Below are 102,353 nucleotides of genomic sequence, written 5' to 3'. Positions count from 1 at the left end.
GACTAGGAAAATCAAATTAACAATAACAGTCTGGAGGATGAACTCTTGGAATATGTACAAGTTAGTTTTCTATTTCAGTATGTTGGGGAACCAACCAGGGAGACAAAAAATCTAGAAATATTTGAACAATAGAATGAATGAAAAGCTGAATATTTTTTAAAGGTGTTGGAGAAGTTAATGGGGCTAAGATAAATTCCCAGGATCTGATGACCTACAATCCAAAGTTTTGGAAGAGAAGGCTTTAGAAATGGTCTGTGTACTGATTGTCACCTTCCCAAATTTTATACATTCTCGAATGGTTCCCACAGATTGGATGAGAGCAAATATAGCCCATTATTTATGAAAGGTAGCTGATGTTAGGAAGGAAGCATCTTAAGGAACTAGAAAAAGGGAACTTGGAAAATAGCAGGACTGGGCAGACTCAACATTGATATGTCATAGCTGCCAGAATAGACAAGGTGGAATCAGTGGATATGGTGTGGTTGTATTTTAAGAAAGCCTTCTGTCAGATGCCACATAAGAGAAAATTAAGTAAAATTAAAGCACATGGGACTGGGAGGGAGATGATGAGGTTTAATCATCAAAATAGAGAGCAGGGAAAAATGGGTCTTTTGGGCTGGGAGAGCAAATGAAGGTGACATGGGGATCAGGGCTGGAACCCAAGCTGTTCACAATCTGATGCTTTCTTTCCTTTGACCTGACTAGGTAACTAACAGTCTCCCGAGTGCCCTTTATCATTTCAATATTTTTTTTGTTTTATTCGTTACTTGCCTCAGTTTTTCTTCTGTGGATTGGGTTGTTGCTTATCATTCTTCTTTGCTGTTTCACAGTCTGAGGTATCCTTCGTCTGGGAGCCTAATGCTAATTGTCTCACACTCTGTTACAGCTTGTCTTTTACTTCATTGAAAGGGCCCCTTGGATGTATCAACCCTTTTTGTTTTCTCTCACTCACTCTTTCTTTAATTCAGAATTCTGCCCCAAGTATATTTGTTTTGAGTCCCTACTTTGTTAGCATGTTCCTAGTAGATTTAATGTATTTGTTCCCATTATCTCTTTGTTTCAAACATAACACTGCAGTCTTAATTAGTGCCCTGAGCTTCACAATCTGCAAGTTTTGTACATCAGTCTTCTTCAGAACGTTTTTTGTGGTTAGCCTCGTTTTTTGATTAAACTGTCTTAATACTGAGTTAATATTTGAAATTGCTTTAATGATCTTTAAAAACACTCTCCTTTACAGTTACAAAACATTTCATATTCTGATTCACAACATTTCAGTATTTGCTTAATCTACCTTTTACAGAAGATTAATTCCTAGAGTGGTAGGTTTGTCATATGAGGAGAGATTAAGAAGATGCTAGAGTTCAGAAAAATGTCAGGTGATTTCATGGAAATATACAAAAATATTAAGGGGTTTGGCAATGTAGGGTTGATGTTTCCGCTGACTAGGCCATCTTGAACCAAGGTTCATGGCCTGAAAATAAGGGCAGACATAAGAAATTTCCTCACCCAGAGATGTGATTCTTTGGAATTCTGTACCCAAGAGCAGCAAAGAGCCATAGTCTTTGAATGTATTCATGATAGAGAGAGGAAATTTGAGTATTAAAGGGAATCAAGGGATGAGGTTATGCAGTACAAGGAAGTACTATTGAAGTAAAAGATCGGCATGATCTCGAATAGTAGAGCAAGTGCGGGGGGCTGATTGGCTGACTTTTATTAATGTTACAAGATTGGCAAATACTGCAGGCAGTTTACACTCAACAAAAGTTCACATCACAGTTGTAAGTTATCTTTTGGGTGTTAGTTAAAGAATAAATACAACATAGAACGCTACAGCACAGTACAGGCCCTTCGGCCCACAATGTTGTGCTGACATTTTATTCTTCTCTAAGATCTATCTAACCCTTCCCTCCCACGTAGCCACATGGCCTGAAGTGGATGAAAGGGCAGGAGCAGGCCAATCGGCCCTTTTGAGCAGTTCCACCTTGACCTTTGGTCTTGACCTCACCTTCCTGTTCTCTCTCTCCATTTTTCTTAACTCCCTCACAGTTCAAAGATCTATCAACGTCAACTATGTGTACGTTCAATGACTGCCACCTCAGCTGTCTTGGGTAGAGAATTCCAAAGAGTCACAACCCTCAAAGAAATTCCTCCTCATCTTCACTTAAATGGGCAAACTTTATTCTCAAACTCTAACCCCCTAATGTTTGATTCTTCAACTCAGGGAAATGTCCTCTCAGTGTCCACCCTGTCAATTCCCCTCACAATCCTGCGTACTTCAATGGGATCACCTCTCATTCCTCTGAACTCCAATGTGTCCAACTTGATCAACCTTTCTACATGCATCAATCCCTTTTTCCCGGAATTAACACAGTGAACCTTCTCTCTGTACAGTCTCCAATGCAAGCACATGCTTCCTTAAATATGGAGACCAAAACTGTACATAGCATTACAGATGTGGTCTTACCAATTACCTGTAAAGTTGCATCAAGCATCCCTACTTCTATACTCCATTCCTCCTGCAGTAAATGCCAGCATTATTTTAGCCCTAACTACTTGCTGTACTTGCATGCTAACCTTTTGTGTTTCATGGACTAGTATTCCCCTTTATCCATTTGGACTGCCAGTGGCCCTGGTGGATCCAAAACTGTGCGCCTAATGAAGTTTTGAATTTTTACGTAATAGCATTGTTTGTACCTACTCCCATCACTTTGCTTATACTCAGTCTGCTTAACTGGCCATAAAAGACATAAGAGACTGCCAATGCTGGAATCTGGAGCAAAAAAACAAACTGCTGGAGGAACTCAGCAGTTCAGGTAGGAATTGCAGAGGTTTCAGGTCAAGACCTGCATCAGGACTGAGTGTAGAGGGAAGATGGCCAGTATAAAAAGGTGAGGGCAAGGCTGGTAGGTAAAAGGTGGAAGCAAGTGAGATGGAGCTGGGAGGGGAGGGCGAGTTCAGAGACAGGCTGGTGGGCGATAGGTGGAAACAAATAAGGGGAAAAAAAATTTAGGAAGATGGAGCTGGGTGGGGGTGGGGGATATAGAGACAGGCTGGAAGGCAAATCCAGGCAACAAAAGGTGTCCTTGAAGTCATGCCCACATCTCACGGATCAATTAAATTTCTCTTAGCATGCTCTTCTACATTTCTCATTGAGCCAGATAATCTGACATCATAATTACTTTCGCAAAATATAATTGCAAACTGCCACATTGGGATATGGGCTCTTATTCTTTAAAACACCAATAAAGTAATAGAAGCATAACCTTCCTGTATTCAGATTATTTGTAAGGAAAGATAAAATATGAAAATAAAACACCTGATAGAAGGCCATTCATCTGATTGAAACTCTGCCAGCTTAATTGTCATCTGCATACTGCAACTGGACATCTTTTAGTTTTATGTATCCTTGGACCTGGAGTGTAGCCGTGGTAGATTGAACAGCCACCCATTAGTTCTGAATATTAATTTGATTCTCGTGGGAAGTTTGCTGGAGGCGAGATGCAACTTTGCAAGATTGAGAAAAAAGGTTGAGGCAATGATACAGCCTTGTTTGATATTAGTCCTCACTGAAAATGGTTCTGCATTGTTTAATACTGTGACTCATTTACATGCTGGTGTGGAGCAAGCAGAAGATGAGGAAGAATTTATTGTGAGCACCCAAATTTGACCAGAGTATTCTACAGACCCTCTGGATTGATGAGTTAAAAGTTTTAGCGAGGTTGAAAAAGGCCATGTATAAGTGGCTGGTGCGGCTTCCTGCAATTTTTTGGAGTTGCCTTTGGGTTCCCTGTGCCTCTGGACGTATGATTTGGGGAGCAGTTCTTCAATCTCTGGGAGGCCTTTCTGCAGTCAGACTTCTCCTTTCTTGAAGCTGGTCACAGTTACAGCATTGGAGGTCCCCTGAAATATCCTCCTTTCTAGCTGTGGCTGTTGAAGCTGTGGGTTTGTTAATGAAGCTTGTTAACGCAATTTTAGGATTTCAGTCGGGAGCCAACTGCTCCCAAGTCTATTATTCACGAGTTGGGATACTGCTTTATCAGGCAGGAGAGGTGCCAAAGCTGGCCCAAATTAGCTGCTGTGGGATGGAGTCAAAGGCACGAATGTCAAGGACAGATTCATGGTTGAAAGACATCTTCAAAGCATTCCTTCCAGCAGAAATTGACTGCCTCTTTCGACAAACTTGGCTAATTATGTCAAGGAGGATATTTCAAGAGTGATGAATTACCAAAACTTGTTGTACAATTTGATGATGTCAGTACAGATATTCCATCATTAATCCTCCTGTGATTTTAAGGGTTTGTTTCTTTTATGCTTTTAAAACAAATGAAACTTACTCAAAGTTAGGATTGGTTCCTTGTGATGCAAGGACTTTAACCTTTATAAAGAAGAAATGTAATAGACAATAAAGCAACTCTGTTGTATTGAGACACATTAACTCTATGTTGACCATTATAGTAGCTTTGGGAAAAGTGGTAGTCTAGTTGTAGTCTCAAAAAAAAATAAATCTTACTTTTTAGTGAAATAAAATTCTGAAGTTTACCAGAATGTATAGTGTCAATTCAAGATTCTCTCGTGGAGCATATTGTAGGCCAATCCCTTGATATTCATCACCAATTGGTACCTTCAATATATCTCTAATTCCTTTAAAGCTTTCATGATAAATGTCCAGATTTTGCCAAAATAATAACTGCAGCTCTCAGCATCACCATTGTATTAGGCAAAAGTAAAAGCAACTTCTGATTTTCACAGATATGCACATAACACAGACCAGGAAGTATCAGTAATCCCTTGCGCCTTGCAAGGCTACAGTATGGAATCAGCACAATTCTCCAGTTAAAGATGGAAAAGATCTGTTGGGAGTAACTCAGATTTTTTATGGCTCTGTATGGTGTAATTCCTGCTGAACAAGTTGTACTGGAAAAGTAATTCTACAAATGTGGATGCTTAAATTCCTCAAAAGAAAATTAACATTGCAAAGTTTTAAAGAAATAACATTAAACACTATTTAGATTGAGTTTTGCTCTGATATTTTCCATCTAATCCTGTGTACATCTTAAACTTTACTTTGCCTTTAAATCATTGCACAGGAGGTGGTTTATTTTGTTTTAACTTTCTACATTTGCATCAATGAGGACACCACCTGAGGGCACTAAAGTCAAAACTGCTGTCAAGGGACTGGAGACTTGCTCGGACAGATTTGCAGAGTCTGTGGGCAGTTATGTGTGAGTTGAATGCCAGAAGCTGTTCCTTTGCTCAATTCAAAATCTAGTATAGTGTTTCTTTTTAAAGCATTGACAGGTTCCCAGTGTATGACCAATATACTCAAATCCATCTGGGAAATCTGGATACACAAAACATTTCAAACCTATCTTTTGGAGGTCCCTAGCAATACATTGAGTGAAATCCCATTTGGAATATTGGCTAGAGATTTTCTAGGTTGTTGTTAAGTAAAACTATAATCAAGTTAAAAATCACACATAACTCTGTTTTCAGATCTGTTGTCTCAGAATTCAATATCTTTGGTTTCAGTCCTGTGTCAAGACCTCTCCATGCTCATCCTGTCCACTTGTCTCAACCAGTGTTTCTATGACATGATTCCCACTAAATTAATGATCACATAATATACCATCCTGAATCTTCTTAATGTGAACAGCATAAATGCTTCATTCACATCTGTTATCACTGGACTGGAGGGCTTGAGTTACAAGGAGAGATTGGACAGGCTGGGCCTCCTTTCCCTGGAGCAAAGGAGGCAGAGGAGTGACATTATAGGAGGTTTATAAAATTATGATAGTTGGTCTTCCCCCCCCCCCCCCCAAGTATAAGGGAATCTAGAACTAGAAGGCACAGGTTTAAGGTGAGGGGCAAGGTTTAAAGGGGATACGAGGGAGGAGGGTTTAAAGAGGATATGAGGAGCAAGTTTCACAGAGGGTGGTGGGTACATTGGAACAAGCTGCCAGAGGAGATGGTAAGGCCATTTTACAATGTTTAAAAAAGGCATTTGGATGGGTATATGGATAGGAAAGGTTGAGAGGGATATGGACCAAACTCCAGCAAATGGAATAGTGTAGATTGGCATCTTGGTCAGTGTGGACAGGTTGGGCCAAAAGGTCTGTTTCCATGCTGTACGAATCACTTCCTCAAAAACCCTTGAAGCTTCTAAAGCTGCTACTCCACCCGAATCATTAAAACAAAATAAACCCAAGCGCAATTCAGACTGAGTTTGCAGATAATAACGTTAGGCTGAGTGCCTGGGGAAAGAGGTAATCGATCATTTTCAGAATTTAGCCTATACTTACTCACTTCACCGAGCTCAATTTATTAAAAAAATTTACACTTCTGTAACATTTTAAGAAGCCCTCAACTATCAAATGAATTGGATAGCTTAAGGGCAATATTTAAGTGCTTTTACTACCTTGAAAGAAAATATGCCAGCTAATTCGTGTACATCAATTTCCACAAAACAACACATGGAAAAATCAGTTAATTTGTTTCTTTTATAATGTTGATTATGCCATTCTTTGAAGACATAACTGGGATCTTTTACACAGACCTTGGTTTGTTTCATACAAAAATCAGTACCTATGATGAGTGAAAATTCTTCCTTTACAAGTGCCAGCCTTGATTATGAATTTGTTTTTTTTTGTAGGATTTGACCTTGAGGCACAAAGCGGCACTTTCACTATGCCAAGCAACAACAAAATACATATAGTGCAGATAGATAACTGGTTTATTGCAGGAATGGTATTATAAAATGAATTTAGAAAGTGCCCTTTTTGGCACAATTGAATGTGATCCCCGATTTAAAGATACCTGCTGAATTCCTAGTAAATTCTGTCTACACTAAAGCACTGCAGAAAAACTAAAGACTGATTTGTCTTAATGCAACTCTGCAGCAATTGTATATTGTAAAACAGCCAGACTGGTTGCATCATGGGTTTTTTGAATGGCATTTGACAAAAGTATATTGCTTCAAACTTGCATTTTAAAAATTGTTAATTCTCTGAATCACATGGAGCATTTCATTATTACTAACACAAGTGTTATTCGTACTTATTTGTAAATCAGCCATGACTGAATGGCGGAGCAGACTCTGGGCCGAATGGCCTGATTCTGCTCCTAGGTCTTATGATCTTATGACAGATGCATCTGTCCATGATAGCATTGGTAGAAAAGACCACCACAGATTTCCTTTCAGAGACAAAATCCCATCTTGACACCAAAGACACCCTCTGTTGTGTGGTAGTAGAATAGGATAGACGCAACACAGATCTGGCAGCTCAAAACTAGGTATGCATTATGCAGAAGTGTTTCCACAATCTGTAACCTCATGGCCTGGCACATCCTTTATCTTTACTATAAAGCCAGTGGCTGAACCTAGTTCAGTGAGGAATACAAATGGGCTTGTAAAGTCACTTTAAAAACACCTGAACTTTAAAGAAAACCCTCTTCCAACTTAGAGTTCATCTTAAATGGCAATAAGTCTAATGCATCGAGTTGTAAATTAATATTCATTTATAATCAATAATTTCAGTTCAACTCTAAATGAAAACCAGATTTTATATTCAGAGTCAGAAAGTGTATTAAAGATTAAAATTTTACACATTGCAGAATATTTAAAGATCACAGCACCACTGTTTTAACATTGTCTAAGTTAATTTTTTTCTTCCCCACTTTCTTATTCAAAAGTTGCCTGAAGGGAGTTTGGGAAATAATGGACTTCACATTACTAAATCTGCAAAACTAAAATAATGTAGTTTTTAAAAACTACTTTCATAAATATTCTAGGCAAAATGTTTTCTGGTATGATGACCCCAATTCACACATTTGTAAGACTAAATTTATTAAAAAGTTCTTAATGGATTTTTTGATAAATTATGGAAATGTTCAAGAACTTCATTTTGCAGACATCAGATGTTAAGCCTTTTTATACAGGTGATTTGATCACTTAAATGTTTTGCTCAACAACCAAGGTTAGGAGGACCTTGGTTCCAGGATGGTGGTGATGTAAATGGACCAGTTTCCCATAAAACTAAACAAGAACTTTCTTGGAGATGAGGTACACACAGCAGAAAGATAGAGAAAGGTATTGGAGCAATGGTGCATCTTTGATGATGCCATTCTGCACTGAAATTGGATCCATTATTGAGCCTGTGGATAAAACACAACTTGCATGCCATCATAAAGAAAATATGAGACAAATTTCTGCAGCAACCACATTTGTTCAACTCATTCGCTGGATTGGCCTTATACTTAATATTCACACAATAAAAGTCCATTATAGGAAAGATGTGAAGGTATTCTGCCTTTTCATTGTGTAGGCAGAAGGGATTAGTTTAGTTAGGCATTTAATTACTAGCTTAATTAGTTCAGCACAACATCGTGAGCTGAAGGACCTGTTCCTGTGCTGTACTGTATTATGTATTAGAAAAGATTTTATAAGAATGGTTCCTAGGATGAGGAACTTCAGTTTTAAGAATGGATTATTTTCTTTAAAGAGGCTTATGGGAGATTTGAAAGAAGCGTACAAAATGAAGGGTCTGGACAGGGTGTACGGTCGGAGGTTTTCCCTTTGATAGAGGGTTGAGGACTAGACATGGGTATAAATGCCCTGCAGTTGTGCTGGAGACAGGTTCCATTGTGGCCTTCAAGAGAGAAGTGCATAAATAAAAGGTGAAGGAAAATATGAAAGCTACAGGGAAGGGTCTGGGCGATAGAGCATCAGTGTAAACACAATGGGCTGAATGGTCTTTTCTAGTCTTATAATCTTACAGAATCATAGGAATAGTTAACTCAGTGTTTACATTCATTTCTTACGCCATTTGAGATACTCTATCACCTTGTAACTATTGGAACATACGCTACCAAACATTACCAGTGCTATTCTGAGCATGATCCAGAGGAACAGTGGACCTCAAGATTGAATTTCTCAATAGTTATTGAGAGGTACAGCACAGAAAGAAGGCCCTTCAGCCCACTGAGTCCATACTGACCATTAACCATCTATTTACATAAATCTTGTATTAATCCCATTTTTTTAATTCTCATCAACTCCCCCCTGCCCCCCAGATTCTACCATTTGCCTACACACTAGAAGCAAATTACAGTGGCTAAATAATCTACCAACCCACACAAATCAGAGAGAACCTGTAAACTCCACCCAGACAGCACCCAAGGTCAGAATTCAATGGGTTTTCCTCCTTGCCTTACAGGGAGATTTGTTCCATTGTATTGTTTTGAACAACTGAAGCTTCTAAAATGGGAGGAAGAATTTGGGAGCCAGAGTCGTTTGAGAAAAACTAGCCCAGTTATTTTCAACTCTGACAAAACTGTCAAATAAAAAGTACAAAAGTGCTTCCTTATTTCTTCCCTGATCCATAGAGATGTGTGTGCCAAGACAGTAACAGATTAAAAGATTGGTGGACCTGGTCATCTTATTCCAATGGATCTACAGTGGGAAGATCAGAAAATTGAAGTAAATGATTAACCAAGTGAGCAATTAGGTAGAATCATTCCCCCAAGTAAAAATGGGGGCATTCCATTTTAAGTAGGAGAATAGTTTCCCTATTAAACTACAATGGGAAATTAGTCGAGTTCTTTGATTATTGATCAAGGAAATAATAACTTGAGAAAAGGTTCCCACCCCAGACATTCTCTTCTCTCCAAAACCCCACCCCCCTCCCCCCACCAATCAGGCAGAAAATACAAAAGCCTGTGGCACCAGGCTCAAGGACAGCTTCTGTCCCACTGTTAAGATTATTGAACTACTGAATGAAAACATGGACTCTTGACCTCACAATCTAGCTCATCGTGGCCTTGCACCTTATTGTCTGCCTGTACTTTCTCTGTAAGTGTAACACTATGTACTGTTTTCTGTTATTGCTTTTCCCTTGTACGACCTTTACGTACTGACGCGATGAAATGATCTGTATGGATGGCATACAAAGTTTTTTCTACTGTACCTTTGTACATGTGACAATAGTAAACCAATTTACCAAGTTACGGCCTAGTCAATTCCTTTGGATAGTTATTGAGAGGTTATGCAATTACTTGATTTTAAGGTTACAAAAATGTTTACTACACTTTAATTTCAGTTTGAACTATACTTACCTTTGAACATGACATACTTTATCCCATTGAGTTTCCAACATCATAATAAAAGACCAACTACTTCCACCTCTGCACTATATTACCTACCTCTGCTCATCTGCTGCTGAAGCCTTAATCGTCGTCGTCGTGGCTATCCCGAGGTCGAGGATGATGGTCTTCGTTCCATTGATCTATTTATGGGCTCTCAAGTGGCTTATCTTGTCCAATCTTGGCTCTGAAAGTTCTTCCGCATTCAGGACAGGTAGTTCCAGATGGCAGATTGGGCTTTGGTTGTTGCTGCCTCTTTCCATTTTCTTCTCTTTTCCTCTAATTATGCACATCTGTTGTCTTCGAAAGTTGCTGTTCCTTCTTGGATGATGGTTTGCCAGAGTTTCCTGTCCTTGGCATTGGGAAACCAATTGTTGATGTCGATGTTACATTTCTTCATGTTGGCTTTTAAGACATCTTTGAATCTCTTCTGCAGTCTGCCTCTTTTACGTTTGCCTCCTTTAAGCTGGGAGTAGAAGATTTGTTTCGGCAGATGTTCGTCTTTCATCCGAACAACATGACTGCTCCATCTTAGTTGGTTCTTGATAACGTAGTGTTACGAACCAGCAGCAAAAGAAACACACTGAGTCATGATTCAGTGTTTAAAAACTACTTTATTAATAGCTACTTATGATAATAAGAAAAAACAAAAACATCAGAATGTTAGAAGTAAAAATGTTAAACCTTAAACATTAACCCCAAAACTAAACTGGTAGTGTGTGTGTGGCAAGTTCCCAAACTCCAAGTCCAGGAACAGTTCTTAAAGTTCCAGTCAGCAAGCCATAAGGTGAAACATGAGCAAAGGCTTCTTCGACAACTACCGTTGTCTGAAGATAAGACGTAGATGTAGAGAACATAGAGTAATTACGAAATCCAAATGTTCCACGATGGAACCCAAACAACACCTCAGTGTTTACTTGGTAGTGACTTCCTCACCCCGCAAAGCATCCGAATCGTGGCCGTCCACACAAATACCCGTTTCCTTCTACAGGTCAACAACAAAGTGAACTCCACTGCGTTGTTCCAAAGTATCTGCCACCCCGAAAAGCATCCGAGATGTGGCCATCCACACAAACACCTGTTTCCCTCCACAGGTTAACGACAAAGTGGACTCCACTGGATTACTCCAAAATCCATACGTGGATTGTAGTGACAGACACAGATATCATTTTTCATCCATTGATAGAGACTAGCAAGCTGGTCTCTCTCAATCTCTTCCTCTCTCTCTCTCTCCTCTGACTGACTCCAACTGACTTCTTCAACAATGTCCTTTATCTTCTGTTGACGTAAGCACGCCACACACACACACTATGCTCTATCTTAAAGGGACATTCACCAATAGTAACCTAGCCTACTGTTACGGACTTCGATGTTTGTTGTTTTTGTTTCATTTAGCACACTGACATTGGTTCTTCTATCTTCCCAGCTGATATTCAAGATATTTTGAAGACAGCGTTGATGTAACTTTTCAAGTGCCTTCAGATGTCGTATGTTGTCCAAGTTTCTGATACATATAGGAGCATTGGGATCACCACTGCTTTGTACACTAACATTTTAGTGTCTGTTTGGATGTCACGATCATGAAAGACTCGTTTGGAGACGTCCAAAAACTGTTCCAGCGCATTTAAGACAATGTTGGATCCCATCGTTAAGGTAGACAATGGAGGAGAGGTGACTTCCAAGATATGGAAAGTGGTCCACGTTTTCCAGGGTTGTTTTGCCAAGCTGAATTGATGGTTCTATCCGATCTGTCTCAGTTGGTGATGGTTGGTAGATGATCTGAGTCTTCCTGGAATTGATGGCAAGTCCAAGTTTCGTGTACGCATGGTTCAAGGCAGTCAGAATCTGTTGAAGGTGGTTTTCTGAGAGCTGCAACACAGTTGTCATCTGCATATTGGAATTCGATGAGGGAACTCGTGGATGTCTTGTATTTGGACTTGAGACAGGCAAGATTGAAAAGTCTGCCATCTGTTCTGTAGACAAATTCGATTCCTGGGGGTAGATAGTCCTTGATGTGGATGATTGTCGCAATGAAGATGGTGAACAAAGTTGGGGCAATCATGCATCCCTGTTTTACTCCTGATTTGACTTGAAAAGGCTCACAGTTACTGTTGCTGACCACGACTGTGGCAAGCATGCCATCATGGAGGAGTCTCAGGATTCGAATGTACTTTTCAGGGCATCCATAGGTGGATAGGACATCCCATAGGAGTTCCCTTGATACTGAGTCAAAGGCTTTGGTGAGGTCAATGAATGCCATGTACAAAGGTTGAAGTTGTTCACGACATTTTTCTTGCAGTTGTCGCATTGTGAAGATCATGTCGATTGTTCCACATGGTCTAAAACCAGCTTGTATCTCCAGGAGGGTCTTCTCAGCTAAAGGCTTGAGCAGGTTGTTCATGATGCAGGTGAGGATCTTTCCTGCTGTTGCTAACAGGGAAATTCCACGATAGTTTCCACATTCGGATCGATCACCTTTCCTTTTGTGGATGGTAATGATTGCTGAGTCTCTGAAGTCTGCTGGTACATCTTCATTTATCCAGATCTTGATGAGAGGTTGATGCAGTTGGTAATGAAGCAGGTTACCTCCAATTTTGTAGACCTCGGCTGGTATTCGATCGGGTCCAGCGGCCTTGTTGTTTTTCAAAGTTTTGATGGTTTCCTTGACTTCAAGTGTTGGTATTTTACTTTGGGAGTCATCAATGGGCTGTTTTGGAATGTTGTTAATCATATTCCTGTCAAATGAGATGTTTTGATTTAGAAGATCTTCAAAGTGCTCCCTCCATCTAGAATTGACGTCAGCATTGCTCTCCAGGATGGTTGAACCATCTTTATTTTTGAGAGGGTCTTGACTGTAAGTGGATGGGCCAAAAATAGCTTTGGTTGCATTAAAAAAAAGCCTCGAGCCCTAATCCATTGTATCCATTGAGATTTTTTTCATTTAAAAAAAATCAAAGGATTTCATTTTGTCAATGGGGAAGTTTTGGACATTTACCAAATTTATCAAACAATCTTACCTCTCAAAGAACTTTCCTCCTAGGGTACAAAAATTTGGCCATTTAACCTGATAATTGACCAATAATGCTGTTCTCTTATTTAGGAACAGCAAAGACAATGTTCAAATAACCAGCAACAACAGTGTGGCAAGTCACTAGGAGTAACGTACAATCCCTCTTTCAGTGCAGAACATAAGCTTTGCAACTTAGAACTTGGGTTAGAAGAAATTTCTCAGGTTTACATTTAGTATCAAAATATTACTACTATAACAGTAAACTTCTGCAGTTTGTTTTCTTCTTTGGGTAGCTGACATTCTTTTTGAAATTCTCATAGGAGGAAGTTTTTTTTAAAAAAATAATTGATATAAAGAAATGTCATAGACACATGATGTGTCAGTTAACTCTTACGGTCAATGATGTGCTTTGAAACTGTCAGTTGTGGAGTAATTTACACACAAGCTCCCACAAGCAACAATCTTCTTGGTGATGATTTAAGGAGAAATGTTGGCCAGGACAAAGAGAAATTCTTCAGAATAATCCTATGGATTTTTTTGTTCACACGAGAGTGGACAGAAACTGGGATTAATCGTCACACCTAAAAATGCACTCCTGATACTGCAGCACTCCCCTAGTATAGGGCTGGAATATCTGCCTAGGTTTGTCTTCAAACTCCTGGAGTTGGAATTAACCTCAAAAGTTCCAACTGGTGATAATATGGATCTAAATGAATACTTTACTTCTGACTTAAGTGATATTAAAATTTATATTAACGGAGGGAAAAGATTACCAGACCCGCCCTTCTTTAAAAGCAAATAAGTCACTAAGATCTGATAAAATCTATACCAGGTTCTTAAAATCCAAGTGAAGAATTAGCAGCATCTCACTTATTTTTTCCAATCATCTTTGGCTTCAGCTACGAAATTAGGAATCTAACATGGCAGTACTGTTTAAAAATGGGTGAAAGGGCAAATCAAATTACTGCAGACCATGTCAGTGATGGGCTGAGAGACAGTGCAAGATAGTTTGAGAAGATAGTTATTCAAGAACAATCAGCATGGCTGGGGAAAGGAAGGTTAACTCTTAGTATCTCAAAATAATTTAATCAACAAGGGTAGCACATTTGATTGTAAATTACTATATAAAAAAAACCCAGAGTCCATGTCCTACATGAAAAATTAAAGTAAAATCCACAAGATCCAAGGAAAAGTGGCAGGTAGAATTCAGTTGATGGTGACAGAAAGCAGAGCACAATGGTTGACAGTTTAGACTGGAAAGGTCCAGTGATCAGTGGTAGAGTTCTTCAACTTCATCATGACCTGTACATGTAACAAGTTTGCATATACTATTAGAGTCACTGTGGAAGAAAGTTGTAGGCAGCAGTAAGTCATCAGGTGGGAAAAAGGCAGAAAATGGAATTCAAACTAGAGAAATGCAAGATAATGCATTTGGAGATAGCAATCAAGGAATAAATTGTAGGATCCTAATAACAGTAATGGAATCATGGAGCACAAGAATCACCAAAGGTAGTAGGATAGGCAGTTAAGGCAGCATACCAGGAACTTGTCTTTATTAGGCAAGGAATAGAATTTAAAAGCAGGGAGGTATTGCTGCAACTATGAAACACTAGTTAGGACACAGAGTACAATATAGCATTTTTGTCACTGCACTAAGGACATGGTAACAAAGTTGCAGAGATTTGAGGATGTCATTGGTTGGAAAATTATGGTTAAAAAAGACTTGAGGATATTTTCTCTTGTTTATGGAGGCTGGAAGTCTTCAAAACGATTGCAATTAAGAGGCTTAGATGGGTGATCATTAAGAGCCCATTTTCCTTGGGTAAGAAGTCAAAACTGGAGGATATTGATTCATGGTAATTGGTGGAAGGATAAAAGAGACGGAACTAAAGTTTTCACCTAAAGTAGTAGGAAACTGGAATACATACCTGAAAGGGTGATGGAGACAACAAAAACATTAAAAATGATCTGGACAAGCATCTGATGTACCATGACCTATTGGTTTAAAGAACAAGAGCTGGGATGTAGAAATAGTCCATGCAACTCATATGGCCCAGCGTAGACCAAACGGAATTTACAACACTAAGACAATGATTTTAGCAAAAAGATTGTACTGACATAAAAACAAAATGCTAACAAACTCCTGTCAATTTTGATGGAAGGTGATCAACCTGAAAATGTTAATTTTGTCACTGTTCCACAGATGCTGCCTGACCCGAGTATTTACAGCATTTTTTGTTTTTATTTCAAATTTCTTGCATTTACAACTATTTGTGTTTAGATTGTGCCGTCACACCAAGGCTATCAGTACACTTGAACACAAACTTAGTACAGACTTGAAAGATGTGATAATTTGGCATGACACTGGGATTTTCAGAAAGATTTTAAATTGGAAGAAAATCAGTGTTGGCTGCATTCTAGCTTATTTAATGGTTATAATGCACTTTCGGATGTTCTTGAAAGGGCAGGGAAGAGGTTATACAAATGCAAGTCTTCTGTCATTACCAGCTCCAACCTAAAATCAGAGGGCATAGGTTTAGGTCATGGGAGAAGATGTTTAAGAGGGAAAGTGAGAAAGAACTTTTTCCACCCAGAGCTTGGTTGGAATCAGGCAGTGTGTTCTCACACCATAGGTATCTAGACAAGCACTTGAATTGTCAAAGTATAGAAGGCTGCAGAGCAAGTGTTGATAAATGGGATTAGTTTAAATGGATAGTTGATGGTCAGCATGGATGTGGTATACTGAAAGGGCCTGTTTTCATGCCATATGAGTAAAATGTAGTTCTCATAGCCTCAGTTGACATTTCTATCTGCCACACCATTCTCCCCCCCCCCCCCCTTAAGTGACCATTTGCTACCACATTAGACTGTTTTGTGCTTGAAAACTGCTCAAGGATACACAAATCCATTTCACAAGGGCTCTTCCAATGAGCACAGCTTATGGACTCTTACATCCAATCAGACCTCAGGTCATCGGAACGGTGCTTAAGAGTAATCCACCAGTAAATTAAAGTTAGAATAAATGACTGTTTAGTAATTTCATCTTATTCTTCTGCAACATGAACTGTAAAATGAATTATGTAGGTTTAATACCAGGGTTGTATACACCAACTAAAGGCTCAATGAAAAAAAACTAGTCAACAGATTTGAGGATGAATAATAATGATTGTAACAATTAATAAATAGGTACAATATTGGATAGCATTTAGATTACACAAAAGCAGCACTGACAAATCGATTTCTTTTGTTTTAATTGAGAAAACATTACATTTTCAACAATTTCTAAGGAAATAGGACCCTAAAGATGAAAATAACCAAGGAATGAATAATGTTTCACCAGAAATTCATTGGATATAGCAACACCCATTATATACACATTTGTTTCTGACATCAGTGCCACAATATAAAAAAAACAAGTACAGACCATGTTGCAGTGTACTTAAATCATTTGCGAATCTATTAACAAGGCACAATAAAGCAGTTTGACACAATTTACAGTATTATACAGTTTGGCTAAGGCTGCTCGTGAATCAGGTCAGTAGTCAAATTCTCACTTCTAAAACAAGGTCTGAAATGCTCAATGTATAGAAGTGTACAAATTATACAATGAGAACTACCATATATAACAAATGAGAAATCATATGGCCTCTTCATTAAAAAAGCTTTTGAAATACGAAATGTTGTGATGAGAGGAATTTATGCAATGCATGAACTGAAATGGATTAAGAATCAAGAAGGTAAAAGATCCACTGCAATTTCTACAAGTAGATAATTTTAAGGGGTTGGGTCAGCGAAGTGGGAATGGTGTTCCATTTCTAAAGAAGAAATGTTCTTAGTTCTTTGCTTTGCACGTGTACTTGAAGCTTAAACTCATTGTTCATTTGTACAGATTACAAAGAAGCAAACTGCCAATTCTTCATTTACCTCCAGGTATCATGACATTTGGCACAGCTGAATAAATATAGGTGATGATTTCCCTTCTAATACATTTTCTCCAGTCACTTATTAGACACAAGCACCCTATAACCAAAAAAAAAATTGAATGCTCTTTTGTATTTTAATATACAGTCAACATACTAAATCCAGTCATTGCACTAATCAAATTCCACTTATAAAACTAGCCACATTTAACCACCAGGTTCAACAGGTTGATTAAATGGATACATAGTTTTTTAAATTAAAGCATTTTTGATTTTAGCACCCCTTTGTATTTATTAAGGTCAAACTATAAATGTGCATTAAATTCAACCAAAAATATGGAAGATATTGAGACTAAAAAATTATTCAATTTATGCAGGTACAAGAAAGCTGCTTTGGGCACATGTAAATGTTTCCTGTAAAGTTGAATAAAAACATTAAATAGCATTTTGAAAACAATAAATACACCTTCGTTGGTAAAAACTGTAAAAGTGAGCTTAAGGCAATGAATAGAAAGACAAACTTTTCAAAATCAAAAAAAACTCAAAAGAGTTTCACTTAGCACTTCTGGTCACTTTCTAGTTTCACAAAAATATTCATGCATACTGGGAAATAATATCATAGTAGAAACCAAGCAGGAATCCAAAATCACTAACCTTGGCAGCTTCAATCAAATCTGCTAAAAATCAGAATCTGAGTAATGGATTTGTAGTCTTCCACAACAAAAATATATGCAGGAAAAATGAATAATCAACAGTTTAGATGGTACATTTAAGGTTAGTGCAAAAATGCTGAAACTGAGAAATTGTTAAATGAATCACAACAAATTACTCCATTTAAATGTTTGAGAATTCAAAGAAATCTCAGCTTTAAGAACAAAGGTCCTTAATGCTTCCTGGAAGTGGATTATAAAGAAATAAATAGATAGACAATAAAGACCTGGAAAGTTACTCTCTCAACTAGAATTTAAAAAAACTATACTCTAGTCAAAACAAATTACAGATTCATTATAAGGCAAAAGTCCATTCAATAGCATATTTTGATAAGATTTTGCAACCACTGTACAAAATGTGGTTTATGGTATTGAGAGGTTGTCTATTTGACTTGTACACAAGATATTATGCCTCATTAGATAAACAAAGAAAACTAACAGCTTCAGTATCTTTGAGGGCATCTGTAGAAAATTAGTTCCAACTAATTCCTATATTAAATTGAGAATACATAAATGCAAACTACAACTTATTCTTTATTATTTGGCAGAAGCATTTCAAGACTGGGATGGCACTGGCAAGCTCCAAAGGTCATTCAGGACTCCAATTTAAATGCTATTGCCTTGCAGTTGCAACATAACAAAATCATTGAATAACAAAACCATTTCTTTGGCATAAAGCAATTTGATTCACTGAGCTATCACTGTGTTCTTTGGACTTGGGACAGAATGAAACAAAATACATTTCTAATTCATCCAGAATTAAAATGTTTAAGGAATAAATACCATAATCCACAACAAAATACCAGTGGCTCTGCTGCAGAATTATCTGTGGATTGATTGCTAGTTATACCAAAAGTACATTGATGTTCTCACTATAAAACAAGAACACTCCATTTCCATTAATCATGTTTTGCATCTATGAAAAGGTTTGTAATAATTTGTCATTAGTAATGCTGTCAATGAAAAAATACACCTTTTCCATTTCAGGTATTTGGTATCAACACGATATATTTCTAGTAAAAGAACTGTAGATGCTGGAAACAAAAACAAAAAACTCAGTAGGTCAGGTAGTACTTGTGTGGGGGGGGTCGAGAGAAAATAAAACAAAATATTTCAGCTTGATCATTTTATTAGTTTTGAAAAAAGTTAACCCTGTTTCTCTGACTATATTAGCTTAAACAAGATTTATAACAACAAATCCCAAACCTAATCATTCAGAGTTCATACATCAACTCTGCCTAGTAGTGTTCACTAGATTGTGCTGCACCCCACCCCAACACCCACTTATGTAGTCAGGGGTGCAGCAGGTCAACTCCTCACCAGCTGGTAGTTAAACTGGTATTAGCTATCTCAACAGCAACTGGTAATAAAAGATGCTTCAGTAGGACCTTCTAATGCTAAAATCACACCACTATCCACAAGTCCTGGAGCAAAGTCTTTGTTCTTGTCAGATTCTAGGTGTGTTAGACGTTTTAGAAACCTAATATACAGCTGAACATCTGTATTGTTGTTATACATTTGTAGTCCACTGCTGATATTAGTAAATTATGATGTGTCATTTTCTAAACTGAGACCATGGTGACAAAGGGGGTACATATTTTTCTTTCAAAAAACAAAAAAAACACATACAGGATGAAGTTTTCAGGCCTCAGTAGCTACAAGAAGCTCAAATTGCACTTGAGACACCCTATACATCTCTAGATATACAGGTTTGTGTCCAAATTAATTTCACTGACTGGTAATTTCAACTATAATTTGAATAGCCAGTAAATGTTCTTGATTTTCTCATAGCAAAATGCAAGTGTTTGTATGGTACACATTTATTGAAAAATTGCAAATCTTTCCCCTTTTCCAGTTCTTAGCATTCACATTCTTAAATGGGGGGGGGGGGGGGGAGGGAAGAGAAAATATTCTATACACACATACATTCTTCTGAGAAATGTTCAGTAACAAATCAGAAGAAATAACCTGAAAAAGGGTAATTCTAAGAGATGGGTTTAAACTGTTTGGGGGGGGGGGGGGGGGGGGAAGAAGTTGTCAAACACAGAGCATGAGCGCTCTAGAATGGAGAGATGTCTTTTCTCTCCATGCAAGTTTGCTACACAGCACCAGTAATTTAGAAAGTGTCTTTACATGTTGGCAAAACTTAGCATTGGTACTTTGGAATAGTTTTATGCCAAATGTCCTACAATAATAACAAATGCCCACCAGCAAACTTTAGGCCAAAATTACTGAACCAATGGTTTGGTTTATTTAGGACGTTCTCCTAACGGCATGGCCTTTTTGTTAAAGACCAACAGCAGCTTCAAACTTCTGCCAAATGAGACAAGAAAATCCGAGCATAGAACAGAATGCCACTCAAACTCATGAAATTCACAGCTGTGTAACAAAAAATTAAATTAAACTTTTGCAAACTTATTTTCGTAAAGTCACTGGTCAAAGAAAATCAAAATGTTGTGTAAAATATTCCACCCTATAACAAACCAAGTTCTTCCTCATCATCTGGCAAGTTCTCCATTGACCCAAAACTCATCGAGAGATTTGTAGAAACTGGAATGCGGGGCTTTATAGACTGCCTACGCAACGTGCCAAATGGAAAAGTTGAAGACAGACGGCTGCTCTGTTGAAATGATGCAAAGATGTCAGTGCTTGGGGAGCATGGATGCTTCCTAAGCATCCTCTCAGATACTTTTGTCTGTAAGTTTTTTATTTCATCCACAATTTCACAGGCTTTGTTCAGAGCAATTGCTGAACCACCTCCCAGTATCTGAACCTCTGGAATCCAGCGCAAGTATCGCTGGCCCCAGAGTTTTAAAGCTGGACCATTATGTAGAGGAAGCAGCAGTCCATGATGATCTACTGGTTTACTGCACCAATTTTCATAGAATAGTCTGTAGTCAGCTGAAGGGTCCTCAGCTGTGAATGTCCACTTGCTTATCTTTTTGCCTAAAAAAGTCTTTATCAAGTTATCAGTCTCTTCCCTCAAAAATCCTTTCTTGGGTGAAGGTCTAGACTGATAGGATGGGCTTGATGGCAGGGACATCTGGCGCTGTGGCTGAGGAAAACAAAAACAGCAATAATATTAGGATTATTTATCTGTAGATCAAGCAGACTGGTAAGCATAACTGGTTTTCTCCAAGATGGTGGTATTTGACTAAGCTTTTAAAATCTTGGTAGTGGATGGTAACAATACCAAATAGCAAGACCCACATGCACGAATAAAGTAGTTGACCAAGAAGCAGAAAATAACAGCACGCCAGATATTTTGAATTGCTTGGCTTATAAAAGTGTAGCACAAAATAATTGACATTGGTGAGCCATTCTATAACAGAAGAGGTGTTTGCAATTCTATTCAAGCAAAACAGCCAGTGAATCAGCACAGCATGCACACAGGCAAGTTTCAAGGGGGTAATTTTCACTTTCAGATAGATGTGGTAAATTACAATATCAACATGAATTTTCTTTAAATCCTGAGTGAAGCAAACAATTCTGATCAATCCTCTCCCAATTAAGCAGCTTGGAAAGTTGCTAAGAGTAACAACTAAGTTACTTGAATTAAAGACAAAATTGAAGATACACTGCATGGCAAAATTGTGGACAATGTGAAAGATCAAAATAATGTTTTCCTTCTCTGCCTTCAAGAGTACAACATTATTCTGGGACCTGGTTTCATGGATAATAGGAGGCTTCTGATGCCCTAACAAAATGTGGCTGTTCTTTTTATGAGAGCCTAAACTAGAACATTGATAAGCAATTTACCTGGGGAGGAGAGGGGAGGAGAAAAGCAGTCAAGATTGATTCTCCTCATCACTCCGACCATGGTCAGCTTATCAGTACAGATCACAGGTCAACTTAGAAGATTTCAGTCCATTTGGCCAAGTTCCACATTTACTTATGAGCTGCACAGCAAGGGGAGGATCCAAGGATAGATTTTAATATGAAGCTGCAAAATCTTTTCTCTAAACACTTCTCATCATTGATTGACCTTGTACAAAGGCAATATCACTGATATTTCTAAAAAGGAGCACGGAATACAAAACCAAAGAATACAATAAATTCAGACATGGAAGTGATTATTCTACAGTTACAAGTACTCTGGACTATTTTCAGCATCCCACTGCGGAAAAGTGATAGAAACTGGAGATATTAAACAATAATATCCTGTTTTCATCCTGATGTAAGGCTTGAAATATTGAAGACTCTCCTCCCCCACCCCCCCCCCCCACAGGAAAAAGCCCAGAATAAACTTTCTAAACTTGAAAATTCCAAAACGCAAATAAAAGTTCTCTAATAGAAGATCTATGACAGAGGGATCACATGGAGCTTTGTAATGCAAACATTATGGGAAGAGTTTAGATGGCTTCATACAGTCTAATTGATCTACAGTTTACCCATCCACTGATCCACTGTCAATATTACTATTTTAAATATGACTATTGATCTGAATGACTTCTTGGAATTTAGGCACATGTAACCGAAATGAGAGTTTACCCCACATGCACCCTCCCAATTAAGTTAGTAGATGGTTCTAATCAAAAACTGAAGACCTTAAAATACCTCTGGTATATCCAGAAATTTTTCATGGACAATCTCCAAGTACTTCTGTGCAGAATCCTTTGATGATATGAATAAAGCAATTTACTCAAAAGATGACAAATGTAACTTATGTAAGAAAATGCCACTACCCTCATGGTTAATCTATACCCAGCCATAACTGGCACATTATTGTATGGGAAAGGTCATTATTGAAATACCTGCTTCCCAAAATACATGAAGATACTTTATGCTGGCTATTTATAGTAAATATGGTTTCAACAATATACAACCACTATCCACATCACTCAACTCTCACTAATTCAGCTGATGGGGCTTTAAGAACACTTCTCCAATATCTGGCTTTTGTTCGCACCAAGTAGTTTCTCCAGGCAATATTCCAGTTGCAGCTTAGTTGGAGGAACAACCGTATTGGGAATCAAAATGCCAATAAAAATTCACAGGCTGTCATTTCAAACAAAAAAACCTTGCATCTTTTTACAAGTAGAACGTGCAAATGCTTTTTGTTTCAAAAGCCTGAACTAATGCTGCTTTGACTCAAGAACTTGCATGGGTGAGTGACAAATAAATACTTGCTAAACCCTTATTTCATTGAAAAAATAAACAAGAGCTCAGTAACCCAAAGTACTGTTTTCCTTCTAGAGATGTTACCTGACCCAAACATTAAAAAGAGAATGCTGCTATTTTATTTTGTTTTAAGTGGTGGTGGGGGGGGGGGGGGGAAGAAACTAGGAAATACACACCAGTAAGCCCAACATTAGTAGTATTGAAAGTGCTAGAATCTATTATGAAAGATGTAACAACAGAGCACTTGGAAAACATTAATAGAATTGGACAAAATCAGCATGGGTTTAATGAGAGGGAAGTCATGAGTTAACAAATCTGTTGTGGTATTTAGAGGATGTAACTAGTTGAATAGATAAGGGAGATGTGGTGTGTTTGGACATTTGGAAGGAGTTTGACAAGGTCACATAGGAGGAGGTTAGTATGCAAAATTAAAGCACCTGGAATTGAGGGCAAAATACTGACGTGGATTGAGAATTGGTTGATTGATAGGAAACAGCAGGAATAAACAGGCCATTTTCTGGGTAGCAGGAATCAGTGCTGGGCTCCAGCTATTCACACAATACATTAATTGAATGAAGGAACTAAATGTATAGCTGATACAAAGCTGGGGTGAGAAAGGGGATGTGTGGAACAAACTGAGGAGGATGCAAAGAGGTGATATAGGTAGTTGGCAAACACAACTTAAGACTGAAAATTCTAAGGTTGTCCACGTTGGTTCTAAAAATTGTAGTCACCATCATACCCCAGTCCTTCATGAAAAATCTGTTGCTAATAACATGAGGCCATCAAGTCAGAAGCAATGATTTCACGTGACATTTACAGCAGGAGTAATGCAGAAAACATTAGAAGGTGATTAAAAGTGTTGAAACATGTTGAATGTGGTATAACTGAGTTTTTAAAGAAATGCCAAGACTGAAAACACTCCAGCCCCAAACATCTAATGTATGACTCTTATCATGTCAGAATAAGATCTGAAAATTCCATGTTTTCAAAATAACAAATTATACACATACTTAGCAGGTGGTACAATGGCACAGCTAGTTGAGCTGCTCCCTCACAGCATCAGGGACCAAGGTTCAATCTTGACCTCTGTCTGTATGGAGTTTGCACATTCTCCCTATGACTGAGAGTTTCCTCCAGGCACTCCAGTTCCCTCCCATATCCTAAAGATGTGCATGTTGATAGGTTACTTGGCCACTGTAAATTGCCCCTAGTGTGCAAGTGAATGGTAGAATCTAGGAGGAGTTGATAGGAAAATGAGGATGAGTGTAAATGAATGGTTGTTGGTTTGCATGTGGGCCGAAAGGCCCATTTCTGTGCTCTATAACCCCAAACAAAATTTAAAGCAATTACCTTAATGCGTTGAGTTCTTCTAACATTTCCAGGTTTTGGCTTTCCAACGTAAAGTGGATTATAAAAGAGTGCTTGAACAGAATTCTCAAATTGAACAGACCATTCCCACACAGTGGGAAGTTTCAAAGATCTACCAAGCATACCCCGATCTTCACCAAGCTGCAAAACAAATAAATGTTATTTTGCCAAACAAATTACAAGACAACATGCTATTTGGTTAAGGCCTACACAAGACAATATTCATTATTGCTCTGAAGCTAAGATTGAAGTAAAAAAGACAAGATTGTAATTGAAAGATATTTTTGGTATAAATGTATATTCAGTCTAACTCCATATAACAAAATCAAGTTAAAATATTACATTTTTAATTTCATTCTTCAAAAATTTTCACCAAGTTGAGAACTGTAATGACATAGCTGGATGGCGCCATGATAGTCTGGTTCCAGCTGCCAGAAAATTTATCAGCAAGTAAAGACTTGTCTTCTCACCCTGCATCATTACTCTGACATTCACCCAAGGACCTTTCCTTGATCAACACACGTGGCCCCTCAGCAGCATTACATTGCAAGTTATGAAGTCACAGCAAGTATCAGAGACACCACAAATCATCAGATAGTGATCAGGTAGCTAAAGCAAATCAATTGCAAATGATCAAAAATAAATTGTACCAATTGGGGACACCTACCATTTGGGTATTATCCTTTTGGTATGGTGAATTGAACAGGAAGGTGCTAAAGATGGGGATATACATACTGTCTGACAGTATAGTCAGGTAGGTCTCTGTAAATTCAAAGGCTGGTGGGTATTGCTGAAGCAATTGCCATATACATTCCAAGAAGAGAAGAAATACTGGTTCCTTCAAGAAAGAAAATTGCAGATATTAATTTTGAATCAAAAATTTTACATGATAAAATGATGCACAGATGTAAGCTGTTTGTAATTACAAATAGAATAGGTAACAAAACCAAAAGCCTGTCCCATAGTAATTTGATCTACAGCAATCAAGCTATTAGAATAAATTTTGCAACCATAGTTCTAATTATACATTAAATCATAAAATATCCCATTTTGAACCAACTGAAAGGAAAGCATTTTTTCCTTTGAGGATTTTAAATGAAATTTAGAGGTTACACAGTGCTAAATTCCTCTGTGGGCTCACTCAGAATCTCTGAAACCTCTTTAGCCCTACAATCCTCCGATCTCTAGCCTGCCAATTCCAGCATTTGTGCATTCCTGATTGGGCCATCATCAAATTCCTTGGTTAGACTCATTGCCGAGCTTAGACAAGGTCCTGCAAGAGGAAAAGGTGGAGCATAGGTAGTATCTACTCTGGGTATTGGCAGACTGAGCTGGCATGCAATTGCTGTCATTTTCAGGACGATGCAAAGCATATCTTAATACTGTATTGGATCTGGGCAGAGATGCAAACCCAATCTGGTGTCCACCAGTTGCAGTGGCAATATAATTATACCAACTGGGTGTTGTTCTGAGTCAATAGCCAAGAGTGGACAGTGAATCAAACCAAGACTTCTCTGCATTTCTTTTTCCATCTGGGGCTCCTGCTGTGCAGCAGATCCAATAACAGCAGAGGTCAAACCCAAGCACCAGCAATACCACAATGCTCCCCACTCCCATGTCTAATGCCAAATGTGGCCACTGGGACAGCCGCAGGGGAAGAGGTTATTTCCCAAGACCCAGAGGATTAGGGGAGATTTTGCAAATCACTACATTTTCAAAACCAAAAAGAGTTTACAAACATTATTAGGTCTATTGACCCTATATTTCTTGCACACAAAAGCCATCATCGTGGGAAAATATACAGGTACAAGCTACACTGAAATATTATGTACACTTGTCATAGACATGCTCCTCCTTATATTTTGTTGGTACAATGATGGCTCAACTAGCACTGGAATGGTTTTAATCAACTTTGCCTTCAAGCCTATTGTACACTTGTCATAGACATGCTCCTCCTTATATTTTGTTGGTACAATGATGGCTCAACTAGCACTGGAATGGTTTTAATCAACTTTGCCTTCAAGCCTATTGTACACTTGTCATAGACATGCTCCTCCTTATATTTTGTTGGTACAATGATGGCTCAACTAGCACTGGAATGGTTTTAATCAACTTTGCCTTCAAGCCTATTGTACACTTGTCATAGACATGCTCCTCCTTATATTTTGTTGGTACAATGATGGCTCAACTAGCACTGGAATGGTTTTAATCAACTTTGCCTTCAAGCCTATTGTACACTTGTCATAGACATGCTCCTCCTTATATTTTGTTGGTACAATGATGGCTCAACTAGCACTGGAATGGTTTTAATCAACTTTGCCTTCAAGCCTATTGTACACTTGTCATAGACATGCTCCTCCTTATATTTTGTTGGTACAATGATGGCTCAACTAGCACTGGAATGGTTTTAATCAACTTTGCCTTCAAGCCTATTGTACACTTGTCATAGACATGCTCCTCCTTATATTTTGTTGGTACAATGATGGCTCAACTAGCACTGGAATGGTTTTAATCAACTTTGCCTTCAAGCCTATTGTACACTTGTCATAGACATGCTCCTCCTTATATTTTGTTGGTACAATGATGGCTCAACTAGCACTGGAATGGTTTTAATCAACTTTGCCTTCAAGCCTATTGTACACTTGTCATAGACATGCTCCTCCTTATATTTTGTTGGTACAATGATGGCTCAACTAGCACTGGAATGGTTTTAATCAACTTTGCCTTCAAGCCTATTGTACACTTGTCATAGACATGCTCCTCCTTATATTTTGTTGGTACAATGATGGCTCAACTAGCACTGGAATGGTTTTAATCAACTTTGCCTTCAAGCCTATTGTACACTTGTCATAGACATGCTCCTCCTTATATTTTGTTGGTACAATGATGGCTCAACTAGCACTGGAATGGTTTTAATCAACTTTGCCTTCAAGCCTATTGTACACTTGTCATAGACATGCTCCTCCTTATATTTTGTTGGTACAATGATGGCTCAACTAGCACTGGAATGGTTTTAATCAACTTTGCCTTCAAGCCTATTGTACACTTGTCATAGACATGCTCCTCCTTATATTTTGTTGGTACAATGATGGCTCAACTAGCACTGGAATGGTTTTAATCAACTTTGCCTTCAAGCCTATTGTACACTTGTCATAGACATGCTCCTCCTTATATTTTGTTGGTACAATGATGGCTCAACTAGCACTGGAATGGTTTTAATCAACTTTGCCTTCAAGCCTATTGTACACTTGTCATAGACATGCTCCTCCTTATATTTTGTTGGTACAATGATGGCTCAACTAGCACTGGAATGGTTTTAATCAACTTTGCCTTCAAGCCTATTGTACACTTGTCATAGACATGCTCCTCCTTATATTTTGTTGGTACAATGATGGCTCAACTAGCACTGGAATGGTTTTAATCAACTTTGCCTTCAAGCCTATTGTATGCCACTTTCCCTCCCAGTCTGCTTCCTTCACTTACTCGTGAATGGACTGTCCACTTTGTTTACTGCAACTGTCAAAGTTCCCTTGATTTGATCCACCCCATCATACAGGCTAGATTCTAGTAATGGATACACACGACATTCCAAAGCTGCTTCTATTATACTCATGTTCAGCCAAGAATTGAACTTCCTGAAATAAAAAGATTGCTGGAAATACTCAATACATCAGGCAGCACCAGAAGAGAGAAACGGAGTTAATGTTTCAAGTCAATGACCTTTTGTGAGAACGGTCATCTTATTCTTCTCCAGAAATAAAAAGTCAAGGCATTGAAGAATGGAAGAGATAAAACACACAATGACAAGGGTGGAAGTAAAGTTGATTAAATCATTTCTAGTTCAGTATGGAGAGCAGGAAACACAACTGGAGACAGCCATCAGCACAGTCATTCGATGAAAGGTCTTTAGTTTGAAACAGCAACTTCATTTCTCTCTGCACAGATGCTGCTTGACCTGAGTATTTCCAACATTTTGTCTTCATTTCAGATTTCCAGCTGCTGCAGGTTCTTGGCAACTATTCCTTTCTTGGCCATTTGCAATGATGATTTTTGTTTGCTTAAAATATATTTCCCAAACTTTATCCAGTACAAACAAAAGGCCAGCCACCCAAAATGTCAACTCTATTTTTCACTCCATGGTTACCGCTCAATTTGTTGAGTATTTCCAACATTTTGTCATTAGGGTTGCAAGCTAAGTTTTCTACATCCTTAGGATTTCAAGCTAAGTAGTTATTAATTCAAAATCCCAGTGCTGAGCAATTTGTCCTGTTTATTGCTTCCTTGGCTGAAGATGTTTTGAATTCCTTACATAGTTGGCCAAATGCCTCCTTTTCATTAAACCTTGCACCCAAAATCAAGGCAATGATAGCAGATCAGTTCATTCCACAATACTGAATTTCAGAGTAGTGAAATTCAGACCTTAAGATCAGTTCTCATTTAGCTATTACCTTAAAATTATGCAGAATACCTGTGGTAACATTGATCATTTCACCCTCTCCCGAACCTGATTTCAGCTTGGTCTATGTAAAACTAGACAATCCTGCGACACAATTTTATGAGCAGAGATGGATTTCAGCCTTTCATCCACAGCTTGCCCAATAATTGCAGAAATGTAATGAATGCTATTTACATAATGTACAAATTATGAAACCACTTCACATTCCAGCATTTGACATAACTATTTGAATTTAATTTAGCAGTGGAGGGCCACTACCACAATGTTTCACCCTTACCTCTTTATCATTGCTTCGTAGATGATTACATCGGTCCAGAAAGCAATGGCAACCCATCAACCACTCCTTCTGAATTAAACTCTGGAAGCCAGTTATGGTCCTAAAATGTGGATCTATAATCACCTGGACCAGACTAGCTATTACACAGCACAGATCAGAGCAATTTTCTTCTGTATATTGGAAACAAAATAGGAAGACGCTTAAAATGGGTTTCCTAGTTAGGAAAATCAAATCAAAAATTGAAACAGTTGATATTAAATAAATGAATCAACAGAAATGATTCATTTCACCTTCTACTTATGTTTTTTTTAATCTTGAAAAATGTTGTTAAATTTTGCAAGAAATCAATATTGTACAGAGAAAATTCAAATTCTTTCTTACCCACAAGCACCACAGATGTATTTTTATGCTCCAGGCATTCAACAATATCCAAGGCCTTCTTCAGACATTGCCTGCAAAAGATAGAGTCTACATCTCAAACTGGAACAGACTGGGGACGTTAAACAAAAAGTTAAAGCAATGTGTTGAAAGATACAATTACACGGCCACATTTCGAAGAAAATCTGTTTCTATCCCGGATACAATGACTGAAAGATTGCACTCGTCTGTAGTAATCAGACTAACGTCCTGTTTTGGTTTAGGATTTCACTCTTCACCAGCTTTGTGCATTGAGAGATTAAATGATAGGAAATTCAATTTCATGTCACAGCTTTTCATTATTCAACATATTAAGTACACATCATTGAAAGCCCAAGTACACAGAATGTGTATTATATACCCAATATTTCAAATTACCCAAATGATTCCAGAACTGCATCACTGACATGAATGTTCTACAATTTCTTTTAGAAGGAAGCAATAAATAATTCATAATTATTAAAACTTAAATTAGGTGCAAGTTCTTTTCTTTAAAAGATATTAATGGACCTAGTATAAGGTATTTAGGTTGCAAGTGAGGACTTCATATGTGAGGTATTGCATTTTGGGAGATTAAACCAGGGTAGGACTTGTACAATGAATGGTAGGGCCCAGGCGAATGTCATGAATCAGAGGGACCAAGGAGTGCAAGTGCATAGTTTGCTGAAAGCAGCGTCCCAGGTAGATAGGGTGGTGAAGAAGGCATCTAGCATGCCTTCATAGATCAGAGCATTGAATATAGGAGTTGGGAAGTTATGTTGCAGTTATACAAAACGGTGAGGCTACACTTGGAGTACTGTGTACAGTTTTGGTCATCCCGTTATAGGAAAGATGTCATTAAACTAGAAAGAGTGCAGAAAAGATTTACCAGGATGTTGCCCGGACTTGAGGGCCTGAGTTACAAGGAGAGGTTACATAGACTAGGACTTTATTCCCTGGAACGTAGGAAATTGAGGGGTGACCTGATAGAGGTACAGGAAGTTCCCGGATTACAAACAAGTTCCGTTTTTGAGTCTGTTTGTAAGGTGAATTTGTATGCAAGTCGGAACGGTTACATACAGTTCATATCTAGCATCAATTAGTCCTAAATCACTACAAGCTTCAGTTATTTATTGCTATATATTAAGATCCAAATGGAATTTTGATTCCAGTTTCATTATAATTCCACACATAATGTGAAGCAATCTAAAATACAGCATAACTTGTTATCGCCAGGACATGTGAAGACTGTCATCAGTCTTATGTGCATTTGGTGTCATTCTTTACAGTACAGTACTGTGGAGGTACAGTTACCACAGAGTGAATTTTGTGTATTTTCCAACTGACGGACAAAATTGACTTAAGGACATCTGTAGAAACAGACCTCGGTCATTACCCGGGGACAACTTGTCGGGGAGAGCGCGTGCTGGATAGATAGATAGGAAAGGGAGAGAGAGAGAGAGATGGAGATTTTTTTTATATAGACACACACACACACGAGGGGGAGGAGGGGGGAGAGGGGGGGGGAGGGGGGAGAGAGATATGGTGGGTGGGGGCAGTGGGAGAGGAGGCTGGTCACCATTCATGGCAACCCTCATCATTCGGAACTCCAAACATCCCTGCCCCAAAATAGCAGTACAGACTGTAACACATGAAATCCACGATCCAGCTGTTCACCACCTCCATCACCTGGAAAAAGTCAACACTGACAGGCAAACCGTTCTGTGCCCAATTCCATGCCTTCTTCCCGCCACTCGCAAGTACGGGCATTCGTAACATGGGGACTTTCTGTATACAAGATCATGAGGGCACAGACAGGGAGAAAGCAGTCTATTTCTCCCCCTCCCCCCCCCCCCCCCAAGGAGGGAGTGCTAACAACAAAAAGGGCATTAGGTTTAAGATCAGAGGTGAGAGATTTAAAAGGGACATCAGGGGTAGCTTCTTCACGCAAAGGGCGGCACTTAGTTGGAATGAGCTGCCAGTTAATAGTGGTTGAGGCAGGCACATTAGCAATGTTTAAAAGCCATCTAGATAAGTACAGGGATAGCAGGGGTTGAGGAGACCATGGGCCAAACACAGGCAGATGGGACGAGCTCTCTGGGTGACACAGTTGGCATGGACAAGTTAGCCTGAAGGGCCCATTTCCATGCTGCAAGAATCTATGACCTGCTTGCTGGAGATTTTTTAAATCATGCATTTCAGTATGTTCACCCAAGAAACAAACACCCAAATCATGATTTAGTCATTCAGAAAAGATCCACAAACCTGATAACTTCCAACCAATTTGCATTCTCTATCATAGACAGCCACTTAATGTCAGATTCCCAGAAATCAGCAGCATTATCTGGACAAGAATAATAATGATTAAAACATAGCTGAATTATATATAGATCCAAATATAATCAGATTGGCCAAAAATTGGCTTCAATAATTTTGTACATCTTCTAAAGGAGCTGAAGATAAAAGATGTACATATAGTTTGATTTTTGTTTAAATAGAAGAAAACTGCTTATACGATACCACTAAGCATCTATTATTTATGGCTTGGGCCTACTTAAATACAAAACATACTTCAACTAGATTTATTTTCTTTAAAAACATACAAAATCTTTTGATAAGAAACCACTTCTACACTTTGGAGCGAAGGGGATTTCTTGATATCAGGCTGAATATATTTAGTTTCCAGAATGATTCAAACAAGCCCCAAGAACTAATGATATCCTGTAGAATTAGACCAGACAGTATAAACAATCAAATACTAATTTTCATTAAAGGAACAATTAGCATACCCTGAATTAAAATATTCAAACCTTTATACCAGTGAATTGATCCCTTATTTAAAAATCATGAAGAAATGTAGAATGAAATCTTAATCACGAGTCTACAATGCTCAGAAATGAAATCATGAGGAAATTAAAGAAACTTAAGTGTTTTCAAACACAGAATATAAAGGAAATCTATAATGAGCTGAATGCATCTAAACCCATTTATATATTGTTTCTATTTAATATAGAAAATTACCCATCAGAAACAGCTGTTTAAATCTGCTGTAAGAAGCCTGTATTTCCTGCAGAGTTGGGAGAGTGGTTGAAAGGACCTCCGTCCTGACCGTGTGATTCAAGGGATGGGTTTCTCCAAGAACATGAAACAACCTGCAAATCCGCAAAAGGAACATTACAATTGTTAGTTAAAAAAAAGGACATTCTAAATCATAGACAATTCTTCCCAATTGTGTAGACACCTCTCGTTTCATAGTGTTTCCAGCTTCTTTTTTAAAAAAAAGGGCAAAGAGTTATTCTGGGGCATGCTCTATTGGTTAATTTTAAAACTATTATAGGTGGTTTTCCTTTAGTCAAACAAAGGAAGTGGGAAATTTGAAGTTTCTTGGTTCCAAATCAAACAAAAAGCTGACCTTCTCAATCTGGAAGCTAGTACTTAATATTGATAGAGAAACAAAGGACTGAAGATATTGGAATCTAGATGAAAAACACCGATGTTGGAAGAACTTGGCACGCCAGGCAGCATCAGTGGCGAAAAGCTGGCAGTCAATGTTTCGGGTCAGGACCCTTCCTCAGGATCACCATTGATCACCAGTATGAGTAAGCAAAACAACAGAATAATTTCCTCAGAGGCAAGAAAGAATAGTGGTGGCGATGGTGAGGAGGAAGTTAGGGTTTTAAGGATTTTGGGTGCTGAGCACAAACAGTGGCTCCACCCATATTAGCCAAGACAACTGTCGGACTGGGCCTGCACCAGGAGGCAAGTGAAACAAGTGTGCAACCAATGTGACTTCAACCTCACTAACGCTTCTGATGTAGGCATGTCTGTCAATAATCTCATTGGTAGGAGTGGTTGTTGGATTAGCCCAGTGAGGTTTCAAATCTTTTCTCAATGATGGCACCATCTTAACCAAAAGAAAAGTACTGCCAGACCCAGAGAGTCAGACCAAGAACAGATTTAACAGCCTTGGAAGTTTGGAGTCCATTTATTCAATATTTTCACACGATATAGATCCCCTTGTAATAACCTTTCAACTTAGAGGAATGGAGTTGACGACATAATATTGCTCTGTTTCTACTGAGAAATTTTAGTCCAGTTTTTAAAAAAATTTTTTTTCCTTAGCTTAGTTTAGTTTGATATACTGTTTATAAATTCTCTTATTGTTGTTTTAGGGATTTTTTTTCTTCTGTAATAAATCTTTCTTTCTTTTATATTATATTCATTCACTAAGATATTGTTGGATCTACAGATTTTTTTTTAATATATACTTTGTTTTTTTATGATTATCCATGCCATGATTGTTCTCCCGATCTCTTTGTATTACATGTACAAACATTGACGTTATATATTAATCTGTATTAATTTGAAAACTAAAAGATTGAAAAAGAAAGATTTAACAGCCTTGACATTGACAGACAACATGAACCTATCAGCAAAGTCCATCTTGATCATAATCTGTAACCTCAGCCCAATAAATCCCTTAGTAGTTATCACATAAAATACAGATATGAATAGAAAGTACGTCAGGAGCATACCACTGAGGAACTAATTAAAGAAACAGTATAGGACTAACTGAATGCCAAGTCATAATAGCTTGTTGCTTTTGTTATCCTATTGTAGATGTTATAACTCTGTTCAACATTTAACCATACTTGGTACATTTAACCAAATAAATGGGAGCAAGAGGCTCCAAAGACTCTATTCTCAACTACAATGGGGCACAGCATGTGACAGTAACAGACAAGGCCTCATGATAAAAGGACCAAGTGAACAACCCATTTTCACTTCCTCTTAAGATCCCCACCATCACAAATGCCTTTAACTATCCAAATTATTTTACTCCACGTGACCCAACTAAGCACTACACAAAGTAAATCGGCCTGGAAGATTTACATACCAAAACTTAACTATAACACTATTCAAATCTTCTCTCACGGGAGCCCATGCTAGTTTTACAACAAAACCCCTCTACTTCAGTACTGCAATCTCCCAAGTTTTTAAACTTATTAATATCCTCTACTGTCACCAATGACTTCATGCAAGCCACATTAACACAACCAGATTAAAGGACAGAAGCATGATGAAATAAAGAGTGGGTTACCTAACAAATCCTTTGGACATGTACAAAACATAAGTCAGAAACAAGACAAATGTTCACTTCTAAGCTGGTTAGATATTGCTGTATCACTTAAAAATCATTATCCAGGACATGGCACTGATGAATTGTCATCAACCTGAAATGTCAACTTCTTTTGCCTCAGATGAAGTTAACCTGTTGTTTAGTTCAAGACAGATCAATTATTTGATTAGCCTTAGATATTGGATTCAACATCCACCCCTTACCCAATTCTCCCTATAATACACGAATTGCATTACAGCATAAGTAGAGGCTGGGGAATTCAAAGCAGCAAGGTCATGGGGAGAATAGCACCTGCAAGATGAACTCCATTTCACAGACCATGTTGTCTTAATTATCTATCACTAGGTAAAACTAGAATTCCCAACAAAGTCAAACAAAAATCAGCTCAAGGCCAATAGTACCTCAGACTCAAAGTAACCAAGAATCTGCAAGTAACAAGACTTTGTAAGAATTGCTGACTTTCCAAGAACTGATGTTTTGAGGGGGAAAAAGAAAGTTTAGAATTTTGAATTTTATTTTACATGTAATCAGAAAACTAGATACAAAAAAATTGTCTGGTAACAAATGGCCTTATTAAAAGTTAACAAACTAGTGAGTTGCAAGGTCATACTACAAGACCTTTGCTCTGACAGATTAGCAAAACTCATTCTAGTGTCAATGCAACATTGACAAAACATGTTATTGTATATAACAAGCCCCAAATTGTTTGGGTTATCTGTACTTAGTTTATTTTGTTCAGACCTATTTTGCAAGAAAGTCATGAAAATCATCTGCAAACCATGACAGACGTATAAGAGATTCTGCAGATGCTGGAATCTGGAGCAATGCACACATAACGCTGGAGGAACTCAGCAGGTCAGGCAGCATCTATGGAGGGAAATAAACAGTCGACATGTCAGGTCAAGACCCTTCATCAGGGCTGGAAAGGAAGAGGGCAGAAGCCAGAATAAAAAAGGTAGGGGGAGGAGGAACACAAGCTGGCTGGTGATAGGCAATTCCAGGTGAAGGGAAAAGTAGGTGGGTGGAGGGGTATGAAAGGGAGTGATGCAAGAAGCTGAGAGGTGCCTCTTCCACCTATCACCTCTCAGCTTCTTGCATCACTCCCTTTCATCCCCCCCTCCTACCTACCTTCCCCCCCCCCCCCCCCCCCCAACCTGCCAGCTTGTGATCCTCTCCCCTCCCCTGACCTTTTCATTCTGACTTCTGCCCTCTTCCTTTCTGGTCCTGATGAAGGGTCTCAACCGAAGACATCCCTCCACAGATGCTGCCTGACCAGAGTTCCTCCATCATATAGTGTGTTGCAAGCCATAACAATTTACATTGCCCGAAATAGGAATAAAAGTGTGTTACGGACTCAGTGAAAGTCCCTTTAAGATAGAGAGTGTGTGTGTATGTGTGTGTGGGGCGTGCTTACGTCAATAGAAGATAAAGGACGTAATGACGTTGTTGAAGAAGTCAGAAGAAGGAGGAGAGAGAGAGAGAGAGAAGGGAGAGAGACACCAGCCTGCTTGTTTTCTCTATCGATGGATGAGAAACAATAACTGTGTTTGCCATAGAAATCCATGTATGGAACTTGGAAGTAATCCGGTGGAGTTCACTTTGTTGCTGACCTGCAGAAGGAAACAGGTATTTGTGTGTGGACGACCACGATTCGGATGCTTTTCGGGGTGAGGAAGTCACTACCGAGTAAACGCTGAAGTGTCGTTTGGGGTTCCATCGTGGAACATTTGGATTTCGTATTTACTCTCTCTATGTTTCTCTACGTCTACATCTTATCTTCAGACAACAGTGATTGTTGAAGAAGCCCTTGCTCATGTTTCACCTTATGGCTTGCGGAACTGAACTTTAAGAACCATTCCGGAACTGGGAGTTTTGGACTTTGCCACACACACACACACACACACACACACACACACACGAAGAGTTTAGTTTTGGGGTTAATGTTCAAGGTTTAACATTTTTGAATTCTAACATACTAACATTTTTGCTTTTATTTTACGTATTATCATAAGTAGTGATTAATAAAATAGTTTTTAACACTGAATCATGCTCAGTGTGTTTCTTTTGTTGCTGGTTCGTGACAAGTGAAAAATTTCAAACTGCAAAAGACACCCATTCCAATATGAAACTCAGCTCTATGGATATTTTTTTTTGAACAAGACATTAAGAAAGCTGACTACCAACCTGTCAATCCAACCTTTGTCCATTTGTGAAGTACCATCATCAGTTTCAGGAAGAGCTGCCATCTTCAGCAATGTACAACCACTGGAGTGAGACCAGCACCAAAGCTGCAGAGATATGCAAGAAATATTTTTAAAAATACATCTTATTTTAATATTGTTGCAAGACAAAATAAAACTGCTCCACTTTCACACCTACAGAACAGTCGAGCACAAGTCTTAAATTTTAGGATTAAGTCTGCATATCTGCGGAAATGAAGTCCATGCCACCTCATAGATAAGAATAAGACACCGAGCTAAAGATAATCAGTTGGGTAGTCACTGGCCAGGTGCAAGAATAGATTTCAAAGGAGAAAATTTCTGGTGTGTAGTATTTTTTGGTTGAAGGTACAATGTAGTGAAGAGGGAAGAACCTGGACATTTTGGATTGGAAAGAACTACAAGCAGAAAATTAGAGAAATAAAAGGTGTAGAACACAGAACAGCATAGGATCAGGCCCTTCATCCCACCATGTCTGCACCAAATATGAAGCCAATCTTTCAAAATGCCACCTGCTTTGCAGATGGTCTGCAATCCTTTTATCCCCTGCTCGTTCATGTGTGTCTGTCTAAATGCCTCTGAAATGTTGCAATTGCATCTGCTTCCACCACTTCCCCAGCAGCACATTGCAGGCACCTACCATTGTGTAAATAAAAACTTGCCTCATCTCTGTGGAGTATTCTCTCAAAGAGGAAACTGAAGTTGATCTATGACCCAATCTAATGCAACTTTGCCCCATCTCTCTCACTACTTTATAGTTTTAAAAGAAAATATCTATTCTCATATTTAAAATAACCACTTTGGCCAACTGCCGTTTGTAGATCAGTGCTCCAAACCTCTACCACTGTGTGTAGTAATGTTTCCCAACTTTGTCAAAAATCTCTAGCTCTAATTAAACTCTAGTTCTAATTTCGAAGAAACTGGTGGTCACAGCAAGACTGAACAATTTGTTTCCTTGAAAATAGTGTTTACAAACTGTGTACCACTGTTTGGCAATTCATTGACATTTCTTTTTAAAAATGGGCCAAATATTGTGGATTTCTCCAGAAGTTCTATGCACAAATTGCATGGTTCTAAAAGTAGGGTAGCAAGAAGATTGTTGTGTAAGTAACAAAGAATCAAACCACAACGTTTATGGCAGTTTAAACTGAATCCTCAGAATCTCAGAAATACTGGCTCACCAGACAGATTACAGCCCAAAGGATTTGGGTGTTTGAAATGCTATGGATATTTTATTCAATTAGGTATAATTATATACTCCATTTTTATACACTGTTTGAAACTACAGTCCTGGTCCAGTGCCAGAAGTATAACTGAGGAAGCAAATGTCTGATTTACAAGCCCTTCTGAATTAGAAGATTTAGGTGATTCCATAAGAAGTTGCAAAGTACATGGTAATTACCCAAAGGATCCAACTGGTTCACATTTTACTATATTAGCAACAGCTACAGAATGAGATAAGAAAACAGCCTATTAAATATCTGTACAACATTTATGGGTTGTCAAAAATAGGCCATTACTTATCGTGAGATAGAACTTGTACGTCTTTGAAATGTGGGAGGAAACTGGAGCACCTGGAGGAAACCCACGCAGCCACAGGGAGAATGTACAAACTCCTTAGACAGCAGTGGGAATTGAACCCAGGTTGCTGGCACTGTAAAGTGTTACGTTCACCGCTACACTACTGTGCCTCCCCACAATATTAGAGTGCCTGCTCTACTCTGTCACTACCTGTGACATCGCTACTCTGGGAAAAATATTTTGCTTGTTGACTTTATCTATGCCTCTCAATTTTATAAATTTCCAATCAGGGCTCCCCCAGTCTCCGACGGTCCAGAGAAAACAATCCATGTTTGTCCAACCCCTCTCGATTATGAATACCCTCTAATTCAGGCAGCATCCCAGTAAACCTCTTCTGAACCCTCTATAAAGCTGTCATATTCTTCTTGTAATGGAGCAACCAGAACTGTAAACAATACTCCCAGTGCACCCTAACGAAAAGTTTTATACAATTGCAACAAGACTTCCCGACTCTTATACTCTATGCCCCTGGCAATGAAGGCAAGCATGCCGTACACCTTCTTTACCACTGTGCATCTATTCAGGGAAGTATGGATTTGGACCCAAAGTTTAAAATCTATATATTTTTTTAAATAAAGCAAAACTGACGTGGGAAATTCTAAATCTTCAAGGAACACAGAAGACAAAGTTAGCATTTTAGAATAGACAGTTTTCCCAATAAATCTCAGCAGTAACATGCAAGCAGATGACACAGCCAATTGCAATGCCCCAGAATCATTCCAAGTTTGAAACCATGCCCAATAATAATAAAGCATTCCCTAATGTTAAGTCTGCATCCAAATCTTGCATACCACTGAACTCAAACTTAGTTCTCAAATAATTTTATTTATCCAAAATCTCAAATTAGTACTGTGATCACAATTATAGTTTATACTTTCTTTATTAAACCAGACACTGCCATAATTGATGGTACAATGGAAAAGGAATTCCAACCAGGACTGATGTCAGTGTTAAAACTCAGCTTAAAGCAAGGCTTCATTTTCACATCATCATTGATATTAGGGGCCTTTTGATCTGGCAATAAAGTCAATAAATTAATGATTACCCAAGCAGCAAAATTGATGAACACTGGAAAGGCACGAGCAGTCTGGATTTGTTTGGGTATACATGCCAACTAATTATTAGATACACATCAAGGAGCAGCAAATTAAAATGCCATGTACAGCAGAGTGTAACCCATTTATATTCGTAGAAAGACATGGGGTAGCTGTGTCAAAACTCACATTTAAGGGTGGGGTGGGAGGAAAGAAATGGACAGCAGGTTAACCACCTCCAAAACAGAGCACTCAAATTTTGCTTCCTGCCACTGCCAATGCCCAACATTTAGAGTGCACCATAACAAATAGTTTCAAGACAATGCAACAGTATCAAAAGGAATGCAATCTGATAATAAGAGCATTGAGAAAATAAAAAAAAAGGGGAGGACTCAAGGCTGAGAAAACCAAAAGCAAATTTAAAAAAAAATTGAACAAGATGATGGATTTTTGTGGCTGGGTAGATGGAGGGCAAAAAAAAAAAAAAAAAAAAATCGCAGTATCGACAATGCACACCACAATCAATGCTGGTTTGCTCCATGGTATTCAAAAAACCAAGTCAATCTAATTTGCTGCAACATTGTTAGTTTACTGATTAGATGCTCTGCAGACTACAAATCCTTGTCAGTGTAACAAAATAGGGTTCTAACAATGTAATTCTTAGAAGGTTTTAGAGAAAAAGGAAGAACCAAAGCACGTACAGAACAGATTACAAATGGAAGATAATGGTATTGGTGACATTGAGAACAAGGGGAGGTGGCAAGATTTAAAAGAAAAAAATCAAACTTACAGGTATTCCTTTTCCTTTGTATTTCTTGATATCATCGTCAGTAATAGATGAAGGAACAGCAAAGAATTGTGGAAGTCTATATGTAAAAAAAATCCAAGCATATTTTTGAAAATACAAAGTGTAGTCATTGAATAACAAACTTGTTGCATTTCATTGATGATCCTTCGGTTCATAAAGTTGGAAGCATGCCAAATTGAAGCAGCCTTCAATACTTATATCTCAATGTCCTAAATTCAATTCAGATGATTGTGTCGCCAACTGTAGCCATGTCACTTCAGTTAACCATTTAGACGCTGCACTTTCCCTATATTATTCATGCTTTTCACCTTCGAGCTTCCATTAATTTCTGATTTGATGGAGATGTCGATACCTTAAACTTCAATGTACAACTATTGCTCTCAACTTCATTGAGTCACAAGAAATGTTAACAATTACTTATTTAATCGCAATTTCTAATTATCCTCGATAATGTGAGTTCACCTTCACAAATTGCAGTTATCCTGGTGACCAGTGTATGCCGATGTTCATTTTAACTAAATTCAGTTCTATTTGTTCTTTTGGTTGTAACCTTTTGACCATTCACAACATTAAACACCTAAATTTTGACTGCATCTGTCAGATCTCTACTATTTCTGTAGAGTCCTATTGCCTTTAAATATTTTCATTCTCCTATCAACTCAGGTTTTACCTACTGCAAGGTCACTATGGTCTTGACATTTGATGAAAATAGTGACATCTAAAAGTAGATGCAGTATTTTAGCAGTGGGTCAACAAGTATTTTGCATGGGTGAGCATATGAAGGAACGTGCATGACTGATGTAGGGCAAATTATTCCAGAAAATACTGGCAAAATTTTAGTCCATTTTTCTACCATAACTAGTGCAGGGCTCTTAACTTAAAGAGACAAAGAAATACAGATAAGGAACAGTCTGTGTTGTAATTTCATGTCAGTCTTAAAATCTTTTAAGACACAAAACAGGGTTTACTTCAGCAAGTCTTTCCATGTTATTTAAAAGAGTAGCATGTTCAGGACATTTGCATTGATAGCAAAATGTTAAGAAACCATACACTGCTTTGGCAGCTCAATTGGGTCATGTGCTTTGGACAAAGTTACAACAAATCTATTTTTGTTGTATGAATGGCAGATAATGCATTTAGCAACCAAACTTAAATATTTATAGATACAACATTCAAAAAGTTCAAAATATCATCTAATCAAATTTAAGCAGCAATCAAGATGGCCAGGGGAAACAAACAACATAACCAAGTATAAAAACATTGTGACAAAACAAAGTAACCAGATTACAGAGTACTCTATCCCATTCCAATTACAGGCACATAAAAAAATTAAGTATTGAAGGCAAGAAACTAAGAGGTGATTTTCAGGTGGTAAGGCAGCATCTGTGGACAGAGAAACAATTGATGTTCCTGGTTAGTGACTCTTATCAGAAGTGGAAAAGTGAGAAAACACTCATGTTTTAAGTTGTGGGGAAGGGGAGGATTGGTAAAGAAAGATGGTCCAGATGACAAAGGCTTTTAAAACACTCTGGTTAAATGAAAGAAAGAATGAGGGCAATTAGAGAGAGAAAAAAAATACAGTGGCTGCTGTGTTCTCCACATGCCAATGGAAATCTGAAACTAAATTACAAACAAGATTATTGCAGGTTTCCTTCCTTTAATTGTCCTCAAGTATCACAGATCAGAGGGCATTGCATCAACTTCGCAGCCTTAGTTTCCACCCAATCATACACATTCCTTTTACTTTTCTCCCCCCAATCCCTCCCTACCATACTTATTTCTCCAGTCCTAAAGGGCCATATGTCTGAAAAATTACCCATTTCTCTCTGTCAATACTGCCTGGCCTGCTGATTATTTCTAGCATTTTGTCTTTATTTGGATCTCAGCATGTACTGATTTTGATTTTCAAAAGATGTTTCTTCTGACTCTCGCAGATAAAGACTGCAAAAATGTCAATGCAAGCTATGATTTCAGCAATGAAGATGTGATCTTATAGGTGCAGAGATAACAAATGAGCACTTTAGCATTTTTCATGACCTCAGGATGTTTTAAAGTACTTTACAAATTACTTTTGAAATCCAGTCACTGCTGTAATGCAATGAAATAGACAGGTCATTTACACACAAATTTTCAGTAACCAATGAGAAAAGTGACCAAACAATATTGTTGGTGGATGGATAAAAGTTGGTCCACATTGCTCCTCCAAGTCGGTTGGCAGGAAACAGAGGTCCACATCTTCTCCCAGACCAACACTGTCAGCATTGAACCCTACTTGCATTTAGTGAGCTATGCTGGGCAGGTCACATCATTCACATGCCCAACACCAGACTCTCAAAACAGACACTTTAATCCAAGCTCTGTTACAGAGAGAGAGCACCAAGAGGAGAGGTTAAAAAGATGTTCTCAAAACTCTTGAAAAATGTAGCATCCCCACCAACTCCTGGGAATATGTGGAGAAGCAGCATTTGTGATGGCACTGAGTACCTGAAGGCCATAAATTGGGAGCAAAGAAAAATTCAGTACAAATGGTGGAAGAAGAGCACCACCTCCTCAAGCACCCCCTGCCCCACTTGTGGCAGAATCACAGGTCCCACATTAAAAAAATTATTTAAAATGTGTTCAATTATTCCAGCTCCATTAGGTTATGCAGAACTAAAGAATTTCTATATCAAAAGAACTGGGCTGGGATGATACTTTACATCAGGTACAAACCATCCCAATGTAGTCTATAAAGATGAAGGAACTCTCCTTATACCAGTCAACATTTACCACTCATGGCAATTTATTTCTGGGACTTTGCTGTGTATTAGTTGGCTATGGCATTTCTCTATGCAGACTAACTATTCTTCAAAACCACGTTATTGTCCAAGCAGCATTTTTGGAATGCCATGAAAAGATGCTACATAGCATCTTCAATTACATCTTTCACAATGTATCCTCTTACTGTGGATGTGGACCATTTTCTTTAGCATGGAATTTAAAGTGGCATTTGTATATTTTTTGTTTTACTTGGGAAAGCAAAAAGACATTGTCAGATTTGCTTATTGCATTCCTAGCTAAAAGAAATTTGGTATGAAGTACAATATCCAACTATTGAACACTCACCGAGTGCTGATGCGGTAATTTTCATTAATGGAAATTACTCTGTTGCTCAATAGACCTCCTGTGCGATCCAGCTCCATTTTCCAGTCAACTTTGGTTTCAAACATTACAGTTGGTGGTTCCTCTTCAGCTGCCCCAGGACCAACTGGCAGAAAAAGTAATTAACCTTTTGTACTTCTGCCAACTAAACACCACTTATCACTTACCTTAGAACAATTTTTAATTGCTACATATAATTAGGAAGAAACCTCAGAAGTAAAAATATGGAATTCTTTTTCAGAGTTACAATTCGAATTTCAACAAAATCAAGGAAACAATAGGTTAACAGGAAAAAGAACTGACAAAATAATTGCAAAACCATTAGAATATGGTGCAAAGGCAGGAAAGTTTAAGAATATAAAGTGGTACATGTGCTGTTATTAATAACAGAGTGACCTACTTTAATCATCACTTCAACCAAGCAAATCCTCGAGTTAATTAGCATTCAGAACTGTCACCCTGCATGGGTATATGCAAAGTTTACTGCTTCTTGTTCTCAAATATACAAGTATTTCCGTGAGAGATCAAAAATTTCCCTTTCGTACTTTCACAATTAGTGATTGTGCATTTTCTCTCTGTAAAAACAGCCATGTGAAACACCTATTTAAAGACTTTGATTAATATATACTTTTCCCTTTTACACTGGCCTTTATGCTCTACACAGGAATAATAAACAAGTCATGCTCAAACAGGGCAAGAAGCCAGTAAAACTAACCAATTAAAATAGTTACTATGAAACTCAATTTCAAGGAATTTTGCTGCATACTTGGTATTTAGGTTACAAAAATCTTACTTTCTTCTCCATTTTGACAAAGATGCCCTTGTACATCATATCATTAAAATCACACACGTGATGTTTGAAAAGGTATGAGAAGGTGAGGTTGAGCGAGGACAAGATCTCACAATCAACATTCACAAGCTAACTCTTGCTCCACCCCTTCCTTATACTGGCTCTCTCTCTCCCCTCCATCTTTCAGTTCTGAAGGGTCTCAACCCAAAATGTAAACTGTCCATTTCCCTCTATGGATGCTGCCTGACCCACTGAATTCCACCAGCGTCTTGTGCACTGATTCACAAACCAACCATTGTTCACCCAAGAAATCTACTGGTCATGATGCAGGAGAACAATTTGGATAGATAGAGTACCAAAGCCTGCCACATACTGCACAGTACAGGTCCTCCCCAGCTTATGAACACCCAACTTACATATAGCCTGTAATAACAATAAGTGTTTGGGAGAACATCAGGATGGATTTGCCGGCAGCTGCAGGGATCTTCTGCCGTGCGGGAACTCAGTTTGCGGCCACATTTGTTTTATGTGAACTGTTTGGGTTATGAAGAGTTCACAGGAACGTAACCCTGCTATAGCCTGGAGATGACCTGCAACAGTATGCAACAACATAAAACTGGAGCCATACAGCCAATGAAGGCCATACAACCATGAATCATTGGGCTCTCTTCCAGGGCAGGTGGGACATGTATAAGTGGGACGGTTTGCACCTGGAGGGGGACCAATATCCTTGCAGGAAGGTTTGCTAGTGCTGCTTGGGGATGGTTTAAACTAGAGTTGCAGGGGTGTGGGAACCAGAGTGGCAGGGCAGCAAGTGGAGTGGTTGTGGGGAAAGCAGATATTAAGCCTGCAAGCAGAGACAGAAAGTGACAGGTTGACGAGCATGGTGGAACTTATGTTCTGAGATGCATCTATTTCAATGCGAGGAATATTGTACCATAGAACCATACAGCACAAAACAGGCCCTTCGGCCCACCATGTTGTGCCGTCCATTATACCACCCTCACACTATCTAACCCTTTCCTCCTGCATATCCCTCTATCTCACATTCCTCCATATGCCTATCCAACAAAGTCTTGAACCTGTCCAATGTATCTGCCTCCACCACCGCCCCAGGCAGTGCATTCCATGCACCAACCACTCTGAGTGAAAAACCTCCCCCTGACATCTCCCCTGAACCTCCCACCCATTACCTTAAAGCCATGCCCTCTCGTTTTGAGCATTGGTGCCCTGGGAAGGATGTGCTGGCTGTCTACTCTATCTATTCCTCTCAATATTTTATATACCTTTATAGGCAAGGCAGATGAACTTAGAGCATGGATCAGCACATGGAATTATGATGTTGTAGCCATTAGTGAGACTTGGTTGCAAGAGGGGCAGGACTGGCAGCTCAGTGTTCTGGGGGTTCTGATGTTTTAGACGTGAGAGAGGGAGGTACTAAAGGGGGAGGGGTGACATTACTCATCAGGGAAAATGTCACGGCAGTGCTCAGTGGACATACTGGAGGGCTCGTCTACTGAGCCAATATGGGTGGAACTGAGGAACAAGAGAGGGATGACCACATTAAATGTGACTATATTATAGACCTCCCAATCATCAGCAGGATTTAGAGGAACAAATAAAGAGAGATAGCAGACAGTTGCAAGAAAAATAAGGTTGTGATAGTAGGTGATTTTTTAAACTTTCCACACATTGACTGGGACTCCCATAGTGGAAAGGGATTGGATGGAAAGTTTCCTCAATATGTAGAAGTCCCAACTAGAGAAAGCACAATACTAGATCTCTTCTTAGGGAACAAGACAGTGCACATGACACAAGTGTGTCTAGGGGAACACTTTGGATCTAGTGATCATAATTCCATTAGTTTCAAGATAATTATTGAGAAGGATAGGACTGGTCCTCGGGTTAAGATCCTAAATTGGAGGAAGGTCAATTTTGATGGCCTCATAAGGGATCTGGCAGGCATGGATTGGGACAGGCCATTTTCTAGCAAAGAGATGCTTAGTAAGTGGGAGGCTTTCAAAAGTGAAATATTGAGAGTACAGAATCTGTTTGTTCCTGTTAGAATAAAAGGCAAGGCTAACAGGTTTAGGGAACCTTGGTTATCAAGCAATATTGAGGGCCTAATAAAGGAGGCGCATATCAGGTACAGACAGTTGGAATCAAATGAGGTGCTTGAGTAGTACAAGAAATGCAAGAGAACACTTGAGAGAAATCAAGGGGGCAAAAAGAGGACGAGGTTGCTCTGGCAGACAGGGTGAAGAGAATCCCAAGGGTTTCCATAGCTATATTAAGAGCAAAAGGGTAGCAAGGGACAAAATTAATCCTCTTGAAGATCAGCATGGTCATCCATGCATGGAGCGGAGATGGAGGAAGATCTTAAATGGATTTTTTGCATGTGGAGACAGACAGACAGACTATAGAATGGAGGCAAAAGAGTAGTGAGGTCATGGACCATATCTGGATTACAGAAGACTGAAGAGCAGGTGCTGGCTATCTTGCGGCAATTAAAGGTGGATAAATCCCTAGGGCCTGACAAGGTGTCCCCTCAGACCTTGTGGGAGGCTAGTGCAGAAATTGTAGGGGCCCTGGCAGAGATATTTAAAACATCCTTAGCCACAGGTGAGATACCAGAAGACTGGAGGATAGCTAACATTGTTCTGTTGTTCAAGAAAGGCTCTAAACTGGGGAATTATAGGCCAGTGAGCCTGATGTCAGTCATGGGTAAAAGTCTGCTAATTCCCTTGCACTCTAGGGAATAAAGTCAGTTAAGAGAATGAGCAGAGATTTTTATAGAGGTATACAAAATTATGAGGGGTATAGATAGGGTGAATGCATGCAGGCTTTTCCTCCCTAAGGTTGGTTGAGATATTGGTTTAGGGCAAAGGGTGAAATATTTAAGGGGAAACTTCTTCACTCAGAGGGTTGTGCAAGTGTGGAATGAGCTGCCAGAGGAAGTGGTAGATGCAGGTTCAATTGTGACATTTAAGAGAGGTTTGGATAGGAACGTGGATGGGAGGGGTTTGGAGGGATATGGTCTGGGTGCAGGTAGATGAGACTAGGCAGAAGATCAGGTCAGTGTGGCCTAGATGGGCCAAAGGGCCTGTTTCTGTGCTGTAGTACTCCATGACTATGACATTGTTTCAAAAAGTCTCCAATTTTGGAAATATTTTATATAAATTAAATCAATTACATTAAAATATTAATATAAATTTAGTTAAAATACATTTCTGAAGGTAAGTAAAAGGAAAATAAAACTTAACCCAAACTTAGTTATAATAAAGGTCACCAACCCCATTCAAATGAACAATATAGAGGACAAATGGATAGCAGCTCCAAGAAACTGCCACCCACCTCAGAGTGCAATGCAGCTAAATGTCTCACATTAAAAGATAGATTAGATTCAACTATTTTTGCCAGTGACGAGTATATATTGCTCCATTTCTAAATTTTTATCTAGATTTGCTGTTTAAATGAGGTAACAATTTGGCACAATTGCCACTTGCAGTAAAGCAAATTGTTTTCTACTAATATGCTGAACTTCCTTCCAAATAGAACATGGAACAATAGAACACAGGAACAGGCCTTCATCTCAGAACGTCTGTGCCGACCATGATGTCAATCCAAACTAATCCCATCAGCCTGAATGTAGTCGACATCCCTCCATCCTTTGCCTGTTCATGTGCCTGTCCACATGCCTCTTACACCCCTTTCTCTGGCAGCTCATTCCTGGCACATACCACTGTGTAGAAATATAACTTGCCTCATCGAAAGATAGCAAACAAAAAATTAGACTGAAATCAAAGGCCTTAAAATGTTCCACATGTCACCATATTTTGTTTGGCTGGGGGAGGAAGCAGCATTTTCAGTCCTTTGTAATTTCAGTCTTTAAAATTTTTTACTTTCTTCCAAATGTGGTGTTTCCTTATATCAAATAGCCTAATAAAGTGCAAGCAATACTCTAAAATACTACACCAAAATCAACATTTCAGCACTCTTAAAACACAAGACTCGGAATTCCAATTGTCCATTGAACATTTTGCCCTGAAATCTTTAAAGAAGTAAAAAGATGTACCCAGATTCCTTCAATTTCACTTTTTTCTCCAAATTTAAAGATTTTATCTTATCCTTTTGTTTTTCTCCCTCCTGAAGTGCACAAATTCATTTTTTTCACACCACTGATTTATATCAGTCATCTCTACCCTAGTTATGTCAGCAAAGTCGCAGCCATTCCTTGTACCCATATTAAGGTCACTTCAGTAAAAGTGAAAAGTGATCCATCTTGGCACAGATAACTGCAGTGTCCAGGCTGGAACTGGAGATAATTTTAAAACAGCAACAAGCTTTCCTCAAAGTTAGAAAGGCACAGGAAACTAAATGCAGTATTGCCTAAAACATACCAGAATACTTTGATCTAAACTGGTTCAATCCATTATATCTCATATGTAAAAAAACAAAAAAAAGGGAGGATTTATGAGGCATTACCTTTAAGACCACCTGCTGTGCCAACATAGGAGAAAGCAAACAAACATTTTAAAGAAGTTGGATTCAAACAATGGTGAACTATCCCCCGGATCAACTGAAAGAGAAAAAAAAACACATGTTTGCAATGAGTGCATGGAATTTTATTGATGGGGGATTTGGGGGGTGGGGGGGGGTGCTGGTGGGGAAAAGAGAGGAGGGAGGAAAGAGAAGGGATAGATGAGGAAGAGGAAAGAGGGTCAGAGGTAAGAATTAAATGATCCTATCCATTCCCAAGTCTGAAAGACTGAAAAAAAAATCAAATATTCAAGTGACCGAACTAATATTTTATTCCTTAAAAAGGCGACATTACAAATAAAAATAGTTCTCACAAATACACCAATTTCCTAACTTCAAAAATAAAATCCAATTTACAAAAATTATTCCCCAACACCATCTACAAAACAGCAAAATCTAAGTTCTTCCAGATTGATTAAGTTGCTCAAAAGAATCCCACAATAAAACTTGTCATCTGATAATTCTCCATCTCTGGAGGATACCACCTTTACCCTCCTTGGCACTTCCCCCACAAATGATGCAAGCACTTGTTTGCCCATCTCTATGGAACAGCATCTTAGTTCACTTTGTTCTTTCACATTCTTTATGCCAGGAGGGAGCTTAAGAATGGACTTAGGAGAGCTGGAAGGGGGCACAAGAAGTCCTTGGTGAGTAGGATCAAGGAAAACCCCATGGCATTCTACATGTACAGTGGCATGCAAAAGTTTGGGCACTCCGGTCAAAATTTCTGTTACTGTGAATAGCTAAGCGAGTAAAAGATGACCTGATTTCCAAAAGGCATAAAGTTAAAGATGACATGTTTCTTTAATATTTTAAGCAAGATTACTTTTTTATTTCCATCTTTTACAGTTTCAAAATAACAAAAAAGGGCCCGAAGCAAAAGTGTGGGCACCCTGCATGGTCAGTACTTAGTAACACCCCCTTTGGCAAGTATCACAGCTCGTAAATGCTTTCTGTAGCCAGCTAAGAGTCTTGCAATTCTTATTTGGGGGATTTTCGCCCATTCCTCCTTGCAAAAGGCTTCTAGTTCTGAGAGATTTTTGGGCCGTCTTGCATGCACTGCTCTTTTGAGGTCTATCCACAGATTTTCAATGATGTTTAGGGTGGGGGACTGTGAGGGCCATCGAAAAACCTTCAGCTTGTGCCTCGAGGTAGTCCATTGTGGATTTTGAGGTGTTTAGGATCCTTATCCTGTTGTAGAAGCCATCGTCTTTTCATCTTCAGCTTTTTGTTTTATACAGACAGTGTGATGTTTGCTTCCAGAATTTGCTGGTATTTAATTCAATTCATTCTTCCCTCTACCAGAGGAATGTTCCCTGTGCCACTGGCTGCAATGCAAGCACAAAGCGTGATCGATCCACCCCCATGCTTAACAGTTGGAGAGGTGTTCTTTTCATGAAATTCTGCACCCTTTTTCCCCAAACATCATTGCGGCCAAAAAGTTCTATTTTAACTTCATCAGTCCACAGGACTAGTTTCCAAAATGCATCAGGCTTGTTTAGATGTTCCTTTGCAAACTTGATGCCGAATTTTGTGGTGAGGACGCAGGAAGGGTTTTCTGATGACTCTTCCATGAAGGTCATATTTGTGTAGGTGTCGCTGCACAGTAGAACAGTGCACCACCACTCCAGAGTCTGCTAAGTCTTCCTGAAGGTCTTTTGCAGTCAAATAGGGGTTTTGATTTGCCTTTCTAACAATCCTACAAGCAGTTCTCTCAGAAAGTTTTCTTCGTCTTCCAGACCTCAACTTAATTACATTACGAACTGAGGAAACTGTCACCTGAAAACTCTTTGCTATCTTCTTATAGCCTTCTCCTGCTTTGTGGGCATCATTTATTTTAATTTTCAGAGTGCTAGGCAGCTGCTTAGAGGAGCCCATGGCTGCTGATTGTTGGGACAAGGTTTGAGGAGTCAGGGTATTTATAAAGCTTTGAAATTTGCATCACCTGGCCTTTCCTAACTGACTGAACAAGCCATAGCCCTAACAAGCTAATGAAGGTCTGAGACCTTGGTAAAAGTTATGAGCTCAAATCTCTTGGGGTGCCCAAACTTTTGCATCGTGCTCCTTTCCTTTTTTCACTCTAAAATTGTACAAAACAAAAATAATACACTAATCTTGCTTAAAACGTTGAAAAGAATGTTTCATCTTTAAATTTATGACTTTTGGAGATCAGTTCATCTTCTACTCACTTAACTATTCACAGTAACCAGGGGGTGCCCAAACTTTTGACCAGGGGGTGCCCAAACTTTTGCATGCCACTGTACGTGAAGAATAAGAGGATGACTAGAGTGAGGGTAGGACCGATCAGGGATAAAAGAGGAAACGTGCCTTGAGTCGGAAGAGGTTGGGAAGGTCCTTGGTAAATACCAAAGCAAAGTATTCATTAGAGAGAGAGACCTTGGCATTTGCGAGGATGGCGTAAAACAGATTGATATGTTAGGGTATATCGATATGAGGAAAGAGGATGTGCTGGAACTATTGAAAGACATTAGGATAGATAAGTCACCGGGGCCCAATGGGATATATCCAAGGTTATTACAGGAAGCTAGGGAAGAGACTGCTGAGCCTTTAGTGACGATCTTTGCGTCCTCACTGGATGCAGGGGTAGTGCCAGATGATTGGAGGGTGACAAATGTTGTTCCTTAAGAAAGGGAGTAGGGATAACCCTGGGAATTACAGACCAGCAAGTCTTACTTCAGTGGTGAGCAAATTACTGGAGAAGATTCTTATAGACAGGATATATGAACATTTGGAGAAGCATAGGCTGACTGGGGACAGTCACCATGGCTTTGTGAGGGGCAGGTCATGCCTCACAAGACTGATTGAATTCTTTGAGGATGTGACAAAGCATATTGATGAAGGTAGAGCAGTGAATGTGGTGTACATGGATTTTAGTAAGGTGTTTGATAAGGTTCCTCATGGAAGGTTCATTCAAAAAGTCAGGAGGCATGGGATCCAGGGAAACATGGCTGTGTGGATTCAAAATTGGCTTGCCCATAGAAGACAGAGGGTGGTGGTAGATGGAGCATATTCTGCCTGGAGGTCAGTGACCAGTGGTGTTCCGCAGGGATCTGTTTTGGGACCCCTGTTCTTTGTGATTTTTATAAATGACTTGGATGAGGATGTGGAAGGGTGGGTTAGTAAGTTTGCTGATTATACAAAGGTTGGTGGTGTTGTGGATAGTGTAGAAGGTTGCTGTAGATTACAACAGGATATTGATAGAATGCAGAGCTGGGCTGAAGTGGCAGATGGAGTTCAACCCGGATTAGTGTGAAGCGATACACTTCGGGAGATTGAATTCTAAGGTGGAACACAAGGTTAATGGCAGGAGTCTGAGTAGTGTGGCAGAACAGAGGGATCTTGGGGTCCACATCCATAGATCCCTCAAGTTTGCCACGCAGGTCGATAGGGTTGTTAAGGCGGCGTATGGAGTGTTGGCCTTCATTAGTCGGGGTACTGTGTTCAAGAGCCACGAGGTAATGTTGCAGCTCTATAGAACTCTGGTTAGACCACACTTGGAGTATTGTGTTCAGTTCTGGTTGCCTCATAGAAAGGATGTGGAAGCTTTAGAGAGGGTGCAGAGGAGATTTACCAGGATGTTGCCTGGATTGGAGAGCATGTCTTATGAGGATAGGTTGAGCAAGCTAGGGCTTTTCTCTTTGGAGAGGAGGAAGAGAGGTGATTTGATAGAGGCGTACATGATAAGAGGCATAGATCGAGTGGACAGACAGATGTTTTCCCCCAGGGCAACAATGGCTAACACAAGGAGGAGTCAATTTTAAGGGTGATTGGAGGAAGATAAGGGGAATGTCAGGAATAAGTTTTTTTTTAAAAAAAAGCAGAGTGGTGGGTGCGTGGAATGCACTGCTGGCAGAGGTTGTGGGGGCAGATACATCAGGGACATTTAAGAGACTCTTAGATAGGCACATTGAATGATAGAAAAATAGGGGGGCTATGTGGGAGGGAAGGGTTAGATAGATCTTAGAGCAGGATAAGATGTCAGCCAAAGGGCCTGTACTATGCTCTGCTGTAGTGTTCTATGTTCTGCAGCAAGCACTGCTGCAATCAACATCACATCAACAAATGTGCCTTGCACACATCTGGAAATGAGGAATAAGGAGGTCCACATGAGCTAAAGGGTGCTATTGACCCATGGATACATTCTCAGATCATTAAAAATAGTAATGCTTTAACAAAAGACAAAAATTTGCAGAGCTCATTTTTAGAGGAGCAGAGTTGAAATACAGGAAGGAGAGCATGGAAACCACAAGAACAGAAGCTGCAATTGTGGCAAGTTATTTATATTAGCGTCTTTTACATAGGATGTCTCAAAGCATTTCAGATGTCAGACAAAATTAGGACCACACCAAGAAAATTAGGCCAGGTGACTGAAGGTTTAGTTTCAGAGTGTCTTAATGAGAAGAGCAGAAAAATGGAGAGATTTAGGAAGGATATTCCGGAGCCTGGGGCCAAGACAGCAAAGCTGCAACAGTGAAAAATCAGCAGCACCTGCTGGGGGCCAGAATTTAAGGAAAGGAAGTTGCTGAGACAAGGAGGGCCACTCCATGAACCGAACCTAAAACTTGAGAATGAAATTTTGGAGATGGGACTGGAGGGACTGGGATCAACTGCAGATCAGCTATTAGAGTGAAACTTAAATGGAGGTTGTGACACAGGTAACAGTTACATTTGAGCTGGTTTATGGAGGAAAGCACGGGAATAGGCAAGTCCAGGAAGTGACATTTTGGTGGTCCTCTCCACATTCTACCCCCCCCCCCCCCAACCCCCCCAAAAAACCCCCTTGAGTAAATCTCAATATGTAAGCATCACTGATCAATGGTTGTTTACCTGGAGATCAGTTGTGAATTGTGGGGTTCATATGGTAATGATCATCCTACAATATTGTATTAAAACCCTAATTTCTAACATCAAGACCATCCACAAGTCATGAGTGCTTTGGAAACAACCACATGTTCATAGTTTTCCTCATTTTGCTTTTTTAAAAAAAAGTTTCCCTTAAAAAAAAAGAACACACTACATTGAGAATGTTATGGCAATAGAATTGTCTAAGCATAGCCATCCTGCCCAGTGTCATGAAGTAGTCACCATCTGGCTTACTCGTGCACAGTGGTTCTCCCAAAGCAAGAAATATTTTCAAACATGACTTCAAGGATATTTACTACAGAAGCATTTCTCAAACAGACAAGAACAAAAAAAAAGTAAGGAATCTTGCTTAAATTACATTTGGGGCAGAAAGTTTGATTTTCATTTACCCTTCTTGCATCCTCTTCCTTGGAATATCTCAAGCCAAATTGAAAGATCCGAAAATCTTTACAATAGAGAAGCAACTTCTCGGGAATTCTGTTCTTTATAGCACCAGGCAGTAGAGGCTTCTTCTTGTCATCATAAACTAAAAGAAAACATACATAAAAGTTATTGCTTTATCTCCAAGGATTTGTAAGGCCGAGCAGCACTTTTCACAGCTTCTTTCCAAAGTGCTTTTTAATCAAAGTAGTACTTTTGAAATATTGTTGATGTAGGTAGCCAAATTTGTGCACAGCAAGTTGAGAGTTGTTGGTTAATTTGCTTTTCACGATGTGCAATAAGAGATAAATATAGGCCAGCATGCCAGAGGTGACATTTCCTGCTCATTCAAATAGCATCAGGATACCTTCCACTCCACCCAAGAGGATAGACAAGTCCTCCATCTAACGTAAAAGCTGAAATTCAGCCACTCCAACACCACAGCATTCCTCCAGTGCTGCACTGGAAAGTCAGCCAAAAGTGTGTGCATTCAGGTTTCTGGAGTAGGAATTGAAGGTACAACCTTTGATTTAGATTTGCCATAAACAAAACAGCCAACATTTGAAATGAATGGCAAATTACAAAATTTCCACTCTTTAACCTTACCATTAATCAACACAGTTAAAGCACCAATTTTACTACTACGAATCCAAGAGTTTAGATATTTATGACTGTATTTTATTGCTCCATTTTAAAAGGAGATACGAGTTTCAGAAACATACACACCTTCATAGCAACTAAGACTATTCTAAAACAAAAATAAATTAAGAGCATCATGATTTGTCACTTTGAAATTCCCCACTCCTGACAAGCATACAATGTGAAATACCCAGAAGTTTCAATATGGTAGTGGTCAAGAGCAAGGAGCAAAACAGACTTGCTTCACCAAAATTATAGAGAAGATTTTACAGGGAAGATAATAACCATATCAAAAATTAAATAGTGTTTTATTTATATCTGCAGCATCTGCAGTGTACTACAAACACTCAGCAGGCCAGGCTTCATCTGCAGACAGAAGCAGAGTTAATGTTTCAGGTCTATAATTTTTCATCATTACAGACACAGCAGTAAAGGCAGCAACACTACAATTTTGGGTCATTCAGTCTTGGTCTTCACACCACATACTCCATTTGTTATAACAGTCACCTAAATATTAGAAGGTGCAAGGCACTCAAGTACAGTATTTAACAGAAGGCATCTTAAATGAAAGCTTAAATTTTTCTTTTAATGTTTTCCCCCCCATGGACACAGACACACAGCTCTGCAGCTCTTTGTAAACACCTGGTGTACAATTTAGTTCCCAAGTAATAGCGACATTATTTCAAACTTGTTTCATTGACTCCAAAGGTCAAGACAACTGCAGAAGCAGTAAGATGGAATCATATATAAATGACATAAGTAATAGGACAACCTGACACTATTTTTGTTATACACGCATGTAAAACAGAATCCATAGATCCTCTACCTTTTTTAGCAAAATGTTATGTTGTTTGTGTGGCACGTGAACAAATTTAATAGAAGTCATTTGATGCGATCTTTTCTCTCAAAACCTTCCCTAACAAAAAGTCTCCATGTTCCCAGAAGCATTCTGCTCCTTGCAGTCATCCTGCAATACACTCCCCATAACGTACACGTACAGGCCTCAGGCAAGCCAGTCAGCCAAAGAGCATCTAAACTGTGGCTGTCAAGGATTACTGCAGATAAAGTAGATAAAAATCAGCAATAATGTAAGTGAATGGCAGAAAATGCTTGAAAACTTTAATGGTCTAATTCAGAGCCCTTTCTTCACCACACACAAAAACAGTCAGTACGTACACAATTACAGAACCAAAAACACTAAAACAAATAAAAATGCTAGATGGTATTTATTTATTTTATTACATTACCTCCAAAGATCTGGTCCACACAAAGTAAGGATATGTCATTTTCACCCATCAGTTTATTCCTATAGGATTGTTCCTAAAATGAAAATTACAGGAAAGAGAAATTTACAGATATAGGAGGGTAACCAAGGTCACACGCATAATAACAGCCACCTAGATCTTAACAATCCTCGATATTTTCTACAAGTTCTCCAGTTACATAGAATATACTAGTAGGTTATGCATGGCATTGCTTTTAGGTAGCAAAGATAACAAAACCATAAACATTAATAGATCAAGTCTGCTCTGCCATTCAAAATGATCACAGCTGTTTCATCTAGGCCTCAGCTGCACTTCCTGCCTGTTCCCTGCAAGCCTTAACATTCCTTTCGTCCAAAAATCTATTTATTGCAATCTTGAAATACCCAAATGACTCAAACTCTACAACTGAGTTGGAGAAGATTCTTGACCCTAAGAAATTCTTCATCTTCATTTTAAATGGTTGACCCCTTATTCCAAAACTATAACCCCCTAATCCTAGATTACTTTGTCAGGACAAACATCCTCCCTGCATCAATTCTGTCAAATCCCCTCAAAATCTTCAATATTTCAATAAGATTACCTTTTTTCCTAATCTCAAATGAGATCAGATCCAATATGCTCAACCTTTCCTCAAAGACAGGCTCCTTCATCCCAGGAATTAGCCTAATGAATCTTCTCCAAAGCCAATATACCTTTTCTTAAGGAAGGAGATCAACACTACATGTTATTCCAGACATTATCATACCAACAACTTCTACAGTTGTAGCAAAACTGCTCAACTTCTATACTCCACCCTCTTGCTGTAGATAGTTCATTTGGAGATTAAAAGGCAAAGCAGAAAGACAGATAATGATCAATGACAATGTTTATGCCACTACATACCTCAACGAACTTGCAATGGCTGCACAAGATGCAATTTGTGCATTCTTTGCTCCTCCCTACCCTTCCATTATTCACAAAATTATGGTAAGTAGTTTCAGCTCCACTTCATTTTCTAGAGTGTTTTTAAGAATTTACTGGAAACATCACTGGCAAAGACAACAACAGCATCTCCATTGGCCAACTTGATCAGGTGGTGCAGATCTGACTACAGATGCAACAATGAATCACAGCATCCAAATGCCTCAAGAATCTTTGCAGGATTATCCTTTTTAAAGTAGTCAGGGATAATTCACCCCATCCTATTTACTTAGGAGAAAAACTATTATATGCTTTTCTTAAAAAAAAACTCCACATACCATGCCCTGATTATTCATAAAAAGAGATTCTAGAAATTTCACTAGTTTGTATTGATCTCTGTACCATTCTCTACTTAACAAAAGTGATACAACTCCCATTTTGGATAACTTTTCATACTTCTGGGCAGCAGAGCCCAGGTTCTTCTGGTTTTCACATGCATGGACATTGAACCAATTTACACAACTTCCTCTGAATAAAAATGCAAAAGAAACATTTACACAGGATCACTTTTCCCTTGAGCAATCATTGTTATCAGCAGCATCACTTCTTTTGCTGAGATTTGTTCCTCAAAACTCCTCAAATCTCCAAGTCACTGCCTCCATTGTCAAACCATTTGCTTTAAGCAGACACCTGCTTCCGTTCTTTAAAACTGCTGTTACAAATCAGTGTTCCAGCCAATGCCCCATGCTGGTTGCCAAACTTAATTTTGGCCTCAGACTCAACCTCTAGAAAGTGAAATGGATGCATTCCAGCTTCCTAAACCAAACTGGAGTAAGCAATACACAAAAAGCAATATTCAAGCCTCAAACGATCCAGGCACTGGCATAAAAGATCATTCTCCACCCCTTTAGTACAAAAAGATGATATGCCGTCTACAAAACCAAATAAAGACAGATGCACTTCCAGCAGCCAAAGTACTTTTTAAAGATATTATTTATAGGGCATGGCCATTGTTGGTGAGGTTATCATTAATTACCCAAATACCCTCAAAACAGGTCATGGCGAGTCACTTTCTTGAATTGGAGCAGTTCTTCTGGTCAAGCTACTCCTGTTGTTGTTGGCCAATAATGAAGAGGAACTACTGACATTTCCAAATAAGGGTGGTGTTTCACTTGAAAGGAAACGTGATGGTGGTGTTCCTATGTGCCTGATGCCTGTCCCTCATTACAATGGAGCTTTGGTGGTGCAGTCAGAATAGCCTTACTGAAGCTTACCACATCATCCAACAATTGTTCAGCACTTAAAAAGGAAATCTTGAAATTTGTACAGATGAGTTTTCCATAAAATCCCCGTTGTAACGAATCTTCCCGACTATATTTCACAACAGTGTTTGCTTCACAAATTACAAGTTCCCCTGTGCAAGACAAAGTGGAAAATATTAAAACCTTGGAAAATTCATTGCATTGACACATTCAATAAAGAAAAAGATTACTCTTTATCACATTACTAAATCTCTCATCCCAGCAAAGCCCCACTGTTCTTTCTCCAAGGCACAGACATCCTTGATAAATTGCAATACTCAGATCCAGTCACAATAATCCAGTTGAGGCATAATAAATATGAAAAGTTTAGTATTTCCTTTATAATAGTGCACTTTGGATTTTAAATGATGGCAGGAAACCATCAAAAGTTAATTTCTGTGCTTAATTAATAGAATGCTGCAAAGAACAGGATTCCTCATTTAAGAAAATCTGCACTATTGTAATTCCAGAACACACAAGTTAGTTGATCAGCACCTAGTTTATCACTGGGAAGCTGAAAATTTTGGAAAGGAAACAGGAATTAAATTTTCTGATCCAAAGAACACAGGTCTGCTACAGAAATCAGCAAGTTCACATGCTTGGATAATACAGCATGCTTCATGACCCTTAGAACTTTGTATCTTCTGTTATGAAATTCACATTAGTCAGGCCTCCCACCAATTTGTCATTCACGATACTCCAGCCGATTTAATTGAGGAGAACTACTGCCATACCCAAACAAATCCTTGTCTATTTTCCCAATGGGGATCAATGGATAACAATCAACTCTAAACCCTCCCCTTCAAAACACAAAATGCTCACTGCAGAGGAGCATTATAATTTTATTTACCTGGTAATAAGTGTGGCTTCAGGTCATCATTACTTTCCTTTTTTTTAATTTCCTGGGGGGAAAAAAATAAATCTACTATTATATCAATCCATGACTGTAGACAACATAATCTGTATAAACTCTGGAACAATCATAAACTTATATTATGCATGGTGTCAAATGGATCATTCATGATTATGTGCTCCACAAGCTTACTATTCTCCAATATGAATATCATGGAATTATAGAAATTCATTATACAAAAGTGTGCAGGAAGAGAGCAGAGAGTCACCCGATCTGATGAATTGTTTTTCCTCTCCATTTGCTTGGAGATATTTCCCCCTCAGCAGAAGCCGGTGTATAGGCGCGGGAAGCGGCAGCAGCAGGGAGAGAGTGGAGAGTCACCTGATCCAGAGAGTTTTTCCCCCTTGGTTGGGGTCTTTAACCATAAAAGAGAGGGAGGGTCTACCAGAGTGACCATCATTGGAGTGGGCTAGAGTCAGAATGGGAAATTAGAGGCTTTGACTCAAGAGGCTTCAACAAGAAGAGGCAGAGGCAAAAGAACAGGTAAGAGGGGCAAGTTTGTCCTTTTATTATTGCTGCTTTGGTTTCAGATTCCCTTAATATAGTGTAGGTAGGATGGCAGATACAGAAATGCAATGCTCCTCCTGTAGGACATGGGGATTCAGGGAGATTGATAGTCTCCCTGATGACTACACCTGCAGGAAGTGCAGCCAACTTAAGGAGCTGGAGCTGGATGAACTGAAGAACATCAGGGAGGCTGAGCGAATCATAGACAGGACTTTTGAGCAGGTGGTTACACCCAGAGTGCAGGATTCAGGTAGTGGATGAGTGAGCACCGATAGAGGTAGGGGGAAAAAAAAAGAGTCCGTGCAGGGTCCCCCGAGGACATTCCTCTCTGCAACAAGTATACCCCTTTGGATACTTCTGAGGGGGATGACCTATCTGGGCAAGGCGGCAGCAGCCAGGCCAGTAGCACTGTGGTCGGCTGAGGCTCAGAAGGGAAGGGAGAAATCAAGCAGAGTGATAGTCATAGGGGACTTGATAGTTAGGGGGGCAGACAGGAGATTCTGTGGCCACCGAAGAGACGCCAGGATGGTGTGTTGCCTCCTGGGTGCTAGGGTCCTGGATGTCTCAGAGCAGTTACAGAATATTCTTAGGGTGAGTAGCCAGAGGTCATGGTGCATATTGGTACCAATGACAAAGGCAAGAGAGGGGTAGGGGTCCTGCGAAATGAGTATAGGGAGTTAGGAAGGAGGCTGAAGAGCAGGACCTCCAAGGTTGTAATCTCCGGATTACTTCCGGTGCCACGAGCTAGTGAAGGAAAGAACAGGATGATGGCACAGACAAAGGAGTGGCTGGGGAGATGGTTCAGGGGGCAGGGTTTCAAGTTCTTGAATCATTGGAACCTTTTTTTGGGGAAGGGGTGACCTGGACAAGAGTGACGGGTTGCACCAGACCTGGAGGGGAACCAATATCCTGGCAGGGAGATTTGTTAATGCAACTGGGGAAGGTTTAAACTAGCTTCGCAGGGGGATGGGAACCAGAACAGATCAACAAGTGAGGAAATGGGCAGGAGGGCTGACGTCAGGGAATGTAGTATTAGGCAGGTTCCTAATAACAGATGTGATGGACTGGTTTGAAGTGTTTGTACTTTAATGCTCGGAGAATTGCGGGCAAGAGATTAGGAAAATATGTAAAAAAAAAATTTACAGGGTTGTGGTCATGGGAGACTTCAACTTCTCTGATATAAATTGGGACCTTTTTAGTGCAAAGAGGTTAGATGGGGCAGAATTTGTAAGCTATATCCAGGAGGGGTTCTTAAATTAATATGCTGACAGTCCAACTAGGGGAGAGGCTATTCTGAACCTGGTGCTGGATAATGAACCTGGCCAGGTGACTCACCTATCAGTGGGTGAGCAATTGGGGAACAGTGACCACAGCTATAGACAAGGATAGGTATGGCGCTAGCAGGAGGGTTTTAAATTGGAGCAGGGCTAATGATGAAGGCATACAGGCAGGAACTAGGTAAGAGTAAACTGGGAACACCTTTTCGCTGGCAAGTCCACATTGGGTATGTGGGAAGTGTTTAAGGATCAAATGCACAGAGTACAGGATAGGTATGTCCTAATTAGAAGGAAGAATGTGAATGGCAAAATAAGGGAACCTTGGAAGTTAGGATCAGACAGAGCACGCGAGGACAAAAAGCTAGAAGTGTACTCAAGAAAGGAATTAGGAAAGCCAGGAGGGGCCATGAAAAGTCCTTAGCAAGTAGGATTAGGGAGAATCCAAAAGGCATTCTATACCTACATAAGGAATGAGAGGATAACGAGGGAGAGGGTAGGACCACTTAAGGATAAAGAAGGGAATCTATGTTTGGATGCAGAGGATGTGGGTGAGGTTCTGAAATGAATATTTCTCTTCAGTATTTACCCAGGAAAAGGACATGCAGGACGCAGAAATTGGAACTGAGGGCGTAAACATGTATGGGCATTTAGAGATCAAGGAGGTTGTGTTAGGTCTCCTGAACTGTATTAAAGGTGGATAAGTCCCTGGGGTCCAATGGTATATACCCCAGGTTCCTGAGGGAAGCAAGAGTGGCTGGGGCCTTGACCGGTATCTTTGTGTCCTCTTTGATCACTGGTGAGGTCCCAGATGACTGGCGAGTGGCTAATGTTGTTTCTCTATTTAAGAGGAACAAGGGAAAATCCGGGGAACTATAGACCATTGAGTCTCACGTCAGTTGTAGGGAAGTTGCTGGAGAAAATTCTTAGAGATAAGATACAAGAGTATCTGGAATCCAATGGCTTGATTTGGGAAACCCAGGATGGCTTTGTGTGGGGCAAGTCATGTCTGCTAACCTGGTTGAGTTTTTTGGCAAGATGACGAGAGAGATTGATGACAGTAGAGCTGTGGATGTTATCTATATGGACTTAAGTAAGGCATTTGACAAGGTCCCACATAATAGGTTAATCAAGAAAGTTCACATGCATGGGGTCAGTGGAGAATTGGCTGTGTGGATCCAGAACTGGCCTGTCTGTAGAAGACAGAGGGTGGTGGTTGAAGGGACTTATTCTGGCTGGAGGCCTGTGAGTAGTGGTGTTCCGCGTGGATCTGTGCTGGGACATCTGTTGTTTGTGACGTACACAAGTGACCTGGATGAGTATGTTGATGGATGGGTTAGTAAGTTTGCAGACGATACCAAGATTGGTGGAGTTGTGAATAGTGTAGAAGACTGGCGATGGATACAGCGTGATATAGATCAGCTGCAGATGTGGGCAGAGAATTGGCAGATGGAGTTTAACCTGGATAAATGTGAGGTGTTGCACCTTGGTAGGACCAATGTCAAGAGGCAGTACACTCTTAAGGGCAAGAACCTTAGCAGTGTTAAAGAGCAGAGGGTGCAAGACCATGACCCATTGAAAGTGGCTACACAGGTAGACAGGGTGGTTAAGGCAGCTTATGGAATGCTTGCATTTATTTATTGGGGTATTGAGTATAGGAGTCAAGAAGTTATGATGCATCTCTACAGAACTCTGGTTAGGCCGCATTTAGAGTATTGCGTGCAATTCTGGTCGTCACTATAGGAAGGATGTTGAGGCTTTAGAGGGTGTGGAGGAGGTTTACTAGGATGTTGCCTGGATTAGAGGGCATGTGCTATCAGGAGAGGATGGACAAACTTGGGCTCTTTTCTCTGGAGCAGCAGAAGCTGCGGGGTGATCTATTGGAAGTTTATAAAATTATAAGGGGCATAGATAGGGTGGACAAGCAATATCTTTTTCCCATTATTGAGAGATCCAATACCAGAGGGCATGCATTTAAGGAGAGAGGGGGCAGGTTCAGAACAGATGTGAGGGGTATGTTTTCTTTTACTCAGAGTGGTGGATGCCTGGAGTGTGTTGCCTGATAGGGTGGTGGAGTTAAGTTCAATGGGGGCTTAAGAGGGGCTTGGATGGGCACATAAATGGGAGGAAAATGGAGGGATATGGGCATTATGTAGGAGGGATTAGCTATGTCAGCACAACGTTGTGGGCCGAAGGGCCTGTTCTGTGCTGCACTGTTCTATGCTCTAAAAGCAGCCCATGACAGCCAAAAGACTAGTATCATGATGAAAAAGCACTGACTCAACTTTAACTGACTTGCACTCCATAGATTATTACTAGCCAATTATTTCTAGCATGGTTGCAATATTCCAGATTTACAGCACATGCCATATTTTGGTTCTGTTGCCAGCTTAATTCTTTTGATTAAAAAGCCATGCAATTGCAGCATTTCCTGTCACCCAAGTGTTTTTTTTAAATGCTTTGTTTTCCTGCTTCCCATTCAAAACAATAAAGTCCAGACCCCAGACGAGTGGAAAAAAATCTGAACTCTCCTTCAATTCAACTCTGACATATGCCCTTATCATTTCGACTTCTCTGCTAACAGAGATAGGTCATTATTAACCATTTTATTTGTCTCTCTAAAATTGTATGTATCAATTAAACTTCCCCTCTGGCTTGCCCATTCTTTTAAAAAAAAATAACCTTGCCCTAAACCAATTTTACTTGTAATTTAACCTCTCCAACCCTGGCAATATTCTCATTAAAAGAAGAGATTGGAGGAATAGGCCACGTGGCTCTTCGAGCCCACTCTGCCATTCATCAAGTTCAATGGCTGATTTACCCAAACACCATTTGCTTTTCAGATCCCTTTCAGGATATCCAAAAACATTTGAAGTCACCACTGAAGTAGTACTCTGTAGTCACTATTTTAGGTATACAAAATGCAGCAGCCAACTTACACACAGCTTGCTCTCTCAAACAACAACAATCATTCAGTAAAGTTAAGCACAGGATAAATAAAGAAGATATTAAAGATGACCTCCTGGATCTTCTCCAAAATGGAAGTTATGGAATCTTTTAAGTCCATCAGATAGGGCCAAGCGCCTCATTTCAAATATCCAAGTAAAAGCATTTAAACAGGGCAGTGCTCCCTTGTTCCAATATTGAAGTATCAGCCTGGGTTTTTGCACTTAATTCACAGGATTGGACTGCAAATCCAGAGCTTGCTGACTCAAAGAACCACAGCTCATTACACTCCAACGTCCCTCAGTTCCTGTGCACTTCTCAGAATCCTTTCGTTGCATAGGATGTTGCCTCATATGCTTTTGGTGAATGCAGTTGTCTGGGCAGAATTAAAAATGTCTATTTTCTAACCATCTTCACTCTGATGCCTTCTTCCTACCCATCAATGACAATCAAAATAATTCTGTAATCACAATTATACAAGTAATAACTGGTTGGGTGTGGAGGTGGGTGGGGGCAGAGCCATTTTCTTTGCAGGTGCATTTCCTGAGACAATTTCCTCCATTGCAACCCATCAACAGCCATCACCCTCAAAAACTCACCTTAAAGCAACAACTTCTTGCCAAAACTATGCACTTTCATTCACACAAAGCATCCTTCAGTACCTTAAAGCATTAATAAAGCGAGTTAAATCTAACCAGGCCACTTGATTTCAGGGGTGGAAAAAAAATTAACATTTGAAGCATAGTGCTAGGTTAAGAGTGGAATGCACATATAATTAAAGTAGCAGGCAAAAGATACACATGCCTTCAGAAACTCAATTAGAGCTCATTCAATAAAGTGTAAAATTTCCAGAATACTTTAGCATGAGAACAATGCATAAAAAGCTCAGTTCAGTCGATTTCCCTCAACTCCACTGAAGGTAGTTGCAAAAAAAAAGTTTTGTTCTTCTAAGTTAATTAAATGATGTTCATACACAAATCCTTACACAGTAATGATAGTGAACACAAATAGTTCTGTCAACACCACTGCAGCATCAGGTCCTAATTGTTGAAGTGAAGTCAGTTTGCAGACTAAATGCTATTCTTTCACTGCATGGCACTGACTCCCAGCTACCCAGAGTAACTGAACCATTAGCTTCTTTGTTGTCTATTATTAGAGCCTCAAAAAGTAAATTTTATTAGAGCATTCCTTACTTGCTTTTGGGTCGCAGGTCAAAACAGAACCATTTATAACATTTTCTCTCCTCCTCTCTCAGTAAACTAAGTTTGAGAAATGAAACTCAGTGATGCAAATATCCAGTACTTAGAATGAAAAGGTATTCTCCTGCCTAGCGTAACACATCACGTGAGATTCTGGTCATTAACAATCATTGCTATAGCACTTGAGCGTATTGTGTGACATCTACTGTGCCACTCTTACAACATTTCTCAGTGTGAAAAGTTCCAGAGTCCACCTACAGTTGTGGAGAAAGTCAAAAGAAATGTTACCTTGACGTCAAGGTTTGCTTTTGACTTAATAAACGTACTCTCTCTGCTTACCTTCTGCAATCAGGCAGCTCACCACATCCTGGCAGAATTCCACAGGTGGAGCAGCCCGCAGGTAGAATCACAGACACATCCATGAACTGCCCCAATGGCCTCTGAGAGCATGAGCTATCAGAAGACATTTTACGCAGTCTCTAAATATCAGAGACATTTTTGGAATAGTTAAACAAAATTTAAATTGATACCAAATTTAAAACCATGCAATATTAGCATTAATGATTCAATTAAGGTTAAAAAAACTAAAAAAATACTTACCCCTTTGGGCAAAGGTCACAGGACTGGAATAAAGCTGATGTGCCACATTGGAGGTGCATACAACCCTTCAAGCTCTTTGTTCCAAACAAAAACAAAATCCCCCTCCTCAACAATTATATCCAGAGTGTGGCACTGCAGCTAGCCAGAGCTTCTCTGGAATCACTGAACAGGCAACAGATCTTTCATTTGATGAGGTGAAACATTAATCAAACTGAAACAAACTCGATTTCCCTCTGTTGATGCAGCCTCTCCTTGCTTTCAGGGCTCTAGATCTTGTGTAAAAAAATATCACAGTTGAAAAATCTAATTTCCCTCCAAAAGTACTTTCACATACTGGCCTCAAATCATTTCCACATTTAAAGTGATTCTGTAACGTTATGCACAATATACTTTAATGCACAAATTTGCTTGCCCTCAGGATGCATAACATGCAGATGTCAACCTGTTTTACTGCTGTGTATCAGTTTAAGACTGCTTCCTCTGTACAACCAAAAAGTTTTACTACCCTCTTGTCAAACTTTTGGAAGTTTGAGTTTCTGATTGTGTGAATGACAAAAACAAAATTGCAACCAAAAACTGTTCAGATGTGTAAACACAAATGTTCAAGAGTTTCCACAATTCTTTGCATTAGCTTATAAAGAATAAACCAGAATCTGTCCCAGTCCCAAAACTACCCATATGCAGATGAATTAGTTGTCCTTTGTCACTTCTGCTCAGTGTGCTTGTTTGGCAACCTTAAAATCTTAAGCTGTTTATTTGGGTAAAAAAAGACCCAAATTTTAAAAGTTTTTGAATTAACTGCCTATTGCATTCCAACTAACTAGTGACTAGTTCTGTTTAGCTCAAGTAACTTAAAACCATATGGAAGACTTACAGATTAAAACGGTCATTTAGGATAGACATCTTCAGCCATATTACTCAAGAGTTGGAGCAGTTTTTTTTAAAAGACACAAAATGCCATAAAAATAATTCTCTTCATTTTAACAATCTCAACTGATCTGACATTCACTAGTAGGTAAAAATACATTGAAACACAAGGGGGGGGGGGGGGGGGGAAAGAGGAAAAAAAGTTTTCTCCAAAGCAGGTGTAACATGCTCAATTTGCTAAATTTCACCCAAATCAGAAACACTACTCCATTGTAGAAAAGTAACCTAAAAATGGCTTAATTGATACAACAAATCTAGTCCATCTATCAAAACCTAGTAGCCAGTCAACTACTTGTCAAGATCTGGAGTCTGACAATGCTACGGACAAGTTACAATTTCAAATATTTTCTGGGCTTTGCATTTATCAGCATTAGGTGAATGAAAGGAAAGCAGATGAATGAATATGCAAAAAAGGCAGACAAATGTGAGGTCAAGATTAAAACCCAAGGATTATTTGGAAAAACTGACTGCAGCAACTACTGTGGACCTCCCACGAATAGCACAGAGTCAGAGTTAAACCACTTGGAAACAGGCCCTCCAGCTCAACTTGTCTATGCCAGATAAGTCACCTTCCTGAGTTAGTCCCATTTGCTTGTGCTTGGTCACATCCCTAGAAACCTTTCCTATCCATGAACCTGCCCCAAAGTCTTTTAAGCATTGTAATTGTACCCACCTCTTCCACTTCCTCTGGCAGCCCCTTCCATATACCCACCACCATGTGTGGAAAATCTTTCCCTTCTCACCTTAAACCTGTGCCTCCAGTTTTAGACTCTGCTATCCTGGGGGGAAAAAACCCTGACCATCCACTTTATCTATGCCCTTCATGATGTTATAAACCTTTACAAGGTCATCTGTCATGCTCCTTTGCTCCAATGAACAATATCCTTGTGAATCATTTCTACACTCTCTAGCTTAATCACATTCTGCCTATAACATGGCAACCAGAACAGCACACAATATTCCAGGTGTGGTCTCAATGTCTTATGCAGCTGTAACATGTAATGCTTCCCCCCTGCCAAACACGAAGCCACCAATTCTGTATCCAATTGGCTAGCTCATCCTGGATCCCATGTGATCTAACCTTCTGGACCAGTCAGCCACGTAGGACCTTGTCAAAAGCCTTGAAGTCCACGTACACAGCATCTATTGCCCTGCCCTCAATCCTCTTGGTCACCTCTTCAAAATAAAAACTCAACTAAATTTGAGACAATTTCCCACATACATGGGAATAGCTTGCATTTTTGTTAAAATCTAGAGTTTTAGATAAATATTCTTTTAGTTATTTGTCTTCTCCAATCTCTCCTCTGAATCATGTTCACCAAAAAGGTGAAAATTCACAGAGTTACACCTAGAATTACATTTACACTATTTCTGGAACCAGTAACAACTGGACCCATTGTAACTAAATGTAGTGACAGCTGGCCTTTGTGGAAACAGCACTTGCCTTTGTGGAAACAGCACTTGCCTTCTGCACACAATTTATCCACTGTCAGGTCTAAAAGACATTTATAACACAATAATGAAACCAGAACTAGTGTCCTCTCATTGTATGAATAAACTTTGGTGTTAATATTTATATTAAACCTTATGTAGGGTGCAAATTTTCTGTACACAAACTTCACTTCATGCTTGTATGTCAACACTTAACTTTCATTAAATATTGGCAAGAGCAGTTAGCAATTTATGATGTAAACACAAATTGCCGCTGTACATGCAATTGCTCTCAAAGATCATTATTTATCACTATGATAAGAATCTCAGTTTCTTTGACCTTTGAGTGATTGAAACTCTAGAAACAAGGAATTGAAAATCTTTTGTAGTTTAAAAGCCTTTTTCATTTATGACCCAACCGTGAAGTTTCAGCAGTAAAAATATTCGATTAGGATCTTGGAAATCACATTTAAATCCTGCATGGCAAATTAGGAATTTGAACTCAATAAATCTGGTATCAAAAACTGAACATGAAAATTGTCAGACTGTAAAGAAAACTCAACTAGTTTGTTAATAATGCTTTAGAAAAGGAATGTGTCCAAATTGAGTTGTGGCTGATTTACAATGTTGTGCACAATGCCATTGAATACATAGACGCTCCCACTTCACTTCATTTTGGCATGCTTAGACCAAGATTGTAATGAAGTTTGGAGTAGGGTCTATCTGCCAAAACAAATTCTGTATTCTATCATTTACTAATCTATCCAAAAGTCCTCCCTTCCTCCAGACCCTCTTTTTCCAGTTATGTTCTTCATGAAGTGATTGCTGATATATCCAATTCTGACAAAAGGTGATCAACATAAAATGTTAATTATAAAATAGTAAATGACCTGAGTGTTTCCCCATTCCTTTGGGAGATTACATGACAAGTTGAGCCCTTCAGTTAGAACCCAAATTTATTTATGTATTAATAGGTTGAATCAAACAAGCTTTCTATTGCAAATTACTTGGACCTCACAAATACAGCATTTTATGTACACTTTAAAGACTGATTTTGTTAAACATTAGAACACATTAGTGAGAAGTTGAACAAGGTTAGTTTTTATTTCAGCTTATATTGAGAAAAATACAGAAAGCCATTTTACAGCAGATTCATTTATATTCACAGGCAGCTTCAAAGACTACAAAGAGGACAAACTGTTGTGGCAACTTGTATCATTTCCTCCCTCTCCCTGAAGTCATTTTTGGGGTGCTGGAGAAGTTACTTTCCTTTGCCGACTATTAATTTATCCCAAGACAAACAAAACTGGAAATGTCGACAGCATTAAAAAAAAATGAAGTGAAAGTACTTAAGTCTTAAAACACATGCATTTATATACAGAAGTATCACAATCGTTACTGATAATTAGCAAGTTCAGCAAAATTGAGGGGAACTTCAATCAAAACATAAGAATCCTTTACTCCTCCTCCTCCTCAAATAGGAAGAGAGGATTGTCAGTGTCTTCCAAATTAAACAGGTCTTGTCTCAGCACATCAGAAGCATGGGACATGGTGATACTCCCTTCCTATTGCATAACAATGTCAGCCTAGTTTCTGGTGGTTAATCTCCAAAGAAGGATTTCAGCACAAAATTCCAACTTGGGCACAAACTCAGGTGGGAAGTGGCACAGCAGGAAGAGAGCAGAGAGTCACCTGACCTGGTGAGTTTTTTTCCCCCCCCTCTCACCTTGATTGGGTTCTTTAACCATAAGAGAGGTAGGGTGTAGTGGAGCAGCATTGTTGGAGTGGCTATCATTGGAGGGAGTTAGAGTCAGAGTGGGAAATTAGAGGCTTTGACTCAGGAGACTTCAACAAGAAGAGGCAGAGGCAAACAAACAGGTAATAAGGGCAAGTTTGTCCTTTTATTATTGCTGCTTTGGGCTCAGATTCCCGTAGTACAGTTTGGGCAGGATGGCAGATATGGCAATGGAATGCTCCTCCTGTAGAATGTGGGAATTCATGAAACTTGGTCTCCCTGAGGACTACACCTGCAGGAAGTGCAGCCAACTTCAGCTCCTGAAAGACCGGATTAAGGAGCAAGATGAACTAAGGATCATCTGAGACGCTGAGTGAATCAGACAGGACTTTTGAGTAGGTGGTTACACCCAGAGGGCAAGATTCAGGCAGTGGAATGGGTGAGCACCAAGAGGGGGAGGGGGATAAAGAAGTCAGTATAGGGTCCCCCGTGGCCATTCCTCTCTGCAACAAGTATAGCCCTTTGGATACTGCTGAGGGGGATGATCTATCTGGGCAAGGCAGCAGCAGCCAGGCCAGTAGCACTGTGGTCGGCTCTGAGGCTCAGAAGGGAAGGGTGAAGTCAGGCAGAGCAATAGTCTTCCAATGCAACAGAGACGCCAGGATGTTGTGTTGCCTCCCAGGCACTAGGGTCCTGGATGTCTTGGAGCGGTTGCAGAATATTCTTAAAGGGGAGAGTGAGCAGCCAGAGGTCATGGTGCATATTGGTACCAATAGCATAGGCAGGAGAGGGGTAGAGGTCCTGCACAATGAGTATAGGGAGTTAGGAAGGAAGCTGAAGAGCAGGACCTCCAAGGTAGTAATCTCTAGATTACTTCCTGTGCCACAGACTAGTGAAGGAAAGAACAGGATGATGGCACAGACAAAGGTGTGGCTGGGGAGGTGGTGCAGGGTTTCCAATTCTTGGATCATTGGAACCTTTTTTTTGGGGCAGCGGTGACCTGGACAAGAGAGACGGGTTGCACCTGAACTGGAGGGGAACCAATGTCCTAGCAGGGAGGTTTGCTTATGCTACTGGGGAAGGTTTAAATTAGCTTCACAGGGGGATGGGCACCAGAACAAGTCAGCAAGGGAGGGAACGGGCAGGAGAGCCGACGTCAGGGAATGTAGTATTAGGCAGATTCCTTACAACAGATGTGATGGGACAAATGGTTTGGTGTTTGTACTTCAATGCTCGGAGTATTATAGGCAAGAGTGATGAACTTAGAGCATGGATCAGTACATGGAACTATGATGTTGTGGCCATGAGAGACTTGGTTGAAGGGAAGGACAGGAATGGGTGATCCACGTACCAGGGTTTTGAAGTTTTAAGAATAGAAGGGGGGGGGGGGGGGGGGGAAGAGGGGGAGGAGTTGCTGCACTCCAGGGAGATATAATGGAGGGCTCAGATACAGAGCCTATATGGGTAGAACTCAGGAATAGGAAGGGTACAATCACTCTTGGGGGTGTACTATAAACCTCCCAACAGCCACCGAAACATTGAGGAATGGATATGCAGATTAGGGAGATGTGTAAAAGTTACAGGGTTGTGGTCATGGGAGACTTCAACTTCTCTGATATAAATTGGGACCTTTTTAGTGCAAAGGGGTTAGATGGGGCAGAATTTGTAAGCTGTATCCAGGAGGGGTTCTTAAATTAATATGTTGACAGTCCAACAAGGGGAGAGGCTATTCTGGACCTGGTGTTGGGTAATGAACCTGGCCAGGTGACTCACCTATCAGTGGGTGAGCAATTGGGGAACAATGACCACAGCTCATTAACTTTCAGGATAGCTATAGATATGGATAGGCATGGGGCTAGCAGGAGGGTTTTAAATTGGAGCAGGGCTAATTATGAAGGCATACAGCAAGAACTAGGTAGAGTAAAATGGGAAACACCTTTTTGCTGGCAAGTCCACCAACATGAATGGCAAAATAAGGGAACCTTGGATGTCCAGAGAAGTGATGAACTTAGGCAAGAAGGAAAAAGGACAAATGTGTAGAGCTTCAGAAGTTAGGATCAGATGGAGCATGTAAGGACTATAAAGAAGCTAGAAATGTACTCAAGAAAGGAATTAGGAAAGCCAGGAGGGGCCATGAAAAGTCCTTAACAAGTAGGATTAAGGAGAATCCAAAGGCATTCTACATCAGGAATAAGAGGATAATGAGGGAAAGGGTAGGACCACTTAAGGATAAAGAAGGGAATCTATGTTTGGATGCAGAGGATGTGGGCGAGGTTCTGAATGAATATTTCTCTTCAGTATTTACCCAGGAAAGGGACATGCAGGATGCAGAAATTGGAACTAAAGGTGTAAGCGTGTTAGAGCATTTAGAGGTCAAGGAGGAGGTAGTGTTAGGTATCCTGAACTATATTAAGATGGATAAGTCCCTGGGGCCCGATGGGATATACCCCAGGTTACTGAGGGAGGAGAGAGGAAATTGCTGGGGCCTTGACCAGTATATTTGTATCCTCTTTGACCAAAGGCAAGGTCCCAGAGGACTGGTGAGTTGTTCCTCTATTTAAGAAAGGAGGAAAGGAAAATCCAGGGAACTACAGACTGGTGAGTCTCATGTCAGATGTAGGGAAATTGCTGGAGGAAATTCTTAGAGATAGAATATACAATCATCTGGAATCCAATGGTTTGATTAGGGAAAGCCAGTATAGCTTTGTGCGGAGCAAGTCGTGTCTTACTAACCTGGTTGAGGTTTTTTTGACAAGGTGACAAGAAAGATTGATGAAGGTAGAGCTGTGGATGACATACAACTGAAGAAAGTACAAGTCTTTTTAAAATACAGTCAAGGTGATAACATTTGCCTTCCTGCATTAAAAGATAACCAGACTGAATGAGAAGTAGATGAGCTCAGATTAGATGTTAAGCTTCCATTCAGTTATAAATCTCAAATTTAACAGAGTAATATTACAAAAAAAGACCAAAATTGAAAGTCTTCCCAGATTTACACTAAACAAGCTCAAATACCACAAGGCAACAATCAAGCGTCGAGAGCACATTCAATCAACAGGCAAAACAGAAATTGTAGTTATGAGGAAGATTGGATTAAATCGAACATCAGGTTGGAAGAGGTTCACTTTAGTAGTGTACAAGGCAACTTCCAGTAAATCCATAAATAATTTTAAAGTTACAGCCTTGTAAGTTGTACACCATTGAGTAATGATGTACAAAATACAAGGCTGGATATCAGAAAGCTCTTCTAATGAGGGAGTGAATGAATGAAGGAGCAATTTCTTTTTTAAAAAAACAGAAACAAGGTTTCTCTGGGAAGTTCACAATACCCTTCAAAAAGCTAATGGGCTTTTCTATATCCTTATGTTCTAATGAAGACAAGTGTAAATTAAACTTGTAGACTTAAAAAATTAAACTGCAAGCAGATCAGACAGAAAAGACTTTAAAAATTATATTGCAGTTACTGGACTATGCAATACATCACAGCTTTGCAACACAGGAAGGAAATGTCAAGTGTAGCCGTTTAGTATTTGCATGTACAAGCAGCTAGCCAAAAGACCAAAATGATTTTTTTTTTGGTCACCATAGAAAGTTAAGATGCATTTAAGATCTATGCAGGCTATGGTAAAGTTACTGCATTCATTTGGAAACGAACAGGTCTCATATCATAAGAGTAATGCCTCCTGTCCACCTTATGACAATAGGAATTGTGCAGCGTAAACTGATGTGGTGATGCCATTTGTATCACTGATCTCAACATGCTTCATGGTTAATATGCAACCACATCAGTACAAGTGGCTGGGATAGATTATTTGGCATTCTCAATAGTGTGGTAAACAGTGGTTTTCAGATTGGAGGATGACAGACAATGACATTCCTCAGGAATCAGTGCTACGACACAATGATACAGGCATGCAGGTAAAATGTTCAAAATTTGCAGACATCGGGCATGGAGGTTAATAACTGGCTGGCAAAATGGGCAGATGAAATTGAACACAGATCTATGTAGTGATAAATTTCAGAAGAATAAAAAGCATTATGGATGATACAGAATAGGTCCAAAAAGATCTAGAGACAGATCGAGCATATAAAAATGTACAAACCTTTGAAAGCTGCAGGAAACCATGAGACTTGTTAATAAGCAAGTGGGAAATGGGGCTTCAAAAGAGGCAGTGTACGAAAGCTGGGATATTATGTTGAAATTTACCACCTTGTTGGACCACAACCGGAATAGTGCATCTGGTTCTGACCATCAGACTTTAGATATTTCTCTCCCCACAGATGCAGCTTGACTTGCTGAGCATTTCCAGTATTTTCTGTTTTTATTTCAGATTTCCAGCATCAGTTTGTTTTGCTCCAACTGCACGTTAAGAAGATGCGAACACCACAGATAGGGTGCAAAAGAAGTCTACTGGAATGGCATTTTAACCACAAGAATTAGACTGGGAGAGCTACAGTGATTCTCCCTGGAGACAAGATATGACTGAGATTATGACAAGTTTAGACATGATAGACAAAGAAAATATGTTCCTAAATCAGATATTTCAAGGTCCAGGAGAGGAGAGATGTACTCAAAATATAGTGAAGACACTCTTTTTAAATAACACACAAGCTCTGCTAATCTGATACTCAGGACTTTGGTGGTTCTGGACCTGCAGATTTTCTGGGTTATTGGATGTTATTAATAACCCACATTAGCAATTCATTTTCTTAAGTTATTACTTGGAGTTATAATAAATTTTCCAGTGAACATGGCAAGAGAACAGAAGGGGGTACATGGCAAACATCCTCGGGTGTACTAGATGCCAAACCGTCAGGATTTTAGACAATCAATCAGATTGTGGATTATTGGAGTTTTACTCTAGTCATGATTGGGAACTCACTAGCTGTGGGGATGTGGAAAAAGTTATCAAAAGCAAACTGAATGGGCACATCAAGAAAAAAGTAATTTGCAGGGTTCATGGAAAAATGGGACTAAAAATTGCTCAACAAGGAGCCAGCAAGGACTCAGTGGGCCTAATGACCTTTAGCATGTGCCATAATAATGCTATGATCCCTTTTCAAATAGTGTCTATTCCTTGAAAACCTTCACTGTCCTGCTCTTCAGAAGCAGTAACCTTCTACTCCACCTATACTTGTAGATTTCCTTCTTTCTCCCCCAAGATAAGATACCTTTATTAGTCACATGTACATTGAAACACAGTGAAATGCATCTTTTTGCGTAGAGTGTTCTGGGGGCAGCCCGCAAGTGTCGCCACGCTTCCGGTGCCGGCATAGCATGCCCACACCTTCCTAACTTGTAGGTCTTTGGAATGTGGGAGGAAACTGGAGCACCTGGAGGAAACCGGAGCACCTGGAGGAAACCCACACAGACATGGGGAGAACATACAAACTCCTTACAGACAGTGGCCATATTTGAACCCAGGTTGCTGGTGCTGTAAAGCGTTATGCTAACCACTACACTACTGTGCCTGCCCTAATATTTCCTCCCAAATCTATGACCACATTTTCTTGCAGCCGAGCTTTTCCGTTTCACAACACTGAAGCAATGTTATTACCATAAATGATATACCAATTGCATTGAACAATTCCACTGAAATCTTCTGTAGTCTTTTACATAGCCCACCACAACATACTGTGCCTGTTCCCTCCCTTTCAGCACCTCTCCTTCACTGACATTTCCTGTCGATTTGCATCCCCATGGCTCCACTGTAACCTATCCAACTGGGAGTTCACTGCTGTGACAACTTATCCTACCATGCAGTGGAGTGGGCAGGCACAGTAGTGTAGCGGTTAGCATAACACTATTACAGCACCAGCGACTTGGGTTCAATTCCCACCGCTGTCTGTAGGAGTTTGTACATTCTCCCCATGACTGCATGGGTTTCCTCTGGGTGCTCCGGTTTCCTCCCACATTCCAAAGACCTACAAGTTAGGAAGTTGTGGGCATGCTATGTTGGCACTGGAAGCATGGCGACACTTGCAGGCTGCCCCCAGAACACTCTGCAAAAAAAGATGCATTTCACTGTGTTTCAATGTAAATGTGACTAATAAAGATATCTTAAGAAAACAGCTGCAGCAGAAGTTTTTAAAAGAGTCATTAAACAAAAAAAAAATCAACTAATTCATTTGGATGGGTCAGCCTGAACCATGACCACTTAAATAAAACAAAGCAATACTACACAGCAATCCTTAAATTCATTCCAAACTTGGCATCCTCCATTGTAAATAATAGCTAAATAAAGCAAATCAGTCAATTACAGATATACTATAGTACATTACACCAGAGCAGTTATGTCAAATCCATGCAAATGGATTCTACAATTTTGAAATAATTTCAAAAACATATCTGAGCATAGTTTGAAGAGATCTGGTATGTCACCAAAGACTCTTGCAAATTTCTACAGATGTACAGTGAAGAGCATTCTGACTGGTTGCATCACCGCCTGGTATGGAGACTCCAATGGAGGATTGAAAGAGGCTGCAGAGGGTTGTAGACTCAGCCAGCTCCATCATGGACACAACCCTCCCCACCATCAAGGACATCTTCAAGAGGCAGTGCCTCAAGAAGGCAGCATCTATCAAGGATCCTCACCATTTGGTGAGGAGGTACAGGAGCCTGAAAACCCACACTCAACATTTCAGGAACAGCTTCTTCCCCTCTGCCATTGGATTTCTGAACAGTCCATGAACACTCTCTCATTATTCCTCTTTTGTACTATTTATTATTGTAACATATAGTAATTTATGTCTTGCACTGTACAGCTGCCACAAATTTCACATTTGTCAGTAATAATAAACCCGATTCTGATAGATGGATATTGATGGTCAGTGGAGACACAGTGGGTGTTCTGTGCAGTACATGGTTCATAATTTTTTTAATTTTAGAATATACCAGGGCATTGTGCCCATCAGTTACTACATTAAAAAAAGAAAGGTTTTAAAATTAGCACAGTACAAAGCACCCAGAAAGAGTCCAAGCCAACTTGCAGGGCCAGGCTTATACATTTTGTGCTTTTGGTCAATGCCTGCTGCAAAACAGAGTCATACAGCAGAGACAGTCCCTTCAGCCCAATTTATCTATGCTGACAAAGGAACCTTCCTGAGCTAATCCCATTTGCCAGCATTTGGTATTGGTTTATTATTGTCACTTGTACTGAGGTACAGTGAAAAGCTTCTCTTACAAACCAATCGTACAGGTCAATTCATTACACAATGCAATTACATTGAGTCAGTACAGAGTACGCTGATGCAGTACAGGTAAAAACAATAACAGTACAGAGTAAAGTGTTACAGCTACAGAGAAAGTGCAGTGCAATAAGGTGCAAGATCACAACAAGGTAGATCGTGAGGTCATAGTCCATCTCACTGTATAAGGGAACTGTTCAATGGTCTTAACAGTGGGGTAGAAGCTGTCCTTAAGTCTGGTGGTACGTGCCCTCAGGCTCCTGTATCTTCTACCTGATGGAAGAGGAGAGAAAAGAGAATGACCCGGGTGGGTGGGGTCTTTGATTATGCTTTTACCTGTACTACCTCAATGCACTCTGTACTAACTCAATGTAACTGCACTGTGTAATGAATTGACCTGTACAATCAGCATGCAAGACAAGTTTTTCACTGCACCTCAGTACGAGTGACAATAATAAACCAATACCAAGCTGCCAGTGCCCATGTCTGATGTTCCACAGTCACTCCTTCAGTTTCACATTAGATGTTTAGTTGTAGATACCACCCACACTTGCAGGCTAGAACAGCATGTTATCAAGCCAAAACATTATCCTTATAGCCTGTAAAACCATAAATTGGCAACCCAAAAATATATAGGTTCCCCCTCACCCAATAAAACACCAGCATCCAATTGTTCAGAAATCCAAGAGGTTCAACATCTGGCTCACTCATTAGTCTGGAGCATGAGCTGGGGTTCCAGAGTACAAGCAGTGTGCGCCGCCAGGGCCCAAACTGTGGGCCAAGGGTTGGGGGAAACACCCAAATACCATGGGTCAGGATTAAGGGTAGGTTGTGATTGGAGCCAGAATGCTTTTATACTTCCCGTTCCCTTTAAACTCATCAGGCTCACTGAATTTTTAAAACATTATTTCACTTTAAGGGGGGAAAAAAAAAGTAAAAAACAAATATTAGATTGCATGTTTAGGTGTTCAATAGTTTGTTGATCCGTCATCATCATCAAGAAAGTCGGATTATCAGTTTACTGTAATCTGGAACAGCCAATGAACAACATTTGGCCAAAAAGTAATTTGCAATAGTCACATGATCAAGAGTATACACTTGATTAAAAAGATACCAACATCTACAATAGATCTCCACTTTGCAAAAGGAAATACACACTAAAGTTCAATGTTGCTACATTAAAACAACCTCATAAAAACACTAAACTTTTTACAGCTGATAATTAAGCTCCAAGCATTACACAACATGAAAATATTCACTCAAGGAAGTTTCACTTCATTTCAACCACTGTCAAGTCAAGCCAAACACTGTACAAAAGATGCATTGTTTCTACATGCACCATCCTTTGCAGATACTCTACAGTGTGTTCGTCTTTAATATGCGAGGCAAAGATACTAGCAGGATACTAATAATAACTTCCTCAATAAACAGGGCACTCATCTACCGTATAACATCTAGAATGAAATGAATGAATTATAGCAAGTGATACAGGTTACTGTAGAAAACTGATGTTTCTGACTTGGACAAATTAGCTGATATACAGTTCAAGAACTGAATCCTTATGTGACCTGGGTACTGACTGTAGATGAGCTTGGGGGAGTTCTCCAGAACCTTTGTCAATATAAAGACATGAGACTGCAGATCCAGTTCCTCCAGTGCTTTGTGTTGCTTCTTAGTTAATACACATCCTTCAACTGATACATTAAAAAAAAGCCCTGATAAAGCAGTATGGTTGCATCGTGCTGAGTTGTGCTTAAATTGGCTGACATATTTACTGAAGTTAAAAAAGGTAACTACACTTCCAAAGTACTTAACTTGCTATGAAGTACACCAGATCATGGATAGGTTGCAAGAAACTCAATACATTTGCAAGCTTGTTCTTTTTAAATACATTAATTATAGAAACCAAAACTTGTTCTGTCTTGAAAAAGGCACTCAGCCTTAGTCATGTCAGACAAGCCACACAACTATAATTATACATTCTTTTTCAAAATGGATGCTATTCAACACAAAACATTACAGCATCATTGAAGATTTCAAATTTGATCCAAATTTAATCATGCCTCAAGTTCTCTTTCAAAAGATAATCAAGTTATCAGCCAAGCCAATCTTGGAATGAGAGTATATAAATTGATGATAAAAACAAACAACTAGTCATAGAGGTGTACAGCAAAGAAGTATGCCTGTCAGCCAACTCATCCATGCCAAGCGTGATGTCTATCCCAACAGCCCCCAATGCACACATCCTCAGTCACTGATGCAGATGTCAGATCAGCCTTCCAGAAAGTGAACCCACCAAAAGTACCTGGCCCACATGGAGTCCCCGGCCACATCCTTAGATGCTGTGCAGATCAACTGGCAGGAGTATTTGCAGACATTTTTAAACCTCTCCTTACTCCAATCGGAGGTTCCCACCTGCTTTAAGACCTCTATCATCCTGGTGCCAAATAAAAAAGGTAACGTGCCTTAATGACCATCACCTGGTGGTTCTGACATCCACCATCATGAAGTGCTTTGAGAGGCTGCTAATGGCAAACTCCAGCCTCCCAGACAACCTTGACCCACTGCAATTCACCTACTGCCAAAACATGTCTATGACAGACGCCATCTCCCTAGCCCTATACAGCTCCGGAACATCTGCACAGTAAAGACACCTACATCAGACTATTATTTATTGGCTACAGCTCTGCCTTCAATACCATAATTCCAAACAAACTCATCTCCAAACTCCTAGACCAAGGACCCAGTACCTCCCTTTGCAACTGGATCCTTGACTTCCTGACCAACAGGCCGCAATCAGCAAGGATAGGCAGCAACACCTCTGCCACGATTATCCTCAACAATGCCCTGCAAGGCTGTGTCCTCAGCCCTTTATTTTATTCCCACAACTATATGGCCAGATTCTGCTCTAACTCTATCTACAAGTTTACAGATGACACCACTATAGTGGGCCAGCTCAAATAACGATGGGACAGAGTACAGGAAGGAGAAAGAGAACCTTAGTGGCATGGTATCAGGACAACAATCTTTCCGTCAATGTCACCAAAACAAAAGAGCTGGTCATTGACTTAAGGAAGCAGGACCGAGCACGTCACTGAATGTATCAATGGTGCCAAGGTGGAGATGGTTGAGAGCTTCAAGTTCCATCACTAACAGCTTGACCTGGTCCAACCACGTAGACGTTATGGTCAAGAAAGCTCACCAGTGCCTCCACTTCTGCAGAAAGTGAAGGAAATTTGGCATGCCCCCATTGACCCTCATTGCATCTTTGAAAGCATCCTATCCAGATGCATCACGGTATTGCAACTGCTCTGCCCAAGACTGCAAGAAATTGCAGAGTTACGCACAAAGCTCAGTCCATCACAACACTTCTCACTGCCTCAGAAAAGCAGCCAGCATAATCAAAGACTGATCCCACCTCAGTCACTTTCTTTTCCCATCTCTCCCATCATGCAGAAGTTACAAAAGCTTGAAAACACTCACCACCAAGCTCAGGGACAGCTTCTATTCCGCTGTTACAAGACTCTCAAACGGACCTCTTGTATGTTAAAAATGGTCTTTACCTCACAATTTACCTCATCATGGCTCTTGCACCTTATTTTCTACCTGCATTCTCTATAACTATGACACTATATTCTGAATTCTGTTCTTGCTTTTCCCTTGTACTACCTCAAAGTAGTTACATTTTGAATGATCTGTATGGATGGCTTACAAACTAAGTTTTTCCACTGTTCTTGGTACACCTGACAATAATAAACCAATGCACTGATCCTATTTAGCCACATTAGGCCCATATCCCTCTTCTCCTTTCTTAACCAAGCAACTGCCCAAATTCCTTTTCAACATGGTTAAGGCAATTACAATCACCACTTCCTCTGACAGCTCATTCCATATAGCCACTACACTGTGTGGAAAAGTGTGCCCCTCAGATCTCCTTTAAATTTCTCCCCTCTTAACTTAAACCTTTGCCCTCTAACTTTAGACTTCTCCACCATGGGAAAGAGATCTACCCTATCAATGCCCCTCAGTTTCAGAGTGCCCCTCAAAGGTCACTCCTCAGCCTCCTACATTCCAGTGAAAGGAAACTCAGCCTATCCTGAAGGAGGGTCCTGACCTGAAACATTGACCACCTGCTTTTCTCCATGGATGCTGTCTGGCCTGCTGAGTTCCTCCAGCATCACTGTCCTTTTCATCTGCAGTCCTTTGTTTCCCCAGCCTATCCAATCTCTCCTTACAAGTAGAGCCCTCTGTTCAAGAAACATCCCAGTGAATCTTTTCTGCACCGTTTCTAATGTTACAAGTTTTTCCTGTACTGTGGCATCCAGAACTCTACACAATAGTCTATGTGTGGCCTGACTAATATTTTGTACAGCTGCAACATGATATTCTGACTGTTGTACTCAATGCCTCTGAAAGCAAGCATGCCAAATGCTTTCCTCACTATCCTATCCAGCTATGCTACCATTTTCAGGGAGTTATGAACTTGCACTCCAAGGTCCCCCTGTACGTCAACAATTCTAAGGTCCCTGCCATTTCCTTTGTTTATCTTGTTAGTATTTGACATCCCAAAGTGCATTACTTCACATTTGTCCACATTAAATTCCATTGCCACTGCTCCACCCAACTGATCTATGTTCCTCTGTATCTTTTCATAATTTTTTTGCTATCCGCTACTCCACCATTTTTTTTTCTGTTGTCAGCAAACTTACACCCATGTTCTCTTCCATGCAATTTATGTACATGACAAATGACAACAGTCCCAACACTGATCCCTGTGGCTTACTACTGGTTACAAACGTCCAATCAGAAAAAACTTTCTTCAACCACTACCCTCCAACTCCTATCACCAAGCCAATTTTGGATCCAGTTTACCAACACACCTTGAATCCCATGTGCCCCAACCTTCCAGACCAGCCTACAATGCAGGACTTTGTCAAGAGCAAAGTTAAAGTCCATGTAAACCATGTCTAATCACCCTTCCTTCACCAACTTTTTAATTACCCTTTCAAAAAAAACTCAGATGTGTGAGAAAGGATTTCCCTGCACAAAAAGATTGTACGACTTCCATCTTCAAGGAGATTCCAAAAGGTTAAAGACACCACCAAATACAAGTAATATAAATGAGATCTCCTACACTTTGCAGTCTAGATTTTTTAATTGAAAGCCATAGTCTCCATTTCAAAACAATAACAATAGGAAAGGAGAATCTGGACCAACATATAGCTATTAATTAATTCTGTTCTTAAAAAAATCTTAATGCTGAAGAACTTTGCAACTAAGAAACAAAGTAATTAAGAAACTAATATTACACCATAATTGAGTTTAAGTCGTTAGGACATCCATCCTAATTGATCTCTGATGATAAACTACTGCATACAGGAGATGCTTTCATAGACACTTAAACTGCACAAAACCGTACTGAAACCCAAAACATTAAATAAACTTTGGAGAAAAACAATTGTGTATGTCAAGATATGGTAGATTGCCAGGAGCTCAATAGAAGTAGATTAAATGATCCACATTTATACAACACTTAACGACACAAAACATAGCTACATAAACCACTCATTTTCCATTCAATTTCATGTTCAATTCCCAAGGAAGTTAATCATTTAAATTCCCCTCCAAAACCCTGTCACTTTATTTTCCTGTGATATCAAAGGCGTCTCCGCCACTAACTTCCCTGTAGTTTAATAACATTGACCAAAAGGACAATATTAATTGGAGGGATTGGTACAGCTCAGATCCAAATTGCACGCGTCGTACGACCAGCGTCGAATGAACGCATCTATCACATTACAGCGATAACTATGTTAGTGGTCCTGATTTTCCTGACCTAATTTACAGACAGTGTGGGGGCGGGGGGAAGAAGATTTAAAATCACAGGCAATACTGGAGCTCTGTGAAGCCTCCCATGTCAGGGCACAGTTTGAGCCGCAGCAACAGCAATAAACAATCACCGCACCCATTCCGCAGGTCCGTTTCAATCACTCACCGCCAGCAAGAGATTCAACCAAAGCCCTGGCTTTCAGTTAATTAAACGAGTGGAGACCCACCTCTGGGGAGACGTAAGACACGAAAGAAGGCTTCGCTGTTTTTCCACCTCCCGACCCTAAACTCAACATTTCGTGATTTTTCCGGGTTACTTTGTTGCTGCTTCCTCAGGTAGTGCGGCCACTAATTAAACTTGTGGCCGTCTCAAACCCGCCTTCCACATGCGTCTGATTGGCTCTCCGAGGTCAAATTAAAGGTTCCGATTTCGAAACGTCCCTTCTGCCAGGCGCCGGTTGATTTGTTGATGATTGTGCCAATCAACGTGAACGTTTCCCCCCCGCCGGCCATCCCACTCCATTGCTATTTGCTCGCCGCTGGCTCTGGCACTCCTTTTAAGGTCTTAGAAAACAGTGGCCTCTCCATTTATTGGTCAGTTGAAGTGCCGATCGCCGCTGACTTTACGGCGTCTTCCTTCCAAAATATCCTTGCTCTCCGGTTGTGTTTACACTCAAGCTGCGGGCAGGTGTAGCGTTCAATCTGCTCGCCAACGCTGGTTATTTAATTCATTCTTGGAATAGAGCTTGCATTTACCACTCATCCCTAATTGCCTTTGGAAAGGTCTGCATAGAAGTCTCCATCATTTAATGCAGTTGCAGGGTGAGACACGCTGCATTCATGATACACTAAGTCGTGGAGGAAGCATATGTTTCAGCACCTCATATTCCTCCCGGGTATGAACACCGAATTTTCCATGTTCAGGTAACCCACACTCCCCGTGCTCCTTTCTCCCTCCTTCTGGTCTCCCCATTCCCCCTCCGCCACCTTGTTTCATCTATCACCCACACTGCACCTTCCGGTTCTCTCCCAACTGGTTCCACCTGCCCATCGTCCCAACCTTATCTGGTTCCACTTATTACCTTCTTACTTATCAGATTCCAACAGCTACAGACTCTCGTTTCCACTAATCACCTTCCAACCTTTCTCTTACCTCCACCCTCCCTCTACCACGTTGCATCTGCCCTCCTTTTCCCTCCTTATCTGTCTCTACCTATCACCTCCCAGCTGCTGTCTTCCCACTCCCCCCCTCCCTCACCCCCACCTGGCTCTATCTGCCCATCATCTCCCTCCTCACCTAGTTCCACCTATTGCCCACCAGCCCCTTTCTCACCCTTCCCTCTCTACCTCCTCTCGACACTCCTGATGAAGGGTCTCAATTCAACTATCCCTTTGCCTCCATAGATGCTGCTTGACCTGGTGAGTTCCCCCAGCAGTTTGTTTTTTGCTCTAGTTTCCAGTCTCTGCAATCTCCCTTGTCTCTCCAAGTATACATTTCTGGTTGTTAATTTGATAGCACCACTTCGAAACAGGTTGGCTTAGTCATGAAGGACATAGCGACCAAACTGGGTCCATGGATGAGTGAACCAAAACTTTAATTAATTTTCACCAGTCTACCTGTTGTAGATGCATCTCACCATGAGGTAATTGGTAAGAGTGACCATCATATACACATTCTTTGCAAAGACAAAGTCCCAACCACACCTTCATCATGTCATTTTTGACACTTTCATTTGTTAAATGGGATTAATGTAGAACACACCTGGACAATCAAAACTACATCCATGAGGTGTTGTGGGCCATCAGCAGCAGAAAAAATGTAATGTCACAGCCCAGAATATCCCTCACTCTCTAAATACAATCAAGCTAACAGGCATCCTCTGGTTCCAGAAGGGCTTGCTAAGATAAGATTTCTTTATTAGTCACATGTACATTGAAACACACAGTGAAATGTGTCTTTTTGCGTTACTGAGAATGTTCTGGGGGCAGCCCGCAAGTGTCGCCGCTCTTTCAGCACCAACATAGCGTGCCCACAACTCCTAACCTGCATGTCTTTGGAATATTGGAGGAAACCGGAGCACCCGGAGGAAACCCACGCAGACACACAGGGGGAGCATACAAACTCCTAAAAGACAGCGGCGGGAATTGAACCCAAGTTGCTGGCACTGTAATAACGTTACGCTAGCTGCTATACACTATCGTGCCACCAAGAGCAAAATCAGGTATACCTTAAAGGGAGGAGCAAAGCTCCGGTTAAAAAGCTACAACACAGGACTACATGTGTGGCAAACAGCCAAATAAGTAGTGAACAGAGTTAAGCAATCCCATAGCCAAGGGATCAGATGATCTACAATTTTGCCACATCTACTCATGAAAGCTGGTGGACAATTAAAGAGCTAATGGGAGGGGGACGAGGCTAAGACCATCCCTATCCTTAACAATAGTGGGGCCCAGGATGCAAGTGTCAAAGGCAGGACTGAAACTTTTGCAACCATCTTCTGTCAGAATTACTGAGTGAATGATCCATCTCCACTTTCTCTTGAATCTCCACCATTGCAGAAGCCATACTTTAGCCAATTTGATTCACTCATGTGATACAAAGAAATGGTTGAGAGCACTAGATATAGCAAAGGCTATGGGACCTGTAAGTAATCTGTCAGTATTACCGCTTATCTTGTTCAGATTTTGCTCAGATTACTACAGTAATATTCAGACCTGTACTCCAGAACTAGTGGCATCTCTGCTCCAGCTGCTTCAGTACAGAAACAACACTAGCATCTATTCTGCAATCTGGAAAATTACCCATGTATGTTCTGTCCAGAAAAAGATGGGCAAAACCATTGTGGATAATTACCACCTGAGCAGTCTATTTAGAAAATGTCACAAACAGTAGCATCAAGTGGCACTTTTTAACCAATAACCTGATCATCAATACCAAGTCCAGGATATACCAGGACCACTCAGCTCTAGGCTTCTTCTCAGCTTTTGTCCGAACATTGGCCAAGGAGCTGAATTCCAGATGCATCTTTGACATCAAGGCAACCTTTGATAGAAGGTTACAATGATGATGCAGCAATCAAATAACTGGACTAGTAATCCAGAGATCAAACCAGAGTGCAAATCCCACCGTGGAATCAGATAATTCCATAAAATATAGTCATTATTAAGGTCCACAAAGCTACAGGATTGTTTTAAAAATCAAGCTGGTTAACTAATTCCCCTTCAGGAGTGGAAATTTGCCATTGTTACTGGTCTGGCGAAATGTGACTCCAGATCCATCAGTTGTTAACTCTGAAATGGTTTTCCAAGCCATTTGGTTCTGGGGCAATAAATGCTGGATTTACCAGTGACACCCAGATCCCATGAAATGGATGGAAAAAGAATCAAGGAGCTCTGGTAAAACTCAAACTAATGGGCATCAAGTGGAAACACTCCAGAGGTTGAGGTCATACTTCACACAAAGGAAGATGGTTGCAAATGTTCACCATCCCAGTTCCAGGAGAACCTCAGGGCAGTGCTCTAGGTCCAAACATTATCAAATGCTTTATCAACAATCTTCCTTCCATCACAATATCAAAAGGATCCATATAAGGGTGTTCACTGATGATTGTGTAAGATTCAACTCCATCTGCAACTTGGTACATGGAAAGATCTCAATAACCTTCAAGATGGGCTGATTCAAATATTTTTTCCACAAACGTTCCAGGCAGTGACCACTTCCATCCTTTGGTGAATGACTCACCTCCATATATCCCAAAACCAAGGCACAAGTCAGGAGAGCGATGGAATCTCCACTAGCCTGGATGAGTGCATCTTCACTAATACTCAGGAAGCTCAACAAGATAAGGCACCCTGCTTGACTGATACACCATGCATCATTTACTCCCTTCACCATTGGTACACCACGGCTACAAAATGCACTACCACATGATTCTGACAGCACCCCTAATCCCATAACGTCAACCACCCAGTAGGTCAAGGCCTACAGACACAAGGGAGCACCACTAACTGCAAAATCACCTCCACCCTGACTTGGAAAAATATCTTTCATCGGCATTGGTTCTAAATCCTGGAACTCCTCAGCCAGGGAGACCTTTCATCAAGGTCCATAAACGTGCTGGCAACACCTGCATCCATTAATGAAAACAAAAAAATTGCCATTAAGTACTGGCACAGAGCCATCTAGCGGCTGATGTTCAGAATTGCAAAAACTAACAAATGTATCAGATTTTGCTTTTTACAGTATTTCAAGGTCAAAGTTGAGTTTATTTTCATATGCACAAACACGTGTGCACAGGCGCAATGAAAAATATAGTTGCAGAACCATCACAGGCAGATAGCATCATATAAGCAGCGTTCACAAGAAAAACATAAATTAAACATAAATTCTACACAATTTTTACAAGAAAGAACATAATTAAAACAAAAATAACACACAAAAGTCCATTTTAGTGCAAAGTGATCAAAGTGGTCAAGAGTTAAACTGTAGTGATTAGGGTTCTGCCATTTAGTTCAAGAACCGAATGGTTAAAGGGAAGTAATTGTTCTTGAACCTGGTGGTGTGGGACTTCAGGCTTCTGTACCTCTTGCCCGACGGTAGTTGGGAAAAGATGGCATGGCTTAGATGGTGGGATCTTTGATGATGGATGTTGTCTTTTTGAGGTAGCATCTTATGTAGATACTACCAGTGGTGGGGAGGGATGTCCCTGTGATGTATCGAGCAGAGTCCACTACCCTCTGCAGATTCTTACATTCCTGCGTATTCCGATTGCCATACCAGACCATGGTGCAACTAGTGACATGTGAGAAAGAAAAGACTTGCCCACTTACCCATCAACAACATAAAAGGTGAAGTGTGCTAGCATTTTTAAAGTAGGCGTTACGGGAGAGAAGTTGACTTCGGGATTTTCAGAACATTTTGAAATTTAATCTTGTGACCCATTCAGCAATAGCTGCAAAATACCTTCATTAAATTAACATATTAAATGACGCTACAGTTAGCAAGTACATTTAAGTATCTTAGCAGGAATGTAATTGACATGAAAAGTAGTTAAGGGCAGGAAAGTGTGTGAATGTTTGACACCGTTTTTGGTATAGCTAAGCCATGTACTATACTGCTTTGCAATATGGATTGAGATCTTGCACAAATTCATCCCTTATAGATCTTCACAGTAGACAGAAAGACCAGCCAGAAATAAAATAATAATGTACTGACTAATACTCCATATTGCTCAGCTATACCAAAAACTGTGTGTGAAACATTCACACACTTTCCTGCCCTTTACTACTTTTCATGTCCAAAAAATGTGCCATTTTCAAACAAATGTGCTGTATTATTGAAAGAAGAAAACCTTACATACTGTATATACAGCACATTTTATATCTCAGAATTTCTCAAACTGCTTCACAATCAATGAGGTACTTCCCTGAATTTACTGTTGACAAAAAGGAGAAATAAACATCCACACGTTTTGGTGATAAACTGTAAAAATGCTCTTCCCAGGACACCTTAGCGTGAGAACTGATGTTCTGTTATATGTAATCACTGGAAAAACTAGATCCATTTACCAGTTCATGATTTCATCTTTCCGCTATATTGAAATGATAAGCCTCACTTTCAACTAGAACTCCCCAGTCATCCAATAGTCAAAATAATTCTCCCAAGCTGACTGTGGCTCAGATTTTGAAGTCATTAGCAAAACAAAAGTACTTGCCACTGATCTCACAAATGCAGCCCATAAAGATTTAGCATGCTCCAGACCATGAATTTCTTTTATTCTCATATGGCTTTGATTTCTGCATTTTCTGTGGTATCCCACAACAGTGCAGATAACAAGTAGATCGCCAAATCAAACCAACTGAAGAACGCTCACAGAGTCAAGCATGAAGTAAGAAACAGGAATCAAAGACCACATTTCAATCATTGTAAAGGTGGTGAAATTAAGATTGAGACATACGTTTACAATTAAGGGAGAAGCTGAAATTTTATTCTGAAAACTTAAGAAGTTATTTCATGTGTAATTTTTATATGTGATAATAGAATGCGAATGAAATTTGTCAGAGCCAAAGAAATTGTTCATCAGAAATACCCTAAGCACCATAAATGTACTAAATGGCAGACTCAGAACTAATCCAATAGCTCAAAACTGACCGTCGGTAGCTGCAGAAATATATGTCACCACAGCTGTACCCTCATAGCCTGGTGTATCACTCACTTTCCCAATATAACCAAGCCAGGCAACCAACCCTGGTTCAAAAAGGAGTGCAGAAGGGCATGGAAGGAGCAATACAGATGTACCTAATAATGAAGGCGAAACTTCAGCACAGGACTTAGACTTAGCAATAAAGTAGCATGCAATAGACAGAGCTAAACAATCCCACAACCAACAGATTAGATCAAAGCTCTGTGGACAATTCAACAGCTAACAACAGGACAAAAGCTCCTCTGATCATCTCATCATCTGATGGCAGAGGGGAAGATCTTTGATCTTTCATCTATCATCAACAATCCCACCATCCAGGCCATGCTATCTTCTTGCAACTACCATTGGGCAAGAGATACAGAAGCTTGGTTCTGCACCACCAGGTTCAAGAACAGCTACTTCAACCATTTGGTTCTTGAACTAATCTGCACAATCCTAATCACCATCTCAGCATAGCAACACTATGACCACTTTAACCACTTTGCACTACAATGGACTTTGATTTTTTTGTTTCAATTATGTTCTTTCTTGTACAATTTTGTATAATTTATGTTTAATTTATGTTTTACTTGTGAATGTTGTGTCTCTAATGCAATGCCTGTGGTGCTGCTGTAAGTAAGTTTTTCATTGCACCTGTGTATACATATACTTGTGCATAAGACGGTAAATCCGACTTTGACGTTGATTTTGACTTTAATCCACTGGGCTGTGAATCTGACTCATCTGACCTCTGGTAGAATTGCCTGGGCCTCTAAACCTCCATCCTTGTCCTGAGCTTTCTGCCTTTCAATTATTACCTGTCGGTTGGTTGCGGATCTCTTGCGTAAACATTCTGACCTAATCCTTCAGAGGCCCTGCATTTCCTCTTTCCCATAACTATCCCCTTCAACAGTCTTATTGCTCGTCCTGTCATTAGTTCATTTGGGCATATCCAGTAGTTCTGTTGAGTGTTGCCCTCAGTCTCATTAGAATGGGTGTGATTTTACCCATGACCAGCCTGTTTCCTTGATGATTTTTGCTCAGGGTGTTTGTAACATGGGGCCCATTCTCTCCCCCATTCCCAAACTCTCGAGTGGTAGCGGCATGTGGAATTTCTGCTTAATTCCTGTTAACTTACATATTGCCTTCCATGAATTGAAATAATCGAAATTAAACCATTTTTAAAAGCTCCATTCACTTGGAACCAGGCACCACAATTGGGTTTTAACTTCAAGGTTTTAATCTCTAATTCCTGACTGTACCAAATGTTGGGGGAGCAAGAAAATCACTCACATGTCTGTTTTCAGGTCAAATAGAAACCGAGTTATTCAGTCATTCTTTTACCTCAAGGAGGGAGAGAGAGGTTCGTTCACTTTATAGGTGCGGTCCACACATGGGTGTGGCACAAAGCATGTCATTTTTGTAAAAATTTAAAGATAAGGTAAAGCACCTTTACCAATGTAGAGATGTTCAGCCAACACCTCTGGACCAACCTCAAATGTGAAAGTTTGTGATCAGTCACTTCTGCATTTAGCCTGGCCAGCCCTGTAGGAGTTTTATAAACTTCATTGAGATCACCTCTCATTCTTCTAAACTCTTAAACCTGCAGGGTTGGTCCACTCAACCTCACCTCATATTACAAAATTGCTATCCCTAGAACCAGTCGAGTGAATCTTTGTTTCACTCCCTATTGGGCAAGGTTATCCTTTCTCAGGTAAGAAGATCAGAACTGCACACAATATCAAAAAAAATTTTTTAAACTTTACTTTCTTTAAAAGCACAGTAACAGGACCTTCCGGCCCAATGAGCCTGCGCTACCCAATTACACCCATGTTAACCTATTAACTCGATAACCCATACATCTTTGGAATGTGGGAGGAAACCAGAGCACCCACAGGAAACCCACATAGTCACGAGGAGAACGTACAAACTCCTTACAGACAGCAGCAGGAATTGAACCCCGATTGCTGGCGCTCTAATGGCATTATGCTAACCGCTACGCTACCGTGCCGTCCATATTCTGGAAGTGGTCTCACCAAAGCCCTATGTAATTGAACACATTTTCACTCTTGTACGCAAATCCTCTTGTAATAGAGGTCAACACATCATTTGCCTTCCTAATTGCTTGCTGCACCTACACACTAGTTTTAGGTGACATACATACAAGGATACCCAGCTCCCTTTCAACACCAACGTTTACTAATCTGTCATCATTTAAAAAAATACTTCTGTGTACTGAAATGGATGACCACCTGCATGTTCTTGCTCACCCATTCAGTCTGTCCACCTTCCCTTGAAGATACTTTACAACCTCCTGCTGACTCACAATCCCTTGTTCTGTATCATCAGTAAACTTGGAGATGTGACAGTTGGCCCCTCTGTCAGATTGTTAATGTGGATTGTGAAAAGCTAAGGCCCAAATGCAGATCTGTGTGTTACCCCACGAGTCACAGAATCAGAATCAGATTTATTATTTCTGGATATGATGTGAAATTTGTTGTTTTGCACCAGCAGTGCAATGCAAAGACAGAACATCGATAAATTACAAAAATAAATAAATAGTGTAAAAAAAGGAATAATGAAGTAGTGTTCATGGGTTCATCGATCATTTTGAAATCTGATGGTGGAAGGGAAGAAGATGTTCCTGAATCATTGAGTTTGGGTCTTCAGGCGCCCGTACTTCCTCTCTGATGCCCAGATGGTGAGGGTCCTTGATGACAGATGGCGCCTTCTTGAGGCACCACCTCTTGAAGATACCCTCAGTGGTGGGGAGGGTTGTGCCCGTGATGAAGCTGGCTGAGTCTATAAACCTCTGCAGCCTTTTACGATCCTGTGCATTGGAGCCTCCATACCAGGCTGTGATGCAACCAGTGTACCTGTGTACCAATGCTCTCCAGTGTACATCTATAGAAATTTGCAAGAGCCTTTGATGACATACCAAATCTCCTCAAACTCCTAACAAAGTAGAACCACTGGTGTGCCTTCTTCAGGACAGCCTGGCAACCTGAGAAAGACCATTTTTCTCCCACAGTTTGCTTTCAGTTAACCAATCCTCAAACTACGCTACTTTATTATATGTATCTCCATGTGCTCCATGTTTACAATCCTGACTCCTAGCTGCTATTCCTTCCCAGCTCCACTCCAATATTGTCAATACTATATTGACCACATTGCCCTTATTATTCCTCTTTGTTCTCCTTCAAGTACTTCATCTCTTTTCATCACTTTCTCTTTCCTCCTATTTTCTCTCAGGCTAACTTCCGAGCAATTCCTCATCCAAGGTGACTTCAACTTCTGTCTCAATTCACTGTGCCCTCTCTCTCCTGCGACCTCACTGCCACCGTCCTCCTTTAACCTTTCTTATTATGTATGTTCTCTGCCTATATTCACCATCAACCAGTCTTGCCATCCCATATTGCCTTTCTATTCCTATTGTCTGCCACTTCTAACCATCATTTTGTACCCTACACCACCCACACCCAATCCTTTTACAACCTAGCCCTACATTCACCCATAAGTTCACCACCTAATCACTTAGAATAAGTCTTTCAAGTTACCACTTGTTTAGCCTTTTTCTCCTCATTCACTGTGATATTTCTATAGCTGCTGATATCTTCAACCACTCCCAGACCTCTGAAATAAAAATAGAAAATGCTGGAAACACTCAGCAGGTCAGGCAGCAACAATGGAAGGAGAAACAGAATTAACATTTCAGATCAAAAACCATTCTTCAGAACCGGGAAAGAGAGAAAAAATGTTGGTTTTAAGTAAGGGTGGGGTTAGAATGGAAAGGACAAAGGGAATATCTCTGATATGGTGAAACCAGGATTGCTTTGGTAATAAGCCGTTGATGAAAACTGATCAACCAGTGCCTTCAATCACCTCCAACTTTAGCCTTCTGCCTATCTCCATCAATATCAACTACACCCAGAGTCGTGAATGCCAATAAGTGCTGGTAAGAGAGCAAGTATTAAGAAAGATAATTCTAAAGTGCGAAAATGTAATAGAGAGAAGGTTAAATAAGAACATAAAGGGATCAGAATCAGATTTATTATCACTGACTTAAATGATGTGAAATTTGTTGTTTTGCAGCAGCAGTACAGTGCAAAGACAAAAAATTACTATAAATTATAAAAATAAATAAATAGTGCAAAAATAAGTAATAACTATGCAGTGTTCATGGACCGTTCAGAAACTTGATGGCAGAGGGGAAGAAGTTGTTTCTGAATCGTTGATGTAAATAGGAGTGCATTTTGGAACCAGTGCAATAAAGAATGAAAACTAATTAAAGTCAGTAAGAAAAGGTGATGGGTGAATGGGACTCGATCCTGGACAAGGTCAACTTTCTAAAGTGTGGAAATCATTGGACTGATCAATGCAAAAGCTAGCCTGGAGGCATGGGGAAGGGTTCCAGAAACAGACTGGGATGAAGTATTGACTGATGCAGATCACATTTCAGATATAGAAACAGACAAACAAAGACAATAAGCAGAAGTATGAAGTTCAGCTCTAGATCAGGCAGAACACTGTTCAACCATATGGCCACTTTTATAATTTATTAATTAAGGCTCCTATGATTATGTCTAACTTCTTACTAGCCATAAACTGCCAAGGATCCAGCTCAGAGCCTTGCAAAACCCACTGTAAGTACCTACCAGTCACTGAAGCACCCAACAACCACCAGCCTTTGCTCTCCCCACTTATTTAATTTCAGATGAAATTTGACACTTTGCCTCAAATGCCATGGGTTTTTATTTTGTTAATCAGTCTCCCATGTGGGACTTATGAAAAGCCTTGCTAAAATCAATGTAATCTACATCAACAGCTCCATCTTTATAGAATCCTCCCACCCCACCCATCTCCTGCTTGAACTACCTCAAAAAAAAGCACATGAGCCATAAATTTTCCTAAACAATTCCAAATAGACTGTCCTCAATTAATCTGTCTTTTAAAATAATGATTTAAACTGTCTATCAGAATGTTTTCCAATAACTTCGCCAACACTGATACTAGGCTGATTGGTCTGTGATAACTGGGCCTATCCCTTTCTTCCTTTTTCAACAATGTTAGAAAATTTCCAGTTCATGGCATCATGCCTGGAAGCAGAATATATTGGAAATAGATGGTCAGGGCTCTGCAATTTTCCACCTTCATCTAACAACCTGGAATACATTTTCTCCAGGCTAGATAACTTATCTGCTTTTAATTATACTAAAAATCTTCATATTTCCTTCTTCTCTATTTTAGCACATCGAACATTTCATACTTTAATTTGCAATACTAAGGGAGTACTGCACAGAGGTCCCATTTTCCTGATGATACATTAAAGCTTTGTCTGCCCTCTCAATTGTGACATAAAATATCCTAAAGCACTATTTTGAAGTATGGACATTATCTCCACTTTATACTGGTCTCAGTCAACTTCACTATAAAGCAAGTTATCTAGAAATTGCTGCTTGTGGCTGATAGCTATGCACAAAAATGCCTGTCATCCTTCAGTGTCTACATTTCAAAAGTACTTCATAGGTTGCAAAGGAAGAAATGTTTACATTTATACGGAGCATTTTATGTTGAGAGATCCCATAGTTACTGTCTCACAGCTCCAGAGAGCTGGGTTTCATCCTGACCTCAAGTGCTGTCTGTGTCAAGTTTGCAGATTCTCTCCCTGAATGTGTGGGTTTCCTTTGGGTGCTCCAGTTTCCTCCCATGTCCAAAACAAGTGTTGGCGACTGGAAATTATCACCTAGTGTAGGCTAATGGCAAAAAGAATTAGAGGTGTTCATGGATATATGTGAGCAAGAATAATTTCCAGGGGTACAGGGAAATAAGGACAGTGGGAAGTTGTTGTGAGTGAGGAACAGGTTTGGGGAGCCTCAAAAGCAAGGACTCTGAACACAGTCTGGCAGTAAATGATTTATTTACAAAAGAAAGCGTGGGAAAATGGTAACGCGAATAACAAACACACACGCACACAGTTTATGGCGAGCGTGGGAAATCGCACCGGGGATAAAACACACACACACAACGAAGTAGGCACACACAATCAAGGAAAAACCATACGATACCCGCCACCCCTTGACTCAGTGCAGGCATGGCTCTATGCTACTAGGGACACTAACTAAAATGCTCCCAACCCTTAAACAGTGCACACCTCACCAATTATTTCTCCAGCGCCGTTCCATGGTACTCGGCCTGGAGTGAAGCAGGGTGGTCCCCTGAGGATGGCAAAGAGAAAGAGCCGAGCACATGTGGTGCCCTTTATAGCGCTGGAGGGCTGGGGGAGGTCCAGCCCAGGTAATTTACAAAGGCCAATGACTCGGTGCCAGCAAGGACTAATCGATTACAAAGGCCAATGGCCCAAGGCCAAGTAAAAGGGTACTTAAAGGGACCAATGGTCAGGTGTGAGCTGATGGGTGGTCTGGGGCCAAACCTTGATTTGCAGTGGTGTGTCTTCCGACCAGGTAGTGGGCAGTGCTGTCATGTGACAGCCACGACCCTCCACAAGACAGAAGTGCTGTGCTCCAAATAGGCAAAATAACTTTATTCTGTGTTTTTATAAGAATGAAGTACATTTTCTTAAACGTAGTTATTGTTGCAATGTGGAAAATACAGCAATCAATTTGGGGAGCAAATATTCATAACAGCTAAAGGATTAAATGATTTCTCCAACTTCCAGTAACCACTTCCCTCTGTCCCCACTTTTTTCCCTTATCCCACCGGCCCCCATCACCCCACCTCTCTTCCCTCCCCCACCCTCTCAATCTGCCCATCACCCACACATTCCTCCCTCCAGTTCCCCTCGTCACCTCCTTCCCTTTATTCCATGGTCCACTGTTCTCTCCAATCAGATTCCATCTTCTTCAGCCCTTTGTCACTTCCACCTATCACCTCCCAGCTTTGTTCCCACTCTCCCCCTCCCCCACCTGCCAATCACCCCCCTCACCTGGATCCACCTGTCACCCGCCAGCTCTTGCTCCACCCCTTCCGCCACCTTTTTTACACTGGCAGTCTTCCCTTTTTCTTTCCAATCCTGGTGAAGGGTCTTGAGCCAAAACATTGACTGTCTATTTCCATCCATAGATGCTGCCTGACCTGTTGAGTTCCTCCAGCTTATTGTATGAGTTGAATGATAAGTCCAGGATAAACTTTTTTATGGTGATGTTGAACAAACTTACAGTACAACCGGTACAAAATGTTGGGTATCACCTATGCTCCCATCTCAATATGTTTACAAATTCAAGGGAAAGAAGACACAGTAGTATTTAGGAAATCAAGAAAAAGGCAAGTTAAATTGATGAACTCACGATAAAAGGTTTGTAATAACAATAGACAAAGGTATAATTTAAGGATGGATGAATGGGTTTAACAACCCAGAAGTATTATTGATAAATTGGCCAATTTATCAATGGACTGTATTTTAATGGAAATATAATAATTAGCTTCTTAGCTTATTGGATGTTAAATTTCCTCTCGGGCTGATAAATTAAGATGAGCTGATGGGGTTACATGGGAATATAATGAGCATGCACAGGTTCACCAGTCAGTGAATATTATGTCTATGATAGAGATAATGCTGTAGCAATGTTGCTAGACTAGTAATTTAGAGAACATTCAAATCTCACTGAGAATTGTAATGCTGCTTTTTCTTCATTTTGATGTAAGTAAAATTGAGACTATTCTAATGGCCTGAAAAGCTGATTAGTTCAGTAATATGAAAGAAATCTGTTTTTTACCAGTCTGACCAATATGTAACACCAGTCTCATTCCATCATGGCTTAAGTAGCTTCCTTACTGGCTTACCGAATCACTCAGTTGCAATCATATCAGGACAATGTATGAGAGGCAATAAATGCCAGGATTGCCATCAAAAGCAAATCATCAGAATAAATAATATTAAAGGGCAAAGCATTGATCATCTTATCCAATCAGTGCATTATGGGAAAATTACTTCCAAGAAAGCATTTGGCAGAAACTGGGAGTTCAAGACAGAAGTAATTCAGAATATAAACTATAAGCTGGTGTGTTAAGGTCTGCAGGGTGCCTATTTTAAATGAATGTGCATACTTTAGCTATTGAACTAAGCGTGTGAGCGAAATACAGGAAAGAACAGGGAAGATCAAGGAATTCTATACAAGGATCTGTTGGCAATGACCATTTATTGCCAAGTGTTTATAAAAAGATTATGTTTTGCTGACAGAACAGAAAATGCTAGACATACTCAACAAGACTGGCAGCACCTCCAGTTAGAAGAACAGAGCTAATAGAAGATCATTGACCTAAAATGTTGTATTTCACAATGGGTTTACTGCCATAACATTGGAACAAGGGTATTTTACCTTCAATTATATCCGATGATCAGACTGGTTTTATTAAAAATCGATATTCTCATTTTAATATTTGTCGTTTATTGAATATTATCTATTCTCCCTCTAAGGAAATATCGGAATGTGTGATATCTCTAGATGCTGAGAAGGCCTTTGATCGGATTGAATGGAATTACTTATTTAAAATCTCAGGGAAATTTAATTTTGGGCCTGATTTTATCCAATGGATTAAATTACTTTATTTATCCCCTTCTGCTCGAGTTCTTACTAATTTTCAAAATTCTAAATCTTTTAAACTTCAACGTGGAACCAGACAGGGATGTCCTTTGAGCCCTTTGCTCTTTGATTTGGCCTTCGAACCTTTAGCTATTTCTCTCCGAGAATCTAGAGATATCCTTGGTATCTCCAGAAGAAGTATTAACCATAAAGTTTCTTTATATGCTGATGATTTATTACTCTTTATATCTAATGTTGAAGCCTCCTTACCTCCTATGCTTTCTTTACTTTCTCGCTTTAGTCATTTTTCAGGCTACAAATTGAACTTATACAAGAGTGAACTTTTTCCTCTGAATAACTTGGTACCAGTCGATATTAACATTCCTTTTAAAATTGTAAGAAATCATTTTACCTATCTGGGGGTGTCAATTACTAAAAATCATAAGCATTTATTTAAAGAGAATTTTTTCACCTTACAGCACTATGTGAAAAGGGTTTTATCAAGTTGGTCTCCCCTTTCTAATCATTGATTGGCCAAATTAATGTTATTTAAATGAATATTTTACCTAAACTTATATATTTATTTCAGGCTTTACCTGTTTTTATTCCTAAATCTTTCTTTGACTCTCTTGAGTCAATTATTTCTTCCTATATATCGAATAATAAACATCCTAGACTAAATAAAGTTCACCTTCAGAAGGTTAAAAAGAACGGAGGTTTAGCCTTACCTAATTTTAGATTTTATTACTAGGCAATCAATATACGAAATCTTATGTTTTGGTTACATTACATCAATCAAGAGGCTCGCCCGGTATGGGTCTCTTCAGAAATTAATTCTGTTAAAAAATTTTCTATTATCTCCTTGCTTGGTTCTTCACTTCCAATATCATTAAATAAACTAACAGATAATTTAGTAGTTAAACATGTTTTGAGGATTTGGTTACAATTTAAAAAATATTTTGGTTTATTAAGTTTTTCTTTGTCCAGTCCCATTTTCTTTAATTACTTTTTTAAACCTTCTATGACTGATGTAGTTTTTAAAGAGTGGGACAAATTAGGTATTACTTGTTTTCAAGATCTGTTTGTTGGAGGAAACCTTTCTTCATTTGAACAATTGTCTACCAAGTATAATTTACTAAAAACTCATTCTTTTAGATATTTACAAATTAGAGATTTTCTTCGATCTCAATTACATTCTTTTCCTTTGAGTCCTGATAAGAATTTATTAGATGTAATTTTTAATTTGGAACCTTTTCAGGATGGCTCAATATCTAATATTTATGACAGATTACTAGGAATGAATAAGGTGCCACTAGATAAAACTAAAAACGTTTGGGAACAAGATTTGCAGATGTCAATTTCTGAGGAAACTTGGAATGAAATTTTCAAGTTGGTTAATACTTCGTCATTATGTGCTCGTCATTCTCTCCTTCAATTTAAAATGGTCCATAGAATTCACTTGTCTAAAGATAAATTATCCTGTTTTTATTCTGATATATCTCCTTACTGTGACAAATGTAATAATGGAGTGGCTTCCTTAATTCACATGTTTTGGACGTGTCAGAGTCTTAAAAAATATTGGACAGAGGTTTTTCATACTTTTTCTGTACTTTTCAAAATAAATTTTAAACTTAATCCTTTGACTGCATTATTTGGGATCGTTGGAGAAAAAGACATAACTTTGAAGGCTTCTGATTTACATATTCTGGCTTTTATTTCTCTTATAGCCAGGAGAGCTGTATTGCTTAAATGGAAGGAAGTTACTCCGCCTACTCATGCTCAATGGTTACGGGATGTTATGTCATACTTGAATCCAGAGAAGATTCGCTGTTCAGTTTTTGAATCTAACCTAGACTTTCAAACCCTGTGGGGACCTTTCTTGAATTATTTTCAAAATCTCTGATTTGGCGACTAAAACGCAGATATTGGCTGACACAGTTACGATTTTAAAGGTTTTTCCTTGTTTTTTTTCCATCTAACAGCTTCGGGTTTTGGTAGTGGGAGTAGATTCTTTTTATAATAAAATATTTCAATTTTTTTCCTTCATTAACTAACTTCTATATATGTTTATTAATTTGGAGTATTGTAATCTAGGTATGAATTAATACAACGTATTCAGTAGTATTTTTATTCTCCTTCTTGATGCATGTACTCTTTTTTTTTCATGGATTCAATAAAAATATTGTAAAGGAACAAGGGGATGCTAACAAAACGTGGAGGACAATAATCTGGCTCAAACCTAATATTATGTACTGAATGGAAATTTACTAGTTTAACACAGGCCAGTATGCAAATCACAGGATAAAATACAAACCTGAAAAATCTCCCAAGAGTGAATGGGAAAAAATTATGTTGGCTGATAGGTTTATTTACTGATTCCACTTGCGAGGATGCAAGAGTGTAGTTCAACAGAAGGGCACCATCTGCTGAGACAAATATAAATAAAATTCAAGTGAAGTCTGGAAACAAATTGTCAAGAGCTGTCACATAACAGTGACAAGAAGGCATTTAACAGGGGAAAGAGACTGCAGCTAGGTATCATCACAGAGAAAGTCGACATCAGCTCTGTGATTACACCATTCTGAAGTTCGAAATTTAAAAAATGCAGCCTGCACCAATCCTATAATGGTCATTAGAACATTGAATACTACAGCACAATACAGTCCCTTCGGCCCACGATGTAGTGCCAACATTTTATCCTGCTCTAAGATCTACCTAACCCTTCCCTCCCACATAGCCCTCCATTTTTCAATCATTCACGTGGTTATCTCAGAGTCTCTTAAATGTCCCTAATGTATCTGCCCCCACAACCTCTGCTGGAAGTGCATTCCACGCACCCACCACTCTCTGTGTAAAAAGCTCACTTCTGACATCCCCCCTATACCTTCACCCAATCACCTTAAAATTATGCCCCCTCATGTTAGCCATTGTCGCCCTGGGAAAAAGTCTCTGACTGTCCACTTGATCTATGCCTCTCATCTTGTATACCTCTATCAAGTCACCTCTCATCCTCCTTCGCTCCAAAGAGAAAAGCCCCAGCTCACTCAACCCATCCTCATAAGACATGCTCTCCAATCCAGGCAGCATCCTGGTAAATCTCCTCTGCACCCTCACTAAAGCTTCCACATCCTTCCTATAATGAGGTGACCAGAACTGAACACAATACTCTAAGTGTGGTCTAACCAGAGTTCTATAGAGCTGCAACATCACCTCACGGCTCTTGAACTCAATACCCCGACTCACGAAGGACAGCACACCATACGCTTTCTTAACAAACCTATCAACCTGCACGGCAACCTTGAGGGATCTATGGATATGGATCCCAAGATCCCGCTGTTCCTCCACACTGCTAAGAGTCCTGCCATTAACCTTGTATTCTGCCTTCAAATTCGATCTTCCAAAGTGTATCACTTCACACTTTTCTGGGTTGAACTCCATCTGCCACTTCTCAGCCCAGCTCTGCATTCTATCAATCTCCTGCTGTAACCGACAGCAACCTTCTACACTATCCACAACACCACTAACCTTCGTGTCTTCTGCAAACTTACTAACCCAACCTTCCACATCCTCATCCAAGTCATTTATAAAAATCACAAAGTTCAGGGGTCCCAGAACAGATCCCTACAGAACACCACTGGTCACCAACCTCCAGGCAGAAAAACTTCCATCTACCACCACTCTCTGTCTTCTATGGGTGAGCCAATTCTGAATCCACACAGCCAAATTTCCCTGGATCTCATGCCTCCTGACTTTCTGAATGAACCTTCCATGAGGAACCTTATCAAACGCCTTACTAAAATCCATGTACACCACATCCACTGCTCTACCTCCACCAATGTGCTTTGTCACATACTCAAAGGGTTCAGTCAGGCTCGTTAGGAACAACCTGCCCCTAACAAAGCCATGCTGACTGTCCGCAATCAGCCTATGCTTCTCCAAATGCCCATAAATCCTGTCTCTAAGAATCTTCTCCAGTAATTTGCCCACCGCTGAAGTAAGCCTCACTTGTCTGTAATTCCCAGGGTTATCCCTTCTCCCTTTCTTGAACAAAGGAATAACATTTGCCACCCTCAAATCATCTGGCACTACTCCTGTCACCAGTGATACGCAAGGATTATTGCCAAGGGCGCAGCAAACTCTTCCCTCGCTTCCCGTAATAACCTTGGATATATTCTGTCCGGCCCTGGTGACTTATCTATCCTAATGTTTTTCAAAAGTTCCAGCACATCCTCTTTCCTCATCCTCCTATTCTTCACATACGTGTAGAACACCTTGGGATTTTCCTTAATCCTACTCACCAAGGCCTTCTCATGCCCCCTTCTAGCTCTCCTAAATCCATTCTTAAGCTCCCTCTGGGCTACCTTGTAACTCTCCAGAGTCCTGTCTGATCCATGCTTTCTAAACCTTGGGTAAGCTTCTCTCTTCATCTTGACAAGATATTCTATGTCTCTTGTCAACCATGGTTCCTTCACTCTACCATCCTCACCCTGCCTCAATGGGACAAACCTATCCAGAACCCCATGCAAGTACTCCCTGAACAACCTCCACATGTCTGCTGTGCACTTCCCCAAGAACATCTGTTCCCAATTTACGCTCCCAAGTTCCTGCCTAGTAGCATCATAATTTCCCCTCCCCCAATTAAATACTTCCCCATATTGTCTGCTCCTATTCCTCTCCAAGGCTATGGTAAAGGTCAAGGAGTTATGGTCACTGTCTCCAAAATGCTCTCCCACCAAGAGATCTGAAACATGATCAGGCTCATTGCCTAGTACCAGGTCCAGTATGGCCTCTCCTCTAGTCGGTCTGCCCACATATTGTGTCAGCAATCCTTCCTGGACACATCGAACATCTATCCCCTTTACACTAAAGAGGTGGGAATCAGTATTAGGGAAGTTAAAATCACCCATGACAACAACCCTGTTATTCCTACAATCCTACCTAACTCCCTATATTCCCTCTTCAGGACCTCATCTCTTTTCCTACCTATGTCATCGGTACCAATATGCATCACGACCTCTGGCTG

The 102,353-nt window shown here is 39.9% G+C and overlaps 1 protein-coding gene across 3 annotated transcripts; it reads right to left on the bottom strand.

Annotated features, from left to right (window-relative positions):
• Positions 1 to 15,279: 15,279 nt before the first annotated feature.
• Positions 15,280 to 83,050, bottom strand: mtmr12 (myotubularin related protein 12). 3 transcript variants are annotated; one of them, XM_052010453.1, is made up of 17 exons: positions 82,775 to 82,964; positions 58,910 to 58,961; positions 58,033 to 58,172; positions 55,841 to 55,913; positions 53,924 to 54,060; positions 48,597 to 48,690; positions 43,286 to 43,427; positions 40,163 to 40,238; positions 36,723 to 36,826; positions 32,420 to 32,550; positions 31,664 to 31,742; positions 29,384 to 29,454; positions 29,003 to 29,172; positions 24,937 to 25,107; positions 24,252 to 24,410; positions 22,335 to 22,391; positions 15,280 to 20,832 (listed from the first exon to the last, which is right to left on the bottom strand). In XM_052010453.1, exons 4-17 carry the CDS (start codon positions 55,887 to 55,889, stop codon positions 20,251 to 20,253), a joined length of 2,022 nt encoding a protein of 673 aa, XP_051866413.1. In that variant the 5' UTR covers positions 55,890 to 55,913; positions 58,033 to 58,172; positions 58,910 to 58,961; positions 82,775 to 82,964; the 3' UTR covers positions 15,280 to 20,250. The 3 variants fall into 3 exon arrangements, with proteins under 3 accessions (XP_051866413.1, XP_051866411.1, XP_051866412.1); XM_052010451.1 differs by having other exon boundaries at positions 15,282 to 20,832; positions 82,836 to 82,980; XM_052010452.1 differs by lacking the exon at positions 22,335 to 22,391 and having other exon boundaries at positions 15,284 to 20,832; positions 82,836 to 83,050.
• Between the last annotated feature and the right edge of the window lie 19,303 nt (positions 83,051 to 102,353).

The sequence above is a fragment of the Pristis pectinata genome, chromosome 2 (assembly GCF_009764475.1).
Source record: "Pristis pectinata isolate sPriPec2 chromosome 2, sPriPec2.1.pri, whole genome shotgun sequence".
Taxonomy (NCBI): Eukaryota; Metazoa; Chordata; class Chondrichthyes; order Rhinopristiformes; family Pristidae; genus Pristis; species Pristis pectinata.
Note: the sequence above shows the minus strand (reverse complement) of the source record. Positions and strands in the feature narration are given on the sequence as shown.

Excerpts from the sequence above, each read along its gene's own strand:
- mtmr12 (XM_052010451.1), bottom strand. The coding sequence starts at position 82,904 with ATGTTGAGTTTAGGGTCGGGAGGTGGAAAAACAGCGAAGCCTTCTTTC. Across the intron at positions 58,962-82,835 it reads TGTCTTACGTCTCCCCAGAG|GAAATTAAAAAAAAGGAAAG; the intron begins GTGGGTCTCCAC and ends TTTTCCCCCCAG. Across the intron at positions 55,914-58,032 it reads AACAATTGTTGGATGATGTG|GAACAATCCTATAGGAATAA; the intron begins GTAAGCTTCAGT and ends TTTTCATTTTAG.